Below are 109,604 nucleotides of genomic sequence, written 5' to 3'. Positions count from 1 at the left end.
TGATTTTCAAGGATCTTTTCCCAGATAATTTTGTTACTGTTGCTCCTCGTTCGCCTCCGTCTGAGTTTGCGCTAGGCTTAGCTGCTACCAAGCCTGCCTTTACTAAGCTAGTGCTTTCTCGCTCTTCTAAGAGGGCTTTACGTCTTCTAGGCGACTGGTTGGTTACCAGGAGGAGTTTGGGGAAGACGGCCTTTGCCTTCCCACCTTCTAAGCTTGCTTCTAGATCGAGCGTCTGGTATGACACGGGAGAAGTTCTCGGCTTGGGAGTCCCTGCCTCTGCCCAGGGTGACTTCTCAAGCCTTGTAGACTCTCCCCGTCGCCTGGCCATGAGACGCTCGAAAATTTGTTGGTCCTCCTCGGACCTTGACCATCTCCTTAAAGGCGTATACAGGGCCTTTGAAGTTTTTAACTTTCTAGATTGGTCTTTAGGAGCATTAAGTAGGAAGATCTTGTCTGCTGACCAAGATGTATCCTTACTTATTATGTCCTGTATGGACAAAGCCATCCGCGATGGCTCCAATGAGCTCGCCTCCACCTTTACGTCGGGAGTCTTGAAGAAGAGAGAAACCCTTTGCTCTTTCCTTTCAGCAGGAGTTACTCCCTGTCAAAGATCGGAACTGCTCTTTGCTCCCTTATCGGCTGCCTTGTTTCCACAACAGCTGATTAAGGACATTGCTGCTTCTCTTGTGCAGAAGGACACACATGACCTGATGGCTTCTTCTGCTCGCAAGGGAGCTCCTTCTTCATCCTTTGTGGTGAGATCCAGAATCGAGACTCCTGCGTCTAGGTTTATCCCGCCCTTTCGTGGCAGAGCTCCCAGCAGGGGAGGCTCTCGTGCCGAGGGAAAGAGAGGTAAGAAGAGAGGAGCCAAGTCCTCCCGTGGCAGAGTCTGACTGCCCATGTCCTCAGACAGCGGTAGGGGCCAGACTGAACAACTTCTGGCAGGCCTGGGAGAAGAGGGGTGCAGACCAAGAGTCTGTTCTGTTGCTCAAGGAGGGGTACAAAATACCTTTTGTACGCAGACCTCCTCTAGTAACAGTTCCCATAGACCTCTCTTCCAGGTATCGAGAGGAGTCAAAGAGACAAGCTCTACATCACGAAGTGTCTCTGTTGCTAGAGAAGGGAGCGGTGGTGAAAGTCTCGGACCTTCAATCACCGGGGTTTTACAACCGTCTCTTCCTAGTCCCAAAGCATACAGGAGGTTGGAGGCCAGTGCTAGACGTCAGTGCGCTCAACGTTTTTGTTACGAAAACAAAATTTACGATGGAGACCACGAAGTCCGTCTTGGCAGCGGTCAGAGAGGGAGACTGGATGGTCTCTCTCGACCTGCGAGATGCGTACTTCCACATTCCTATACACCCGGATTCCCAACCGTTTTCTGAGGTTTGTTTACAGGAATGTGGTGTACCAGTTTCGAGCCCTGTGCTTCGGCCTCAGTCCTGCTCCTCTCGTGTTTACAAGACTCATGAGGAATGTGGCAAAATTCCTTCATCTATCGGGAATTCGAGCCTCCCTGTACTTGGACGACTGGCTTCCTGTCATCGCTGTCTGCAGGATCTACATTGGACGTTGGGTCTGGCGAAGGAGTTGGGACTTTTGGTCAACTTAGAAAAGTCCCAACTGATTCCATCCCAGACGATTCTATATTTGGGGATGGAGATTCGCAGTCTAGTTTTTCGGGTATTTCCGTCTGCCACCCAAATAGAACAAGCCCTGCTCAAAGTCCGACTCATGCTGAAAAGAGAACGTTGTTCAGTAAGGAGTTGGATGAGTCTCGTAGGGACTCTGTCATCCCTGGAGCAGTTTGTCTCGCTAGGGAGACTTCACCTTCGCCCTCTCCAGTTCCATTTAAACTCTCACTGGAACAAGAGCAAGACTTTAGAGGCTGTATCAGTCCCGGTCTCCGAACCAGTAAAAGCATGCCTGAACTGGTGGGACAGCAACATCAGTCTGAGAGAGGGTCTGTCCCTAGCAGTCAAGAACCCAAACCACATGTTGTTCTCAGACGCGTCGGATTTGGGTTGGGGTGCGACTCTGGACGGTCGGGAATGCTCGGGTCTTTGGACCTCAGTTCAGAAGAGCATGCACATCAACGGCAAGGAGCTATTAGCAGTCCACTTGGCCTTGATGAATTTCGAGAGCATTCTTCGAAACAAAGTGGTAGAGGTCAATTCAGACAACACCACAGCTTTGGCGTACATCTCCAAGCAAGGAGGCACTCACTCCCACACGCTGTACGTGATCGCAAGGGACCTCCTCATATGGTCAAAAAATTGAGGCATCTCCCTGTTGACAAGATTCATCCAGGGGGACTTGAACGTCTTGGCAGACTGTCTCAGTCGGAGAGGTCAGGTGATCCCCACGGAATGGACCCTCCACAAGGACGTGTGCAAGAGTCTTTGGGCGACTTGGGGTCAACCCACCATAGACCTCTTTGCCACCTCGTTGACCAAAAGGCTCCCAATCTATTGCTCACCAGTCCCAGATCCAGAGGCGATCCACATAGACGCGTTTCTACTGGACTGGTCTCACCTGGACTTGTATGCATTCCCACCATTCAAGATAGTCAACAAGGTACTGCAGAAGTTCGCCTCTCACGAAGGGACAAGGTTGACGTTGGTTGCTCCCCTCTGGCCCGCGAGAGAGTGGTTCACAGAGGTACTTCAATGGCTGGTAGACTTTCCAAGGAGTCTTCCTCTAAGGGTAGATCTCTTACAACAGCCCCACGTAAAGGATCGTCATCAAAGCCTCCCCGCGCTTCGTCTGACTGCCTTCAGACTATCGAAAGACTCTCAAGAGCTCGAGGCTTTTCGAAGGAGGCAGCCAGAGCGATTGCGAGAGCTAGGAGAGCTTCTACCAATCAAAGTATACCAGTCGAAGTGGGAAGTCTTTCGAGACTGGTGCAAGTCAGCATCTGTGTCCTCTTCCAGTACCTCTGTAGCCCAAATTGCAGATTTTCTCTTACATCTGAGAAATGTTCGCTCCCTCTCAGCACCCACTATTAAGGGCTACAGGAGCATGTTGGCTTCGGTCTTTCGACATAGAGGCTTAGATCTTTCCAATAATAAAGATCTCCAAGATCTCCTTAAGTCTTTCGAGACCTCTAAGGAACGTCGTATGGCAACTCCTGGATGGAACTTAGACGTGGTCCTAAGGTTCCTGATGTCAGACAGGTTTGAGCCATTACAATCAGCCTCCCTGAAGGATCTCACCCTCAAGTCACTTTTCTTAGTGTGCTTGGCTTCAGCTAAAAGGGTCAGTGAGATTCATGCCTTCAGTAAGAACATCGGCTTTTCCACAGATAAAGCCACATGTTCACTTCAGCTTGGTTTCCTGGCCAAAAATGAACTGCCTTCTCGTCCTTGGCCTAAGTCTTTTGATATACCTTGCCTGTCAGAGATCGTAGGCAACGAACTTGAAAGAGTACTGTGTCCAGTTAGAGCTCTTAAGTTCTACTTAGCTCGTACTAAGTCTTTTCGAGGTAGATCTGAGGCCTTATGGTGCTCAGTTAAGAAGCCATCATTGCCTATGTCAAAGAATGCTTTGTCATATTTTATCAGATTTTTAATCCGAGAGGCTCATTCTCACTTGAGTGAAAAAGACCGTTGCTTGCTTAAGGTTAAGACACACGAAGTAAGAGCTATAGCAACTTCCGTGGCCTTTAAGCAAAATAGATCTCTGCGAAGTATTATGGACGCGACCTTTTGGAGAAGCAAGTCGGTATTCGCGTCATTTTACTTAAAAGATGTCCAGACTCTTTATGAGGACTGCTACACACTGGGTCCATTCGTTGTAGCGAGTGCAGTAGTGGGTGAGGGTTCTACCACTACATTCCCTTAATTCCAATATCCTTTTAATCTGTCTCTTGAAATGTTTTTAATCTTGTTTTTGGGTTGTACGGAAGGCTAAGAAGCCTTTCGCATCCTGGTTGATTTGGCGGGTGGTCAAATGTCATTTCTTGAGAGCGCCCAGATTAGGGGTTTGATGAGGTCCTGTTGTATGGGTTGCCGCCCTTGATACTTCAGCTCCTGGGAGTCTTTCAGCATCCTAAGAGGATGGCTGGGCTTCGTGAGGAAAGCAGACTAACAAGGCAGAGTAATCGTCAAAGTCAGCTTCCTTACCAGGTACCTATATTTATTTGGGTTTTGTTATATTATAACTGTCAAAAACTCTAAGCATATACGCTGTAAACTGTATTAATACTGGTCTCTACCCACCACCATGGGTGTGAATCAGCTATTATATATTCACCGGCTAAGTTTAATATTTAAAAATGATATTTTTCAATATTAATCTTACCCGATAATCATGTAGCTGTCAACTCCATTGCCCGACAGAATTCTACGCATGGGATACGCCAGCGATCGCTATACAAGAGGGGGGTGTACTCACCAGCGCCACCTGTGGCCAGGTACTGCAGTACTTCTTGTTGACACCACCTCAATTTTTCCTCTGTCGTGCTTCCGGCAAGACCTACATGGATACGCTTATAATTTTGGAGTCTTTGTTCACGGTTTTGGTGAAGTATTGCTCTGAGATTTCAGCTTTCGCTATACAGGAAGCTTTTTCCTTAGCTTAGATAGCTTTTGGATTAATTTTGATTATTGGTATAACGATCTTTAGCTTTATTTTGGAATCCCCCTTGACTGTTCTCTGATTCAAAATGTCCGACCATTCTCAAGCTCCTCCCCAAAGACGATGTAGGACTTGTATTAGGCGGCTTCCGAAGGCCTCGGTTGATCCTCACACCGTTTGTTCCGACTGTAGGGGAAAATCCTGTCAGTTGGAAGATCGATGTGAGGAATGTGCCGGACTTTCGGAACTTGATTTTATTCGATTCCTCAAGTATACCACTAAGTTAGAGAGGGAGAGAGTTAGGAGGAGTTCGGCTCGCTATGATCCTCAACCTTTTCCTCCCCCTGTAGTGGCTACCCCCGAACCTACTATTAGTGCTCAGCCTGATATGTCGGATGTTTTACGTGCCATTCAGGCTTTAGGTGATAAGGTGGAGTCGGTAGTGAGTGACCACAAGTTCCTCTTGGCAGACGTCAAGGAACTTAAAGTGAAAAGTGCAGTGGGAAGTGGTAGTGCCAGTGCTGTGCCTAGTGCTAGTGTCAGTGTCAGTGTTGCGCGTGAGGATACTTCTGTGCGTGCCAGTCGTCCTCCCAGTCCGGGACCTCTTGCAAGCTCCCAAGCCCAGGGGAGAAGCAATGTCGAAGGGCAAAAGGGTTCGGCAGTTCAGGCGCACAGTAGTATCCTCAGTGGTTGCGGGCGTATCTTATAGAGATCGTCACTTCCACTCTCAGACGATTGAGCCCTTAATTTCCTCGTCTGCAGAAGATTTTTCTGGGAGAAAACGCTGGACTCAGGTCTCAAGACCTCTTAAGCGTAAAGTCCAGGCCGCGCGAGTCCAACAGCCAGGGTGTAGCCATTGGGCTAGCTCGGACTCGCCGCAGTTATCAGGTGACTGCACGCCTCCTAAGAGAGGTAAGGCGATGCCTCAGCAGACCTCAACTTCTGTTAAAGCTTTGCCTCAACAGACCTCAACTGCTGTTGATCCTAAGATGGCTTTGCTGCAGACTATGCAGTCGCAGCTTGCGGTGTTGATGCGGGAGTTTCAGGCAGAGAAGGTTACACCTCCTCCTGCGAGCGCTCCTCCTCCTCTGCGCAGTCCAATCTGCCAGACGTATGAGGTTGAGGTTCCTCAAGCTACCTCCATGCGTGAGCTGCCGCGTTGGGAGTTGCCAGATACCAGCGATGTGCAGCAACCTCCACTTTCCTTGAGGCAGGAGCCTCTTACCACGCAGCAACCTCCTCAACAATGGGGGCAGGAGCCTTATGCTTTACAACCTCCTCTACCCTTGAGGCAGGAGTATCTTGCATTACAACCATCCTCGAGGCAGCAACCTCTTGAGGTACGACAACCTCTACCATCCTTGAGGCAGCCACCTCAACTCTCGCAGCAGCCACCTCCACTTTCCTCGAGGCGAGAACCTCAACTCTCGAGGCAAGCACCTCAAGAACCTCAACTCGTGAGACAAGAGCCTCTCTCTGCGCAGCCACCTCAACCCTTGAAACAAGCGCAACTCTTGAGGCAGGAACCTCATGCTATGAGTCAGCCACCTCAACGCATGCATCTGCCACTTTCTCCTCAGCTTGAACCTCTTCCCATTCAACTTGAACCGCAGTCTATGCAGCATGAGCCTCATGCTTTACTACAGTCGCCTCTCACCACGCTTGCTCCTCAGACCTCCGCAGAACCTCCTTCATCCCAGCCTCATGACTTTGTCATTACCAGCCCTCATCCTCTTCAACAGAGACTTGAGGATGAATCCGCAAGTGCGCATGCACCCGCTCTTCAGGATTCAGCCATTCAACAGACCGCTTTAACTTTACCTCTCGCTTCTCAACCCTCAGGTGATGAGGTTTCTGAGGATGAAGCTGCTCACCTGGATGATCCTTCATCTGACGTGGAGGAACCCAAGTCATTGCCACCCTCCATCGACTTTCGCAAGGTCCTGGCTCTGTTCAGAGAGCTTTACCCGGATCACTTTGTTTCTGCTACCCCTCGCTCTCCTCCATCCGAGTTCTCTCTAGGCATGCAACCTGTTAAGTCTGCCTACACTAAGCTCGTCTTCGCTAGATCTTCAAAGAGAGCTTTGAGAATGTTAGGGGATTGGTTGCAGTCCAAGCAGCAACTGGGAAAGACGTCTTTTATGTTTCCACCTCCTAAGCTGACGTCTAAGGCGGGCGTCTGGTATGCCACAGGAGAGGAACCAGGCTTGGGGGTCCCTGCCTCTGCCCAAGCTGACTTCTCAAGTTTGGTTGACTCTCCACGAAGGTCGGCTATGAGACGCTCTAAGGTCTGCTGGACCTTTTTTTACCTGGACCACTTCTTGAAGGGAGTCTTTCGCGCCTTTGAAATTTTTAATTTTCTCGACTGGTGCCTGGGGGCCTTGAGCAAGAAGACTGCCCCATCTGACAAAGACTCGGCCATGCTGATCATGTCCTGTATGGACAAAGCAATTCGCGATGGTTCCGGCGAACTTGCCTCTATGTTTGTATCGGGAGTCCTCAAGAAAAGGGAACAACTTTGCTCCTTCCTTTCCACTGGTATTACCTCTTGCCAAAGGTCACAGTTACTTTTTGCTCCTCTTTCTAAGTTCCTGTTTCCCGAGGATCTTATCAAGGAATTGTCTGCGGCTCTTATTCAGAAGGACACGCATGACCTTGTGGCCTCTTCAGCACGGAAGGCTAAGGTTGCTCCTTCAGTTCCTAGAACTTACCGCACCCCAGTGGCTGATACTCCTGCTACCAGATTTATTCCGCCCTTTCGTGGCAGAGCCCCCAGCCGAGGAGGTACCCGCCCAGACGGTCACAGGGGCAGGTCCAAGAAAGGTACCAAGTCTTCGAAAGGCAAACATTGACTCTCATCCTCTCCAGACAGCTGTAGGAGCCAGACTCAAGATCTTCTGGCAAGCTTGGGAAAGAAGAGGTGCAGACGCCCAGTCTGTCAAGTGGCTAAGGGAGGGTTACAAGATACCATTCTGCCGCAATCCCCCTCTGACCACTTCTCCCATCAACCTCTCTCCCAACTACAAGGAAAAGGACAAGAGGCTAGCGTTACATCAAGAGGTGTCGCTCCTGTTACAGAAGGAGGCAGTGGTGATAGTCCGGGATCATCAATCCCCGGGCTTCTACAACCGTCTCTTTCTGGTGGCCAAGAAGACAGGAGGTTGGAGACCGGTGCTGGACGTCAGTGCGCTCGATGCTTATGTCACCAAGCAGACGTTCACTATGGAGACGACGAAGTCGGTCCTAGCAGCGGTCAGGCAGGAGGACTGGATGGTCTCGTTGGATCTGAAAGACGCTTACTTTCACGTCCCCATTCATCCAGACTCCCAACCTTTTCTGAGATTCGTTTTTGGAAAGGTTGTGTACCAATTCCAAGCCCTGTGTTTTGGCCTAAGCACGGCACCTATGGTGTTTACGCGACTGATGAGGAATATTGCAAAATTCCTCCACTTGGCGGACATCAGAGCCTCCCTTTATTTAGACGACTGGCTGTTAAGAGCCCCCACAAGTCGTCGCTGTCTGGAGAGTCTCAATTGGACTTTGGACTTGACCAAGGAACTGGGTCTTTTGGTCAACTTAGAAAAGTCCCAGCTTATTCCTTCCCAAACCATCGTTTACCTGGGAATGGAGATTCGGAGTCAAGCTTTTCGGGCTTTTCCATCGGCCCCAAGAATCAACCAAGCCCTAGAGTGCATTCTGAGCATGCTGAAGAGGAACAGATGCTCGGTGAGACAGTGGATGAGTCTAACAGGGACCCTGTCATCGTTAGCCCTGTTCACCGAGTTAGGGAGACTCCACCTCCGCCCCCTTCAATTCCATCTAGCAGCTCACTGGGACAAGAATATGACACTCGAAGCGGTCTCTATTCCGGTTACCAAAGAGATGAAGACTACTCTCATGTGGTGGAAGAGCAACATCCTTCTCAGGAGGGTCTCTCGTTAGCTGTTCAGACCCCAAATCTTCATCTCTATTCGGACGCATCAGACTCGGGCTGGGGCGCGACCTTGGACGGACAGGAATGCTCGGGGACATGGAACAAGGAACAGGAAACGCTTCACATCAATTGCAAGGAGTTGTTGGCAGTACATCTGGCCTTAATGAACTTCAAGTCCCTCCTGCTAAACAAGGTGGTGGAGGTGAACTCCGACAACACCACAGCCTTGGCATACATCTCCAAGCAGGGAGGGACTCATTCGATGAAGCTGTACGAGATAGCAAGGGACCTCCTCATTTGGTCAAGAAGTCTAAACCTCAAGCTGGTAACGAGATTCATTCAGGGCAATATGAATGTCTCGGCAGATCGCCTCAGCAGGAAGGGTCAAGTCATCCCCACAGAATGGACCCTTCACAAGGACGTGTGCAACAGACTTTGGACCTTGTGGGGTCAGCCAACGATAGATCTGTTCGCCACCTCCATGACCAAGAGGCTCCCATTGTACTGTTCCCCAATTCCAGACCCGGCAGCAGTTCACGTGGATGCTTTTCTGCTGGATTGGTCCCATCTCGATCTTTATGCATTCCCGCCGTTCAAGATCATCAACAGAGTTATTCAGAAGTTCGTCTCTCACGAAGGGACACGGGCTGACGTTGGTTGCTCCCCTTTGGCCTGCAAGAGAATGGTTCACAGAGGTACTGCAATGGCTGGTCGACGTTCCCAGGACTCTCCCTCTAAGAGTGGACCTTCTACGTCAACCTCACGTAAAGAGGGTACACCCAAACCTCCACGCTCTTCGTCTGACTGCCTTCAGACTATCGAAAGACTCTCTAGAGCTAGAGGCTTTTCGAAGGAGGCAGCCAGGAGCGATTGCCAGAGCAAGGAGGATTTCCACTCGTAGAGTCTACCAATCCAAGTGGGAAGTCTTCCGAAGCTGGTGCAGAGCCAATGCAGTTTCCTCTACCAATACCTCTGTAACCCAAGTTGCTGACTTCCTGTTACATCTTAGGAATGTTAGATCTCTTTCGGCTCCTACGATCAAAGGGTACAGAAAGTATGTTGCATCAGTTTTCCGCCACAGAGGCTTGGATCTTTCCTCCAACAAGGATCTACAGGACATCCTTAAGTCTTTCGAGACCTCTAAAGAACGTCGCTTGTCCACTCCAGGCTGGAATCTAGACGTAGTCTTAAGGTTCCTGATGTCTCCTAGATTGAACCTCTCCAGTCAGCCTCTTTCAAAGACCTTACTCTCAAAACTCTTTTCCTCGTCTGCCTTGCAACAGCCAAAAGAGTTAGTGAGGTTCACGCCTTCAGCAGGAACATAGGATTCACATCCGAAACAGCAACATGTTCCTTACAGCTCGGGTTTTTGGCAAAAAATGAACTTCCTTCACGTCCTTGGCCTAGATCGTTTGAAATTCCTAGCCTCTCCAACATGGTGGGTAACGAGCTAGAGAGAGTTCTTTGCCCTGTCAGAGCCCTAAAGTATTATCTTAAAAGGTCAAAACCTATACGAGGACAATCAGAAGCCTTATGGTGTGCCATCAAGAAACCTTCGATGCCTATGTCCAAAAACGCGGTTTCGTATTACATAAGGCTTCTGATTAGAGAAGCTCATTCTCACATGAAGGATGAAGACCTTGCTTTGCTGAAGGTAAGGACCCACGAAGTGAGAGCTGTAGCTACTTCGATGGCCTTCAAACAGAACCGTTCTCTGCAGAGTATTATGGATGCAACCTATTGGAGGAGCAAGTCAGTGTTTGCATCATTTTATCTCAAAGATGTCCAGTCTCTTTACGAGAACTGCTACACCCTGGGACCATTCGTAGCAGCGAGTGCAGTAGTAGGTGAGGGCTCAGCCACTACATTCCCTTAATCCCATAACCTTTTTTAACCTTTCTCTTGAATGCTTTTATTGTTGTTTTTGGGTTGTTACGGTAGGCTAAGAAGCCTTCCGCATCCTAGTTGATTTGGCGGGTGGTCAATTCGTTCTTGAGAAGCGCCTAGGTTAGAGGTTGTGTAGAGGTCCTTTAGTATGGGTTGCAGCCCTTTATACTTCAGCACCTTAGAGTTGTTCAGCCTCCTAAGAGGAACGCTGCGCTCAGTAAGGAAGACGAACTTATTAAAGGCAGAGTAATGGTTCAAGTCGACTTCCTTACCAGGTACTTATTATTTCATTGTTATTTTGAATAACTGATAATATGAAATACGGGATACTTAGCTTCTTGATATACATGTACACTGGTTTTCACCCACCTCCCTGGGTGTGAATCAGCTACATGATTATCGGGTAAGATTAATATTGAAAAATGTTATTTTCATTAGTAAAATAAATTTTTGAATATACTTACCCGATAATCATGATTTAATTGACCCACCCTTCCTCCCCATAGAGAACCAGTGGACCGAGGAAAAATTGAGGTGGTGTCAACAAGAAGTACTGCAGTACCTGGCCACAGGTGGCGCTGGTGAGTACACCCCCCTCTTGTATAGCGATCGCTGGCGTATCCCGTGCGTAGAATTCTGTCGGGCAACGGAGTTGACAGCTACATGATTATCGGGTAAGTATATTCAAAAATTTATTTTACTAATGAAAATAACATTTTGATTATAAAATAAATTTTTGAATATACTTACCCGGTGAATATATAAATTAAAGGCCCCCCCTTCCTCCCCGATAGAGACCCAGCGGGATGAGAAGAACTGGAGCTGTTTACATGTATATGCGGTATCTGGCCAATAGTTGGCGCTGGTGGGCACACCCGCAACCTTCATAGCGATCGCTCGCGAGTTTTTGTGTTTTTCTGTCGAGCCGTCCGTGACGTCGGCTATTATATATTCACCGGGTAAGTATATTCAAAAATTTATTTTATAATCAAAATATCATTGTTCTTAAAATATATTATATTGTTTCCTTTCCTCACTTGGCTATTTTCCCTGGTGGGGCCCCTGGGCTAATAGCATCTTGGTTTTCCAACTAGGGTTGTAGCTTAGTAAGTAATAATAATAATAATAATTTATATTTTGATATTTTTTATCTATTAATTGCTTTGGTGATCTTCCAGTTCTTTAATTTTTTCCTAAATGTTTATTTTAAAAAGATGGAGGATATTTTTTTCTTTAGCCATACTTTTCGTCAAATGATATTTTACCTCTGGCATTTTGAGGTATTTGAGTTCCTCATTTGTCGTAACTTCATTTGCTTTAACTTCATTTGCCTATTACAGTTGAAGACAGTAATTCTTTGAAACGTTGCTTTTAGTCCGTACAGCAAAATTATATGATATGGGGTTTAGTCATTTTTTGAATTAGTGACTTCATTGTTAAAACATTTACTGTTGACTTATTCATCTTTTCGCTACCAGTTTTACCCTAACTTTTCAGTTCCCAAATTTCATGAATGCTGCTAAGTGAAGATGAGAAAAACGATCCTTTTTCATACAATTCTTTTAAATTGCTTATTGAGAAAATGTCTTTGTATCAGAGCGCTTTGGATAGAAAAGTAATCTTATTCTTTTTCATAGAACCTGACCTAGTGTTTTGAGATTATACAACCTGACCTAGTGTTTTGAGATTATACAATGAGAGAGAGAGGAGAGAGAGAGAGAGAGATAGAGAGAGAGGAGAGAGAGAGAGAGAGAGAGAGAGATAGAGAGAGAGAGAGAGAGAGAGAGAGAGAGAGAGAGAGAGAGATATATATTCCTGCACCTGCAGTTATTCTGGCCTTTGGAAGCCCCATCAGCATCAAGGAAACGCTAGCGCCCTCCTTTGCCTTCTAGCCCTTTACTGGCTACGCCTTTATTGGGGAAATAAACCACCTTTGCAATGTGAAGAGGAGAGTTTTTCCCTAACAAGGTAATGTCATCGTTATCGTCTCCAAAGAATCTTCATTCTCTCTTGTCTGGAAGAATTCCGTTGTAAAGGAATTAAGTCTCCCTAAGGAGAGTGGGATGCTCTTGAAGCATGTGCTCATTCCTTTGAGCGCTGAAAAGGATCTCCCTCGCCTGTGCATCACACCCACTCGCCAAATAGTGGACATTCTTCATTGGATCTTGCATCTCATTGAGCACAGACCTCTTTGCGTGCATGCTCATGATTTTGAGCAAGGCTTTCCTAGAAAGCAGTCGACTCTGTTTGCATGCTACCTTGAAGTAGAACAATCCCGTGTTCATGCACGCCTTCTATTGAAATAGTGCTTTCTTATTTTTGAGCAAGTACACACTTCAGAGTGCTCTTCAGAACATGCTTGCTAAATTTTCCTTCTAGCTTGGAAGATTCTCTGGGTCGCAAACTCGCCTATCAGTGTGCTAATCTACAAGAATGTGCTTCTTTGAGTAATCTTAAGACCCTTTCCTTAGGAATTTCAAGATTGCATCTTGGAGGTCACTCAGCGAACGAGTACTTAGAGATAGAACTTATGTAACATAGAGAAAGAATGTATGCGATCTGCTTCTTGTGCTTAGGCATAATAATTTTCATGCGTACAGAACTTGACTGTATGTCTTAGAACAAGAGGATATTCTGTGAAAAGTTGGCACATCACTACTGTATATGATGAAGCCCCCCCTGGTGATGCGCCTATGCGCTCGCATAGCGACTTACTGTACTATCTTCTGAGTGCAAGTGTTTTTCAGCTAAAACTTCACTTGACCTACCCTCACATCAGGAGGAAAGGCCTTTTGAGAACATTTCATAGGCAGACACAAGAGTACCTGGGTGCAAAATGGGGTGCTTTCCTTTAGATTTTTGAGGAAAAGAGGAAGTCGAACCAAAACTTGCTCTCAGCGAGCCGTCTCCTTCAAAAAAAGTAACAACAGCTCCTGGAACAAAATTAAGAATGACCACGCCTCTAAAGTCTGGCCTAAAAAAATGATGGTCAGATTCAAGTCTACATACTGTTAGTGCCTTCTCACAGAAGGTTAACTGATACTACCCATCAGTTTCTCACCTGGTTCAGTCAACCAAGAAGGGGTAGTGCATGGAGAGGGGAGAAGTCCCCTTAGGGAAGTTACAGTAATTCCCTACTTCATCTACCAGGAGATGTATGCCTAAAGCTGTTTGGCGAGATGGTAGCACAATGGGATAGAGGATTGGATGGCAGAGGTTCTTCGGCATTGAGGATTGAATGATCGAAGTCAAAGCATGGGGAATTGGTTGGTGGTGTTCCTTCAACACGGAGGATTAAATAACGGAGAGGCCTTTGACACAGAGGATTAAATGGTGGAGGTCCTTCTGTACAGAGGATTGGATGATGGAGGTCCACTGGCACAGATACCTCATCCTGTACATCGGTTCTTTTTCTCCTTTCACTCGGATTCAAGCGATGTTATCTTTGTATTCTCTGGGATTGCAGAAACGTGGCATCCTACAAGTGTAAGTTCAGAACATGTTGGACAAAGATGCCCTTCAAGTAGTCCTGGTCTCCAGGCTTTTACAACTGACTCTTTCTTGTAGGAAAGTGGACAGTAAGCTGGAGACCAGTAATCAACCTCTCAGTGTTGAACAAATTTGTTCTCCAATGACCATTCAGAGTGGAGACATGAACACCATAAGAAATGTCACGTGGAAGGACGAATATATATTACGCTCACTCTAGATCTAAGAGACGCATACTATGTTTCTAAATACTGGTATATCAGCCATTAAGGAAGTTTCTATGTTTCTCCCTCAGTGGTAAGGTCTTCCTGTTCAAAGTACTATGCTTTGGTTTGGCAACGACCTCTTAGATGTTTTCTGAAGTGTTCATTTTCGTCCCAGTGTGGGCACTTGCCATTGGCATCCGGCTAACAAGAAATCTCGGTGGCTGGCTGATTTTGTTTCCCTCCAAGAGGCAACTCCCACAATGCCTTGACAGACTTCTCTCATTTTGCTAGGATTTGGGATCAAAGTGAATCTGGAGAGTACTAGCGTCATGTCTAAACAAATGATAGGGTACCTAGGGATGAGAGTGGACACGACCATAAGAAAAGTTTTTCCATCCGATAATCGAGTAACTAGACTCGAAAGAGTGGCATGCTCTTTTTTAAATCTCCAACAGTTTCTGGCTTGCCAGTGGCAGCAACTTCTAGGCTATGTGTCATCTTTGGAGAAACTGGTTCCCCATGGCCTCTTGGAGGGCAATAATATTGACCAACCAACGAGATATCTCATTAGCCAGATGCCGTTGGCAAGTTCCCACACTGGGACGAAAGTGGACACTTCAGTGAACTTTTAAAGGGACCATAGCCAAACAAAAGTATAGCTCATTTGTGGTTAAAGACACTGGTCTCGAAACAAAGACCTTCATTGCCTAGTTTCTCTGCATCAGGAAGTCACATCCAATCTGGATTAGTGGCTGATTGACAAAAATCTGTTAAGAGAGTCATATTAGTAGTCCCTGACTCCAGAACTACTACTGTACTCTTTATAGATGCATCAAAGGAAGGATGGGGCATACATCTAAGAGAACATGTAATAGCAGGCCTCTGGTCAAAGGAAGAGAGAAATCTCCATATCATTGTCCCATAGATGAAGACAGCAATGTTTGCACTACAGTCTCTCCAACAGAGTTTGACACTGTACCAACCATTTGGTAGCGTTAATGAGCAACAACACTACTGTTGTAGTGGCGCACATCAATAAACAAGGAGGTATTGCGTCGCAGCACCTGTGTGACTTAGTAATAGAGGCTTATGAATGAGCACAGAACAAGATAGTACGGCACACCTGTCTGCTAGGTTCATTCTTGGAAAAAGGAATGTGGTAGCTGACAAACTATGTCATCATGGACAAATTGTCAGGTCAGAGTAGTCCCTTTATCCTCAAGTGGTAAGGAACCTCCTGACTTGGGGGAACTGCAGTTCTCTTGCAATTTGCCTGTTTGTGATGAAGCCATACTCTCAGTATACTGCTCACTGATGCCGTATTGGGCAGTAGTGTTGGAAGACATCTTCCAATGTTCCTGGGAAGGCTTGGTCGTTTAATGCTTTTCCGCCGTTTTGCGTGATCAGAAGGGTAATTGACAAAATATGTAATACTCTAAACCTCAAAATGACTTGAGTAACCCCCAAATGCCTGCATGCAGAATGGTACCGGACCTGCTGATACTGTTATCTGGGGAAAGAAGACAACTACCCAATCGACAGGGTCTTCTCTTGCCAATAACACTTTCAGAGAGTTATTAAAATAAACCCAATTTTCAACATTTAATTAATTGTTTTATTACCTTGTACTAAAAATTTGTGGAAGAGCCATTTTTTTCATATGTTGTACTGTATTATAATAAAAATGTTCAAATTACTTTGAATGCATAACAATTCGGGTATTAAAAGAAAGTATTTCATCTTGGATATTTATTTTTCATTATTTATTTAGAATACGCTTTGTAATCAAGTCATTGAAATATGATGTATATTATTTTTTTTTTTTTTTTACAGAATGTATCTCTTAAAGAGAGGAGGAGTATGCATCACTGTAGCCCTAAGTCTCAATTTCTTTGTGATACAAGTGATTGCAGAAGCAGCAGGTGATGCAGCTAAAACAGACAAAGGAAAAAGTAATAAAGAGACACAAAAGGCAGCTAAACTTCCTCCCTGTGCTGCTTGCAAAGCTCTTACAGATTCATTTAAAAAGGTAAATGCTTTAAAGTGTTGTGGTATGTAATTTGATGTATGTTGTTAAGCAGAGTGATTGTATCATCAGTGCCACAGTTGTGTCCATATTGATAAACAAAGTTTTATTTTCTCTTGCATGACTCTTAGTAAATTTAGAACTCCCTTTGCTTAGTCTGTGGTTTTGCATTCTTACCTCTGCTCAATGACATAATCATGCCAGTTTTATTTTCTTACTTGATTTTACTTATGTCTTTAAATTGACAGTGATTTCAATATCTTTAAATTGATACAGACTTTTGAATATTTTATTGTATTCTGCCATGATAAATACAGCAATGGTTTTATTGTTCTTTTTGTTAAGTGTTGTTTAACCTGCAAGGTCACTGCTATGTTTTAAATGCTCTAGCTGCCATATTTTTACCCCCATGCTGTATATGTACTTACGATTATAAGAATTGCCTTTTTCATTACTCCTTCCACATTAATATTGAATAGCCATGTAGGCACAATAAATCTTTGTCTTAGACACATTTTCTTACGAGACTGATCTTTTCTTATCAGTTCTGCTGTCACATGTCATATGCCATAATCTTACTGAAACACCTTACTGGGGTATACCTGGCATGTTGAGTCACTTAATATTTTTTGTAAAGCAATTATCTTGCGCCAGGTGAGGATGATTGTAGATTGGAATTTAGTGTACAGCATAACATCCTTTATCATATATACTGCACAGTATCTAGTTTCTTAGATATTTTTTTAATATTTCACAGGGTATAGAGTCTACCGCTAGGGGTAAGTTTGAGGGTGGTGATTCAGCATGGGAGGAAGAAAAAATGAAGTCTTATAAGACGTCTGAAATTCGGCTAATAGAGATTCAAGAAAAGCTCTGTAAAGATGTTGAGCGTGGTCAGAAACAGGTGAGTTGGATGTAAAGTTTTCAATACAGGTTTTGTTTTTGTGGTCATTGCTGTTGAGTTACAGCTTTTAATTTCATCAACCAAAGCTTATATAAAACAGTATTTGGATTATAAGTATATCACTGCAAACAACAAAATTTATAGCCACATTTTACCCAAGTTTTGTTAGCAAAAATTTTAAATAAATAATAACAACACTCCAATATAGCTTCCATCAATCAAGTTGTCTATAATTTTGGTATTTTTATGCTGATGATTGAAGTTTTGTTGCAGTGTGAGAGTAGTGCGGAGGAGCATGAGGGCCTTGTAGAAGATTGGTGGTTTCGAGAGCAAGAAAATGAACCAGACCTTCATGTGTGGCTATGCATTGAAAAGTTGAGAGTTTGTTGTCCTCCTAATCACTATGGTCCCCAATGTCTTCCTTGTAAAGGAGGCATCGAGAGTCCTTGTGGAGGTAACGGTAAATGTAAGGTAAGAATTATTCCTGATGCATACAAGATATTCGGTTGTGACGTTTAAGGAGTCTTCATACCTTGAAGCCTATTATAGATCCTAGAATTTTCTCAGTATTGGCTTGATATTTTATCCAGCCTCTTTCCGTTCTTATTTCGGGACTGGGTCACTTGGCCAAATTCTGTAATTCAAATCTAATCAAAGCTAAATGTGGCGTAGCATACAATCTTACCTGGTCCATGGGTGTGGAGATTCATAGCAATTCCATCAATGGTTTTTGAAAGTTAAATAATAATAAAGAAAAATGTTCTCCATCTCCTGGTGTAGTAGCTGTCCCAATAAAGTCATAAATTTTATTTATTTGTGGTTTTTGTATTTAAGCAGTTTTTAAAAGGTAACCACATAACATGCAAAATTTTACGTTGTAACGTAATAAGTACGTAGAGTATGTACTGTATATATACTGTACAGCACATGGAAACAGAATGCCAGTGAAAAACATAGCTCATTCAACTTGACTATGAATCAAAATTATCTTCAGAAAATGTACCTAGCAATACATAGTGAATAGAAATCCTCTACATGACACTGAAGCTGGTTTTGTATGCTAATGCTATTGTATTTTTGCCTAATTAGTGTAATTGTGACTTCTGTGCTTTACAGAATGTTTGAGAACATACAGCAACCTACCCCTGACTAGCTGTCTATACTCAGGACTCGATAAATACTGTATGAATGAGAAAAAAATCCATGTACCCAAGACCTCTCTGTACAGTATTGATGTGTATACAGTATTGCATTCTATGTTTTCCAGTTATAGCTGATTAATAAGATTCTAAAAGAGAAAATATCCTGTAGGTTTTGTATTATGGATAATGTTCACGTGGCTTAAGAGCATGAATATGAGGAAAGTATAGACATGATTCATGATAAAATATTGCATTATGATGGACTGAGTTAGACTTGTCGTGACTTCATACATCATATTCATGGCTACACAATTATCATCATAAAAATGTTTTCCTCAATTTACACTTATAAAATTTTAAAGTAGTTTTTAGGTATACAACAGTACTTTCAACCATTTGCTGAAGTACTAACTTGAAGCCCAAAGTTTTTATGATTGCCAAATTTCCCTAATATCCTTTTTATTAATGATGATTAAAAGTTGTGTAAATAAATATCAAGATCAGAGAAAATTCACAGATAAGTCATTGGATGTAATGTAAAGTTCAATTTTCAATATTAAACTTACCCGATAATCATGTAGCTGTCAACTCCGTTGCCCGACAGAATTCTACGGGAGGGATACGCCAGCTATCACTATACTAGAAGGGGGTGTACTCACCAGCGCCACCTGTGGCCAGGTACTGCAGTACTTCTTGTTGACACCACTTCAATTTTTCCTCTGTCGTGCTTCCGGCAAGACGTTCTGGGATACGCTTATAATTTTGGAGTATTGTTCACGGCTTTTGGTGAAGTATTTCTCTAAGATTTCGGCTGTCGCTATACTGGAAACTTCTCTATTAGCTTAGATAGCTTTTATTTAGTTCTGTTTAATGGTTAACGATCTTTTTGCTTGATTTGGAATCCCCCTTGACTTACTCTTTGATTCAAGATGTCTGACCTTTCACAAGCCCCACCCCATAGACGATGTAGGTCTTGTAATAGGCGTATTCCGAAGGCCTCGGTAGATCCTCACACCGCTTGTTCTGACTGTAGGGAAAGACCCTGTCAGTTGGAAGATCGATGTGAGGAATGCGCTGGACTTTCGGAACTTGAATTTGTTCGATTCCTGAAATATTCAACCAAGTTAGAGAGAGAGAGAGTTAGGAGGAGTTCTTCTCGCTCTTCACTTTTTTCCTCACCTCATGATCCTCAACCTTTTCCTCCCCCTGTAGTGGCTACCCCCGAACCTACTATTTGTACTCAACCTGATATGTCCGATGTTTTGCGTGCCATTCAGGCTTTAGGTGACAAAGTGGAATCGGTGGTTAGTGACCATAAGTCTCTTATGGCAGAAGTCAAAGAGCTTAAGGTCAAAAGTGCAGTGGGAGGTGATAGTGCCAGTGCTGTGACAAGTGCTAGTGTCAGTGCGGTGCCAAGTGCTAGTGTCAGTGTCAGTGTGGTGCGTGAGGGTACTTCTGTGCGTGCCAGTCGTCCTCCCAGTCCGGGACCTCTTGCAAGCTCCCAAGCCCAGGGGAGAAGCAATGTCGAAGGGCAAAAGGGTTCGGCAGGCCTTGATCGGCGCACAGAAGTATCCTCGGTGGTTGCGGGCGTGTCTTACAGAGACCGTCACTCCCACCCGCAGACGATTGAGCCCGTCTTTTACTCGTCTGCTGAAGAAATGTCAGGGAGAAAACGCTGGACTCAGGTCTCAAGACCTCTCAAACGCAAAGTCCAGACCTCAAGAGCTCTACAACCTGGTTGCAGTCATTGGATTAGCTCTGACTCTCCGCAGTCATCAGGTGACTGCACACCTCCTAAGAGGGGTAAGGTGATGCCGCAACAGACCTCATCTTCTGTTAAGGCTTTGCCTCAGCAGACCTTAGCGTCTGTCGACCCCAAGATGACTTTGCTGCAGTCCATGCAGTCACAGCTTGCGGTTTTAATGCGTGAGTGTCAGGCTGAGAAGGTTACACCTCCTCCTGCGATCGCTCCGCCTAACCGCAGTCCAGTCTGCCAGGCGTACGAAGTTGAGGTTCCTCAGGATACCTTACCGCGTACTGAGTTGCCAGTTACCAGCGGTGTGCAGCAACCTCCGCCTTCCTTAAGGCAACCTCAGCAATGGGAGCAGGAGTCTTATACCTTACTTCCTCCGCTTCCGCTTGCGGTTCCACCAGCGAGGCAACAATCTCTTGAGGTACGACAACCTCTTCCATCCATGAGGCAGCCACCTCAGCACTCGCTGCAGCGACCTCAACCCTCCTCAAGGCGAGAGCCTCAACTCCTTAGGCTAGCACCTCAGGCACCTCAACTCGCGAGACAAGAACTGCGTTCTGCGCAGCCGCTACCTCAACTCTCGCAGCTCACACCTCAGGAACCTCAACTCGTTCCTCAGGAACCTCAACTCGTTCCTCAGGAACCTACTACTGCGCATCCGCTACCCTTACAGCAAGCGCAACTCTTGAGACAAGAAACTCATGCCAGGAGTCAGCCACCTCAACCCATGCGCCTACCTTCCTCTACTCTTCTTGACCAGTCTTTGCAGCCTGAACCTCAGGTTTTAACTCAGCAACAGAGACTTGAGGATGAAACCACAAGCGTTTATGCACCCGCTTGTTCTGATTCTGCTGTTCAGCATACCACTGTTACTTTACCTCTCACTTCGCTACACTCTGGTGATGAGGTTTCTGAGGAGGAAGCTGCGCACCTGGATCCCTCATCAGACGTGGAAGAACCCAAGTTCTGGAGAGGGAGGTCTCAACCTTCCGGACTCACCAGTGGTAGCTTATACACCCCCCCTGGAACCCCCCCAAGCGGCGGCGCGAGCCCTAAACCACGCCCCCTTGGGCGGAGTTACCAGAGACGAGCGGGTTGACTCGGTAATGGAAGTCACATTTCTGAAGTTGACTTCGGCACAGAACGTTCTCCTCTTTTTCCCTCCCGCTGATTTTCATTATCCTGCACTCAGCAACCAGAGTAATATCTCAGCCCACGGCTTAATTATGTCTAGGCAAATTCTTACCTCCGCGGAGGTGCATCGGCTTAGCGAAGACTCCAGCGGAGAGGAGAACGTAATCAGTAACGAAAAACGCACACAATCGACTGCAGATAGTGATATGCCTTCTAATTCTGATATCGTAAATATGTTACTACAACAGAATCAAACTCTTATGCAAATCATCCAGAAAAGGTAAGGTTTTAAATTCTGTTTACAACGAAAACGTCATATGGAAAGCAGCTGATTTAGACTAATGACGTCACAAATGCAAATGGCGGCCCCCATACGTAAGCTTGTTATGATTTGAATGCTTAGAGCAGGCACTTCCGAACATAGCGTAAGTAGCTTAAGCAAAGCATGTGCATGATTACTACACGATTATCGGTATAAACAAACTAAATACTCCAATTTTTATATATTACAAAATTATAATTAAGCACACAAAACAAATTGCTTGCCTGACACATTAAAAGCACGCGCTTAATAGGCAGTAGGCTAGACCACAGGTAAGTTCGAGCTTACATTTCTCGCTTTAAACCTATCGACACTAGCCTAGGCCCTGGGGGGCTATCTGATAAGGGTTACATATGAGGCAGGTCTAGTTTATTAATAATAACAGATTTAAACTTATCATTCACTTAAATATGGCACTGAATTAACCTAAGAGGGCTATTTGAGTCGTGAACCCCATTGCCTGACTTCAGCCTTCTAGGTCCGCTGCTGTCCATATTTACTATACCTGTTGAACAAAATTTCAATTATTCTATGGTAAATAAATCACTGATATTAAACATTCATCTCGGCAGAAGTGGTTCACCTGCTAAGAAGAATGAGGCTCCCCCTCCTACTAAGCGCTCAAGACGATCACCTGAATTACCTGAAAGTGCAAATTTAGACCTCTTTTCCTTTTATAATAATGGAGACGAAAGTGATTACGAAGATTTCAACCTTCTTACATTCAATAAACCCATTCCTTCATATATTTCCACCAATTTCAAAGCTGAACCATCTTTTCATAGAGAAGGGAAAATTCAATTGAATAATTCACTAGTAGCATTAACTTTCAGTGAAGGCCATAGTGATAACCGGGATAAATTCTTTGTTAGTAGTCAAAATAAGGAGTTCTCAGACTTTTTTAAATTAATTAATACTCCAAAGTTGAATTTCTGGCCTGAAGGTAAGGTATTTGATGACAGTTATAAGAGAAAATTTTTTTTATGACATTGAAAATATTAAAATGAGTATTTCTGCCTTTCAAGGGCATGCAGCACTGGCACACATTGTATACCCCTCCAAAGTAAATGACATTGATTTTTTGTCCAAAATTATTATTGGTCCCCTAAGGAGGAGCATAGACCTCATACAAAATTTGATAAGAAATTTCAGAAGCAGAGCACTTCCTAGATACCTCAAGGAAGAAGTAAGAGATCTTATAATCAAAGCAGACATTAAAGAAGTTTGGAATTTAACTGAAGACCAAAAATCAGCCATTGCTGCCTGCTTTCACAAAGGTCCCCTCCTCAGAGGAGGGGCAGCAAACTTCAGGGGTAGGAAATTCAACTTCGGGGGCAGATTTCAGGGAAGAAGGTTCAGTTTCCTCAAAGGTAACCCTAACTTTAGATTCAAGTCTCAGCCACTTAGAAGAGGTAATAGGCGAGGTGGGTACAGGGGGGGGAGGTCACAAAATGGACAAGCTAATAGTTCAGGAGCCAGAGAAAAGAAAGACCCTAGAAATTGAGCCATGCTCCGCACCAGTTCAAAGAGAAATTTTTTCAGCACCAGTATTCTATGCACCAGTTGATAACGATGTTTACTCTGCACCAGTTAATAATGAGCTTTGCTCAGCACCAGTTAATGAGCTTTGCTCAGCACCAGTTAATGAGCTTTGCTCAGCACCAGTTAATTACGAGCTTTGCTCAGCACCAGTGGTTAATGAGCTTTGCTCAGCACCAGATAATAACGAGCTTTGCTCCGCACCAGACCATCATGACATTGGGCCAAATGCTATAAATCAAGATAGAAGTAAAGAGACCTCGCCTTTGGCCTCAAAACCAATGAATAACTCCTCCCAGAGCCCCCCAGAGAATAGGATAGGTAAGTCATTATTGATGAATATTGATAGTTAGAGAAAGCTTCCTAATGCCTCTTTTGCTTGTAAAATTATCAATGAAGGGGTGAGAATTCCGTTTAATAATAAACTTAAAGCCCAGAGGTCATTAAAAAGAACAGGTAAAGATAGATTTTATTCAATTAACAAGCGTAAAATATTGGAAAGTGAATGTGACAGACTGCTAAAACTAGGTGCCATAGAGCAGATCCCCAGAACTTCCTTTTACTACTCCAACCACATATTTTATAAATTCAAACCAGATGGAACAGTACGACTAATCTTTGACATGAAAGTGCTCAACACCATGATTAAAAAACCTTCTTTTACCATGCTCAAGGCCAATACTATATTTCCCTATCTACATCTAAACTCTTGGGCCTGCAAACTAGATTTAAAAGATGCTTATTGGCACATTCCATTACATGCAAGTAGCCAGAAATTTCTAACCTTCAAACTAGGTAAAAGGAAGTTCAAATGGACTGTGATACCCTTTGGACTAAAGACAGCACCTTATATTTTTTCAAAAATAATGTACACAGTGATCAAGTATATTAGAACCTCATATAACATCTTAATATTCAACTATCTTGATGACATTCTCATATTAGCAAAAGATTATGTAAAATGTAAAAATCACATTCAGCTAGTCATTAAGATCTTGTCAGACTTAGGATGGAATATCTCACTTAAAAAATCTACAATTGAACCGACTCAAAGAATTGAATTTTTAGGAGTGCATTACAATATGATTAAGAAAACTATGAATCCCAGTGGGAAAAACATAGAGAAGTGTGTCGAATTGGCCAAAGCTTTCTCCAACTCTGTTAAATCCGACCTGCATTCCTATCAAATGTTAATCGGAGCTTTAAATTTTAGTGCATCCTATACAAGCTTGGGAAGATTCCATCTTATATATCTCCACAGGTACCACAGTTATTTTAATTCAGGGTACAAAATCATTCCCCACACCTTCAAAAAATACCTAAAGCCATGGGAACAGAGACAAATGTACAGAGAGATTAACATTCCAAAACCACAGATAGATGCAGAACTTTTCACTGACGCTTCCAACCAGGGTTGGGGAGGTGCATTAGTAATAGCGGGTAATATGCTCTCAATAAATGGAACTTGGACAAATGAAGAATCCTCCCTTCACATCAATGTAAGAGAGTTATTAGCTTGCTTCTATTCTTTGGAACACTTCATCACAAGGTTATACAACAAGGTAGTCTTAATACATGTTGATTCAAAGGTTACTAATTGTTGGATAAAGAAACAGGGTAGTATCAGAAACAAGTTAGCCCATGAACTAGTCAGGAAAATACTTAGTACCATGAAGGATCACAACATACAGATAAATTCCAGATGGATCAGGGGAGTAAGTAACACCATCGCAGACTCACTTTCCAGGGACCTGGGTTCCATTCACACAGAAACTTCCCTCAGTGACAGTCTATTCTCCTTAATCTGCTCTGACTTCAATTTCACCCCAGAAATAGATCTGTTCTCAAATGGTTTCAATACTAAGTGCAAAAAGTTCTGTTCATCTCTTCCAAATCAAAAAGCCATCAGCAATAATGCACTTACGATTAGCTGGAAGGGATCAACACCCCTCTATGCCTTTCCACCAGGATTCTTACTACACAAAGTAGCTTTTAAAATCAATAAAGAATGCAATAATAATATGCTTTTCTGCACCATATCGCAGGGGATGGAACCATGGATTCCATTAGTGAAGTCAGTCGCGAAGCAGCACAAACGATATATTGTGAAGATCGAAGACTACCAGATAGTTCTCAAGGATTGTATCTCACCCTCAGCAAAGCTCCAATCAACTTTGATCGCCTTCAAAATTTAAAGGATCAGCTCCCTAACGTCTTTCCTCCTGAGGTTTGCTCCAAAATTGCTGTCAGCTTGAGGGACAGCTCCTTGCACAAGTATGAAAACCTATACAACATTTTTAAAAGTTTCATTCACAAGGAGTATGGAAGAGACAACAAATTTCCCCTGTTAGCAATTATTTTATTTTTCAATCACCTTATAGACAAGGGTCTGTCTTACAACACCCTGAAGAGCTACAGAGCAGCTTTAGGTCCTATCTTGTCAGGCTATTTCCCAGGTTACTGTCTTGCAGAGGACAAATATGTCAAAACAATGATATCGGGAGTTAATAGAAGGAAACCTAGAAATTCTCACCAGTTCCCTGGCTGGGATCTAGACAAAGTAATTTCATTTCTCAACACCACGAAAGATAACTCTACCTTACTACTGACACAGAAAACCTTGTTCCTAGTAGCCTTAGCTTGCCCTTTAAGAGCTAATCAATTTAACAATCTCAGCATTTCCAGGAGCACCTTCACCCCAGAACACATTGTCTTACGGAACCACCCTTCCTTCATGGCCAAAAACCAAAAGAACAACTACACGCCAATAGAGATCAGCTTTAGGAAGCTTCCTAACAGACCAAAAATATGTCCAGTCAGACAATTGAACTTCTATTTGGAATACACCAACAAAGTCTGTATGGAAAGAAACATAGACAGGAAAGACCACATATGGCTAGATGAACACTTCAAGATAATGTCTCTACAAAAAATGAGACAACTTTTTAGGGAGTGCATTTTCAGAGCCGACCCAAATGCAACTAAACAGTCAACGAATTTTCACTCTATAAGGGGGCAAGCTTCATCAAGACTGCTATACAATGGAGTATCGATACAAGAAATCATGTCCAGAATGAATTGGAGAAGCGACTCTGTCTTCAGCTCTTACTATGCTCTCCTCGGCTTACAGGGAGCTTTCGATGCTGTGGTCGCTGGACTTCATCTTCAAGCCCCCTGAAGCATCTGCCTAGCTACCACTGGTGAGTCCGGAAGGTTGAGACCTCCCTCTCCAGAACTGTAAGTTTACTTGTGAACGAAGGTTCTGGAGTGGGAGGTGAGACCTTCCGGACTCAAAGTCTGGGTCACCCTCCAACCCTTCCCCCGTGAGCCGAGGAGACCATGTACAGTACTTAGGAGGGAATATTCTAACAACTTCATAATTCAACAGAGTAGGCTATATACAAGAACACACACATACAATCACTATTATTCCACAGAAAACAAACTAACTGGAATCTTTCAATATTCATATCAACCAAGAGAGCACAAGAAGATTGAATTTACTAGTAAAAAGACCTTTATGTCCAACAATTTGCACCTTCACAGTAATTCCTTCATAACTTGCACTACCAAGGTAAGCTCAACCACTTCTGTGTTATTTTTTGTTCTATTACAACTTCAAAAATGTGACTTCCATTGCCGAGTCAACCCGCTCGTCTCTGGTAACTCCGCCCAAGGGGGCGTGGTTTAGGGCTCGCGCCGCCGCTTGGGGGGGTTCCAGGGGGGGGTGTATAAGCTACCACTGGTGAGTCCGGAAGGTCTCACCTCCCACTCCAGAACCTTCGTTCACAAGTAAACTTACAGTCTTCTCCTCTACCCATTGACTTTCGTAAGGTCCTGGCTCTTTTCAGAGAGGTATACCCGGACCATTTTGTTTCTGCTACCCCCCGCTCTCCTCCATCTGAGTTTTCGCTGGGCATGCAGCCTGTTAAGTCAACTTATACTAAGCTCGTCTTTGCTAGGTCCTCTAAGAGAGCTTTAAGAATATTAGGGGAGTGGTTGCAGTCTAAACAGCAACTAGGGAAGACTTCCTTTATGTTCCCACCTACTAAGCTCACTTCTAAGGCGGGCGTATGGTATGCCACAGGAGAGGAACCAGGCTTGGGAGTCCCTGCCTCTGCCCAGGCTGACTTCTCAAGTTTGGTCGACTCTCCTCGTAGAACAGCAATGAGGCGCTCTAAGGTTTGCTGGACCTTCTCCGATTTAGACCACTTCCTAAAGGGTGTATTTCGTGCCTTTGAGATGTTCAATTTTCTAGACTGGTGCCTGGGGGCCCTTAGCAAGAAGACCTCCCCTGCGGACAAGGACTCTGCAATGCTTTTAATGTCCTGCATGGATAAAGCAATTCGGGATTGATCTGGCGAGCTTGCTTCAATGTTTGTGTCAGGAGTTCTTAAGAAAAGGGAGCAATTTTGCACCTTTCTTTCTTCCAGCATCACACCTTGTCAAAGGTCTCAACTCCTTTTCGCTCCGCTTTCTAAGTTCTTGTTTCCCGAAGAGCTTATCAAGGACTTGTCTGCGGCCCTGATTCAGAAGGACACTCATGATCTTGTGGCCTCTTCAGCTCGTAAGACTAAGGTTGCTCCCTCAGTTCCCAGGACTTACCGCACCCCAGTGGCTGATACTCCTGCTACAAGGTTTATTCCGCCCTTTCGTGGCAGAGCCCCTAGCCGAGGAAGCTCCCGTCCAGACTCTTCCAGGAGCAAGTCTAGGAAAGGTCCCAAGACTTCAAAAGGCAAACACTGACTCTCCTCCTCTCCAGACAGCAGTAGGAGCCAGACTCAAGATCTTCTGGCAAGCTTGGGAAAGGAGAGGTGCAGACGCCCAGTCTGTCAGGTGGCTGAGGGAGGGTTACAGGATACCATTCTGCCGCAAACCCCCTCTGACCACTTCTCCCATCAACCTCTCTCCCAACTACAAGGAAAAGGACAAGAGGCTAGCGTTGCACCAGGAGGTGTCGCTCCTGTTACAGAAGAAGGCAGTGGTTATAGTCCGGGACCATCAATCCCCGGGCTTCTACAACCGTCTCTTTCTGGTGGCCAAGAAGACAGGAGGTTGGAGACCGGTGCTGGACGTCAGCGCGCTCAATGCTTATGTCACCAAGCAGACGTTCACTATGGAGACGACGAAGTCGGTCCTATCAGCGGTCAGGCAGGAGGACTGGATGGTCTCGTTGGATCTGAAAGACGCTTACTTTCACGTTCCTATTCATCCAGACTCCCAACCTTTCCTGAGATTCGTTTTTGGAAAGGTTGTGTACCAATTCCAAGCCCTGTGTTTTGGCCTAAGCACAGCTCCTATGGTGTTTACGCATCTGATGAGGAATGTTGCAAAATTCCTCCACTTATCGGACATCAGAGCCTCCCTTTATTTAGACGACTGGCTGTTGAGAGCCTCCACGAGTCGTCGCTGTCTGGAGAGTCTCTACTGGACTTTGGACTTGATCAAGGAACTGGGTCTGTTAGTCAACTTGGAAAAGTCCCAGCTCATTCCCTCCCAATCCATAGTTTACCTGGGAATGGAGATTCGGAGTCAGGATTTTCGGGCTTTTCCATCGGCCCCAAGGATAAGCCAAGCCCTAGATTGCATCCTGAGCATGCTGAAGAGGAACAGTTGCTCGGTGAGACAGTGGATGAGTCTCACAGGGACCCTGTCATCGTTAGCCCTGTTCGTCGACTTAGGGAGACTCCACCTCCGCCCTCTCCAATTCCATCTAGCAGCTCATTGGGACAAGGATTTGACGCTCGAAGCAGTCTCTATCCCGGTCACCAAAGAGATGAAGACCACTCTCTTGTGGTGGAAGACCAACCTCCTTCTCAAGGAGGGCCTATCGTTAGCGATTCAGACCCCCAATCTTCATCTCTTCTCGGATGCATCAGACTCGGGCTGGGGCGCGACCTTGAACGGACAGGAATGCTCGGGAACGTGGAACAAGGAACAGGAAACACTCCACATCAACTGCAAGGAGCTACTGGCAGTTCATATGGCCCTATTGAACTTCAAGTCCCTCCTGCTAGGCAAGGTGGTGGAGGTGAACTCCGACAACACCACAGCCTTGGCTTACATCTCCAAGCAGGGAGGGACCCATTCGAGGAACCTGTACGAGATAGCAAGGGACCTCCTCATTTGGTCAAGAAGTCTAAACCTCACCCTAGTAACGAGGTTCATTCAGGGCAACATGAACGTCTCAGCAGATCGCCTAAGCAGAAAAGATCAAGTCATCCCCACGGAATGGACCCTTCACAAGAGCGTGTGCAACAGACTTTGGACCTTGTGGGGTCAGCCTACAATAGATCTGTTTGCCACCTCCATGACCAAGAGGCTTCCTTTGTACTGTTCCCCAGTTCCAGACCCAGCAGCAGTTCATGTGGATGCTTTTCTGCTGAATTGGTCCCATCTCGACCTTTACGCATTCCCACCGTTCAAGATCATCAACAGAGTCATTCAGAAGTTCATCTCGCACGAAGGGACACGGCTGACGCTGGTTGCTCCCCTTTGGCCTGCAAGAGAATGGTTCACAGAGGTACTACAATGGCTGGTCGACATCCCCAGGACTCTCCCTCTAAGAGTGGACCTTCTACGTCAACCTCACGTAGACAAGGTGCACCCAAACCTCCACGCTCTTCGGCTGACTGCCTTCAGACTGTCGAAAGATTCGCTAGAGCTAGAGGCTTTTCGAAGGAGGCAGCCAGTGCGATTGCCAGAGCAAGGAGGGTATCCACTCGTAGAGTCTACCAATCCAAGTGGGAAGTCTTCCGAAGCTGGTGTAGAGCCAATGCAGTTTCCTCTACCAATACCTCTGTAACCCAAATAGCTGACTTCCTATTACATCTAAGGAATGAGAGATCCCTTTCGGCTCCTACGATTAAAGGGTACAGAAGTATGTTGGCTTCAGTTCTCCGCCACAGAGGTTTGGACCTTTCTTCCAACAAGGACCTTCAAGACATCCTTAAGTCTTTTGAGACTTCTAAAGAACGTCGTTTACCCACTCCAGGCTGGAATCTAGACGTAGTCTTAAGGTTCCTTATGTCGCCTAGGTTCGAACCTCTCCAGTCAGCTTCCTTCAAGGACCTTACCCTCAAGACTCTTTTCCTCGTCTGCCTTGCAACAGCTAAAAGAGTCAGTGAGGTTCATGCCTTCAGCAAGAACATTGGGTTCACATCCGAATCTGCAACATGTTCTTTACAGCTCGGATTTTTAGCTAAGAATGAACTTCCTTCACGTCCTTGGCCTAGATCGTTTGAAATTCCTAGCCTTTCCAACATGGTAGGTAACGAGCTAGAAAGAGTTCTTTGCCCTGACAGAGCTCTGAAATATTATCTTAATAGGTCAAAACCTATACGAGGACAGTCAGAAGCCTTATGGTGTGCAATCAAGAAACCTTCGATGCCCATGTCCAAAAACGGAGTTTCGTATTATATAAGGCTTCTGATTAGAGAAGCCCATTCTCACATGAAGGATGAAGACCTTGCTTTGCTGAAGGTAAGGACCCACGAAGTGAGAGCCGTAGCCACTTCGATGGCCTTTAATAAGAACCGTTCTCTGCAGAGCATTATGGATGCAACTTATTGGAGGAGCAAGTCAGTGTTTGCATCATTTTATCTTAAAGATGTCTAGTCTCTTTACGAGAACTGCTACACCCTGGGACCATTCGTAGCAGCGAGTGCAGTAGTAGGTGAGGGCTTAGCCACTACATTCCCTTAATCCCATAACCTTTTTTAACCTTTCTCTTGAATGCTTTTATTGTTGTTTTTTGGGTTGTTACGGTAGGCTAAGAAGCCTTCCGCATCCTTTTGATTTGGCGGGTGGTCAATTCATTCTTGAGAAGCGCCTGGGTTAGAGGTTGTGTAGAGGTCCTTTAGTATGGGTTGCAGCCCTGAATACTTTAGCACCTTAGAGTTGATTCAGCCTCCTAAGAGGAACGCTGCGCTCAGTAAGGAAGACGAACTTAATAAAGGCAGAGTAACGGTTCAAGTCGACTTCCTTACCAGGTACTTATTATTTCATTGTTATTCTGAAATAACTGATTATATGAAATACGGGATACTTAGCTATCCTTTAGTCATGTACACTGGTTTTCACCCACCCCCCTGGGTGTGAATCAGCTACATGATTATCGGGTAAGTTTAATATTGAAAAATGTTATTTTCATTAGTAAAATAAATTTTTGAATATACTTACCCGATAATCATGATTTAATTGACCCACCCTTCCTCCCCATAGAGAACCAGTGGACCGAGGAAAAATTGAAGTGGTGTCAACAAGAAGTACTGCAGTACCTGGCCACAGGTGGCGCTGGTGAGTACACCCCCTTCTAGTATAGTGATAGCTGGCGTATCCCTCCCGTAGAATTCTGTCGGGCAACGGAGTTGACAGCTACATGATTATCGGGTAAGTATATTCAAAAATTTATTTTACTAATGAAAATAACATTTTTACAAAAATAATTTTTTATTAATGTTTGTGGATATATAAATGGAAGTTCATCGTTGTTTTATATCTGAATTTCAGGGTGCTGGAACAAGAAAAGGAAGTGGAGAATGTGCGTGTAACCCAGGTTATGGAGGAGAGCTCTGTGACTCCTGCACCTATGGTTATTTTCAGGCTTACAAAGATGACACAAAAATTCTTTGTGAGCAATGTAACAAAGCTTGTAATGGACCATGTAGTGGGGTAAGTAATTGCTGCACTCAGCAATATAGTCCATGTATTTGATAATGCATTTTTAGATTCATAAGCTACATTACATGATTAAAAATACTGTATAGTATTGCATTTCTTCAATTGCTAGTGCTGCAATGGAAAGTGGTTGGGGTTGATTAATAGTTTTTCAATATTAATCTTACCCGTTGATCATGTAGCTGCAGCTCTGCTGCCCGACAGAAAAAACCTACGGGCGGAATACGCCAGCGATCGCTATACAGGTGGGGGTGTACATCAACAGCGCCATCTGTCGAGTAGGTACTCAAGTACTTCTTGTCAACACAGAACCAATTTTCTCTCTGTCGTGCCACCGGCAAGACCTACTTGATACGCTGTTGTTTTCTGGAGTTGATTTTCACGTTATTTGGTGAAGTATTCTCTCTAGTTATTAGCTTTCGCTGTGCAGAAGTTATCCTCAATACTTTCTCACTTTCATTGATTAGATTTTGGATTATTTGTTGACGACTTGGATAGATTTTGGATTTCCCCCCTTTGGCTAATTCAAGATGTCTGACCCTACTCAAGTCCCCAAGTACAGGAAGTGTAGCGCTAGGGACTGTTCTAGGCGTCTTCCGAAGGGCTCTATCGATCCGCACACCGTTTGTTCCAATTGTAGGGGTAAAGCCTGTCAATTGGAAGATCGATGTGAGGAATGCGCTGGGCTTTCGGAATTCGATTTTCAAGAATTCCTTAAGTATGCACGTAGGCTAGAGAAGGATAGGATCAGGAGGAGTTCGTCTCGCTCTATTGATTTTTCCTCTCCCCATGCCCCACAACCTATTCCTTCCCCTGTAGTGGTTACACCCGACCCTCCTACTAGCTCTCATCAACCTTCGATGGCGGATATGATGCGTGCCATTCAGGCTCTTGGTGAGAGAGTTGAGTCATTAGCGAATGACCGCAATCAACTCATGGCTGACGTCAGGGAGTTGAAAGGTAAAAGTGCAGTGGGAAGTGAAGTGAGTGTCAGTGCAGTGAAAAGTGTCAGTGTTACGCATGAGGGTGCGTCTGTTCATGCCTGTCGTCCTCCCAGTCCGGGACCTCTTGCAAGCTCCCAAGCCCAGGGGAGAAGCAATGTCGTACGACCAAAGGGTTCGACAGGCCTTGATCAGCGAACAGACGTTCCCTCCGTGGTTGAGGACGTATCTTGCCGAGATCGTCCCACCCACAAACAGACGAGTGAGCCCATTCATTCCTCGTCTGCGGAAGAGGTTTCTCGACAGAAACGCTGGACCAAGGTCTCACGACCTCTCAAACGCAAGGTCCCTTCCGAGCGAGTCCAACGGCCCAGGTGTAGCCACTGGGTCAGTTCGGACTCGCCGCAGTCCTCCGAAGACTGCACACCTCCCAAGAGAGGTAGAGTGGTTCCGCAGCAGGCAATCACTCCGTCTGTTGCCGCACCAGCCGCGGTAGACCCTAAGTGGTCTTTGCTGCAGTCTATGCAGACTCAGCTAGCTTCCTTCATGCAGGAGTATCGTGCTGAGAAGGTTGACGCTGCACCCGTTAGCCTACAACCTGCCACGGTTGTGCGCCCAGCTGACACTGCGGCTGCCTGCTCCCACACTCCGGCTGTGAGAGCTCCACCACCTATGCGCAGTCGACCCTGCCAGACGCATGTTGACGTTAGCCGACGTGCGGCACCCTCCGTTGACGTGCGTGAGCTACCGCATCAGCAGGAAGGTGGAGTCAAGCTGCCGTGTTTTGACGCGGTGCGTCAGTCTCCGCAACCCACGGTGGTCCCCACCACGCACCACCACTCCGCTTTGGTTGTTGCCAGCTCTCAGACTGACCAACAGCAGCATGACGTTGGATCCAGTGCAGCTACGCATGCACCCGTGCTGCCGGATTCAGCCGTTCAGCTTTTATCTCCTCCTTTGCCGCTTCCTCCTCAGCATTCGGATGAAGGAATCTCCGATGACGACGAAGCTGCGCATTTGGACGACCAACACTCCGACATAGATGAACCCAAGACTACGCCTCCCTCCTTAGACTTTAGGAAAGTCCTTGCCCTGTTTAAGGAATTGTATCCGGACCAGTTTGTGTCTGCAGCTCCACGCTCACCTCCCTCTGAGTTCGCTTTAGGCATGCAGTCAGCAGCTCCTGCCTTTACGAAGCTCGTACTCACTCGCTCGTCCAAGAGAGCTTTTAGGGTACTGGGAGAGTGGTTGCAGGCCAAGAAGCAACTTGGGAAGACATCCTTCATGTTTCCCCTGCCAAGCTTGCTTCCAGATCTAGCGTCTGGTATGCCACGGGAGAGGTTCTCGGCTTGGGAGTTCCTGCCTCTGCCCAGGGCGACTTCTCAAGTCTGGTAGACTCTCCCCGCAGACTGGCTATGAGACGCTCCAAGATTTGCTGGACTTCTTCGGACATGGACCATCTTTTGAAGGGAGTTTTCCGTGCGTTCGAGATCTTTAACTTCCTGGACTGGTGTTTGGGAGCGTTGAGCAGGAAGACCTCCCCTTCGGATAAGGATTCTGCCATGCTCATCATGTCCTGCATGGACAAAGCCATACGGGATGGGTCTGGCGAGCTTGCGGCTTCTTTCGTGTCTGGAGTTCTCAAGAAGCGGGATCACCTTTGCTCCTTTTTGTCGGCGGGAGTCACCCCATGTCAGAAGTCAGAACTGATGTTTGCTCTGCTATCGAAGTGTCTCTTTCCTGAAGAGTTGATCAAGGGGATTGCCGCCTCGTTGATCCAGAAAGACACTCATGACCTGGTGGCGTCATCCGCACGTAAAGTCACAGCTTTACCTTCCGTGCCTAGACCTAGGATGGACACACCAGCGTCTAGGTTCATTCCGCCCTTTCGTGGCAGAACCTCCAGCAGAGGAGGTACTCGTGCCGATAGTCAACGTGGCAACAAGAAGAAGGGTTCCAAGTCCTCAAGAGGCAGAGTCTGACTGCCACCTTCTTCAGACAGCAGTGGGAGCCAGGCTCAAGAACTACTGGCAGGCCTGGGAGAACAGGGGTGCAGACGCACAGTCTGTGAAGTTACTCAGAGAGGGGTACAGGATTCCATTCTTGCGCAAGCCCCCTCTAGCAACAACTCCCATCGACCTCTCTCCCAGGTACAGAGAGGAGGACAAGAGGCTAGCTTTACAGCAAGAGGTGTCTCTCTTGCTACAAAAGGGAGCGGTAGTCATAGTCCGGGACCATCAATCCCCGGGCTTCTACAACCGTCTCTTCTTAGTGGCGAAGAAGACAGGAGGGTGGAGACCGGTGCTAGACGTCAGTGCTCTAAATGTCTTTGTCACCAAGCAGACGTTCACCATGGAGACGACGAAGTCAGTTCTAGCATCGGTCAGGAAGGAAGACTGGATGGTCTCGTTAGACCTAAAGGACGCGTACTTTCACGTCCCCATCCACCCAGATTCCCAACCTTTTCTAAGGTTCGTTTTTGGGAAGGTGGTATACCAGTTCCAAGCCCTGTGCTTTGGCCTAAGCACGGCACCTCTAGTGTTTACCAAACTGATGAGGAATATTGCCAAATTCCTGCATTTAGCAGACATCAGAGCCTCCCTCTATTTGGATGACTGGCTTTTAAGAGCTGCGTCAAGTCGTCGCTGTCTGGAGAATCTAAAATGGACTCTGGATCTGACCAAGGAATTGGGTCTCCTGGTCAATATGGAAAAGTCCCAACTCGTCCCATCCCAAACTATAGTATATCTAGGTATGGAGATTCAGAGTCAAGCTTTTCGGGCTTTTCCGTCGGCCCCCAGAATCAGTCAAGCCCAAGAATGCATCCAGAGCATGCTGAAGAAGAACCGATGTTCAGTCAGACAGTGGATGAGTCTGATATGGACGCTTTCATCTCTGGACCAGTTCATCGCGTTAGGGAGACTCCACCTCCGACCCCTTCAGTATCACCTAGCTGCTCACTGGAGAAAGGACATGACGCTAGAAGCGGTCTCAGTTCCTATCTCCGAGAAGATGAAGTCTGCACTGACTTGGTGGAAGAACAACATTCTTCTCAGGGAAGGTCTGCCACTGGCTGTTCAGACCCCCGACCACCTTCTCTTCTCGGACGCATCGGACACGGGCTGGGGTGCGACACTGGACGGTCGGGAATGCTCGGGCACGTGGAATTCGGATCAAAGAACACTGCACATCAACTGCAAGGAGCTACTGGCAGTTCATCTGGCCTTGAGAAGCTTCAAGTCCCTCCTTCTAGGCGTACATCTCCAAGCAAGGAGGGACTCATTCGATGACGTTGTTCGAGATCGCAAGGGACCTCCTCACCTGGTCAAGAGATCGAAACATATCTCTAGTAACGAGGTTCATTCAAGGCGACATGAATGTCATGGCAGACCGCCTCAGCCGGAAGGGTCAGATCATCCCAACAGAATGGACCCTTCACAAGAATGTTTGCAACAGACTATGGGCCTTGTGGGGTCAGCCCACCATAGATCTGTTCGCTACCTCGATGACCAAGAGGCTCCCAAATTATTGCTCACCGATTCCGGACCCAGCAGCAGTTCACATAGATGCCTTTCTTCTGGATTGGTCCCATCTAGACCTTTATGCGTTCCCCCCGTTCAAGATTGTCAACAAGGTACTGCAGAAGTTCGCCTCTCACGAAGGGACAAGGTTGACGTTGGTTGCTCCCCTCTGGCCCGCGAGAGAATGGTTCACCGAGGTACTGCAATGGCTAGTAGACGTTCCCAGGACTCTTCCTCTAAGAGTGGACCTTCTGCGTCAGCCGCATGTAAAGAAGGTACACCCAAGCCTCCACGCTCTTCGTCTGACTGCCTTCAGACTATCGAAAGACTCTCAAGAGCTAGAGGCTTTTCGAAGGAGGCAGCCAGAGCGATTGCCAGAGCAAGGAGGACATCCACTCTCAAGGTCTACCAGTCAAAATGGGAAGTCTTCCGAAGCTGGTGCAAGGCGAATTCAGTATCCTCAACCAGTACCTCTGTAACTCAGATAGCTGACTTCCTTTTACACCTAAGGAAGGTAAGATCCCTTTCAGCTCCTACGATCAAAGGTTACAGAAGCATGTTGGCAGCAGTCTTCCGCCACAGAGGCTTAGATCTTTCCAACAACAAAGATCTACAGGACCTCCTTAAGTCTTTTGAGACCTCGAAGGAGTGTCGGTTGGCCACACCAGGTTGGAACTTAGACGTGGTTTTAAGGTTCCTGATGTCAGCAAGGTTCGAACCGCTTCAATCAGCCTCTTTTAAAGATCTCACTTTGAAGACTCTTTTCCTCGTCTGCTTAGCAACAGCTAAAAGAGTCAGTGAGATACACGCCTTCAGCAGGAACATAGGATTTACATCTGAAACGGCTACATGTTCCTTACAGCTTGGTTTTTTAGCCAAAAACGAACTCCCTTCTCGTCTTTGGCCCAAATCGTTCGAGATTCCAAGTCTGTCCAGTTTGGTTGGAAACGAACAAGAGAGAGTCCTATGCCCAGTAAGAGCTCTTAAGTACTATTTAAGACGTACGAAGCATTTACGAGGACAATCAGAAGCTTTATGGTGCTCTATTAAGAAACCTTCTTTACCGATGTCGAAGAACGCAGTGTCTTATTACATCAGACTTTTGATTAGAGAAGCTCATTCTCTTCTGAATGAGGAAGACCATGCTTTGCTGAAGGTAAGGACACATGAAGTTAGAGCTGTCGCTACTTCAGTGGCCTTCAAACAAAACAGATCTCTGCAGAGTGTAATGGATGCAACCTATTGGAGAAGCAAGTCAGTGTTCGCATCATTTTACCTTAAAGATGTCCAGTCTCTTTACGAGAACTGCTACACCCTGGGACCATTCGTAGCAGCGAGTGCAGTAGTAGGTGAGGGCTCAACCACTACATTCCCATAATCCCATAACCTTTTTTAATCTTTCTCTTGAAATGTTTTTATTGTTGTTTTTGGGTTGTACGGAAGGCTAAGAAGCCTTTCGCATCCTGATTGATTTGGCGGGTGGTCAAATTCTTTTCTTGAGAAGCGCCTAGATTAGAGGTTGTGATGAGGTCCTTTAGTATGGGTTGCAGCCCTTCATACTTCAGCACCTAGGAGTCGCTCAGCATCCTAAGAGGATCGCGAGGCTCAGTAAGGAAGACGTACTTAAAAAGGCAGAGTAATTGTTCAAGTCGACTTCCTTACCAGGTACTTATTAATTTTATGTTTGTTATTTTGAATAACTGCTAAAATGAAATACGGAATACTTAGCTTCTAATGTTAACATGTATGCTGGTCTCCACCCACCCCCCTGGGTGTGAATCAGCTACATGATCAACGGGTAAGATTAATATTGAAAAATGTTATTTTCATTAGTAAAATAAATTTTTGAATATACTTACCCGTTGATCATGAATTAAAGGACCCACCCTTCCTCCCCAATAGAGACCCAGTGGACCGAGGAGAAAGTTGGTTCTGTGTTGACAAGAAGTACTTGAGTACCTACTCGACAGATGGCGCTGTTGATGTACACCCCCACCTGTATAGCGATCGCTGGCGTATTCCGCCCGTAGGTTTTTTCTGTCGGGCAGCAGAGCTGCAGCTACATGATCAACGGGTAAGTATATTCAAAAATTTATTTTACTAATGAAAATAACATTTTTAAGAGGCAATCTTGTGATTAGAAACTGTACCCATACATAGATTGGAAATTAGCTCAGAATAGTACGGTTTCTTTACCAGACTGAACGATGCCCTTCATTATCTGAAAGGTCAGTGCATAATGAATTAGCTTGCTGTTTTTAAGTATTCCACTCATTTCCTACGGCGTCTATTACCTTAGATGTCAGGATGCTAGATAACTGATAATCAATCAATTAACCACTCATTTCCTAGGCAAAACACTTGGAATCTGTATGCAATGTTAGCACTGCCCTTTTTATCTTTATTGACTTGAGACTTGACTACATAACATTCAACTTGAGAACTTTCAGAGATAAAAACTTGTGTGCAGTGAATTTAAAATTTTGTATATAAGAGAAAAATAGAATGCAAATGTATCAACTGACTGAAAACAATGGAGGGTAGGAGTTCTGGGTTATGAACTGTATTCCTAAGCTAATCATGTTAGATGGTAGAAAGTTTCAACTTATGACCTCACTCTTGGAACTCTTTATCTCATTCTTATCTTGTGAACCAAGTTAAGAACTATTTGTTCCTACACAAATACAAACCTGAGTTGTTTGATAGGGAAACTCATTTATTATGATTATAACGAGGTGTCAGTAGTTACTGACAGGGAGGGGCAGCCACTCTCCACTGCTGCCTTACTGAGTAGCCACTTTGACTGTTGATATTGTCATAATATTGAGCGATGTAGGGAGGAATGTATTGCACAATGAAAATGAGTCTAGATATTTTGCCCATAATATGAATTGTGTAGGGCCCACTTTAAGCTAACCCTACTTTGATTAATTATAAACTGTAACCTGAATTTGATGAAAATCTGTTGTTTGATTCCACGATTGTTCTAAGTAGATTACTTTGATCTGATAGACCGACAAACCAGGTAGTCGTCCTTTTCTGCACAATTACATTCAGCAAATGTATTTGAGTAGACAAAGGTTTTTCTGTAACCTTAATGTATATTTATCTCAGCTTTAAAAAAACTGTAGGAGAGAATCTTTCATAGTACTCCACTGATTGAAAGAATATACTCTTGTAGTTAGTAGGTTGGATAGGGCATTCCTTACCTGCTAAGGTAGCTGACTTCAAAGGTAACTGCCTCTAGAGTTGCTTTCCCTTAGGAGTGTTCAGCCAGGAGTAGAGAGATATTGGATCCTTTGATTTGCTGGACAGGACTACATTGAATCCTTCTTTCTGGTCACGGCTCATTTTTCTTATGCCTACATATACACCAAATATTCTGGCCTATTCTTTCCACATTCTCCTGTCTTCATACACCTGACAAGACTGAGATTACGAAACAATTGTTCTTTTCTCAAGGGATTATTTATTGCACTGTAATTGTTCATTGGTTACTTTCTTCTTGATAAAGGTGGAAGAGACTCTAGCTATGGTAAGCAGTTTTTCTAGGAGAAGAACACTCCAAAATCAAACAATTGTTCTCTAATCTTAGGTAGTGCCATAACCTCTGTAACTTGGCCTTCCACTGTCTTAGGGTAGAGTTCGCTTGCTTGAGGGTACACTTGGGCACACTATTCTATCTAATTTCTCTTCCTCTTGTTTTTTAAAAAATTTAGTTTGTATATGAAAGATTTAATATTGTTACTATTCGTAAATATTTTATTTTAATTGTTTATTACTTCTTTTGTAGTTTATATCCTTGTTTCCTTTCCTCAGTGGGCTTTTTTTTCCTGTTGGAGCCCTTGGGCTTATAGCATCTTCCTTTTCCAAGTAGGGTTGTAGCTCAGCAAGTGATGATAATAATAATCATAATAATAATTGTTGGCTTTTCTGAATTTGCTTCTGCTATTGCTTTCAGTCAAGTTACAAAAGGAGATTCATCCTCAATATTGTAGACCCCTCTAAAATTGTCTCCCTCTCTTCCTTTGGAATAATTAAAAAAAAACTGTATCTTACCTTGAGAAACAGTAGAAGTACTGTATATGTTGGTTGCCCGAGCAGAATGATGTAAATCGTCTTGAGTGGAGACCTAAAACCCGCAACTTTTAACTTTTTTAAAGTTACTCAATTCCTTTACTCTTCAAGTAAATTGAGACAAAACCACTCACATCCCTACATTTTTGGAAATACTAACACACATTTACATTTTTAAATATTTAACTTAGCCGGTGAATATATAATAGCTGCTGCTCCAGCGGCTCGACAGAAAACCCACACAAAAACTCGCGAGCGATCGCTATAAAGGTTGCGGGTGTGCCCACCAGCGCCAACTATCGGCCAGATACCGCATATACATGTAAACAGACCCAATTTTTTCTCTGTCGGCCTTAACGACAAGATGTATTGTTATGAACCGCCTTAATGGTTCAACAGGTTCTTTAAAAAAAAACTAAAAGAATTGGGACTGGAATGAACCGATGGACTACAACAACCAAAGGGGTGGGTAAAACAGAAAATACTCAAGTACCTTAACCTAGTTTATTTTACAAAATTTATACAATAATGACAAGTATATACAATAATTACAAATGAGTACAGGTATTGGGAAGCACAGAGACAAAAGATCGCTACCACAAAATCAGCTAAACTTTAAAATCACCAAATGTAGTTTACTTGAAGTTAACGTACATGATAAACAATTATCAAAATTAATAAACAACAACAAACAGTAAGCAGCAGACATGAAAATTTAATAAATGAAACTTCTCATTATTAAACAAACAATAAATACGAGCCCATGCACTGGCTCTTCCAACATCCACAAACAATCCCTGATCCTCGAGGACGTCCATCGAACACTGCGGGAACTACCACAACAGTGTCGATACAACAGCCACATTGCTGCCACCGAAGAACGACGCTTCCAAACCATCTCGACCTCGAGGACCAGGTTGAGGACAAGTCACCACCAACTAGGAGACACTCCAAAGCTGGGCCCGCCGCTCCTTCTCGACTGCATCCCGAGAAACGGTCCCTCTGGCTTCCCAAACCTGACTAAAGCATGTCACTCACAACGTGACCAAAGTAAACAAAGACCCCCACCTTAATAAAGAAAAGGGCAGTTACAAAAAAAATTGAAACTAGGTTGTTTCAGTCAAACAACCTAACACCTCCACACTCAAAAAAAAAAAAAAATTCAGAAATTTTTTTTTCCAGATCACACTCTCACCCACCCCCAAAGATGTCACAGAACCACCAGCCCAAACAGAACCAATCCTGGCAAGGTCGCCAATGTTATGAACCGCCTTAATGGTTCATCAGGTTCTTTAAAAAATACTAAAAGAATTGGGACTGAAATGAACCAATGGACTGCAACAACCAAAGGGGTGGGTAAAACAGAAAATACTCAAGTACCTTAACCTAGTTTATTTTACAAAATTTATACAATAATGACAAGTATATACAATAATTACAAATGAGTACAGGTATTGGGAAGCACAGAGACAAAAGATCGCTACCACAAAATCAGCTAAACTTTAAAATCACCAAATGTAGTTTACTTGAAGTTAACGTACATGATAAACAATTATCAAAATTAATAAACAACAACAAACAGTAAGCAGCAGACATGAAAATTTAATAAATGAAACTTCTCATTATTAAACAAACAATAAATACGAGCCCATGCACTGGCTCTTCCAACATCCACAAACAATCCCTGATCCTCGAGGACGTCCATCGAACACTGCGGGAACTACCACAACAGTGTCGATACAACAGCCACATTGCTGCCACCGAAGAACGACGCTTCCAAACCATCTCGACCTCGAGGACCAGGTTGAGGACAAGTCACCACCAACTAGGAGACACTCCAAAGCTGGGCCCGCCGCTCCTTCTCGACTGCATCCCGAGAAACGGTCCCTCTGGCTTCCCAAACCTGACTAAAGCATGTCACTCACAACGTGACCAAAGTAAACAAAGACCCCCACCTTAATAAAGAAAAGGGCAGTTACAAAAAAAATTGAAACTAGGTTGTTTCAGTCAAACAACCTAACACCTCCACACTCAAAAAAAAAAAAAATTCAGAAATTTTTTTTTCCAGATCACACTCTCACCCACCCCCAAAGATGTCACAGAACCACCAGCCCAAACAGAACCAATCCTGGCAAGGTCGCCAATGTTATGAACCGCCTTAATGGTTCATCAGGTTCTTTAAAAAATACTAAAAGAATTGGGACTGAAATGAACCGATGGACTGCAACAACCAAAGGGGTGGGTAAAACAGAAAATACTCAAGTACCTTAACCTAGTTTATTTTACAAAATTTATACAATAATGACAAGTATATACAATAATTACAAATGAGTACAGGTATTGGGAAGCACAGAGACAAAAGATCGCTACCACAAAATCAGCTAAACTTTAAAATCACCAAATGTAGTTTACTTGAAGTTAACGTACATGATAAACAATTATCAAAATTAATAAACAACAACAAACAGTAAGCAGCAGACATGAAAATTTAATAAATGAAACTTCTCATTATTAAACAAACAATAAATACGAGCCCATGCACTGGCTCTTCCAACATCCACAAACAATCCCTGATCCTCGAGGACGTCCATCGAACACTGCGGGAACTACCACAACAGTGTCGATACAACAGCCACATTGCTGCCACCGAAGAACGACGCTTCCAAACCATCTCGACCTCGAGGACCAGGTTGAGGACAAGTCACCACCAACTAGGAGACACTCCAAAGCTGGGCCCGCCGCTCCTTCTCGACTGCATCCCGAGAAACGGTCCCTCTGGCTTCCCAAACCTGACTAAAGCATGTCACTCACAACGTGACCAAAGTAAACAAAGACCCCCACCTTAATAAAGAAAAGGGCAGTTACAAAAAAAATTGAAACTAGGTTGTTTCAGTCAAACAACCTAACATGTATCAATACTCGCTGTATAACCTGGAGTTTTCTCAACATATTTGGTGAAGTACTTCCTTTTGGTTTGAGCTTTCGCAGTGCAGGTGTTTTATCTTCAACTTAAATCTTGAACTCGTTTTTGGATAGATTTAATTTTTGATGACTTTGGATTGTTTTTTTGGACTTTCTTTGACTTTTAAATGGCCGACCCTTCCCTTAGTACGGAAGTGTGTTTTAGGCTTTTAGCAATAATCTTATCACGTTATAAATTAATTATAGATTTTCCTCTATATATTTTATATCTCAACCGCCTTTATTAAGCCTCTTCAATTAGCTTTCCATTTATAATAAACATCAAGATAAATTTTAATGATTTGTTTATATGCGACCTTTCCTGAGAGTAGGCGGTCCTAACTTGGAAACCGAAGTTAAACAACGTTGAGCCCTTTCAAGGTAAATAACTTTTACAGAGCAAATGATTTAAAACTTATTAAATGAATATTTTTTAGTAGATATTTTATGAAAGATTTTCTTTGAATAGTCTTCGTACTGTTTCAAAGGTGAACTAATGTTTAGTTTATTTATGCTACGCTGTTTGCGCTCTATCGTTACGATAGAGAGAGAGAGAGTATCACGGTTTCACTTTGCAGAAAGAGTAAATCGATTCTGACGTTTTGTTCATTCTTCTTTCAAAGCTTAAATGTTTTAAATACTATTTTAAAGGAACTTTTTAATTGAAAAACCTTTCAGTTTTTTCCTTTGGTCAAATAACCTGTTTATTGACGAAAGGTAAGTGGGCTCTTCTCTTCGGTGCAAAATCAAGAGAGAGAGAAAGAGAGAGAGATAGAGACGGAGAGAGAGAGAGGAGAGAGAACGTTCCGATCTTTATTCTCGTCCCAAGCGAGTAACGTTGTTCTCGAGTTACTCTCGTCCCTAGTCTCTGTACGGGGAGAAAGGATAAAACGTTTTTAGTTTTTATTCTCGTCCCAAGGCACTGTACGGTGAGAGATTGAAAACGTAGTTTTGAATGAACTAGTGTTTAGTCTCCTTCCCAGCCACTGATCTTTTTATCTTAAAATATGTTTACTGTTTTTTGCTTGTATTAATGTGCTTACATTATACGACTGATTTCGCAATTATAACCTTTTGATGAGGGTAGAATTGCGTGCTTCAGGTAGAAATCAGTTTTATTCATACCTAATGTGAATTGTTAAAAAATTCGATTTCAGTGAAATAAGTGCAAAACAGAAAATCGTAGTGATAAAGTGATAATTGCTCAAAGTGTTATCAGTGTTGCGACCGAGGGTTCGTCTGTTCGTGCCTGTCGTTCGCCTAGTCCGAGACCTCTTGCAAGCTCCCAAGCCCAGGGGAGAAGTAATGTCGTACGACTTATGGGTTCGAGAGGACTTGATCAGCGAACAGACGTTCCCTCTATGGTTTCAGGCGTGTCTCATCAACACCGCCCCTACCATAAGACGAGCGAGACGATTTTCTTCTCGTCATCCGAAGGCTTTTCGCATAAGAAACCGTGGAACAAGGTTTCGAGGCCCTTTAAGCGAAAGTCAGTCCTTTCAGGACAGGTCCAGCGTCCTGGTTTTAACTATTAGGACAGCTCTGACCCTATGCAGTCATCGGAAGACTGCTCGCCGCCTAAACAAAAGCGTAACACAGGCTCCGAGAGTCTTTTTGTAGGCAAGGTTTTGCAGTCACAGACGTTACCCTCGTCTCTTACCGCAACTATTCCTGTTGATCCTAAATGGGTTGTACGGCAAGACATGCAGAATAAGCTTGCCTCTCTTATGGAGGACTATTCTGCTGAGCAGGTTCACGATGATCCTGGCCGTCAGCCGCCCAAACGAACCTTTGCTCGTCCTGTTGACGTTGACGTTACAAAGTCACGTCAGTCACGTTTTGTAGAGCCTCCCTCGATGCAGTCCAGTGTTGACTTTCAGCCGCTTGTGGACGTTCAGCCGCTGCCGCATGCTCTTGTTGACGTTCAGGACGTTCGCCAACCAGCGAAGTTGACTTGTTTTGACGTTGGGCGTCAAGCACCGCAGTCAAGAGTTGTTTTGACTGCTCAGTCTAGGCAGTCAAGGCAGTCTCGAGTTGACATCGAGCGTCCTCCCGCACCTGTTGGTTGTTGCTGGTCAGTCCTTTAAGCAGTTACATGACATAGCGTCCTTGACTGCTACTGTTGCTCCTTTGCGTGTGGACTCTGCTTGTCAAGCATTGCCACCACGGCAGGTCTCTTCCTTGCTTGAGACTCGGCTATTGTCGGACAAGGTTCCTTCAGATGAGGGAGTTGCTGAGTTGCTGTTCCCCCTCCTACTGATATTCCCTTGAGGACTCTGTCAGACGGAGCGGAGCCTAAAGCTGCTCAGCCCTCTATGGACTTTAAATAAATCATGCTGATTTTTAAGGATCTTTGTCCGGATCTATTTGTAACTGCTGCTCCTCGTTCGCCTAAACGTCAGAGTTTACACTAGGCCTAGCTACTTCGAAGCCGTTGTTTTATAAGCTAGTGCTCTCTCGCTCTTCTAAGAGAGCTTTACGTTTGCTAGGCGACTGGTTTATCACCAGGAGGAGTTTGGGGGAGACAGCCTTTGCTTTCCCTACTTTTAAGCTGGCTTATAGAGCGAGAGTCTGATATGACACGGGAGAAGTTCTCGGCTTGGGAGTTCCTGCCTCTGCCCAGATAGACTTCTCAAACCTCATAGACTCTCCCTGGCGCCTGGCCATGAGACGCTCCAAGATTTTATGGTCGACTTCAGAGCTAGACCATCTCCTGTTAAGAGTTTTTTCGAGCGTTTGAAGTTTTGCTGTACAATTATGTCATGCATAAACAAGGCTTTCAGGGATGGCTCCAATGATCTGACAGCCACGTTCTCTGCAGGAACAAGTCCCTCAGGGATGGCTCCAATGATCTGGCAGCCACGTTCACTGCAGGAGTACGTAAGAGGCAATTGCGCTCAATGTGTTCATTGTCAAGACAAACTTCACGATGAAGTCTACCAGGCTGTCTTGACAGCATTAATGGAAGGCAACTGGATGGTCTCTCTCGACCTTCAGGAGGCATACTTCCACATTCCTATACACCCGGATTCCCAACCGTTTCTGAGGTTTGTTTACAGGAATGTGGGGTACCAGTTTCGAGCCCTGTGCTTTGGCCTCAGTCCTGCTCCTCTCGTGTTTACGAGGCTCATGAGGAATGTGGCAAAATCCCTCCATCTATCGGGGATCCGAGCCTTCCTGTACTTGGACGACTGGCCTCTCAGAGCATCGTCCAGTCTTCGCTGTCTGCAGGATCTACATTGGACGTTGAGTCTGACCAGGGAGTTGGGACTTTTGGTCAACCTAAAAGTCCCAACTGATCCCATCCCAGATTATTCTATATTTGGGGATGGAGATTAGCAGTCCAGTTTTTTCGGGCTTTTCCGTCTGCCACCGAATAGAGCAAGCCCTGCTCGAAGTCCAACTAATGCTGAAAAGAAAACGTTTGTTCAGTCAGGAGTTGGAACAGTCTCGTAGGGACTCTCTCATCCCTGGAGCAGTTTGTCTCACTAGGGAGACTACACCTTCTGCCTCTCCGGTTCCATCTAGTCTCTCACTGGAACTAGGACAAGACGTTAGAGACGGTATCATTCCCAGTCTCCGAACCAGTAAAGGCATGCCTGAAATGGTGGGACAGCAATATCAGTCTGAGAGAGGGACTATCCCTAGCAGTCAAGAACCCAAACCACGTGTTGTTCTCAGACGCGTCGGATTTGGGTTGGGGTGCGACCCTGGACGGTCGGGAATGCTCGGGTCTGTGGACCTCAAGTCAGAAGAGCATGCACATCAACGGCAAGGAGCTATTAGCAGTCCACTTGGCCTTGATGATATTCGAAAGCTTCTTCGAAACTAAGTGGTAGAGGTCAACTCAGACAACACCACAGCTTTGGCGTACATCTCCAAGCAAGGAGGCACACACTCCTTCACGCTGCTCGAGATCGCAAGGGACCTTCTCTTGTGGTCAAGAAATCGAGGCATCTCCCTGTTGACGAGATTCATCCAGGGGGACTTGAACGTCTTGGCAGACTGTCTCAGTCGGAGGGGTCGGGTGATACCCACGGAATGGACCCTCCACAAGGACGTGGGCAAGAGTCTTTTGGCTACTTGGGGTCAACCCACCATAGACCTCTTTGCCTCCTCGTTGACCAAAAGGTTACCAATCTAATGCTCTCCAGTCCTAGATACAGAAGCAATCCACATAGACGCGTTTCTACTGGATTGGTCTCTTCTGGACTTATATGCATTCCCACCATTCAAGATAGTCAACAAGGTACTGCAAAAGTTCGCCTCTCACGAAGGGACAAGGTTGACGTTGGTTGCTACCCTCTGGCCCGCGAGAGAGTGGTTCACCGAGGTACTTCAATGGCTGGTAGACTTTCCAAGAAGTCTTCCTCTAAGGGTAGATCTGTTACGTCAGCCCCACGTAAAGAATGTCCATCAAAGCCTCCCCGCTCTTCGTCTGACTTCCTTCAGACTATCGAAAGACTCTCAAGAGCTCGAGGCTTTTCGAAGGAGGCAGCCAGTGCGATTGCAAGAGTGAGGAGAGCTTCTACCATTAGAGTATACCAGTCGAAGTGGGAAGTCTTTCGAGACTGGTGCAAGTCAGCATCTGTGTCCTCGTCCAGTACCTCTGTAACCCAAATCGCAGATTTTCTTTTACATCTGAGAAAGGTTCGCTCCCTTTCAGCTCCCACGATTAAGGGCTACAGGAGCATGTTGGCTTCGGTCTTTCGACATAGAGGCTTAGATCTTTCCAACAATAAAGATCTCCAAGATCTCCTTAAGTCTTTCGAGACCTCTAAGGAACGTCGTATGGCAACTCCTGGATGGAACTTAGACGTGGTCCTAAGGTTCCTGATGTCAGACAGGTTTGAGCCATTACATTCAGCCTCCCTGAAGGATCTCACCCTCAAGACACTTTTCCTAGTGTGCTTGGCTTCGGCTAAAAGGGTCAGTGAACTTCATGCCTTCAGTAAGAACATCGGCTTTTCTACAGAAAAAGCCACTTGTTCACTTCAACTTGGTTTCCTGGCCAAAAAATGAACTGCCTTCTCGTCCTTGGCCTAAATCTTTTGATATTCCTTGCTTATCAGAGATCGTAGGCAACGAACTGGAAAGAGTATTATGTCCTGTTAGAGCTCTTAAGTTCTATTTAGCTCGTACTAAGTCATTACGAGGTAAATCTGAGACATTATGGTGCTCAGTTAAGAAACCATCATTGCCTATGTCAAAGAATGCTTTGTCATATTTTATCAGATTTTTAATACGAGAAGCTCATTCTCACTTGAATGAGAAAGACCGATGTTTGCTTAAGGTTAAGACGCACGAAGTTAGAGCTATAGCAACCTACGTGGCCTTCAAGCAAAATAAATCTCTGCAAAGTATTATGGACGCGACTTTTTGGAGAAGCAAGTCAGTGTTCGCGTCATTTTACTTAAAAGATGTCCAGACTCTTTACGAGGACTGCTACACACTGGGTCCATTCGTTGCAGCGAGTGCAGTAGTGGGTGAGGGTTCTACCACTACATTACCCTAATTCCAATATCCTTTTTAATCTGTCTCTTGAAATGTTTTTAATATTGTTTTTTTGGGTTGTACGGAAGGCTAAGAAGCCTTTCGCATCCTGGTTGATTTGGCGGGTGGTCAAAGTCATTTCTTGAGAGCGCCCAGATTAGGGGTTTGATGAGGTCCTGTTGTATGGGTTGCAGCCCTTAATACTTTAGCTCCTGGGAATCTTTCAGCATCCTAAGAGGATGGCTGGGCTTCGTGAGGAAGACAGACTAATAAGGCAGAGTAATCGTCTAAGTCAACTTCCTTACCAGGTACCTTTATATATTTGGGTTTTGTTATGATATAACTGTCAAAAACTCTAAGCATATACGCTGTAAACTTAATTAACTCTGGTCTCTACCCACCACCATGGGTGTGAATCAGCTATTATATATTCACCGGCTAAGTTAAATATTTAAAAATGATATTTTAATTATAAAATAAATTTTTGAATATACTTACCCGGTGAATATATAAATTAAAGGCCCCCCCTTCCTCCCCGATAGAGACCCAGCGGGATGAGAAAAATTGGGTCTGTTTACATGTATATGCGGTATCTGGCCGATAGTTGGCGCTGGTGGGCACACCCGCAACCTTCATAGCGATCGCTCGCGAGTTTTTGTGTGGGTTTTCTGTCGAGCCGCTGGAGCAGCAGCTATTATATATTCACCGGGTAAGTATATTCAAAAATTTATTTTATAATTAAAATATCATTTTTCTTGAAAATATCAAGAATCAAAGGTTCTAAAAGTAGTGCAAAGAATAAAAATACTAGTGTTAGCACCCAAATTGACCAGGATAAATCATCCTAAATTGTCAGTATGCCTCACACTGCCATATCATGTATTGATATTGTTAACTAAAGGAGCACTTGTTGAACCTGAGTGGTTAAATGAATCCTTAGATGAATGTAACTGATTGGCGCAGAATTGTTTTTTCCTTTGAACTCTTTACTTGGTGATGAGTGCTCCTGTATGCTTGTCATTCCCTTGCTGGTCTGTGGCGCTCTCTGACTTTTGGTTATACCCATTACATTTTGTTAAGTCCAACATGATTATGACAATCCCTTGACATCCTTGCAAATGCTCTTGGCTGATGGAAAACCTGTTAAATCTTGGACCCACCTATCCCATGATAATCTGGCAAAGGTGCTCTGTATAAAAGGGTGTTCTTCATCTCAAGCCTCTTCCTTTAGCTAAAGAAGCTTGCTTATTGATTGTTAAATGGAAAGGTTATTCCTCTTTGGGGAAATGTTCTATCTTAATAGATTGTACAAAGTATAATGGGCTAGTAATGTAAAGTATTTGGATTCACAATTGAAGCTGACAGTGGGAACTATGTTTGGAGTGTCAGCCAATTGATGATGGTTGGATTTGAAGGTTGTTAGTATGAAGCCTTGGTGGTGGAATTATCTCAGGATAAGCTTGTGGGAAGGTAGGGCATTCCTTGGGGGTATGATTCCCAACAATTTTAACTGTTTGCCTGCCAGCAAGATTAAAATTAATTTATTGTGTTATTTTAATACTGGACTAACAGTCACACTGAGTAGGTTATGCATACACTTGTACCTCGAATATTGGAGCGATCCCTTTTTGGGAAAGCAGCGGATTAATTGTGTTGTTGGTGTCATTGCTGAAGAATTTCCCTTGAAGATAAATAATAGTAATTTTCACTCTCCTACTTATTGTTCAGTTCTGAAAATACCCTGTATTCTCTTCAAGACAAGAAAATGATTTTGTAAACTGCATTGATTGCTTGGTATGAAATGTAAAGTTGATCATTCTGCAATCTTTTTGTGTGCTGTAACCAGACACTTTATAAGACATTTTTTTAGCTAATTTTTTTAATGGATGTTTATCTCGTTGGTCTTGTTAAACTATCCAATGCTAATAAATTCATTCATTTCAGCCTGGCCAAAAGTCATGTGTGGCCTGTAAAGATGGGTGGTATATGGATACTGAACATGGTTGTGTTGACATCAATGAATGTTTTACAGAAAAAGCACCTTGTAAGAAGAACCAGTTTTGTGTAAACAATGAGGGTACTTACTCTTGTCTTGGTAAGTAGATATTGAATTACCTGTAAAGTATTTCAAAACATATTTTAAGATTTAATTCTATTCAACTAACAGTTGTATTACTTACTTTGTCAGTGTTTACTAGTTTTGCATTTTATCAGCTATTCCCCCATCCCCAGGACTTTTAGTATTATTATTATTATTATTATTAAATGCTAAGCTACAACCCTAGTTGGAAAAGCAGGATGCTATAAGCCCGGGGGCCCCAACAGGGAAAATAGCTCAGTGAGGAAAGGAAACAAGGGAAAATAAAATATTTTAAGAATAGTAACATTAAAATAAATATTTCCTATATAAACAATAAAAACTTCAACAAAACAAGAGAAAGAGAAACTAGATACAACAGTGTGCCTGAGTGTACCCTCAAGCAAGAGAACTCTAACCCAAGATAGTGGAAGGCCATGGTACAGAGGCTATAGCACTACCCAAGACTAGAGAACAATGGTTTGATTTTGGAGTGTCCTTCTCCTAGAAGAGCTGCTTACCATAGCTAAAGAGTCTCTTCTACCCTTACCAAGAGGAAAGTAGCCACTGAACAATTACATTGCCGTAGTTAACCCCTTGGGTGAAGAAGAATTGTTTAGTAATCTCAGTGTTGTCAGGTGTATGAGGACAGAGGAGAATCTGTAAAGAATAGGCCAGACTATTCGGTGTCTGTGTAGGCAAAGGGAAAGAACCGTAACCAGAGAGAAGGATCCAATATGGTACTGTCTGGTCAGTCAAAGGATCCCCTAACTCTCTAGCGGTAGTATCTCAATGGGCGGCTGGTGCCCTGGCCAACCTACTACTAATTCATTGTTAAGAAAGCTTCAAGAAGAAGCTATTTTGGGTTAACCATGATTTAGTCTTAAATTGATTATCTAAATTAGCTAGCCTCAACTTAGTGCCGGTCCAAACCCTGGTAAATGGGGAGGGTTGGCGGCAGGAAAGGCATCCGGCCATGAAAAATTAGCCAAAACCAATGTGGCCAGCTATGGAATAATATTTTACAATTGAATTCCGTATAACTAACAGTAGTTTTAATTACTTTGTTAGTGCTTACTAGTTTAGCATTTTTTTTTTCAACTATTCCCCCATCCTCATGACATTTAATATACTAATTCATTGTTAAGAAAGCTTCAAGAAGAATTTATTTGGGATTAACTCGTGATTTGGTATTAGATTAATTAACTAGATTACCTAAAATCAATTATATCTAACCCAGATGATTTTTTTTTTTTGCTTCACAGTACGGACAGATATTTCAATCGAACCCTTAAGTGGCATGTGTTTGATTTTGATTGATTTTAAAGGAAAGGCAGGCAGGGTTTGATGCAATGCTTCCTCACCCACATAATGAGTAACTGATATGGTCAAGTGAGGTGAAAGACATATGTTCAAGTTAGAATAGTCGACAGGCAGAGAGAGATATTTCACACACGAGTAATTTTTTAGTATTTTCATAATTTTACAATAAATTTTTACATGGATTTACAAGTGTTATATATGTAGGTGTCCCTTAGATTTCTCAGGCTCCCTTGGTTCCAAAGCCTTGAAGGGATATTAGGGATTTTGCCAGGGTGATATTCATTATTTCTCTATTTCATTTATATTATGCACTGGGTTGCTTTCCTTGTAGGAATCTTTGAACTTGTAGTTTGGCTAACAACAACAACAAATAATAATAATAATAATGAATAATAATAATAGCAAAAATAAATAATAATAACAATAGTAATAATAACAATAATAACAATAGCATTAATAATAATAGCTCAGGGCAGACAAATATTGATTATTTTCGCTAAATTTGTTAATTTAATTTCTTATCCAAAATCTTAGATCAGTTTAAATGTTATTTCAAAACTTTCCTGTAGATTTCAGAAAAAAATCTTTAGGTAAAGGTCTTTCATGTATGAGATTCAACACTATCTGTTGAAGGTATTTACAGTACTGGTAATTTACACTTTTATCATTTTTAAAAGCTAAGAACTTGGTTTATACGTAGGTAGTAAAGTGTGTTAGGGTAGGGAATGAAATGAGTGATTTCCAGTGAGAGTGGGGCTGATACAGGGATGTATGATGTTGCCATGATGGTTCAATTTTTTGTTGATGAAGCTGTAAGGGAAGGGAATGCTTGAATGCTAGTCGACGATTGAAACTGATCGCTGAGTGTGAACGTGAATGGGATGTGAATCAGTTGCTGTTTTTGGATGATACTGTATTGGTTGCAGACTTGGAGGAGAAGCTGTGTTGATTAGTGAGAGTTTGGAAGGGTATGTGAGAGAAGGAAGTTGCAAATCAATGTGGATAAGACTAAGGTTATGAGGTGCACAAGAAGGGAGGATAGGGCTAGATTTAATGTCAATTTGTATGGAGGGAGTAGATCAGTTTAAGTACTTGGGTTTTGTTGTGGCTGCAAATAGTGGAGTGGAAGCACATGTACATCAGAGAGTGAATGAGGGATGTAAAGTTTTGGGGCCAGTGAAGGGAGTGGTAAGAATAAAGGGTCGGGAATGAATGTTTAAGAGATTTCTGTATGAGAAAGGGATTACACCAACTTTGATGTATAGTTGTGGGGATGGAAAGTGACGGAGAGACTGACATTGAATGTGTTGAAGATAAAGTGTCTGAGGAGTATGGTCGGGGTATTTCAGTTGGATAGGGTTAACTATGAAGTAGTAAGAGTGAGAACGAATGGGAATAAGGAATTAGCAGCTAGAATGGATATGAATGTGTTGAGCTGGTTTGGCCATGTAAAGAGGATAGAAAAGGGTCATCTGCTGAAGAAGGTAATGAATTCAAGAAATTGACTGGAGAAGTGCAAGAGGAAGTAGGTGGATAGATGGAGGGAAGAAAACTCTTGGTGGCCGGAGGATAGGTGTGAAAGAGGCTAAATAATTTGCTAGAAACAGAAATGAATGGCAAGTGATTGCGACACTGTTCGTATTGGTCTTGCTGCTACCTCAGGTCACCTTATGGTGACCATTGGGGTAGCGGCAGTAGAGGAGTCAGCATATGAAGCTTCATTTGTGGTGGAATAAGGGGGGGGGGGCAGTGGGCTGTGACACCCAAGCAGTATCAACCAAACTTGGCTGAGTCCCTCGCCAGGCAAAGCAGAACAAGAGAGAAAATTCCTTCTTTTGTTTTTTCTAATGTTGGCTATCCCCCAAAGGGGAAGTGCCGTGGTAGGTTTATAGAAGAACTTTGAAATAGTTGACCACCATTTTGGCCTTTGCATATTTTATATGGTTGTGGGTCAATTTAAAGATAATTTTATTTTGATTTTGATAATTTAATTAGATAATGCAGTTTTATCTTAAACTTAAACCTAAGTTTAGCTAGGAAATCCTTCTGTTATTTTTTTTTTTTTTGCTAATTGTAAGAATGTCGGAGCATATACAATAGATTTTTTCACCTTAAAAGAATTTTAGAAATATCTTGAAAGACCTCTTTCTTTTTAGGTTAATAGATTGCGCTTTAGCTTCATGTTCTGAGGAGTCTTTTAATGATGGAGGCTCATTGGAATTATAAATATATATCAGCAATGTGATGAATTTTCTGAAATGAAGAGGAAATATGGTTAAAACATGTTTAGAATTTAAGTAGAAAATCTTTTTGTCTTCATCTGAGACTGAATACTAAAAAAATATTCAGTTTTCAGTTTTCAATTATTATTTATCTTGAGGAAACTTTTTCTTTTTCCAGAGTGTGACAAAGCTTGTGACGGATGTACTGGCGATGGCCCAGATATGTGTTTTGAGTGTGCTGAAGGTTTCATCAAGGAAGGGGACATGTGCATTGGTGAGTAGAATGTAGATCATTTTTGGTGTTCTGTATGTGGTACTTTTCATTTCTGTGTATTTTTAATTGTTTACCATCCCCATGTTGGTCAGTCTTTTTCCCAGTGTTGTAATAGCACAGTAAATTAGTCACTTTTTAGGATTTTGTCTTTATATTTCATATTATGAGAAGTTAACTTTACTTGGAAGTTTCCTGAAGGGTTGTTATTATCGTACTGATAGAACATGTGCATTATAAATAGGTTTGGGAACATTTAAGATAACAGCATATAAAAGGTAAATGGCAAAACTTAGGTGGAGAAGTGTACTTTTTTTGGTACGTGTTATTAATTAGAAGGGAGAGAATTAGGATAATCTTATTCAGAATGGAAACTAAATTACGGTATTGTGTGATTTAATAAGATGGGAGTGAATTATAAGGATTATGGGAACAATCGAAATGGAATTTGCTGAGCATGTGCCATATGATAAACTCTCTGTTGTAATATGACCAAAAATTGAATTGAATATTCAGGGTTTGACTACCATGCTGATGGTAGATTGATGATAGATCATATCAGAGAACTTACATTTCATCATTGTTTTACCAATGATAAAACTTCACCAAAGAAACTTCAGTGTCAATTATCTGTCCTTATGTTTAATCTTTTGTTTTACATTTATCCACATATAGCCATCCGTATGTCTGTGCTTATGGTAAAATGTTTCTCACTATATCTAGATTTCTATACGTAGGCTTGACCGTATGTGTATGGTAGCTGCATGCGTATGCCTTATGTCTTTATAACAGGTAATAATTAATATAGTGAAAAATAAAGGGTATTGGGTATTAATTGTCTTGTATTTTTTTTCTTTATTTTTTTCTTTATGAACTCATTAAGATACTGTACTTTGGTAAGGAAAAGGCAAGATTTTTGTTTTGTATTTACCACAGACACCTTATATATTTTCTCAAATTCAAAGATTGAGGAGACAAGCAATAATACAAAGTTTCCTTTCATTGATATCCCAAAAGCTGTTATGGTAGTGGACCTTAAAGTTGGTCATGAAATATAGCATAAAGTTTAGCAAACCTCAAGGTAATCGTTTATGAATTTTACTGTATGATGTGGGTCAGTGAAATGCTTAAGATAATGACCTTGTTACCTCTAGACGTTTTCCAATTGTCCAATTTTTTAACAGTTTAAAATACTTGTGATTTGTAATATTAGTTAGGTTACCAGTAACATTATAAAAATAATCTGAAAACATTAGATACTACATTTTACTGGTTCCTTTACAAAATTTTGCCACCGTTCTCAAGTTCTTTGTCCTTCTTGAACTACTATGTGTAATTTTTTCCATTGTTTCAACCATAGCAATAAACTCTTTCACATATCTTAGGTCTTCAAGAGAGTGCTTGGTAAAAATAATGCTATCTTTTGTTTTAGGATCATAGGAGATGGGGAGTGCTATGATTTACAATTTGAACGAAGGTCATGGGAAAGGGATCTTGCTTTGAATTTTATAATTATGAATATATTAACTTTCTTTTACATTGAAAAATTTCCTAGTGTATTGTTGAAAATTTCTTGATTATCTATGCCTTTCCAATTATTTTACCCACCTTTCACACTCCCTAGAGATGCATCAGCTATCAAAGTGCTTGTTTTGCGTATTTGTATAATCAGAATAATTTAAGTAAATTTTCTTTTTTGACTAGCTTTGTGCTTGTTTGGTAATATATGCACTCTTACCTTTGAAATCAATCCAAGAAGGGTTACAACTCTTCCCTTGGAAGAGGAGAAATGATCATCATGATAGCTATCATCATCTTTATTACCCTCTTTCATGATTTTATGTCACAGTGTTTCTTATTTGAGGACAAGATGGTTAATGAGTTCTGTCAATTCATTCCATCCTATTTATTTTTTGCTTAAATTGGCATCTAGTCCAAGTGAAGTTTTTCTTACTGCCTTATATTACTGTGTCGCTAAGGTAGAGAGCTGTTCTTCCCTTGGAAAAGTCTGCCCCTCCACTGTAACATCCCTCTCAATCTCTTCACTATTTACTACTCTAGTACTGTACATAGTGGCACTGAAAATCCCGCACTGATATCATAATCTTGATCTGTGATGACATCTATAGATTTGATATACAGTGTATTGTATTTTATTGTATTCATTCATTCTTGCACTGCTGTTTACATAATTCCTCGTATGTCCAGATTACACAATTTCTTTGCTTACATTCTCTTTAGTGTTATCCCTTATTTGTATGAAACTCCCCTGATGTTCATATGGCTTTTCCACAGTTAATTTTATTGACGTTTACTTCCAAAACTTTTCAAAAAAATTTTCATTTTGTTTTCTTTCAAATAGATACTGTAATTACATTCCGGGGCTTAAGATACATTTTCCAACATAAATTCTCACAAGTCATACACAACGGATGTATGGTGTGTCTGTTTTAGTGTGTTTATTTTTCCAAGGTATAGTTCACACACACACACACACACACACACACACTCCCTCTCTCTCTCTCTCTCTCTCTCTCTCTCTCTCTCTCTCTCTCTCTCTCTCTCTCTCTCTCTCTCTCTCTCTCTCTTTGTGTGTGTGTGGAAACTAAAGATTGACCATTTTTCACCATTAAATTTCCTGATACAATAAAAATATGAAATTTCTAGCGGGGAAATTGTATTTTCTAATTTCAACTATTTTGAAAGAAATGGGCCATTTTATGTAAAGATATACGATAGTATGAATATAATTGATTTAAACATTTTCATAAAATTTTTGTTAGCTTACATAAGACCCTCAGTTTTCAAAAGAAAACACTTTATACTCAAGATAAACTGTACATATCAAATTTACCCAGCTCTATGTATAACATTTTATTTCCCAGCATTATGTATGGTACTTAGGGTAAACATCCAGATTCTATGTACCTCGCTCGCTTAGTTTCAAGACCAAGATACTGATGAAATATTGCTATTCAACTTTTATTAATCTCAAACTTTGTAAAAGATAAATGTGATAAAAGAGAAAGAAAAGTTGTACTGTACTTTTACCAATCATTTTTGTACTATACATTATGTATGTACAAACAAGAATTATGCATTTACAATTTTTCAAACAGTTTAAAAGAAAATGGGATTTTACTATTGGAAACATTTCTTACTCTTTGTAGTTAATGTTGCAATGGTGGGTATAGTACTGAATATATACTGATTTATCTTTAGCTTACATTCCTTGAACAAAAATTATAAACAAGTGTATTTAGTGTATTTACATAACATTTACATTATTTTAGGTGTTAAAAATAATGCACAGATTATTTGTGATTCATATTGTGTGTGTAGTATATGTGGATTTTTTTTGGTATGCATGCAAATACCCTGAACAATCTTTTATTAGTTTTTATTTTTGGAGTTTAAAACTTCCTTGATTTTTACTTGCACAGAGCAATCTAGGAACCAAAATTGCAATTTAAGTCTCAATTGTTCTTTGTAGCAAAGTGTACAATATGCTCAAGAAAACAATGATGATAATAGATACTCTTGGTATTATAAGGTTAATCATTCACAATTTTTTCCCCTTTGACATTATTCATACATTACCACTTAGTACAGCTTAGCTACATTTAGAGTATGGGGTACATTACTGTAAAACTGCAATGCAAATTGCATAATTATTCAAAAAATTCAATGAAATAGTACATGAACTGTTGTACCTACTGTCTTATTCTGTGCTGAAAAATATCTACTACTGTACACACTATTGCTGTGTGTCTTATTGGTACACCTAATGACCTTCGAAAATGATTTTATTTGTTATTCATGTACCCTAATCATAAAAATATTAAAACGCTTCATCTTAGATGTACACAACACAGGCTTGTAATTGTCCATGATAGTCATCTGTAGCCCCTCGAAATACTGGGCTTAAAAAATATACATAATGTGTGAAAATACCCCTTAAGCAGATATGGAATACATTGAATATTACTTGGGCTCTTCTTATCAATTAAATACATATGATACATGCATTAGTGTGTTTTAGTAAGCATAAATTAGTTAACTTTTCCTTAAACGTTTGAAACTAATATCATTATCCTTTAAATCTCAAAACATGATGTGGCTTATATACATTATTGATGGGAGACATCACTTATATCTCTTTGATAGAATGATTATACTGGTTACCTATATTTAATTAACAAAATTGGAAAAATATGATAAATTATCCCCCTTTTACATTTTGATAACTTGGGAAAGAAATAATTTTTTTTTCATTATATACAGGTAGTATTTAGGAAGCTAACTTTTGCAGTTATCTATTTTCATGAATAATTATGATCTACTAAAACCCATAGTTGTTGCCTCGAATGTATTTCGAAATTCACTTTTTCCTAATGGTTATAATATTTTTTTTGACAATAATTCAACAGAGTAAGTTAATGGGTAATAAAAAGTTATTTGATTTAATTACCAAACTTCTGAAAAGGCATTTTAGAATCGACAAGAGAAAAATTTTCTACTTGGATTTTCTTTGAATGTTTTTGATAATCCCATAACCCAGTTAGATCCATTTACTATATTCACTTGACATGGTTCATGAGACCACTTCAAGTTTTGGCTAGAAGACTGTGTGGTCTCTGGGAAAGATTGCTGTACTGCTTGATCCAATGTTATGACCTTAAAAACTTCACTATTTTTTTTCTCCGAGCTCCTAAGATATATTCACATTGGTATCTGGAAAAAAAATGTGAGACACTATGCCAATGCCTGACTCAATTACTCTCATCTTGGCATCTGGAAGTAGAATCCAAGACACTGTGTCATCATCTGACTTAGTTACTCCTATCTTGGTATCTGAGAAACTAAGTCAGTGCGTGAATCAATTACCCTCATCTGTTATAATTTATTGCAAAAGATATCAACAGAGTGAACAAAGTATGCTACATTAGTCCCATTGATAACAGAGAAATATACTTTACAGCAACAAAATAAAGCATTATTATGGTACTGTATTTAGTTTTTATTAGAGTAAGAATGAAACTGATCCTTGTGTATTCAAAATCCATTACACATTTGCAATGAAATTTATATTTGGAAAACTTGTAGATGCATTTCACAAAGATTAGGAGTATAAATGATCAATAGGGTAGGGCTCTGAGAGTTTGGGTATACTTGTATGTATAAGTGGGACATACAGTAGGTTCTAGCATGAATTTTGATGAGGCCAAGCTATTATGTAATGGCAGATAGCTATATCGAAAGAAAATTTTAGAATCTGTTTTATTCAGTGAAACTGAGAATATGGATCTATGATAGGGCTATTGGAAGTACCCCTTCAGTCACAAATTTATTTATTGATAAAAAAGACCGAGAGCACCACAAACAAATTCAACACTTAAGATTCCAAAAGAAGGATACTGTTCAGATGGCGCTCGCGTCGTGGCGTGGTGGTGTGGCGCTGGTGGTTGGCTAGGACATTTGTATCGGCCCATCCCTTTGACGAAGGAATTAACTAAATGGAAGACAACCTGTGAATAGTGGTTTTCACGCGCCTTTGCTTTATACACGACACCCAAAAGGTGCTCGCGCGAGGGTAGTAACCTCAGCATTCCATGCTTTTATCTTTCTCTGGTATAATTGGAAGGTTTTATCAGAAAAGATATATAAGAAGGACTCTTTTCACCGGGCGCCACAGGTCTCTCCCCAGAAATAGATTTTTCCTTCGTCAAAATCCCTTTTTACATCCATCCTGAAGCAAATTTTACAATAGATCTGCTCCCAAAGTGGTCATGCTGGGTGTGGGTTAATGAAGGTAATGGCAAAGAAATGTTTTGTCCTTTCCTATCAGATAACAGAGTTAATCACCATCACATAGTCTTGCTTAAGTCATTAATCCACGCCTGTATATTGTATATGAATACTCAAGTCAGTTTTTTCATATCTATCAGTTATTAGGGTTGTAATTGTGTTAATAAAAGTATTTTTGTTCCGTAACCGAAATACAAACCACGCTATTTACAAAGGGTTATTACTTTTAGCGTAGCTGAAATGGCGAGCCATTAGAATTTAACGAGGGTGTATTACCCCCGCGCTAGTTAGCGGGGGGGTAGGGGAGTGGTAGCTAGCTACCCCTCCTCCCCCTCACACACAGGTGAATACTCACTTTCACTTTTGGCTCGGACTGTGACAGACGTCTCTGTCTTGGTCCTCGCTTGGCAGCCATTGTCTGTTTTGTCTTTACTTAATCGCTTACTTTTCTTTTACTCAATATATATGTAAACATGTTTTCATGTTTGTATATATATTTGAGTATAGAAATAAGTAAGTTTCCTTTTCAGATGTGTGTGTGTAGTGTACGATATCTACGTGGAGGCCTCGGCAGTTAGGCCACCACGGCCTAATTTTATGGGTTGCGATCGAGTTTGACTTCGGTCTTTCTCTCTCTCTCTCTCTTGAGGTCGTTCACCCTTTTACTATGTTTTACTACGCCCTTGTAGCTTCCTTCCCGTGTGGGTGGGGTTGCTACGTCGTACATTTTGTCTCAATTAGTTTATGAATCTAATTGTAGTTGTTAATTTTTCAGCTTGTAGAACGATTCCTTTCGGGGTTTTCGTTTTTTCTTTAGTGTTCATTCTTTTTTTTAAATTACATAATTACATAGTTACATAATTATAATTGTTATAATTCTGTTTTGGTTACAGCTCTCCTTCCGCGAGTGTAAGTGGTTGTGAGGGCACGTGCCTGTTGTGTAATTCTTGTTCCTTTTCCTCGGGATTCCTCTTCGGAGCCTTCCCGGGGGAATGAATGTGTACTAATATTATTTGTTTTATTTTTTTACAGTTACCGATCTAGTTCGTTTCTGTAATATAGCAACGGTGTGAGCTGTCTGGTTGAGTCCTGGGGATTCGGCTGTTGCTGCCTCCCCCCTTGTATTGTCGTCAGGGGCGTGTCTCCTTCTACTGGTAGTACTCCCGTGTCGACGGACAGCTCTCCAGTTCATTTTAGAACAGTCAGGAGGCTTGCCTCCTTGGGCGGATAACTTTCCTTCCGAGGGAAGTTTTTTTTTTCCTGTCCAGGCTTGAGCTTTTCCTCTTTTGGGGGGTTCTTCTCTTGCCTTTTTTTCGTGCGACTATGCTCTTGGTGCTGAGCGGTCGCACCTGCAGTTTCGCTCAAGGGGCTGGGCAACTGCAGGAGCTCCTCTTCGGAGGATTGCCCCTTTTAGGTCACTGGCTGACCAGTCTCTTCCACGAAGTGTTTCTCTGTCGTTCGCGAGAGAGTACACTCATAGAGACTCCTCTTCGGAGGTTTCTTCTGTTGCTGTTGCTGTTGGCCTCCCTCGCCGTAAGGCCCTCCGTCCGCCTCGTCGTAAGGGCCTCTCATCTCCCTATAAGGGTGCTTGAGGCGCCCTTTTGAATCTCCGTTTGCAGCCTACAACTTCTTTTTCTCGATCTTCCGTCTTGGTGCAGATGGACAGCAGTCTAATCTCGTCTCCCGACGGGCAACGGTCTTCCCGACGGACAACGGTCTTCCCGACGGACAACGGTCTTCCCGACGGACAGCGGTCTTCCGACGGACATCAGTCTCCCGGCGGACAACGATCCCTTCGGGGCAAAGGGTTGCCCCCACGGGGGTTCTTCCCTTGCGTGTCAGGGTTTCCCTGCGCGCCCTTCTGTTCGTCAGCGCTCTCCTGTTCGTCAGCGCTTTCAAGATGATCTTCCCTGCGGTTCCTGTTACGTGCCCTGTGCGCCCACGTTCGCCCTCGCGATCTAGAACTTCGGTTCAGGTCGGGGTCAAGGACTCTTCTTTGCGCAGGCTTCCACGCGTAGCCTTCTGCTCGTCAGCGATCATCAGCTCGTCAGCGATCATCAGCTCGCCAGCGTTCGTCAGCTCGTCAGCGATCATCAGCTCGCCAGCGATCTCCGGATCGCCCACGTGTGTTACAGCTGGCACGCCAACGTTCTCCAACACTTCTGAAGGAACATGGTTCGCCAGCTACTAGCTCAACTGCGGATGCTGATCGCCATCGCGCGACCCTCAACTGCAGATGCTGATCGCCATCGCGCGACCCTCAACTACGGATGCTGATCGCCATCGCGCGACCCTCAACTGCGGATGCTGATCGCCATCGCGCGACCCTCAACTGCGGATGCTGATCGCCATCGCGCGACCCTCAACTGCGGATGCTGATCGCCATCGCGCGACCCTCAACTGCGGATGCTGATCGCCATCGCGCGACCCTCAACTGCGGATGCTGATCGCCATCGCGCGACCCTCAACTGCGGATGCTGATCGCCATCGCGCGACCCTCAACTGCGGATGCTGATCGCCATCGCGCGACCCTCAACTGCGGATGCTGATCGCCATCGCGCGACCCTCAACTGCGGATGCTGATCGCCATCGCGCGACCCTCAACTGCGGATGCTGATCGCCATCGCACAACCCTGAACGATTGCCCGCTTACGCATGCTGCTCCTCATCGCACAACCCTGAACGATCGCCCTCTTGCGGATGCTGATCACCATCGCACCCTTTCACGCGATCATTCACCTGCGCATGCTGCTCGCCATCGCACAACCCTGAACGATTGCCCGCTTACGCATGCTGCTCCTCATCGCACAACCCTGAACGATCGCCCTCCTGCAGATGCTGATCACCATCGCACCCTTTCACGCGATCATTCACCTGCACATGCTGCTCGCCATCGCACAACCCTGAACGATTGCCCGCTTACGCATGCTGCTCCTCATCGCACAACCCTGAACGATCGCCCTCCTGCAGATGCTGATCACCATCGCACCCTTTCACGCGATCATTCACCTGCGCATGCTGCTCGCCATCGCACAACCCTGCACGATTGCCCGCTTACGCATGCTGCTCCTCATCGCACAACCCTGAACGCTCGCCCTCTTGCGGATGCTGTCCACCATCGCACCCTATCACGCGATCATTCACCTACACATGCTACTCGCCATCGCTTACCGCCAGCGATCTTCTTCACCTACGCGGCAGCACGATCCCTCGCCGTCACGCCCATTCGCCTGCGCGATCGCTCGCCTGCGCGCCCGCGCGATCTCTCGCCTGCGCGCCCGCGCGATCGCTCGCCTGCGCGCCCTCGCGACCGCTCGCCTGCGCGCCCGCGCGACCACTCGCCTGTGCGCCCGCGCGACCATTCGCCTTTGCGCGACCGTTCGCCTTTGCGCGACCGTTCGCCCTCGCGCGACCATAGTTCGCGGCGAATTCCACAGCCGGTGGTAGCAGCAGGGACGCGTGCTCCTAGGCGGCACTCGGGATCACCTCCATCCAAGCACAGGTTGGTAGTGCAGGACGAAGACAGGTCAGTACAGCATTCTTCCCACCTTCTTTTCAGGCAGGAACCGTCGTGTCCTCTCCAAAGGATCGCCCGATCCCTTTCACCTTAGCGAGGATTTCGGACTCTGTGTCCTTGGAGCAGCAGACATGGTTTGATCCGCTGGCACGGGCGTTAATGAGGGTTATGAAACCAGCACTCACCGGCCAGGGTAACAAACCAGCGGCTGTCTCTCCTACGCTGAAGAGAAAGAGAGGAGTGGACTTCGTGGTGACTTCCCCCAGGGCGAAGTTGGTTCCCAAGAGGTCGGTCTCGAGGGTCCCCTCTCCTGCACGAGTACTCTCTCCTTCTCCCGCCCTGGAAGGATTTTTGGCGGGGGGGCTTTCCGTTGAAGATTTCTCCATCGGACAAGGGGTGACTGCTTACCTCTTCCTCTGGGAGCTTACCAGGTTCTTTCCCTCCTCGGTTACGGCCCGAGGTTTGGTTCAAGGAAGCTACAGGAAGATCAAGGGTACTTTCCTCCTCTCGAGCTCAGGCACCTTGGCCTTTCGTCGTTAAGTATCTACTTGCGGACAAGCTCGATGTTGTACCATCTGGACGCACTGACTGAAGGCTTCCTTCGGGTGTCTCATCTGTGGAGGTCAACGACCTCAGACACCCTTCCATCCTTGAGAAGAGTTTTGTCTTTGCCCAAGGACAGAGACTTAAACATCTGCTGTGCGGAGTAAATCGACTTCCGGTTTCACTCCTCCAAGGCGCTTTCTTCCAGACTCTGCAGGGCTCCAGCTCCCTTTTCTTTCAACCACGTCGGCCTAAGTTATCGGCTACGACAACTGGGACAAGGTGTCCAATTGCAGTTTCCTCCTGTCAGGAACAGATGGCACGGGAGACTCCCCCGGGGGGGCATAGTCCTAAAAGGAGTTCACGAACTCTAGGATTGCAGGTGTTTTCGCTGGGAGGATGCTTAAGGTTACTCATCCGAATGACAGCTTCCCGATGCCCATTCCCGCACAATCTCTGTGAGTAGCCAAGGATATCGCGCCTGCCGTCTCTGTCAGCGAATTCAGTGTCTCTGAACCTCTATGCCATAGCATCAGCAGAGTTGCCCGGTTGGGCAGAATGATCCATACCTTAGGCGAAGGTCTTCCTTAGGATCATCGACGGCTTCACCCCCGGCCCCCTCAGTCGATCCTTTCTTGTAAGGAAGGATCTGAGAGGGGATGTCCATAGTCGACCTCTCAGCCCTGATCAAGTTTGTCGAACAAACTTTGGCCAGCGTAGACCAGCAGAATCGATCAGACTGGTAACGAGGCGACAGGACTCCTTTAACCCTGGATCGGAAGGACGGGTACTTTCAGTTTCCATTCCTTCCATCTTCCAGGGTGCTCGTCGAATTCAGCCTAAACTGCAAGTATTCCTGCTTATGATGCAGTGTGGCTATCCCGCCGTGGCATAGCAGGTTTGTTTCCCCAGAGAACTCTCCCTGCCTTCCTCTTGGCCGCTCAGGTGCAGACTTCCGCCTCCTCTGCTGTTTGGAGGGCTGGTCAACTCCGGTAGGCTCGGGTTTCGACCTTCTTCAGCGCCGGGAAAAGCTTCCGAATGCTGACCATGAGTGTGGGCTCATGGTATTTTGCTTGGAGCCTTCTCTTCCTCTGCCTCAACATCTGGAGTATCTGGCCATGATATTGAGTCAACCGCCTTACCACGTTGGAAACCCCGCTTCTCGTCCGTCCAGCGAGGTTAAGCAACGTCGGTACTTGGATGGGTGACCACCTGGGGACGCCAGATTCTGTTACCACATCCTCCGAGCCTTCCTTTCGGTTGACTGTGGCAAGACTGAGGAGAGTCGCAGTACCTGTTCTCAGTCAAGCAGAGTTTTCAGCCCTACCTTGGAACGTTTCCTAGTTCTTCTTTCCTCATTGACCCGTTTATAGTCCGAACGGTCGCCTCAGGATAAGTTCCATGTGGGGCGATCCAAGTTCCGGTGGCTTCAGGCAATGTTTAACCGGACTTCCTGGCCCTATGGGACCAGCGGAACTATTAAACCTGCAATGGGTGTTGACCTATGGAGCCTCTTGATGGTAGTGGATATTCTCGTCCTTTCCCCACATTCTTGATGCGGTTCTCGGACTCGTCAAAGGAAAGGGGGGGGGGCATGTTCCGGTCCAGGCCTATGGTCAAGACCTGAAGGATACCTCTCCATCATTCAGGCAGGCTTAAGGGCCTTAGTCTGGCCCCTCTTCAGATCCTACCGCTCCTGCCAAGTCGCCCCGTTGCGTGTCGACTTCATGCTAACCAGCAGGGGACGCATTTTCACACCTTCACATCTTGCAGTAGAGATACCGGGATGATTGAGATTCTCTCAATTCCACCATCGGCTCTCTCATTCCAGGCAGGGGAATGTTTCTCTCAGACTATCCGAGCAGAGCCTCATAGAGAGAGTGTACCTAAGGGTCTTTGACCTTGGGTAACCAGCAAGTGCTGGTCTGGGGGACCTGATCGCGACAGCTTGGAACCTCAAGCTTCCGCTAGTTTTCCCCCCAGTCTCAGACCCCGAGACTCTGGCAAGATGCATTCCGGTGATGGTGGGACAACTTCGACGCCTGCGTCTTCCCTCCTTTTTGTCTGCGGACAATGGGTCTCAACAAAACCAGGTTGTCTGTCAACCTTTCAATGGGAGAGCTCCACTGGGACTATGCGCAGAACGGTTTCTGGACCCTCTGCTTCCCCTGACGGAACTCCCGGGAGAGCTTCTCCCACGGCGCAGACTACTCAAGCAACCACACTGCGACATCTCTCCCGAACCGGGACGTCGCTTCGGCTTCATGCCTGGAGACACTACGCTTCCTCCTCTAGAAGAGACAACCCGCTACAGTCGCGGTACGGAGGTCGCGTCATCTGCGATAGTCATCCACAGGGGTCTCCCAGGCAAAGTGAAGAGTCTAAGGTGGTTGGTGCCGTGGGAGATATACCTCTTCCCGTGAGGCCTCTTCTCCAGCAATAACGGTCTTATTGCCTTTCGGCGGGAGGAAACTCCTTTCCGCTCTTGGCAATGAAGCCTGTCGCTCAGCCTTTCCCTGACCTTCAGGCTTAAAGGAATAACTTTTTCCTGCCCGTTGGATCTATCCTCGCTCATGCGAAGCTACGATCGTCCCTGCCCTAGTCGGAGGAAGACCTCCAACTTGGAGCATGGCTCGGACTTTTAGTCCTTTAAGAGATCTTCTCAAGACCCTTTTATGACAGGCCTCGGATTGTATTCCGCCTTGGGTCTTCTGCTCACTCTGGCCACGGCCAGTGTGTAAGCAATCTTCTTGGTCTCTTACTACTCCCCCCCTTTCTAAGGAAGAGGGGAAGGCAACATTCAGGCTCGCTCCTGAGTTGTTGGCTAGACTCAGAATCTGAGGGTCCCGACCCTTCGGTCCGATTCATTCAAGATTTTGAGTCTCCATTCTGTGTCTGATGTCCCAAGACCTTCTCTTTCTTGCCAGTACAGGAATCGAGAGGTTAGCGCTGGGAACAGCTGCAGTTTGGCCTCAGTTGCAGCCGATTTGGGAACACAAGGAGGACATGGGGGGAGAGTCACCAGTATACCTCTTCAGCCCGGACTCAAGGACATTCATCTCGACCTGTCTTCAGACCCTCCCCCGTCACGTCGCCCTACAGCACGATGTTGGATACATCGCAACGTCCCTCGCCTTCGAGTAATACTACTCTGTGACGCAGGTGCTACAAGCTGGAGTCTGGAAGCGTCTGATGACCTTCGCAGCCCGCTTCCTGCAGGGCGTGACCCACAGGAGTCTCGATACGTTTTCTATCGCTCTGTGGTGGCTACACAACAGCTGGTCTAACCTCAGGCTCCTTTTTGGACAGGTAGCAGAAGGTTGAGGGCATTGTTATCAGGTTTTAGTCTGCATGAACGAAAGAAGTATGTCTGGCCCTTACTTCTTTCTTCATCATCCCCTCTACGGGGAAGCAGCATCCTGGTCTCTGCATAGCTGACCTCGAACCTCTGCAGGTAAACCATGCTTCCTTGTGTTCCGAGTATTGAGTCAATACTGTCGCGTCCCCCATACCCTGACGAGGTGGTATTGGGAACGTCCTAACCCAGAGTTCCTTCTGGAACTCCAGGTCAACTGCCTAGGACGGGTCACACTTCTTCCTTCACACACAAGCTTACGTAGGCCACATGGTTCCTTGCGGTGCAAGGAACTTGTGAGGTGCAGGGACTCCTTTTCTCGAGTGCGACTCACTCGGATTCTGAGTCCCCGGGTAAAGCCAAAGCCAGTATGGCTGGGGACTTTCCACCCTTCCTAAGGGATAAGTCACCCTTTGTAAATAGCGTGGTTTGTATTTCGGTTACGGAACAAATGACAAATTCGAAGATAATTTGTATTTTTCCTAACCATACAAACCTTAGCTATTTACACATATTTGCCCGCCAGCCCTGTCCCCCAAGACAAGTCCTACCTCTAAGTGAAAGTGAGTATTCACCTGTGTGTGAGGGGGAGGAGGGGTAGCTAGCTACCACTCCCCTACCCCCCCGCTAACTAGCGCGGGGGTAATACACCCTCGTTAAATTCTAATGGCTCGCCATTTCAGCTACGCTAAAAGTAATAACCCTTTGTAAATAGCTAAGGTTTGTATGGTTAGGAAAAATACAAATTATCTTCGAATTTGTCATGTTTGTTTGTTGATGAGGAATTTCAGCAATTAATTTCACTATAGATCATGCAGTTAGTCATGAAAAGTTTAACTTAGAATATCCGCAAGGAATGGAAATAAAAAATTAGTAATGAAAGCATTATTGATATTAGGGCTTTGGCATAGGTTAAGCCTTCAGAACATTAGTTATAATGTTAGCATCTGGTGTAAAGCAGCTGATTGGGGTATTTCAGATAGTTCATTAATCACAATACTGGCACAGACATAAATATAGTTGAACAAAACTTACTTTAAAGAAGGTCTTTGGTTTATAACCGAGAGCCTTTCCTACGCCGTGGTGCAAGTCAACTTACATACACAGTACAGTGTACTGAAACTGCCCCCCCCCCCCATGCTAATGCAGTATAAAGTCATAATCTAAAACATAAAACACACTTTTCAATATTAATCTTACCCGATGATCATGTAGCTGTCAACTCTGTTGCCCGACAGAAATCTACGGTCGGGATACGCCAGCGATCGCTATACAGGTGGGGGTGTACACAACAGCGCCATCTGTGAGTAGGTACTCAAGTACTTCTTGTCAACAAGAACTCAATTTTTCCTCTGTCGTGCCACCGGCAAGACCTACTAATACGCCGTCCCTAACTGGATTTGTTTTCACAACTTTTTGGTGAAGTACACTATTCCAGTTTTGGGCTTTCGCTATGCAGGGGTTTTATCTTCATTTCAAAACTTGAACTCGTTTTGGATAGATTTAATTATGGTGACGAAGAGAGTATGGACTCTCTTTCACTTTTAAATGGCCGACCCTTCCCTTAGACGGAAGTGTTGGTGTCGAAGAGAGTATAGACTCTCTTTCACTTTTTATGACCGACCCTTCCCTTAGACGGAAGTGTGTTTAGGTTTTTGGTAATTTTGCTTAACAAAGTTATAGATTTAGTTTATATCTCTCCGCCATTTATAGGCCTCTTCGATTAACTCTCCATTTATTATAAACTTATAAAACTTAATTTTTATGTTTGTTTATATGCGACCTTTTCTAATAGTAGGCGGTCCTTACTTGGAACCGAAGTTAATTAACATTGAGCCCGTCATATCGTATTTCCTGTTAAGAATTTATGCTATTTTAATTTTAATGTTTTTGAAAGAATTTCTTTGATAGTCTCGTACTGTTTTCAAAGATGAACTAACGTTTAGTTTAGTCTCCGCAGTTGTTGACGTTCAGAACGTTCAACATGCGCTCTATCGTTACGATAGAGAGAGAGTATTTCACGGTTTCACGTTGCAGTAAGAGTAAACCGATTCTAGCGTTTCGTTCATTCTTCTTAGCTTAAATGGTTTTAATTCTAATAAAGGAACTTTTTATTTGGGAAACCTTTCAGTTTTTTTCCTTTAACAAATATGTTTTAACGATATATAATTGGGCTCATCTCTCAGGTTCTAAGTCAAGAGAGAGAGAGAGAGAGATAGAGACGGAGGGAGAGAGAGGAGGATAAACGTTTCGTTCAAGCGGGTAACGTTGTTCTCGTTTTTTTTTTTTTACTCTTCTCCCTAGTCGCTATAGGGGAAGAAGGTAAAACGTTTCTAGAGTTTTATTCTTGTTCCCAGGCTTTATGCGGTGAGAGATTTTAAACGTAGTTTATTTGATCTAGTGTTTAGTCTCTTTTCCAGCCACTGAATTCTTTATCTTTCATTATGTTTTTCTGTTACATTGTAAAACTGTTTTCGCAATTACTGCCTTTTAATGAAGGATAGGATTGCGTGTTTCAGGTACAAATCACTTAAAGTTTCGAGTTCAGTGAAATAAGTGCAAACAGAAAATCAAAAGTGATAAAGTGATATGCGCAAAGTGTTACAGTGTTGCGTTCGAGGGTTCGTTTGTTCGTGCCAGTTGTTCACCTTGTCCGATACCTCTTACAAGCTCCCAAGCCCAGGGGAGAAGTAATGTCGAAGGACTTATGGGTTCCACAGGTCTTGATCGACGAACAGACGTTTCCCTCGGTGGTTTCGGGTGTATCTACACACGTTGCCGACGTGATCACCCCACCCACACAAAGACGAGAGAGCCCATTTATTCCTCGTCTGCGGAAGAGGTTTCTCGCAGAAACCATGGACCAAATCTTGCAGCTTTTAAGTGCAAGTCGGTCCCTTCCGCGCAAGGCCAACGGCCTAGGTGTAGCCACTGGGTCAGTTCGGACTCGCTGCAGTACGACAACTGCACACCTCCCAAGAGAGGCAAGTGGTACCGCAACAGGCAGTAACTCCGTCTGTTGCCGCACCAGCTGTTTTAGACCCTCAGTCACAACGGACAGTAGCTCCGTTTGTTGTTGTCTTTCATAGACCCTAGTGGTCCATGCTGCAGACTATACAGTCTCAGCTTGCTCCTTCATGCAGGAGTATCGTTCTGGAAGGTTGACAATGCACCTGTTAACCTACAACCCGCCGAGGTTGTGCGCTCAGCAGATACTGCGGCTGCCTGCTCCCACACTCCACCTGTGAGAGCTCCACCTCCGATGCGCAGTCCACCCTGCCAGACGCATGTTCTTGCTGCACCTTCCGTTGACATGCGTGAGCTACCGCATCAGCAGTGGGTAGGTGCTGTAGAGCTGCCGGGTTCCAGCTCTATGCGGCATTCTCCGCAACCCATGCGGCATGCTCCGCATACCATACAGCATGCTCCGCATACCATTCAGCATGCTCCGCAACCCACTGCAGCCCCTCCCACGCACCAGCACTCTGCTTTTGTTGTTGCCAGCTCCCACACTCCGACTGCGGAGAAGGTTGACGATGCACCCGTGGGCCTACACCTCCCACGGTTGTGCGCCCGGCATGGCTTCCTGCTCTCACACTCTTGTTGTGAGAGCTCCTCCACCCATGCACAGTCAACCCTGCCAGATGTATGATGACTCCCACACACAGAGCACTCCGTTGCCGTGCGTGAGCTACCACAAGCTGCCGTGTTTTGACACGGTGTGTCAGCCTCCGCAACACACTGTGGTTACCGCCACTCGCCCGCAGCTAACTAGTCAGTCAGGAGTTGAGGCTTCCCCACACAACTTTGGTTGTTGCCAACTCACAGACTGTCAAACAGTTACATGACGTTGCCTTCTGGTCTGCTACTTATACACCAGTGCTGTATGTCCTCACGCTCCTGTTGTGGTTGACAGTTCAGTTTTTGACAGTTCACAGACTGTCAAGCAGTTTCATAACGTTGCCTTCTGGTCTGCTGCTTTTGCACCAGTGAAACCCTCACTGAGAGAACCTAGCTTTTCTCGGATATGGTTCCTGTAGATGAGAAAGTGCTGTTCTCCCTCCTTCTGATATTCCCTTGAGGACTCTGTCATTTGGAGAGGAGCCTTAAGCTGCTTAGCCTCCTATGGACTTTAATTTAAGCATAACATGCTTCCAGGGAGGGTAAATGGTTCCGCTTCAGTCGCTAACCCCGTCTGTTGCCACACCTGCTCCCATAGACCTTGGGCTTTGTTGCAAGACATGCAGTCCAAGCTTAGTCCTTGATAGAGGATTTTTTACGGAGAAGAACCTTCTTGCCAACGACCTTCCTACCGGTTGGTTGTACGCCCTGTTGACGCTGAGGTATCTTACTCACGTCCGCCAGTTGAGATGGTTCCTCTACCGGTGCGACCCAGTGTGGGTTGCCAGTCGCACGTTGACGTTAAGCTACTCTCGGAGGTGGTTGTGGACGTTCAGTGTGTCACTGGGAAGACGTTCAACAACCAGCAGAGGTGACTTGTTGTGACGCAGTGCGGCAACCTCAGCAACCCGATAAGGGGTTGTCTGTACTACCCAGACAGTCTAGACAGTTTCGGGTTGTCGCTGTACTTCCTCGCATCCCCATGGTTGACAGTTCACAGACTGTGCAGCAGTACCATGATCTTGTGTCCGGCTCCGTCACGCATCCACCAGTGCGACCGGATTCAGCGAGTCAGACGTTGCCCACTCCGCTGCCGTTTCCTCATCAGTTTCGGATGAGGAACCCTCTGATGAGAACATGGCTGAACAAGAAGATCAATCCCCAGCCCTGCTATCCATCCAGAAGATGCTGAAGAAGGAATACGGCCCTGTCAGGCTGTGGATGAGTCTGGTTAGGACACTGTCATCCGTGGTTCAATTGGTGTCACTTGGAAGACTACACCTCCGTCCTCTTCGGTTTCATCTAGCTCTTCACTGGAAAAGGACAAGACGCTAGAAGCGGTCTCGATCCCGGTTTCCGGAAGATAAGTCTGGTCTAACCTGAGGAAAGGACTTTATCAACCTTTTATAGGGTCTTCCCCTGATTGTTCAGACTCCCAACCACGTTCTCTTCTCAGACGCATCGGACGTAGGCTGGGGTGCGACCTTAGGCGGTAGGAAATGCTCGGGATTATGGAACTCGAGTCAAAGGACAATGCATTTTAACTGCAAGAAGCTTCTGGCAGTACGTCTGACCTGGAAAAGCTTCAGGTCTCTCCTTCAAGACAAAGTAATGGAGGTCAACACGGACAACTCCCTGCTTTGATGTTCATCTTCTAGCAAGGAGGGACCTACTCTCTGACATGGTGCGAGTTCGCTTGTGACCTCCTCTCCTGTTCAACAGGTCTAGACTTTTCACTAGTAACAATTTCTTCCAAGGCAACTTGAATGTCTTAGCAGTTTGTCTCAGTAGGAAGGGACAATAATTCCAACATATTGGACCCTCCACAGAGATGTATGCAAGAGACTTTGGGTCACCTGGGGCCAGCCAACCATAGATCTCTTCGCAACCTCGATGTCCAAGAGGCTCTCAATACTTTGCTCACCTATCCCGGACCCAGCAGTGGTTCTTTTAGATGCCTTTCTACTAGATTAGTCTCATCTAGATCTATATGCATTCCCTCCGTTCTAGATTGTCAACAAGGTACTGCAGAAGTTCGCCTCTCACGATGGGACAAAGTTGACACTAGTTGCTTCCCTCTGGCCCGCGAGAGAATAACTTACCGAGGTACTTCGATGGCTAGTAGACGTTCCCAGAACTCTTCCCCTAAGGGTGGACCTGCTACGTCTGCCACGCGTAAGAAGGTACTCCAAGGCCTCCACGCTCTTCGTCTCACTGCCTTCAGAGTATCGAAAGACTCTCGAGAACTAGAGGTTTTTCGAAGGAGGCAACCAGAGCGATTGTTAGAGCAAGGAGAACATCCACCCTTAGAGTCTACCAATCGAAGTGGGAAATCTTCCTAAACTGGTGCAAGTCAGTATCCGTATCCTCGACCAGTACCTCTGTAACTCATATAGCTGACTTCCTCTTATATCTGAGGAAAGAGCGATCTCTTTCAGCTCCCACTTTCAAGGGTTACAGAAGCATGTTGGCATCAGTCTTCCGTCACAGAGGCTTAGATCTTTCCAACAATAAAGATCTACAGGACCTCCTTAAGTCTTTTGAGACCACGAAGGAGCGTCGTTTGGTTACACCTGGTTGGAATTTAGACGTGGTTCTAAGATTCCTTATGTTAGACAGGTTCGAACCACTTCAATCAGCCTCCCTGAAAGATCTCACCTTTAAGATTCTTTTCCTGATATGCTTAACCACAGCTAAAAGAGTCAGTGAGATTCATGCCTTCAGCAAGAACATCGGATTTTCATCCGAAACGGCTACATGTTCTACATCTTGGTGTTCTAGCCAAACACGAGCTGCCTTCTCGGCCTTGACCAATATCGTTCGTTATTCCAAACTTATCGTATGGTTGGAAATGAACTAGAAAGAGTATTATGTCCTGTAAGAGCTCTTAAGTTCTATTTTAAAAACCTTTACGAGGCCCGTCTGAAGCTTTATGGTGTTCAGTTAAGAATTCATCTTTGCCTATGTCAGAGAATTCTTTATCCTATTATTTTCAGACTGTTAATACGAGAAGCTCATTCCCTTCTGAATGAGGAAGACCAAGCTTGGCTGAAGGTAAGGACACACGAAGTTAGAGCTATCACAACTTCCGTGACCTTTTAATAAAATAGATCTCTGCAAAATATTTTCGACGCAACCTTTTGGAAAAGCTAATCAGTGTTCGCGTCTTTTATCTTAAGAATGTCCAGTCTCTTTACGAGAACTGCTACACTCTGGGACCATTCGTAGCAACGAGTGCAGTAGTGGTGGGGGCTCCACCACTACAATTCCCTAATTCCAGAACCTTTTTAATCTTTCTCTTGAAATATTTCTGGGTTGTCCGGAAGGCTAAGAAGCCTTCCGCATCCTGGTTGATTTGGCGGGTGGTCAAATTCTTTCTTGAGAAGCGCCTAGATTAGAGGTTTTGATGAGGTCCTTTAGTATGGGTTGCAGCCCTTCATACTTCAGCACCTAGGAGTCGCTCAGCATCCTAAGAGGATCGCTAGGCTCAGTAAGGAAGACGTACTTAAAAAGGCAGAGTAATGGTTCAAGTCGACTTCCTTACCAGGTACTTATTTATTTTATGTTTGTTATTTTGAATAACGGCTAAAATAAGATTCGGGATACTTAGCTTCTTTGTTAACATGTATGCTGGTCTCCACCCACCACCCTGGGTGTGAATCAGCTACATGATCATCGGGTAAGATTGATATTGAAAAATGTTATTTTCATTAGTAAAATAAATTTTTGAATATACTTACTCGATGATCATGAATTTAAGGACCCGCCCTTCCTCCCCATAGAGAACCAGTGGACCGAGGAGAAAATTGAGTTCTTGTTGACAAGAAGTACTTGAGTACCTACTCACAGATGGCGCTGTTGTGTACACCCCCACCTGTATAGCGATCGCTGGCGTATCCCGACCGTAGATTTCTGTCGGGCAACAGAGTTGACAGCTACATGATCATCGGGTAAGTATATTCAAAAATTTATTTTACTAATGAAAATAACATTTTACGACATGGAAATATAGCTAAGACTGAAAAACAGGGATTATACAAAACATTTAAAAATATAATAATAGAACTCCTTTATTTTGTAAGATGAACCATTTTAAATGCAAGACCTACTTTACTTATAAATGAAGTGAAGTTTTAAAAGAAAATTACTTTGCAGGTTTTTTCCTAAGCTGTTAGTAATGGTATTTTTTTTTTAGGGTAAATGATAATGTTTCTTTATGTTGAACAATGAGTATGCTTTACATATTTTAAAGATAATTCTTGACAGTTAGCATTATAAAGTTTGTAATTTTTCTCTCTCTAATTTGAATTTTAGTAAGTTTCGTGTTCTGTTGAGTTCCTCTTACTTAGCAAAGTATTTCTTGATATTAAACTTGACAAAAGAAGCAAAAAGAAAATTCATACAGGACAGTGGTACCTAAATGAAATCTTTTGAATAATTACTTCACATTTATCTCTAGCATAGTAGCTGCCTTTGGAATATGCTTGTGTATTATTTATCATAGAAAGCCTCAGGCCACATTTCTCTTGTATATAATGTACTGTAATTAGCTTCCTTCCTTTCCCAATTATTTTCTAAATAATACATTCTTCCTTTGGTTTTCTCTTCTTCAGACAAAGAGATATCTGAGATATATATGATACATATGAAAAATGTAGAATGAGAGTTTTTAGTTGAGGTAATACACTATATTACTCTATACAGTGACAAACCCTTGTGTTACATGTCCTACACTAATGATAAAGGTTGTCAGGCTATATAAAAGATATGGTTGCATATTTAATAGTTTTATTACATGACTTTGATGTCAAGGTGCATGAATTCTTGATAATTTGAGGTAGCTAAATCTTCCAATTTTTGTGATTTTAACTTCTAAACTGGGCAAATTTTATGTTCATGGTTGTAATGTGTGTGTTAATTTTCACCCAGGGTAACTGGACGCTATTGTTTCTGTTAAGCTCCCTGATGTTCTTATAACTTCTCCAGAAGCCTGGTTTGATTGATGTATCTGTAAAATTTGAAATTTTAATAAAGTTTCCCTTTTCTTTTGGTCAAATAAATACATGCCTATAACAAAGGAATGGAACCTTCTAGCAGTAAATGGTAAAAAGCCCAGGTTTCCGCATCAGGTCTAGTCTTCAGTTATCACCATCAACTGACTGTGATCACATGCTCTAGATTGTTTACATACTCTGCTTTAAGATGTCTTCCCCTGGTTTAGTTAGGAGTTTTGCATGGAATGTGCAAGTGAATTGTTTCCGGGAAATCATGATCTGCATTCCCTTTGTGTATTGTGTTGGGGACAATTCTGTGATTTAGATAATAGTTTTGAAAAGTGTTTTACTCTTTGTACCAATCATGCTAAAGTACAGTGCTGTATGTTGCAATTGCCAATCAAGTTAACAGTTCTAAGCGCAAAAGAATTTGCTGTTAGTTCAAGGGAGAAGCCGGCAAAGTTTAGGTTAGTTTATTATAGGAGGGTTAACGACGATATTGCCATGCTTAGGATCTATCAAAATTATCAAGTAGATCAAAAGTTACTGAGGTAAATTTTAATCACTTTAGTAAAAAATCTGAAATCCTGTACATTATTTCAAACCATAGTTTATACAGTTTATCAAAGTGATCTTGAGATATAATCTAGACCAGATTAATAACCCTTTAACCTCATTGCATTACTTGTACTTAAATTTATCCCTCTCATTTCTTCATTTGCGTTCCACCTCCAGCAGATTCATAGAAATAATTAGAATTCTACTCTCCTGATGTTCATATACAAGGGCCACCATCTTCCCCAATGACTCTTGATGCCAAGAGAAAGGATAATGTCGACTGTGAATCTGAAGATTAGACAACCTGATGGGGCAACCTAGCTTTTTACCACTTAACCCTAGAGGGTTCCATTCTGTTGTTAACGGCGTGTATTTATTGAAGTGAAATTAAATGGAAAAAATTTTCAAATTTTTAAAGATTTCACAATTAATTGTTGATTAAACTATGCTTCTGGAGAAGCAGCAACATAAACATTGGGTGAATATATAAATAAAATATTTTATCAAAAAAATTCTATCTTTTACTAGTGTTATATGAAAAGTTTCGGTGAGTGGAAGATTTTTTTAACGCTTTTGTTAGTTTGTCAGGTTTTTAGCATTTTCCAATAAGTTGATAAGGATAAAATATTTTCGTTTCGTTTGAAATAGTCTTTATAATGCTGGGAATATTAATTGAATATCAGTGTAGTGAATTCTTTGGAAGAGATCTGAATTAGTCATTAAAATATAGAAATGATTATCTGTTACTTTTGTAATAGGATATTTGATGTCTCTTCATGTGGCATTCTGTTTATCTTTTTAATTTTGAAATTCAAGCTTTTCATATCATTAATAGTTTGATTGTTCAAGTTATTCTAAACTTCTTGTTGGAAATTTTACTTCAAATTAGTAAGTCGGCTTCAAAAATAGAAAAAAATTTATTTACTTTTGATGTACGTTAGTTTTTTCATTAGGACGTCCAACTTTTTTTCAGACCTAAGACTTTACTTGCCCTTAGTAGAAATACAGCAATACTAATTTTATTATAACTACAGTACTACCATTTTTTCTTAATATAGTTGAATCAAAAGCAGTTCTTCTAATCAGTAACATGCCGCTTACCTCTGCTACCTCTTCCTTCTGGTTGCCACGAGGTAGAGGAGACTGTCTTTATTTCTTCCATAGTAGCTGTGTAACACTAACTAGGTCTCTATGTCTTACATTTGGTTGGTGAAAATCATTAATCCTCCAAGTTTAATTTTCCTCCTATTAGAAGTTGATGTGTTGCTTTCATCTGCTTATGGTTTTACTTTTTCTTTGATTTCATTTTTTATCTTTGCAACGTCAGTCATGTTGAATTAACGACAATCACTTGCGAAAAACACCGAACAAAACAATTACGACTTAGCGGGCAAGTCCAAAACAGAAGGATGACCTGGAGGGTGTTAGTGTTGGTGGCGGTGGCGTGGTACAAGTGTGGTTTCTGGGTTCTTTGTTACGGCCCTTCCCTTTGATGAAGGAGTTATCTAATTGGAAGACAGCCTGTGAATAGCGGTTTTCACACGCCCCTGATGTATACACGACACTCACGAGGTGCTCGCGCGAGGGTAGTAACCTCTGCATTCCATGCTTTTATTTTTCTCTGGTATATTTGGAAGATTTATATCAGAAAAGGTAGAAAGAAGGACTTTTCACCGGGCGTCACAGGTCTCTCCCCAGAAATAGATTTTTCCTTCGTCAAAATCCTTTTTTATCTTTGGTGCTGGGCTAGATAATGGCATTAGATTGTTTATTCCATTGGTCCGTATATAGTTGATTGCTCTTATCAAAATAATTGGTGAAGGTCATAATAGTCAGTTGCTTGTCTTCCCTTCCTTACTTACATCAGGTCATCCATGTTGATTGTGACCAGTCTTGTTTCTGTACTTAATGAAATTTATGAGTCATTATACAAGTTTGGCATAAATTCCTACTAGTCATATACACAGCTTGAAATGTCACTTCTTTCTATGAATTCTTGTAGTTTCTAATTGGGGAATTTTTATTCATGGTTTAGTTGATGGTGTTACATATTTACCCCCTTTAATCTTAAAATATTCTTTTAAACATGTGGTCAATTCTTATAATTTTATTCTTCTATTTATGGTCGTTTTGTATCTATGTACATGATTCTAATCTTCACTTAATATCAGTTTCTTTTTATAACTTTTTTATTGGAATGGGACATATATTGAGTTTTTTCTATTAGCTTGGTGATGATTTCCTATTTATATTTTTACTAGATACATTTTAAATTCTTTTAAATTCTGTGTGAACGTTTAAGATTGGAAAATTGAAACAAAAAAACCATTCACCATTATTTGAGAAGATACAGTAGTAGCATACAATAGGGAGCCAAAGTCATGACTTCAGTTACCATGGCAACGGCCAAACTGGTTAAAGTATATTCATTCTTTGGAAGGATCCTGGTGTGGGATGGTTGCTTTCAGCATAATGTAGTTGATTTACTGCTTTTCTGATATCAAAAAGTACATAAAGCATGTTAAAAACCACTACAATTCAGGTCACATACTGTACTTTTCCTATTCAAATGGGATAATGGCTGGAAAAGTCAAGTTAAAGGATGGCTGTGTTGGAACACTGGAAAGTTCCTAGGTCTCTGCCTGAAGCAGTTGTTGTGAACCAGACTGTGGTAATTTGATGTCAGACTTTGGCTCCTTATTGGAGGATCACATGTAAGAATAACCAAGTCTGTATCTGAGGGTGGACATACTTTTGATTTGCTACATTACATGCAGACTGCCTTTTCAAGTTTATGTATGACATGCAAGCTTAAATATAGTTTTTTTTTTTTTCTTGTAGAGGGAAACTTTCTATATACCATGTGTTAAAACAAGTGATTACAATTGGACCTTAACATTCAGGTTGGTTAGGTAACCAATGAATAATTGCTTCCCTTTTCAAGGACACTCCCAGGCCCCATATCATTATATAACTAGAGTAAACATTGTGTATCTTATCTTTCTGAGAAAAGACACTAATTAGATTCATAGTAACACAAAATACAGGAGTGTCTAGTTGTATATCACTTAATATGAAACGGCAAAATAAAAAGCTATTATTACAGAAGGGCCAAAACTTTCAGTTATATAATAAGAGTATAAGTCTCAACTTACTCTCCCCTGTTATATAACTTGATTATGCTGTGTTTAGTCTTACATAACTCATTGCTTCCATGATTACTCAGTTAAAGTGCATTTGCAAATACACGATTGTGAACGCTCCTTAGCTGAAATAAACAAAGAATTCAGTCAAGATCAAATACAGAAGAGCTTACTTATCTATATAACGGGGGAGAGAAAATTGAGAATTAATGCTTTTATAAAAGTGAATTTTCATAACTTAAATAATGGCTTCATATTTTTTATAGCTTTTCTATCAAGAAACTGTCTATAATTATTATATAATTATGAATGCTTTCCTTTATTCAATGTTATATAACTGAATTCCATAAAAACCCAAAAATGTTACTTAATGGAATTCCTTGGCCTTACCACAAAAAAATTGGTGAATGTTAAGGGCTAAGTGTATATGATTACTCACTGAACTTAGTTCTAGCTTTCAACCTGTTTTCAATTTTACTCTGTTGTAAGGTTTCTGCTCTTATTCATTAGGGTTGGATTTGTAGATTGGTTTTGAGGTCTTGATTTTAAATATCAACTACATCTTCAGGAGCTTTTTATATTATACTAGTGTGTGCAACCCATAAAAATGGCTGGTAAATATTTATATAGATATGCACACAAAGATTCAACCCTTCCCACCTGTTTCCCCTTTCATAACTACAACCCATTTCACCAAATTATGACTGCTTCCTGTTCCCCCTACTCGAGGAAGGGGGAGAGAGACAAGATGTGATATATATATATATATATATATATATATATATGTATATATGTATATATATATATATATATATATATATATATATATATATATATATATATATATATATATATATATATACATATATATATATATATATATATATACAACAATATATATATATATATATATATATATATATATATATATATATATATATATATATATATATATATATATATATATATATATATACATACATACATACATACATACATACATACATACATACATACATACATACTTCTAAACCTGTTATCCCATGACATTACTTTGTTCATTTACACAAACTTGGTATAGACACCCATACCTATCTTGATATTCTTACTATGAAAATAAGATAATTTTTTAAGAAGCCTGTTTCATCTTCTATCAAAGTATAGGGCATGTATACAGTATGGGTTTGTATGGAATAAATTATTAGAATTATGAAAATTTAGATATTATTCTCTTCATCTGCTTACTTTTCCCTGATGGCGACTATGTTGCAGACAATGGGCCAAAGGAACGTGAGAAGCAAATGGCTTTTGCTCGATATGTAACATATGCAGGCCTTACATTGGCCACATGCATTATTCTTCAGAAGAACACCGTTATAGCTGCCATAATTGGTATATGTGTGGCTATTTACATCAGTTTCTCAGAATATTATCTTAAGGATACTACAGTGCCCCCAGTGACACCTCAGCTTCCTTTGTCCATGTTCTCTCCTCAGGACATGAAAGATTGAAAATAGATGTAGAGGTCTTTAGGATAAATGATATTTTGTATATACTGTGATTTTTATCCTAAGATGTACTGTGTGTGAGTCCTATATATCGACTTGGAAAACAGGGCTTTAGATTTTTAAAACATGCCCATAAATGTGTACTTACAATGGTGATAAAATTGTAAGAATTTTGAAAGTTATTTTTTTCATTCTAATGTATTTATTGAAACTCAGAAAATTATGATTAAAATCTTGCACTGATGGTGTAGCACAAAACTGCAGAATTTCTGCACTTCGCCGTATAGCCATTTTCAACGTAAGAATAGTTATACACGAGTTGTAAAGTAGGATCCCCACTTACACATTTATTACTGGGAACATGAAAATAAAACAAATTTCAATACCTATAATATACTACATGTAGATAGGCATGAAATAACATTACTTCTGCCTAGAATGTAATATACTTACAGAATTGAACAAATTTACAATCCAGTCTTAAGTGTCACGTAGTATGTAATGTCTTTCATCATATTATTTGTAAGCTTTTAAGGGTAGTGTGTGAATAGACTGGTATGTAAGTTTGAAGTGCTAGGGAAGATTAATATATATATAGTATTTTTCAATTGAATATTGTGATCTCATTAAGAAATGGTCCTTGCAAGATTGAATTTATCTTGTGTGTGTTAAGTTATATATATAAGATAATAGTTACTACTTGTGTTTCCATTGATAAAGAATTAAAAATTAGTCAATTTATTTCTACAACATTGGGAAAAAGTTTAATTCCAATTCCTCAATTTAGGAACAGATTTGCATTGAAATATAGAAGAATATTTGATATAACATTAGTTTAGAGAGGACAACATTACACCAAATGATTGCTTATGATTACCTTTGGTTCTTAGGAGATCACTATTTAATGTACAGTATTTTAAAACCATTTGGAAAGGAATATTTCAGAAACATCTTTATATCGCTTTGAATACTACTGATTATCAACATCATATACCTATATATTTTATACAGGGTAGCCAAGACAGAGCTATTAACTGCCCAAATTTGTATTGTATCCACAATTGGAGAGAAATTTGACATCGCTTGAAGTGTGTTTTAGGACTGTGATTATGTAACAAACAGATCTCTCTGTTTTCTTAAGTTCATGTAAAGTAATGTTAGTAGTTTCAGTAGTTTGATATCAGTAAGCAATTAAGCTAGAACATTGAAATGTGGTGAAATAAGAAATTTCAAAAGTACAAATTGTAAAAGGAGGGTAGGTAGCTTACTAGTCAAATGAGATTAGAAGGGTGTAATTTTTTCATGCTGTTTTTGAAAGATGTCTGTTTTATTAATGAATTTCTTTATAAAGATTATTTTGCTCTAGTAATCAAGAGAATGATGAGGTACAGCATATAGATCCTATTTATTCTATGCAATACAGTATATTGTACTGTATGTTGATACCATTGAAGGAAAGAAAGGTTGGTCCTCCTGTAGTTATTTTATAATTTCCCTTAGAAGAATCAATGTTACTGGAATATTCCATGAAATTTTATGTCAGCATTCTTCTTGTGGTATATTATTGGTGTTGTTGGTCACTATGTCAGGTGTATTTATTATTTAACATTTAACATAAACCTCTTATTTCTCAACTTTCTTAATAGTTAATAAGCAGTAAGTTTTAATGTATGACCACTTCTCGGTATTTGCATAAGAAATATTGCTCTACCTGTAATTATATTTTATTTCTAATTATTATTTGTGAAGGAATAATTAGGAAAAACCTTATATGTATTGGTAAGTTTTATATGTAATCATTGGAAAGCTGACTTGTATAAATACTTTTCAAATGTTCACCACACACAATAGATTAGTGCTCTAATAAAGTTTCTTCTGATATTCCACTATTCCAGTGTTCATAAATGTTGCAAATATACTTTAAATGTACCAGTAAAGTTGAAGGAAATGATAGACCCGACTTGAAAAAGTTATCGGTTGGAATGAATAGGTCGACATTTTCATGTAAATTGAAATTTAGTTTTGTATACAGAGAATGCTAGTGGCGGTTTAATTATCATTGTATGACAGGAAGTTTTCTGAGTTAGGGGAGTTTTTTTGAAATTACCTATCAATTTCTTTGTTATATCTGGTGAGAGAGTATTTGTTTTGCTCAAGAACTGGAATGCTATCACTTAGAATAATGTAATTTGCCTCTTCATTCAAAGATGATTACTCTACTTCAGAATACCAGGATTCATATGACAAGGTACAGTAGTACAAATACTGTAATAGGTTTTTCATGATTAACTTAAACAAATTACTGTTTGAAACTTTATTGATATTCCAGTAATGCTCTCCATAGATATAAAGTACAAACATAAAATCCAACATGCGTCATTTTATCTCGCTCATGCCAGTCTCTGGGTCATAGAATAACAGTAAAGTACTGTACGTACAAACAATTTAGATCTGTACTAACAAATACTATACAGTACGTACTAACAATCAAATACTGTACGTATTGTACAGTACATTACTTCAGACGGAAGCTTATTTCATGTTCAGAACATATATACGGAACCTTTAAGACACCTTATGGGGGCCAGAAATCTGACCGCTTTCGAGTCTCATGGAAACAATTAATATGTAGGACAGGGTGTTACTGTATATAAAAAATTACGTTGTTATTTCATACCATCAGCTATGTTATGGAATATCAGAATCCTGAGTTAAATTGTTTTTATACCTTGGTCATTGGTTATTTTAGGGTTATTTTTATAAAGCTTACTATGTATTCTATTTCTTTATATTTTTTTTCATTTCGGTATACATGCACTGTATACTCTACATTCATTAAACATAGTTACATAGTGCATATAGACTGCCATTGAGATGATTATAAGAACAGTTTTAAATACAAGAAAACTGGTACACAAGAATTCTTTTTATTTTTTTGTATCACTGATTTGCTATATATATCCCCAAGAAGCCTAATTTTGATTAATTATATAGTTTTGATTAATTTCATAGATGTTTTATGATATACACAATGTGAGCAAATTAAACTTTTAGAGGTGTTTACTGTCTTTTTAATTTAGTCTAAACTGACTCAGATTATTGATTAAATTTTCTGCCCTAATTTTAGCTTAAAATAACAAGCATGAATGATTGCAAATTAAAAGAAGTAATCTCTGATATCTTATCTGTGAAAAGAAGATTAATATTACTGAAAGATTTTCTGTGCTAATTTGGTACATTTTACGGTACATGTAATTGATTAATAACGAAGTGATTGTCGGATACTATGAAAATTAATTCATCCACTATATATCACTATATATAGAGTAAAGAGTAACACTTTAATGCCATAATAATAAGTATGCATATGTTTTGAGTGCAGTTCAAATTTTCTGAGGTACACTGTGATGATTAGAAAAAGATTAATGAATGTATTCCTTCAAAAATTTCTTGAAATATTGACTTGACAATAGGACTACTTTATATTGAATAGAATAAAAGCAAGAAAATGTAAGTACTCTACTGTACGGTAATTTTTTTTTTTTTATAGCATAATTATGGCAACAGTGAGGACTTACGTTTCATAAAGTACTGTACAGTAATATTATATTGTTTTAACCATATTTTTACTTTTTAGAAATTTTAACTCTGGATATAGACACTGGGCAATCCAATAGTGATCTGTGAGTTTAAATGTTTATTATTACTTGACATAGATCTACATCTTTTATTTTTGTCCTCTGAATTTTTTCAGGATTAATGAATGATTTAATTAGAAGGAAATAAGGCAATTTTTTACAATCATGATTTTTAGTTGAATAAGTAATTCCTAGCTTTGTATTTATACCGTGAACTTATAACTTGTTTTTTACCACATGAACGACTCACGTTTTTAGGGTGTCGTAAAGCTCTCACAGGATTTTCTTTTCCTTTTGGTAAAAATTCGAGAAATTTATAGGTGAAGAAATTATTGTATGGTAATGTTAAAGAAATTAGACACCCGCTAGTAAGTAGCTAGGAACCAAACACAATACTATTTGATTAAAGAAAATGAGCAAAGTAATACAAGAGGGGTGATACAACACAATAGATTATTATTGATTGAGAGGGTTCTCCTTTCCTTGCAGTTCTCTTTTAATGAATACATACTCATTAATTTATTTACTAGTAAAGTTTGCATTCCCATATTTCAATTATCAGAAGAAAAAAAACTGTAGGTAACTCAGGGGCATAATTAATAGGTATTTATTCATCTATTATTGTCAAATATATAAATTTATACTTTTTGATTAATCATCACATCATACTCCTTTCATAGACAAGTTTCCAGGCATTTCATAGCTCTTGTTTAGAAAAAGTAAGTGACGTATTAGACCTTATAAGTGTCAAAGCTCGTTCACACAAATCTGGTAAAGTAATTAGGATATGAAACTTTTATAGTTTTCGGGTAATTTTGTTTTTATATTTATATGTTTATACATTTCCATGTTATAAATATAAGAGTAAAGGTAAGATTACCTTAAAATGTGACATGATAACTAGAAGCAGAGATAGAAGGTTTGAATTGAAGGTAGGAAAACTTTATTAGCTAATTCTCAAGCCACCATAGATCAAATAATGATAGGTTTGCCCAATTTCTTGTTGTATGGTAAGGTTGGTCATTGAAGATTACTGTATTATAATTGACAAAAGTTGGTGGTGTCTATATTCTTCTGCTTATTACATTGATAACAAGCTTATTTTATTTATGTTGTACCAATGTAGAGTTACCAGACAACAGTCATCATTTGAAATAGGAAATTTTGAGTGTCTCTCTGGTGAGTATCCATTACTAACATCATCCCCTTTTCTTTATCATGACACAAATGTTATTTCTGATTTATGATATCCCTTTTCTTTTGCTAAATAAAGTTACCATAGTATATTTTGTCTATGATTGCTAGAATGTCAATAGTATGTTGGTTTACTGCATTCTACTGTGACATTAATTTTTTTGATTTATGAAACCTGGCCATCTTTTGAATAGTTCGACCTATTTTGCTCATTGGGGAATTATATATCATTTGTTATTTTATTCTGTGACATAAGATTTGCTTAACTAGATGACTAACCAATAAGTTTTCTGGCCATACTGTAAATAGTTTTTTTTAGATTTAGCCAAAGCTGCCCCACAAAGTTCTGAAGCATATTTTGTCTAGTCATTAGTATTTTTAATTATTTTATAAATCTAGTCAATACTGTTGCATTTACCATTTTTCAATATTAAACTTACCCGATAATCATGTAGCTGTCAACTCCGTTGCCCGACAGAATTCTATGGAGGGATACGCCAGCTATCACAATACTAGAAGGGGGTGTACTTACCAGCGCCACCTGTGGCCAGGTACTCAATCATTTGTTGTTGACACCTCCTCAATTATTCCTCTGTCGTGCTTCCGGCTAGACGTTCTGGGATACGCTTATGGTCTTCGAGTTTATTCACGGATGTTTGGTGAAGTATTCTCTCAGATTAACGGCTGTCGCTTTACTGGAATCCTTTTTATATTAGCTAGATAGCTTTTATATAATACTGATTAACGGTTAATGAATTTTGCTTGTTTTTGGATCACCCTTTGGCTAACTTTGAAACAAGATGTCTGACGTTTCGCAAGCCCCCTCCCATAGACGATGTAGGTCTTGCAATAGGCGTATTCCGAAGGCTCGGTAGATCCTCACACCGCTTGTTCTGACTGTAGGGACAGGCCCTGTCTATTAGAAAATCGATGTGAGGAATGCGCCGGACTTTCGGAATTGGAATTTGTCCGTCTTTTAAAATATTCATCTAAGTTAGAGAGAGGTAGAGTTAGGAGAAGTTCTTCTCACTCTTCTATGTTTTCCTCACCTCATGATCCCCTACCTTTTCCTACCCCTGTAGTGGCTACCCCCGAACCTACTGTGTGCCCTCCGCCTGATGTGTCAATTGTTTTGCGTGCTATTCAGGCTTTAGGAGATAAAGTAGAATCAGTGGTAAGTGACCATAAGTCTCTGATGGCCGAGGTTAAAGAACTGAAGGTCAAGAGTGCAGTGGGTGGAAATAGTGCCAGTGCTGTGACGAGTGCTAGTGTCGGTGCAGTGCCAAGTGCTAGTGGTGCCAGTGTGGTGCGTGAGGATTTTTCTGTGCGAGCCAGTCGTCCTCCCAGTCCGGGACCTCTTGCAAGCTCCCATGCCCAGGGGAGAAGCAATGTCGAAGGGCTTAAGGGTTCGACAGGCCTTGTTAGGCGCACAGAACTATCCTCGGTGGTTGCGGGCGTGTCTTCCTTAGACCGTCACTCCCACCTGCAGACGATTGAGCCCGTCTTATTCTCGTCCGCTGATCAACTAGCAGGGAAGAAACGTTGGTCTCAGGTCTCGAGACCGCTTAGACGTAGAGTTCAGTCCGCGAGTGCTCAGCCAGGTTGCAGTCATTGGCTCAGCTCTGACTCGCCTCAGTCATCTGTCGACTGTACTCCGCCCAAGAGGAGTAAGGTTCTGCCAAAACAGAGCCTGACTGTGACTTTACCTCAGTCTGTTATCGTTTCTGCCGACCCCAAGTGGACCCTGCTTCAGTCCATGCAAGCTCAGCTTTCGGACTTGATGCGTGAGTGTCGGGCTGAGAGTGTTGCACCTCCTCCTCCGCCTACACTCCCTCCGCCTGTTCTCGCTCCGCCTGTGCTCGCCCAGCCTGCACCTGCTCCGCCTGGTCGCAGCACCATCTGCCAGGCGTACGATGTTGAGCCACTTTCGGAGTTCGCTGTTCCCAGTGGTGTTCAGCCTCAGCCTTCTTTAAGGCAACCCTTGCTTTGGGATCAGGAGAGTTATTCCACTCTTCCTCCGCCTCCCCTTGCTGCTCCACCAGTGGTGCAACTCTCGGTTGGGGTACAACAACCTCTCCCCTCCGTGAGTCTGTCTGCTCAACCATCGCTGCAGCGAGCTCAACCCTCCTCAAGGCAAGCTCCTCTACACCCTGGACTTGCGCCTCAGGAGCCTCAGCTTGCGAGAACTTTACCTTGTTCTGCGCAGCCTCAACCTCTTCATGCTCCACTCATCTCACAGGAACAGGAACGGACTACTCCGCCTCCGTCCTCCGCTCAGCTTGTGCAATCCTTGGGTTCAACTCTTGCTAGGAGTCAACCTCCTTCACCCATGCGCCTGCCTTCTGCTTCGTCTGTTGTTCAGCCTTTGCAGTCTGAGCCTCAGGTTTTCCCTCAACAGTTACAGGAAGAGGAAACCTCTGTTATTGTTCCTACCCGTTCTGACTCTGCGGTTCAGCATTCTGGTCCGATCGCTTCGCTACCCTCTGCTGATGAGGTGTCGGATGATGAGGAGGCACACCTTGATCCCTCATCAGACGTGGAAGAGTCTAAGCTTTCTCCATTGTCGATTGATTTTCGAAAGGTCTTGGCTCTACTCAGGGAGATTTACCCAGACCACTTCGTCTCTGCTATTCCCCACTCTCCTCCATCTGAGTTTTCGCTGGGCGTACAACAAGCTAAGTCCAACTATACTAAGCTTGTCCTAGCTAGATCCTCCAAGAGGGCTTTAAGGATCTTAGGGGAGTGGCTGCAGTCTAAACAACACCTTGGCAAGACTTCCTTCATGTTCCCTCCAACGAAGCTCGCTTCGAAAGGTTGCGTTTGGTATGCCACAGGGGAAGCACCAGGCTTGGGAGTACCTGCCTCTGCCCAGGCTGACTTCTCATGTCTGGTGGACTCGCCTCGGAGAACTGCTATGAGACGCTCGAAGGTTTGTTGGACCTTCTCAGACCTGGATCATCTTCTGAAAGGGTTGTTCAGAGCATTTGAAATGTTCAACTTTCTCGACTGGTGCCTGGGAGCCCTCAGCAAGAAAACCTCTCCTGCGGACAAAGATTCTGCCATGCTAATCATGTCCTGCATGGATAAGGCCATCAGAGATGGATCGGGTGAGCTAGCGTCGTTATTTGTATCAGGGGTGTTGAAGAAAAGGGAACAACTGTGCACCTTCCTTTCCGCCAGCATTACACCGTGCCAACGGTCACAACTCCTTTTTGCTCCACTCTCAAAGTTCCTCTTTCCCGAGGAGCTAGTTAAGGACTTGTCGGCTGCCCTGATACAAAAGGACACGCACGATCTTGTAGCCTCATCGGCTCGTAAGTCTAAGGTTGCCACCTCAGTCCCCAAGACTTATCGCTCCCCAGTGGCTGATACCCCGGCTACGAGGTTCATACCGCCCTTTCGTGGTAGAGCCCCCAGCCGAGGAAGCTCCCGTCCAGACTCTCACAGGAGCAAGTCTAGGAAAGGATCCAGGACATCTAAGGGAAAGAACTGACTCTCAGATTCTCCAGACAACAGTAGGAGCCAGACTCAAGATCTTCTGGCGAGCCTGGGAGAAGAGAGGTGCAGACGCACAGTCTGTCAGTTGGCTGAGGTACGGTTACAGGATTCCATTCTGCCTCAAACCACCTCTGACCACATCGCCCATCAACCTCTCTCCCAACTACAAAGAAGAGGACAAGAGGCTAGCATTGCAACAGGAGGTGTCGCTACTTGTGCAGAAGAAGGCAGTGGTTATAGTCCGGGACCATCAATCCCCGGGCTTCTACAACCGTCTCTTTCTTGTGGCCAAGAAGACAGGAGGTTGGAGACCGGTGCTGGACGTCAGCTCTCTCAACGAGTATGTCACCAAGCAGACGTTCACGATGGAGACGACCAAGTCGGTCTTAGCAGCGGTCAGACAGGAGGACTGGATGGTCTCGTTGGACTTGAAAGATGCATACTTTCACGTTCCCATTCATCCAGACTCCCAACCTTTCCTGAGATTCGTTTTCGGAAAGGTTGTCTATCAGTTCCAAGCCCTGTGTTTTGGCCTAAGCACAGCTCCTATGGTCTTTACTCATCTGATGAGGAATGTAGCGAAATTCCTACACTTATCGAACATCAGAGCCTCCCTCTACCTAGACGACTGGCTGTTGAGAGCCTCCACGAGTCGTCGTTGTCTGGAGAACCTCAATTGGACTTTAGATTTAATCAGAGACCTAGGTCTATTAGTCAATATAGAGAAATCTCAACTCATTCCCTCCCAATCCATTGTGTACCTGGGAATGGAGATTCAGAGTCGGGATTTTCGGGCTTTTCCATCGGCCCCCAGGATAAACCAAGCCCTAGAGTGCATCATGAGCATGCTGAAGAGGAGCAATTGCTCAGTGAGACAGTGGATGAGTCTCACAGGGACCCTTTCATCACTGGCCCTGTTTGTCGAGCTAGGGAGACTCCACCTCCGCCCTCTTCAATTCCATCTTGCGGCTCATTGGGACAAGGGCTCGACTCTAGAAGCAGTCTCTATCCCTATCAACCAAGAGATGAAGACCACTCTCCTGTGGTGGAAGCACAATCTCCTTCTCAAGGAGGGTCTATCATTGGCCATCCAGACCCCCCATCTTCATCTCTTCTCAGATGCATCGGACTCGGGCTGGGGTGCGACCTTGGACGGACGGGAATGCTCAGGAGTATGGAACAAGGAACAAGGATTACTCCACATCAACGGCAAGGAACTGTTAGCAGTTCATCTAGCCCTGTTGAACTTCAAGTCCCTCCTGCTAGGCAAAGTGGTGGAGGTGAATTCAGACAACACCACAGCCTTGGCTTACATCTCCAAGCAAGGAGGGACCCATTCGAGGAGCCTTTACGAGATCGCAAGGGACCTCCTCATTTGGTCAAGAGGTCTAAACCTCACTCTGGTCACGAGGTTCATCCAGGGCGATATGAATGTTTCAGCGGATCGCCTCAGCAGAAGGAATCAGGTCATTTCCACGGAATGGACCCTCCACAAGAGTGTGTGCAACAGACTTTGGACCTTGTGGGGTCAACCTACCATAGATCTGTTTGCCACCTCCATAACCAAGAGACTTCCGCTTTATTGTTCCCCTGTTCCAGACCCTGCAGCGGTTCATGTGGATGCTTTTCTTCTGAACTGGTCCCATCTCGACCTGTACGCATTCCCTCCGTTCAAGATAATAAACAAAGTTCTGCAGAAATTCGTCTCGCACGAAGGGACACGGCTGACGCTGGTTGCTCCCCTTTGGCCTGCAAGAGAATGGTACACAGAGGTACTTCAATGGCTAGTCGACTTCCCCAGGACTCTACCTCTAAGAGTGGACCTTCTACGTCAACCACACGTAGACAGGTTGCATCCAAACCTCCACGCTCTTCGGCTGACTGCCTTCAGACTGTCGAAAGATTCGCTAGAGCTAGAGGCTTTTCGAAGGAGGCAGCCAGTGCGATTGCCAGAGCTAGAAGAATTTCCACTCGTAGAGTCTACCAGTCTAAGTGGGAGGTCTTCCGAAGCTGGTGTAGAGCCAATTCAATATCCTCTACCAATACCTCTGTGATCCAAATAGCTGACTTCCTTCTTCATCTTAGGAATGAGAGATCCCTTTCAACACCTACGATTAAAGGATATAGGAGCATGTTGGCCTCAGTTCTCCGCCACAGGGGTTTGGACCTGTCTTCCAACAAGGACCTTCAAGACATTCTCAAGTCTTTTGAGACGTCTAAAGAACGTCGTCTTTCCACTCCAGGCTGGAATCTAGACGTAGTCTTAAGGTTCCTTATGACATCTAGGTTCGAACCTCTCCAGTCAGCTTCCTTCAAGGATCTTACCCTCAAGACTGCTTTTCTCGTTTGCCTTGCAACAGGTAAGAGAGTCAGTGAGGTTCATGCCTTCAGCAAGAACATTGGTTTCACAACCGAATCTGCAACATGTTCTTTTCAGCTTGGATTCCTAGCAAAGAACGAGCTTCCTTCACGTCCTTGGCCTAGATCGTTCGAAATACCTAGCCTCTCCAACATGGTAGGTAACGAACTAGAGAGAGTTCTTTGCCCTGTCAGAGCTCTCAAATATTATCTGAAGAGGTCTAAACCTATTCGAGGACAGTCAGAAGCCTTATGGTGTGCCATCAAGAAACCCTCGAGACCCATGTCCAAGAATGGGCTTTCGTACTATATAAGGCTTCTGATCAGAGAAGCACACTCTCACTTAAAGGAGGAAGACCTTGCATTGCTGAAGGTAAGGACCCACGAAGTAAGAGCTGTAGCTACTTCGTTGGCCTTTAATAAAAACCGTTCTCTGCAGAGCATTATGGATGCAACCTATTGGAGGAGCAAGTCAGTGTTTGCATCATTTTATCTGAAAGATGTCCAGTCTCTTTACGAGAACTGCTACACCCTGGGACCATTCGTAGCAGCGAGTGCAGTAGTAGGTGAGGGCTCAGCCACTACATTCCCTTAATCCCATAACCTTTTTTAACCTTTCTCTTGAATACTTTTATTGTTGTTTTTATGGTTGTTACGGTAGGCTAAGAAGCCTTCCGCATCCTTGGATTTGGCGGGTGGTCTATTCATTCTTGAGAAGCGCCTGGGTTAAAGGTTTGGTAGAGGTCCTTTAGTAGGGGTTGCAACCCCGTGTACTTTGGCACCTTTGGGTTGATTCAGCCTCCAAGAGGAACGCTGCGCTCAGTAAGGAAGATGAACTTTAAATAAAAGGCAGAGTAACGGTTCTATTCGACTTCCTTACCAGGTACTTATTATTTCATTGTTATTTGAGATAACTGTTATATGAAATATGGGATACTTAGCTATCCTTTAATCATGTACACTGGTTTTCACCCACCTCCCTGGGTGTGAATCAGCTACATGATTATCGGGTAAGTTTAATATTGAAAAATGTTATTTTTATTAATAAAATAAATTTTTGAATATACTTACCCGATAATCATGATTTAATCGACCCTCCCTTTCCTCCCCAGAGAGAACCAGTGGACCGAGGAATAATTGAGGAGGTGTCAACAACAAATGATTGAGTACCTGGCCACAGGTGGCGCTGGTAAGTACACCCCCTTCTAGTATTGTGATAGCTGGCGTATCCCTCCATAGAATTCTGTCGGGCAACGGAGTTGACAGCTACATGATTATCGGGTAAGTATATTCAAAAATTTATTTTATTAATAAAAATAACATTTTTCCCTTCAGTTATTATAAAGCAAGTAATTAGTGTGACAACATTGCCTGCTAATACAGTATAATGTTTTTATGTTTAATCAGTTATTGTTACTAGGGATGTATAATCACCGACAATTGAGTTTAGTATGCAGTGCAGTATTTTGTTTTTAACTGTATCTTACAATATCTGTTAATTTCTGTGCTATTTTTTATCTATTTTGTCCTGGCAAGGAAAGAGGAGATGGCAGGATGAGTATTTTTATGCTTGTTGGCTCAGGGAGCCAGAAAAGTATTTTATTTTTTTAATGTATTCTCTTCTTTGTAGGCTCTTATGACCAACAGCATTAATTATTACAAGTGTTTGGTCTGTTTTTTCCCTCAGGAAGAAATTTGAAAGGAATTAAAGTATATGTCATATTTCTGCATATCCCTTTTTTTTTAATTTAAATGATGTCTTGTATCTAGAATAAGACAGACATCAATATTTTGGAGACATACTTACCCTAGATACATGTTAGTTTTGTTTTTGGACCACAAAAGAACACAATGAATGACAGGAACTAAAGGTGTTGCAGCAACTAGGTGGGTTAGGAACAGCCAGCCGAGATGAGAGTTTCACTCAGGACAACTAACCAAGAGAATTCAATGTACAGTATCTAGATATAGATTAGAAATTTCTTTGCATTATCTGGTAAATCAATATTTGTTCTTACGTGTACAGTATACAAACCTTTAGTCATTTTAAGATTGGGAAATGTCCTCAGAGGAGCTTGAACGGCCGTTGAAGTTTTTAACGAGGTAGTTAATAACAGGGGTTGAGTGCAGGCAAGTAGCTTCACCTAGCCATCTGTCAAAGACTTTTCACTTTGTCTTTGGTCACAATGAGTACGACTGACGAACTGTTGTGACGTATTTGAGGCTTTTGATTCTTTTACTTTATCTATGCAGAAAGTAAATTTCTTGATATGGATGTATCTTATCCTAATGGGGGGAAAGGGTTGACTAGACGTAGATCCAATCTCTGCTCCTCTTGTAATGGCCATGACTGTTCGCAGTCATTACGCTTTGAGGAGTAAGAATGTTAAGTCTTTCCTAGGATCAGTCTTTACAATGCCTCTTGAAGATGTTGACAAAGCTTTTAGCTCTTTCCTCTCATTGAGTTCACCAGTTGATGGGGCTTATGTGTACACCCCCAAGAATTGGTCCCTGTGAAAAGTGTAATAGCAATGAGATCTCAGGAGTGCATCTGCGACTTTTTCGGTCTTTGGTGGTGTGTTGAGCTCCCCTCCAGTGATTGCCGTACCCCAATCACTGGAAGATCTGTTTCCATGAAGGCCACTGGCAACGAGTTTGACTATGGGAAGGCTTGGCCTTCCTTAGGTTTTGTAGGTTGGCCTTTGAAGTCTTTTGTGCGGGAGTTGGTACCTAAGGTAACCTCTGCTCCTAAGAAGTGTTAAGAAGGGTCTTACGCCTGTGGTTCTAGCTGTGATGGTTCCAAAAGGCTAGAAAAAGGCATCTGCATTGGTATTGGTGATGCTGAAGCAGAAAGTTTAAGGTAAGAAAGCCCCACAGCCTATAAAACCAGTGCTTGTACCCTGTGTTGTCATCACCGTGTCAATTGTTTCTATGCATTGCACCCCTTTACATAATTCCCCTGTGTGTGTCGCCCATGTTCCTGCCACTCTTGCCACTGTGTTTGTGACTCCGGGTCTCCATCCCTTGCTGTGCTTGTGATCTCAGCCCTTGTGTCAGTGTTGCAAGTTCCAGTGAGTGTTCCTGTCACTTCCCCTGTGATAGTGTTCCCCAGTTTTGTGGATTTTGTAGGAGTAACCTGAATGGTTTCTAATCTTAGGCGAGCTTCATTGTCAATGGTTGCTTAGACCTTGACACCTCTGCTTGCTTAGCCTGAGGAACAGGTTGGTTAGAGGAATAAGTGAGTTTGCTCCTCTTCAGGTCTTCAGTCCCTTTCCTTCTTCGTTTCCTGATAATGACGCTTCTTATGAGAAGAAATTGAAGTCCAGGAAGACTAGTTATAGTTCCAAGAAAACTTCTTTAGGTCTTTGTATTACCTCTCCTTTTGGATGGATGTGGATAACACCTGGGTGGTCCGTATACTGGGGATCGTGGCGTGGGTCGTCCCAACTACCCTGATAGCAGGTGAGACAAAGTTGCACAACCCTGTGTAGACCTTCTGTTAGCCATATTTGCAAGAGCCTTGGCACCCTCTTTCACCTTCCCTACTTGGAAGGTGGACTGTTGCTCCCTTCTTTGAACAAAATACTATTGTATCCTGTGTTGAGAAGATTGCACCTCTCAAGGTCGTCAGTGTAATGTTGAGCACAGCTGATGGCCAGTTGCTGATTGTTTATGGGCTGCTCCCCCATGCACACATGCATGGGATCAGTGCTCCCTCTTCACCTCAATCAAGAAAGGGAAGAATATGTGGTACTTCTGTCTGCCTTGATTGGTGTTAGAGGTCTTTCTGCCATTGCCCTTGTTCATCATTAGTCCCTGATTATGTTGCAAGTGCTATCCTTTGGTCAGAATGCTCATCTTCATGAGAAGGGAGTAGATCCCTGGAGCAGCCTGCCGCGCTCTTTACCACTGCAATGTACTGTACCCGGATATTTAAAATTCAAGTCTGGTACCAACAGAAGCAGAGAACCCCAAGTTGGAGTGTTCTTGTATGGACGTTCTTACACTCCTTAGTGAGTGCAATGAACTGGATGAGGCAACCTTGGTGCCACCTTCAGGTAGAACTTTGGTCATTGAATAATTCTTCAGTGCCCCTCAAGGGTCAAGGCCTTATCTGGATCTGCCCTGGTCAGAACTTGCTAGTTTGACCTTAGTTCGAGTTGACGATCAGATCTGTGGATCTGAGAACTCCCTCTCTCCCAGTCAGTCAAACAAGATCTTGGCACCCCACTCTCAAGGCCGTGAGTGTTTTATGCGCCTTAGTCTGCTGTGTCATCACATCATCAGATTGATCCGACATTGTGCACACTGTTTGGAAGACTCCCCTTGGAGAGATTCAATGCAGAAGGGGCATCCATCTTGGTCTCTTTGTCGGTGGCTATCGAGTCTTCAAAATAATATGTGTGGTATGGAATTTTACAAAATTTCTAGCAACTAATTCAATAAATGTTTATAAGATTTATCACAAGTAACAATGTTGTGATTTTTTGTAAAAAAAAATTATATCCTTATTTTTAATATAAAGTAATTACTTAAGTACAATATGTGACAATATTTTGCCAGGCAAACCTTGTTTCTTTTACCAAGCACAAGCATACAATCTGCCTCTGTCTGTCTCTCTTTATTAATACTGTATTGCTATTTTGTTGTATCAAGGTATTTTTTCAGCAGTATCTACTCATACAGTATATGTATTATGGTACTGTATATAACAATCTACTTGATCATTTACCCAAGGTGTGGAGATGTCTGTTAAACTATCAAAAACATGTCATAGGCTACATGAATTTAGACAATCATAATGTGGAATATTTGTATTTGCCTAGGCTAGAATTTCTTGTCTTTTCATGCCATGTTATTGCTTTCTCCTAAGCACATTTTGGAGGACTTTGTGTAAAGGTTTTATGCCCTTTTGCCCATATAATGAGGAATGGTAGATAATCAAGGTGTTGCATTACTGTACTGTACTGCAATCAGTAGGCTGTTAAAGGTATAGGTTTGATGTAAAGAACCATTGTATATTTATTTAGAATATTAATGCTTGATTTTCAGTCCCAAATGAAGTTTATAGGTTTACTGTTTGAGTTGACCTTCAAGTTCAGGATGAATGAAGACCTATCCAGTTTTATTAGGTTTGGTTTAAAGTAATTTTAACTTGATTGTGCTATTATTTTTTTTCAGCTGATAAGGTTTGCCAATGACAAAGAATTTATAAGCCAGTGTTATCTGAAGTAGGCCTAAACCATAAGCAGTAATGCTTGATGGAGCTATAGTGGACTTTGTAAGGCACATTATTCAGCGAAACCTCCATGTGTGGGTACAGTGTCACATAAAGATGTGATACTGTATATGGATTTAAAAAGAGCAGCTCATGTTTAATTTGTTTTCAATTTCTAACAATTGTAATATGTGGGGAATTACTTTTTTCTAAGGTAACACCAGCAAAGAAATTATGAAGTTGATATTTATGCAGTTTATGTTTTGTAATAGTTGCCAGCAATATACTGTACTTAGAAACAGTATTTAGTTTTGGAACACAAGTCTGTAAGCAAGTTTTATGTGGGAGATTTGAAACACGTTTTGCTGTTATAATTTAGCAATTAATTCGGTATCATTTAAGCTAGTAGTTTTGTGTGAATATGTTGTTAGTAAGGCTGTTAGTAATTGTCATAAGTTTGCATTTAATTTTTAACATAGGAGAAAAGAAACTATGTATTAGTTTCATAAAATAGCACAGAATTTATTTGAGTTTGATGTATATTTCAAGATGTTTTATACACTTTTAAGTGTATTTCCATACATACTGTAATTTTATCAGGTTTTGAGTCTGAGAATCTACAAAATTCATGGATGTGTAAATTCTCCTCGCACTTAAAGGCACAAAAATGTATTTGGTATTGTTCCTATTAAGATGCTTCCTTTAAGTATATATGGGAACTTACAGAAGTAAAAGTAAGCATCATGTTGCCATACTTTGAATTTACAAAATCTAGTCAGTTTACGTTTTCTTGTGTAGTATAGTATGTAAACTAATTTTTCAATATTAATCTTACCCGATGATCATGTAGCTGTCAACTCCGTTGCCCGACAGAAATCTACGGTCGGGATACGCCAGCGATCGCTTATACAGGTGGGGGTGTACTCACCAGCGCCATCTGTGGTCAGGTACTCCAGTACTTCTTGTCAACAAGACCTCAATTTTTCCTCTGTCGTGCCACCGGCAAGACCTACATGGATACGCTGTTGATTTTGGAGTCTTTTGTTCACGATTTGGTGAAGTATTTGCTCTGAAATTTAGCCTTCGCTGTACAGGAAGCTTTAGCCTTAGCTTAGCAAGCTTTTGGTATTAATTTGATTCATTGGTTAACGATCTTTGCTTTACTTTGGAATTCCCCCTTTGACTACAGTAGACCCTAAGTGGTCCATGCTGCAGACTATGCAGTCTCAGCTTGCGGCTTTTATGCAGGATTATCAGGCAGAGAAGGTTAACATCCCTCCTCCTGTGAGAGCTCCTCCACAGTTGCGCAGTCCTCAGCCCATGCAGCATGCTCTGCAGACCTTACAGCATGAGCCGCATTCCATGCAGCATGAGCCTCATACCATGCAGCATGAGCCTCATCCCATGCAGCATGAGCCTCATACCATGCAGCATGAGCCTCATCCCATGCAGCATGAGCCGCATGCCATGCAGCATGAGCCGCATCCCATGCAGCATGAGCCGCATCCCATGCAGCATGAGCTGCATGCCATGCAGCATGAGCCGCATGCCTCACAGCATGCTCTGCATACCACCGCAGACCCTCCCTCACACCGGCCCTCTGCTTTTGTTGTTGCCAGCTCACAGTCTGTCCAGCAGAGGCATGATGATGGATCCGCAGGTACGCATGCACCCGTTCTGCAGGATTCAGCCGTTCAGCTTGCTGCTCTGCCTTTGCCTCTTACAACTCAACTGTCGGGTGAGGAGGCTTCTGAGGATGAAGCTGCTCATCTTGATGATCCTCATTCTGATGTTGAAGGACACAAGTCTTCGCCACCCTCCTTAGACTTCCGCAAAGTCCTTGCTTTGTTCAGAGAGTTGTACCCTGAACACTTTGTGTCTGCAACCCCTCGTTCTCCTCCCTCCGAGTTTGCTCTGGGCATGCAGCCTACTGCGCCTGCCTTCACCAAGCTTGTTCTTGCCAGATCTTCAAGGAGAGCTTTGAGGGTTATGGGGGATTGGTTGCAGTCCAAGAAGCAACTGGGAAGGACCTCTTTTGTGTTTCCTCCTCCCAAGCTGGCTTCTAAGTCGGGCGTCTGGTATGCCACGGGAGAGGAACCTGGCTTGGGGGTTCCTGCCTCTGCCCAGGCCGACTTCTCAAGTCTGGTTGACTCTCCCCGCAGGTTGGCTATGAGACGTTCGAAGATCTGTTGGTCCCCTACAGATCTTGATCACTTGTTAAGGGGAGTCTTTCGTGCCTTCGAGATATTCAACTTCCTCGATTGGTGCCTGGGAGCCTTAAGCAGGAAGACTGCCCCTTCTGACAAGGACTCAGCCATGCTGATCATGTCCAGCATGGACAAGGCAATACGGGATGGGTCTGGCGAGCTTGCGGCTTCTTATGTATCAGGGGTCCTCAAGAAAAGGGAACATCTGTGCTCCTTCTTATCTACTGGTATCACCCCTTGCCAGAGGTCAGAGTTACTTTTTGCTCCTCTGTCCAAGTGTCTGTTTCCGGAGGAATTAATTAAGGGGATGACTGCCTCTCTTCTCCAGAAGGATACGCATGACCTCATGGCTTCTTCTGCACGTAAGGCTAAGACCTTACCTTCCGTGTCTAAACCTTACCGCCCTCTAGCAGTTGACTCTCCTGCTTCCAGGTTCATCCCACCCTTTCGTGGCAGAACCTCCAGCAGAGGAGGTACCCGTGCAGACAGTAACCGTGGCAAGCCCAAGAAGGGTTCCAAGTCCACAAGAGGCAAGTTTTGACTTTCCTCCTCTCCAGTCAGCTGTAGGAGCCAGACTCAAGACCTTCTGGCAAGCTTGGGAGAGCAGAGGTGCAGACGCTCAGTCTGTGAAGTGGCTGAGGGAGGGATACAGAATTCCGTTCTGCCGCAATCCCCCTCTAGCTACATCTCCCATCAACCTCTCTCCCAACTACAAGGAGAAGGACAAGAGGCTAGCGTTGCAACAAGAGGTGTCGCTCTTGCTACACAAGGAGGCAGTGGTCATAGTCCGGGACCATCAATCCCCGGGCTTTTACAACCGTCTCTTCCTGGTAGCCAAGAAGACAGGAGGTTGGAGGCCGGTGCTGGACGTCAGTGCGCTCAATGCTTATGTCACCAAGCAGACGTTCACTATGGAGACGACGAAGTCGGTCCTAGCAGCGGTCAGGCAGGAGGACTGGATGGTCTCGTTAGACCTGAAAGACGCATACTTTCACGTCCCCATCCATCCAGACTCCCAACCTTTCCTGAGATTCGTCTATGGAAAGGTTGTGTACCAGTTCCAAGCCCTGTGTTTTGGCCTAAGCACGGCACCTCTTGTGTTTACGAGACTGATGAGGAATATTGCGAAATTCCTTCACTTGGCAGACATCAGAGCCTCCCTCTATTTAGACGACTGGCTTTTAAGAGCTCCCACAAGTCGTCGCTGTCTGGAGAATCTCAGATGGACTATGGATCTGACCAAGGAACTGGGCCTCCTGGTCAATTTAGAGAAGTCCCAGCTCGTCCCATCCCAGACCATTGTTTACCTGGGTATGGAGATTCAGAGTCGAGCTTTTCGGGCTTTTCCGTCGGCCCCAAGAATCAACCAAGCCCTAGAGTGCATCCTGAGCATGCTGAGAAGGAGCCGATGCTCAGTAAGGCAGTGGATGAGTCTAACAGGGACACTTTCATCGCTGGCCCTGTTCATCGAGTTAGGGAGACTCAACCTCCGCCCCCTTCAGTATCATCTGGCTGCTCACTGGATCAAGGACATGACGCTAGAGACGGTCTCAATTCCTGTTTCCGAAGAGATGAGGTCTACTCTAATGTGGTGGAAGAACAGCATTCTTCTCAAGGAAGGTCTTTCGTTAGCTGTTCAGACCCCCGACCACCATCTCTTCTCGGACGCATCAGACTCGGGCTGGGGTGCGACATTGGACGGACAGGAATGCTCGGGAACATGGAATCAGGAACAAAGAACACTCCACATCAATTGCAAGGAGTTGTTGGCGGTTCATCTGGCCTTAATGAACTTCAAGTCCCTCCAGCTAAACAAGGTGGTGGAGGTGAACTCCGACAACACCACAGCCTTGGCTTACATCTCCAAGCAGGGGGGGACTCATTCGAGGAAGTTGTTCGAGATCGCAAGGGACCTCCTCATTTGGTCAAAAGATCGAAGGCTCACGCTGGTAACGAGGTTCATTCAGGGCGATATGAATGTCATGGCAGATCGCCTCAGCCGGAAGGGTCAGGTCATCCCCACAGAGTGGACCCTTCACAAGAATGTTTGCAGCAGACTTTGGTCCCTGTGGGGTCAGCCAACCATAGATCTGTTCGCTACCTCGATGACCAAGAGGCTCCCATTGTATTGTTCGCCGATTCCAGACCCAGCAGCAGTTCACGTGGATGCTTTTCTGCTGGATTGGTCCCATCTCGACCTGTATGCATTCCCGCCGTTCAAGATTGTCAACAGGGTACTTCAGAAATTCGCCTCTCACAAAGGGACACGGCTGACGTTGGTTGCTCCCCTCTGGCCCGCGAGAGAATGGTTCACAGAGGTACTGCAATGGCTGGTCGACGTTCCCAGGACTCTTCCTCTAAGAGTGGACCTTCTACGTCAACCTCACGTAAAGAAGGTACACCCAAGCCTCCACGCTCTTCGTCTGACTGCCTTCAGACTATCGAAAGACTCTCAAGAGCTAGAGACTTTTCGAAGGAGGCAGCCAGAGCGATTGCTAGAGCTAGGAGGACATCCACTCTCAGAGTCTATCAATCTAAATGGGAAGTCTTCAGAAACTGGTGCAAGGCCAATGCAGTTTCCTCAACCAATACCACTGTAACCCAGATTGCTGACTTCCTGTTACATCTAAGGAACGTTAGATCCCTATCAGCTCCTACGATCAAGGGTTATAGAAGTATGTTGGCAGCGGTTTTCCGCCACAGAGGCTTGGATCTTTCCTCCAACAAAGATCTGCAGGACATCCTTAGGTCTTTTGAGACCTCTAAGGAACGTCGGTTGTCCACTCCAGGCTGGAATCTAGACGTGGTCCTAAGGTTCCTGATGTCATCTAGATTTGAACCGCTCCAATCAGCCTCTTTCAAGGACCTCACATTAAAAACTCTTTTTCCTAGTATGCCTAGCAACAGCTAAGAGAGTAAGTGAGATCCACGCCTTCAGCAGGAACATAGGTTTCACATCGGAAACGGCTACATGTTCCTTGCAGCTCGGTTTTTTGGCTAAAAACGAGCTTCCTTCACGTCCTTGGCCTAAATCGTTCGAGATCCCTAGCCTATCTAACTTGGTGGGTAACGAGCTGGAGAGAGTACTTTGCCCAGTCAGAGCTCTTAGGTACTATCTGAAAAGGTCAAAACCTTTACGAGGACAATCAGAAGCCTTATGGTGTGCTGTTAAGAAGCCTTCGCTACCAATGTCTAAGAACGCAGTTTCTTACTACATCAGGCTTCTGATTAGAGAAGCTCATTCTCATATGAAGGAAGAAGACCTTGCTTTACTGAAGGTAAGGACACATGAAGTGAGAGCTGTGGCTACTTCAGTGGCCTTCAAACAGAACCGTTCTCTGCAGAGTGTTATGGATGCAACCTATTGGAGAAGCAAGTCAGTGTTCGCATCATTCTATCTCAAAGATGTCCAGTCTCTTTACGAGAACTGCTACACCCTGGGACCATTCGTAGCAGCGAGTGCAGTAGTATGTGAGGGCTCAACCACTACATTCCCATAATCCCATAACCTTTTTTAACCTTTCTCTTGATTGCTTTTATTGTTGTTTTTGGGTTGTACGGTCGGCTAAGAAGCCTTCCGCATCCTGGTTGATTTGGCGGGTGGTCAATTCTTTCTTGAGAAGCGCCTAGGTTAGAGGTTATGATGAGGTCCTTTAGTATGGGTTGCAGCCCTTTATACTTTAGCCACCTAAGAGTCGTTCAGCATCCTAAGAGGACGGCTACGCTCAGTAAGGAAGACGTACTTATTAAAGGCAGAGTAATGGTTCAAGTCGACTTCCTTACCAGGTACTTATTTATTTTTTATTGTTATTTTGAATAACTAATAAAAATGAAATACGGGATACTTAGCTTCTTTGTTAACATGTATACTGGTCTCCACCCACCACCCTGGGTGTGAATCAGCTACATGATCATCGGGTAAGATTAATATTGAAAAATGTTATTTTTATTACTAAAATAAATTTTTGAATATACTTACCCGATGATCATGATTTAAATGACCCGCCCTTCCTCCCCATAGAGAACCAGTGGACCGAGGAGAAAATTGAGGTCTTGTTGACAAGAAGTACTGGAGTACCTGACCACAGATGGCGCTGGTGAGTACACCCCCACCTGTATAAGCGATCGCTGGCGTATCCCGACCGTAGATTTCTGTCGGGCAACGGAGTTGACAGCTACATGATCATCGGGTAAGTATATTCAAAAATTTATTTTAGTAATAAAAATAACATATTTCATTTGGATTACTTATCACATGTAATCTGTGAAGTTTTCCAACTTATTACTGTACTGTACAACCTATAGTGTTTATGTTGGATTCTTTATACAGTATATTATGTAATGCAAATTCTAATGCTGTTTGTATTTTAAAACTTATGTGGTTTATCTTTTAGTATAAAGTATTCACAAATTATTCTTGGGAAAATAATTGATGCTGTATTCTAACATAATTTATAAACTTTCCCAAAATAATGTTTGTTTTCCTCTTTTGATTCCAATTATTTATTATATTGTTGTTTAATGATTGTTTGGAACCTCTAAAGCTTCACAAAAAACAGAATAAGATTGTGAGAATAAGATACAGTAGTTTGTATGGAAATTTTGACTGTCGCCTAGATCAAAATCTCTTTTACTAAAGAAAAATATTGCACGGTAACAAAATTCAGTACCGCAATACAGTATTGCATCTGGTAGGCAAAAAATTTACTTAATTTTTTGCTAGAAAGTGTTCAGTTTAATGCAAGATTGAATCAATTTTTTTAACCTACAAGTGTTTTAATGTACATAAAATTTTACTTTTTTGGGTGATTTAAAGGTTTTATCTAGCCTTTATTGAAATTAAGGTAAAGAAAGAAATAGATTGTGACCATTCACACTATTATCAGCAGTTTTGTAAAATTCATTAATTGGTGAATCTTGCAAAATAGTACAGAGTCATTTATATTTTGATTAACTAGTACATTTCTAAAGATATATCAGATGAAAATAAGATTTATTCTCTACTATCCTCTATAGTGTACTTTTAGACTACTAATCATACAGGTAGTATCAATTGCATTTCAGGCTTTTTAAAAGTATTTGAAAATCATGCTTCAATTTCCACCAAATATTTTTCCTTGTCAGATGAGGACAGCATAGAAGACGACGACCAAGATAGAGCTAGTGATGACAATAACACTAATGACGGCATCAGCAATAGTGATAGCAGCGAAGAAAAACGTGGTTTGGATATTAAAGGCGAACATTATGAAGAAATGAAGCCAAAGGCAGAATTATGATTATTGTTGTTATAGATCGTTTTAGTTATTATTTTCAGGAATCAGCCTCATAGCGTGAATTGTGTGGAAGTTTAATGTCGGGTATGGCACATATCACTGTTACCAGTTAGTATTTTTTTGTACCATTTACTGTCCTTGTATTTTGAATAAAACACATGGATAGCAAATATTCAGTAGTTAGTTATTGATGTATAAATTCCTGCCTTAATGTTCCTAATTTGATCATTTTAAAATACTTTACAATAATGCTACATATTTTTGTCAATAGTGTACAAAATCTAATATCTTTTTCTCTAGGAAGGGACATGGCCATATAGTTTCCTACAGTAGAACTCTGGAAATCAAATGCCGCTAATCTTGAGCAAATCTGTCTGAGCATTATATCAGAACATCTTTAGACCTGGAAAGTAAATAATTTCCTGACAAAAGTTTACCGTGTACACTCAGTTTTTGCATAGCTCTTGGTGCATCACCACAAAACACCACCGTTAAATAATTTTTACCCATTCTGTCGTATGTTAATGATTTTTTTTTGTCATTTATTCATATACAATGGACCTTGAGAAGGTTAATGATAGTAAAAAGACAGAAATAAAACTTTCGAGGATCCCGATAGAATTAAGAAAAGGAGGTCTGTGTACAGTATTTCAGACAGCATCCTCACCATATTCCACTATGTGCATCAACTCTGCATACTACAGGTAAAGTTAAGTTCAATTTTTATTTTGTTTGTATGCTAATATAAATCATTCATCCTTCAGATAAAGATATATCTTCAGTGGAGCTGGAATGGATTTTGAATCCTTAAAAAGGTAGGTGGAGTAGGTAGTGTTATGTATGAAAAGTAAATCGCCTGCCTAACTGTATCATGTTGCTTATATCTTCGGTCACAAAAAGAACAGACATAATTGTTGCTGATCTTTGTGACTGCTGAATCTTCCCTTCTCACTTTGGATAGTGGTTACTTTATTTTTGGTGAGCGCTTTTGTTTTGCAACGGAAGCACATGAAGGGTAAACGTGGTAAAGTGAATTTTGCTCCTGCAAGGATACATACCTTGTGTCCTATGTGTTTTGTACCTTTTTGAAGGATCATTCATGCTGCCAATCAGGAAGATGTAAAATTTCTCAAGGAATGTAACTTTGCTGGTAATTTCACTTCTTCAGGAAGTAATTACCCAATGATGCCTGAGTGTTCGCTCATTCCTTCAACCTGATAGGGATCATCTTCACCTGCTGGCATATCTGGAATTCCCTTGATGTGAACCAAATGGAGTGCCAGAGTTGGTGTTTGCTGTTGGCGAGGAAAAGTAAGGGGAGACCACTCTCACTTTTCATCCTCTATCAACTTCTCTCATCCCCTTTCTTTTTGATGGGCACATCCCTTGAAGAATATGATGATGAAGGTAGTTCAGCCAAGACACCAGCCACCCATTGAGATACTACCTCTAGGGAGTTATTGGGTCTTTGATTGGCTTGATAGTACTACATTGGATTCTTCTCTAGCTACAGTTAATTTTTCCTTTGCCTACACAAACACTGAATAGCCTGGCATATTTTTATACATTTTTCTTTCTTCATACACCTTAGATAACAAAAATCCTTGCACTCATGGTGTTAACAATTGTACTATAATTGTTCAGTGGCTATGAGATATTCCTATGTGTATGTACTATCGGAAATCATGATTGATCACCGAGTTAGTACAAGTGACAAGACGTTCCCATGATTATACGCATTTGGGAATACTGTATGATCCTCTGTCTCCTCGTGGCTTTTGATGCCAAGGAGAGATTCCTTGCTTATAAGCGGCTGAGAATACGGTCACATATCATGGCTATTTATCATGTACTCATAGGAAAGTTCCCACTCACACTTGCGTTGAGGAATGAGACCAGCTGACCACCCTGGACCACTCTTAAGTATGGCTGGGACATGCACAGAAGTGTTCTTACTGACCAGGGGCTGGTGTCACCAAGGCATCACTGTCCCATTGGGTCAATAAGTTCATTTGTAGGTTTAAATAATAGGCATATTAGAAATAGTGTAGATTTTTTCAGTGAAACTAGCCAGGAATCATTTGACATTCACTGGAAAAGCTTTATTAGAATAGGAGATACAATTGATTCACCATGACATTTAATGTAAAACCCTTTATTCCCGCAGGAAAGAAGCACTGGTGTAATGAACTGGCAAGCAAACCTTCGTCTCACCCTTACTGTTATTTTGATTCTTTCTCTTTGCGGTCGAAGCCTCAATTACGGTACTTTTTTGTATGTGCATCAATTTTTGGGTTGTTGGTACAAGTTTACTGTAATGGCCACTTCTTCTCTTTGGAGAAATGAAGGTATGTATGTCTTCAAAAATTGTAAATCCAAGATTTTGTAATGAATTCAGAATTAATAAGCTGCTATTGACAAAAGTCAAACTCCCATAAGAAAAGCATTCTGTGTACATTTTTCAATATTAAACTTAGCCGGTGATCATATAGCTGCAACTCTGTTGCTCGACAGAAAAACCTACGGTCAAAATACGCCAGCGATCGCTATGCAGGTGGGGGTGTACATCAACAGCGCCATCTGTCGAGCAGGTACTTAGTACTCCAAGCAAACAAAGAACCAATTTTCTCTCTGTCGGGCTACCGGCAAGACCTACTAATACGCTGTTACTAATTGGATTTGTTTTCACAACTATTTGGTGAAGTACACTATTCTAGTTTTGAGCTTTCGCTATGCAGGTGTTTTATCTTCATCTCAAAACTTGAACTCGTTTTGGATAGATTTAATTATGGTGAAAAAGAGAGTATGGACTCTCTTTCACTTTTAAATGGCCGACCCTTCCCTTAGACGGAAGTGTGTTTAGGTTTTTAGTAATTTTGCTTAACACGTTATAGATCTATATATTTTATATCTCTCCGCCATTATTAGGCCTCTTGGATTAACTTTCCATTTATTATAAACATATAAAAAAAAATTTTTATGTTTTGTTTATATGCGACCTTTCCTGATAGTAGGCGGTCCTAACTTGGAACCGAAGTTAATCAACGTTGAGCCCGTTATATCGTATTTAAAGAGTTTAAAATTTTTTAAATTTAATGTTTTATGAAAGAATTTCTTTGATAGTCTTCGTACTGTTTTCAAAGTTGAACTAACGTTTAGTTTTTTAGACTACGCAGTTGTTGACGTTCAGGACGTTCAACATGCGCTCTATCGTTACGATAGAGAGAGAGTGTATCACGGTTTCACTTTGCAGTAAGAGTAAATCGATTCTGACGTTTTGTTCATTCTTTCTTAGCTTAAATGTTTTAAATTCTATTTTAAAGGAACTTTTTAATTGAAAAACCTTTCAGTTTTTTCCTTTAGTCAAATAACATGTTTTTTTGACGAAATATAATTGGGCTCTTCTCTTAGGTGCGAAATCAAGAGAGAGAGAGATAGAGACGGAGGGAGAGAGAGGAGAGAAAACGTTCCGTTCAAGCGGGTAACGTTGTTCTCGTGTTACTCTCCTCCCTAGTCGCTGGACGGGGAAGAAGGTAAAACGTTTCTAGGGTTTTATTCTTGTCTCCAGGCTATGTGCGGTGAGAGATTGTAAACGTAGTTTATTTGAACGAGTGTTTAGTCTCTTTCCCAGCCACTGAATTTTTTATCTTTGTATATGTTTTCTGTTTTTTGCTAGTATTAATAGCTGCATTATACGACTGATTTCGCAATTACTACCTTTTAATGAAGGGTAGAATTGCGTGTTTCAGGTAGAAATCAGTAAAAGTTTCGATTTCAGTGTAATAAGTGCAAAACAGAAAATAGAAGTGATAAAGTGATATGCGCAAAGTGTTACAGTGTTGCGTCCGAGGGTTCGTCTGTTCGTGCCTGTCGTTCACCTAGTCCGGGACCTCTTGCAAGCTCCCAAGCCCAGGGGAGAAGTAATGTCGAACGACTTATGGGTTCGTCAGGCCTTGATCAACGAACAGACGTTTCCCTCCGTGGTTTCGGGCGTATCTACCCAAGATCGCCCCACCCACACAAAGACGAGAGAGCCCATTTATTTCTCGTCTGCGGAAGAGGTTTCTCGTAAGAAACCATGGATCAAGGTCTCGCAGCTTATTAAGCGCAAGTCGGTCCCTTCCGCGCAAGTCCAACGGCCCAGTTGTAGCCACTGGGTCAGTTCGGACTCGCTGCAGTCGTCCGACGACTGCTCACCTCCTAAGAGAGGCAAAGCGGTACCGCATCAGGCAGTCACACCGTCTGTTGCCGCACCTGCTCCTGTAGACCCTAAGTGGTCTGTGCTGCAGACCATACAGTCTCAGTTAACGTCATTGATGCGGGACTTTCGTGCGGAGAAGGTTGACACTGCACCAACCTCTAGCCTACAACCAACACGGTTGTGCGTCCTGTGGACGCTGAGGCAACCTTCTGCCGCACTCCAGCTGAGAGAGTCCCGCCACCCATGCGTTCCAGTGTACCCTGCCAGCCGCATGTTGACGTTCAGTAACGCACGGAACCTTCCGTTGACGTTCGCGAGGTACAACAACAGTCTAAGTTGTTTTGTTTTGACGCGGTGCGTCAACCTCCGCATTCTAGAGTTGTTTTGACTGCTCAGTATAGACAGTCAAAGCAGTCTCGAGTGAACACTGTATGTCCTCACGCACCTGTTGTGGTTGACAGTTCAGTTGTTGACAGTTCACAGACTGTCAA

At 42.8% G+C, this 109,604-nt stretch overlaps 1 protein-coding gene across 1 annotated transcript; it reads left to right on the top strand.

Annotated features, from left to right (window-relative positions):
• The first annotated feature begins 15,925 nt into the window (after window positions 1-15,925).
• On the top strand, window positions 15,926-84,583 carry LOC137643895 (cysteine-rich with EGF-like domain protein 2). Its single transcript, XM_068376639.1, has 7 exons — window positions 15,926-16,120; window positions 16,875-17,021; window positions 17,295-17,492; window positions 31,423-31,584; window positions 50,528-50,678; window positions 54,384-54,479; window positions 81,288-84,583. The coding sequence occupies exons 1-7, from the start codon at window positions 15,926-15,928 to the stop codon at window positions 81,524-81,526; spliced, it is 1,188 nt and encodes a 395-aa protein (XP_068232740.1). The 3' UTR covers window positions 81,527-84,583.
• The last annotated feature ends 25,021 nt before the right edge of the window (window positions 84,584-109,604 follow it).

This window comes from Palaemon carinicauda, chromosome 7, assembly GCF_036898095.1.
Source record: "Palaemon carinicauda isolate YSFRI2023 chromosome 7, ASM3689809v2, whole genome shotgun sequence".
Classification (NCBI taxonomy): domain Eukaryota; kingdom Metazoa; phylum Arthropoda; class Malacostraca; order Decapoda; family Palaemonidae; genus Palaemon; species Palaemon carinicauda.
This window is presented reverse-complemented; position numbering and strand designations above follow the sequence as displayed.

What these genes read in the sequence shown, in the direction of transcription:
- LOC137643895 (XM_068376639.1), top strand. Translation starts at nt 15,926, where the DNA reads ATGTATCTCTTAAAGAGAGGAGGAGTATGCATCACTGTAGCCCTAAGT. An exon ending in TTACAGATTCATTTAAAAAG is followed by an intron (nt 16,121 to 16,874) that starts GTAAATGCTTTA and finishes AATATTTCACAG; the next exon opens with GGTATAGAGTCTACCGCTAG. An exon ending in GGAAGGGGACATGTGCATTG is followed by an intron (nt 54,480 to 81,287) that starts GTGAGTAGAATG and finishes ACTATGTTGCAG; the next exon opens with ACAATGGGCCAAAGGAACGT.